We start from the raw sequence: 144179 nt of genomic DNA, 5'->3' as shown, positions 1-144179 counted from the left end.
GTCAGCCTGTCTGAAGGTCAATGCCAGGCCTGAATGGTCCAACAGAAACCAAGACCCAATTACAACAGGAAGGCCCACATAACCCACATAGGGACATTCCAGAGCAGTGGTTCTCAGCCTGTGGGTCTCGACTACTTTGTAGTCAAATGACCCTTTCACAGGGATCGCCTAAGACCATCCTGCATATCAGATATTTACATTATGATTCTTAACAGTAGCAACATTATAGTTATGAAGTAGCAATGAAAATAATTTTATGGTTGAGTCACAACATGAGGAACTGTATTTAAAGGGCCAGAAGGTTGAGAACCACTGTTCCAGAGCATCCAGGCAAGATATAAAGGGGAATGCAGCAGTGTGGTTCACAGGACACATACTACCTAAGGCCTCCCCACAAAGACTGTGAGTCATAGCAGTTCTATATGATACATAGAAAGGAACACAAAGAAATAACCTTATTGGGGAGACAAGGAAACAGGCCCCAGAACAAATAAGAGGAGTCTCCAGAACATGAGCTAAATCATATGGAGGCAAGCAATTTATCAGCTATAGAGTTCTAAGCAATAGTTACAAGGATGCCCAAGGAACTTGGTGAGAATTATAATGAGCTTACTTGGAACTACAATGGCATAAGAAAATTACATAGAAACTATGAATAAGAACCCTTTGGAAATGAATAAAACCATATATGACATTAAAAATACATTGGAAGGAATAAAAAGTACATTTGATGAAGCAGGGCATCAAATCAATGATTTACAAGAAAAACTAGAAAAAAACGCACAATCAGAAAAGAAAACAAAGAATTAAAAAGAATGAAGATAGCACCGCAGGCAAGGCTCAGTGGTTGAGTGTCAACCTATGAACTAGGTTTGATTTCCGGTCAGAACATATACCTGGATTGCCGGCTCCATCCCCTATGCAGGAGGCAGTGATCAATGATTCTCTCTCATTATTGATTATTCTATCTCTCACTCCCTACATCTCTGAAATAAATTAAAAAAATATTTTTAAAAAGACCAATGACAATTTTAGGGAACTTAGCGACACCATTGAATGAAACAACATCCACATCTTGGCGATATCAAAAAGAGAAGACACAGAGCAAGTATGGAAATCCTATCTGAGGAAATAATGACTGAAAATTTTCTTAAACTGGTGAAGGGAAAGACACATAGTCCAGAAAGCACAGAGAGTTGCAAATAAAAATGAACAAAAAGAGAACCACATAACAAAACATGTAATTTTAATGACAATGGTTAAAGGCAGAGATTATCTTAAAAGCAGCAAAAGAAAAGTAGTTAATTATTTATAAGGCAGTTCCCATAAGACTATCAGCTGATTTCTCAACAGAAACATTTCAAACCAGAAGAGATTGTCATAAAATATTCAAAGTGATGGAAAGCAAGAACCTACAACCCAAGACTATTTTACACAGCAAGGACAACATTTAGAATTGAGGGAGAAATAAAATTAAAAAAATTCCCGCCAAAACCGGTTTGGCTCAGTGGATAGAGCGTCGGCCTGTGGACTGAGGGGTCCCGGGTTCGATTCCGGTTAAGGGCATGTACCTGGGTTGCGGGCACTTCCCCAGTGGGGGATGTGCAGGAGGCGGCTGATCGATGTTTCTCTCTCATCGATGTTTCTAGCTCTCTCTCTCTCTCCCTTCCTCTCTGTGGAAAATCAATAAAATATATTTTTTAAAAAATTCCCATACAACAAAAAGCTAAAGGAGTTTGTTACCACCAAACCAGTATTACAAGAAATGATAAAGGGTCTTCTGGAAGAAACAAGAGGAGGAGGAGTACAGGGAGATGAGAAGGAGGAGGAGGAGGAGGAGGAGGAGGAGGGGGAGAGAAAAGGAAGAACAATGCAGAGGTAAAAGCATAAAATGGCAATAAATATGTACCAATCAATAATCACTTTAAAAGTAAATGGCTCAAATCCTACAATCAAAAGATGTAGGATAGCTGATTGGTAAGAAAGAAAGACCCACATTTATGTTGTCTACAAGGGACACACTCCACAATGAAAGGCACACAGGAATAAAAGTAAAGGAATGAAAAAAGAAATTTCATGCAAATGGAAATGGAAAAAAAAACTGGGGTAGCAATACTTAGTAGTATATCTGACAAAATAGACTTTGAAACAAAGACTATAGTAAGAGACAAAGAAAGACCCTACATAATAATAAAAGGAGCAATCCAACAAGAGGATATACCTCTGGTAAACATTTATGCACCCAACAAAGGAGCACTTAAATATATAAAGAAAATCTTGAGACTGACCAGTGGGCTCAGTGATTGAGCATGGACTTATGAACCAGGAGGTAACAGTTGGATTCCCAGTCAGGGCACATGCCTGGATTGCAGGCTCTATCCCCAGTAGGGTGTATGTAGAAGGCAACCAATCAATGACTTTCTCTCAACATTGCCATTTCTACTTCTCTCTCCCTCTCTCTGTTCCTCCCTGAAATCAATAAAATACATTAAAAAAAACTCTTGAAGGACATAAAGGGAGTGATTGACATTAACATGCTCATTGTATCAGACTTTAGCACCCCATTGGCATCAATGGATAGATCTTCTAGACAGAAAATCAACAAGAAAACACAGATCTTAAATCACATACTAGAGCAGATGGATTTAATTGAAATCTTCAGAGCATTCCAACTCAAGCAGCAGAATATACATTATTTCCCAGTGCACATGAAACTTTTTCTAGTATAGACCACATATGAGTACACAAAGCAGCTCTCAATAAGTTTAAGAAGATTGATTTCATGTCAAGCATCTTCTCTGACTATCCTATATAATAAAAGGCTAATATGCAAATTGACCGAAATGGCAGAACAACCAGTCACTGTGAAGTGCACTGACCACCTCTCGGTCCCTTTCCCTGACCAGCGGGCTCTGATTGCCCAATGGTGAATGGGGAATCAGGGGTAGGTGTTGAGGGATGCCAGTGGTGCCAGGGCAAGGCCCGCTGCCCTGTCAGTAATCCCCCCACACACAGGGTGACCCACAGCAGGGGCAGGGCAGGCAAGCAGGAGAGACAGCCAACCTCTTGGTCCCTCCCCCTGGCAGGCTCCGATGGTGAATGGAGAACTGGGGGTGGGTGGTAGTGGGGGTTGGGGCCGGTTGCAGGCAGCCTGAGAAGATGGCCTTGATCACAGGTCAGGCCTAGGCACTATACTCTCACATGAATTTCATACGCTGGGCCTCTAGTTCTATATAATAAAAAGCTAAAATGCAAATCAAGCAAATTGCAAAATGACTGGTCACTATAATGCACACTGACCACCAGGGGGCAGATTCTCAATGCAGGACCTGTCCCTGGTAGTCAGTGTGCTCCCATAGGGGAGTGCCACTAAGCCAGAAGCCGGGCTCACAGATGGCGAGTGGAGCGGTGGTAGCAGGAGCCTCTCCCACATCCGTGGGAGCACTAAGGATATCCAACTGAATCCATTTGAACATCCCCTGAGGGCTTCCAGACTGCAAGAGGTCAGGCTGAGGGATCCCCCCACCCCCACGAGTGTAAAATTTCATGCATCGGGCTTCTGGTAATAGTATAAAATTAGAAAGCACCACAACAAAATACACACACAGAGAAACACACAGTATCATTGAGGCAAAGGAACATGTTACTGAACAATGAACAGGTAATCAATGAGTTCAAAAAAGAACTCCAAGTTACCTTAAAACAAATGAAAATGAGAACACAACAACCCAAATCTATGGGATACACCACAAGAAGTTATAAGAGGGAAATCTGAACTATCACAAGCTTACCTCTAATTCTACACCTGAAGAAACTGGGGGGAAAAGCCTAGAGTGAGCAGAAGGAAGGAAATAATAAAGACAATAGCAGAAATAAACAAAATACAGTCTAAAGAAATCTGTGAAACCAAGAGCTGGTTATTTGAAAAGATAGAATAGATTGACAAACTTTTAAACAGATTCGTCAAGAACTAAAGAGAGATTACACAAATAAAATGAAAAATAAAAGAGAAGTAGCAACTAACACCATAGATAAAAGGATTTTAATAAACTACTATGAACAACCATATACCAACACAGTGGACAGCATGGGCAAAATGGATAAACTCCAAGAAACATGTATGCTGTCAAAACTGAATCAGAAAGAATCAGGAAATCTAAATAGACCAAATTAACCCAATGAAATCAAAGCAGGAATCAAAAACCTCCCAGAAAACAAAAGTCTTGGACCAAATGACTTCACAGGTGAATCTCACCAGACATTCAAAGGAGACCTAACCCTCATCTCTCTCAAAAATTTCCCAACAAATTCAAGAGGAGGGAAAACTCCCAAGCTGTCTATCCACATTCTCCATAGATCGGTCCACACTTTGAGCTTTACATACAGAACCCTGATGACTCTCCCCAGCCATTCCCACAGCATCAACTACAGAGCAGACCCTGGAAAACCCAAATGGCCCCTTTCATCCACCAGCACCCCTCTCACATGTCTGTCTCTCCGTGGACTCCCTCCAGGACTGGTCACAGACAGGAGACCTGAAGCTGAGCCAGGTCATGGTGACAGTAGTCCCAAGGGTCACATACAGAAATCAAGGTTTCAAATAACAACATTTTCCTGAACCAAATATGGTCATTCCTAAATCATTATACACATCTCCCCCTAAACACAGTTTTCTCTTCTGGTTCTTCTTTATACAGTCTCCTGGAGCATTTGGGTCTACTGTGGAGGGCACAGGCCCAGATGTGGGGAGTAATTGTTAGCAGACATTCACTCTTGGACATGTCACACTCTGGGACCATGTCCTTTATGTCAGAGTCCAACCCCAAAGTAACTATAATATAGTAGGAGGACATGCAAATAGGGCACCTTCTGCTCATAAAAACCAGCCCTGTCCTGATCCTGCAGCTCTGGGACAGGAGTCCAGCCCCAGGATCCCCAGGTGTTCCCATTCCCTGAACAGGACTGAACACAGACCACTCACCATGAGGTTAGAGCTCATCTGGGTTTTCCTCGTTTCTCTTTTAAGAAGTAGTTTAAGGAGAATAAGAGACACTAAGTATGTGAGTGGAAGTGAGTGAGAGAAACAGTGGATGTGTGATAGTTTCCTGTCCAGGATAGCTCTGTGTTTGCAGGTGTCCAGTGTGAGGTGCAGCTGCTGAAGTCTGGGGGAGGTGTGGTGCAGCCTGGGGGACCCTGAGACTCTCCTGTGCAGCCTCTGGATTCACCTTCAGTATCTACTGGATGACCTGGGTCCTCCAGGCTCCAGGGAAGGGACTGAAGTGGGTTTCTACTATTAGTCATACTGATGGTAGCACATAATACTCAGACTCGGTGAAGGCCTGATTCACCATCTCCAGAGATAACACCAAGAACTTGCTGTATCTGAAAATGAATAGCCTGAGAGCCGAGGACACGGCTGTATATGACTGTGCAATACATATAGTGAGGGGAAGTCAGTGTGAGCCCAGACACAAACCTCTCTGCTGGAGGAGCTGTGACCATCAGAGGGCACTCAGGGTCCCTGAACACGAGGACCATCCCAGCAGCAGGTGCAACTGGAGGGTTGGGCTGGTTTCCTGTGTGGTTTCCTCTTCATGCCACAGTTTCCCTCAGGGAACCTCTGAATTCCTGATTCTATGTTTACCTCTGATGTCTCTAAGTTAGAAATGTCTATTGTAATCAGAGACAACTTTCTCACTTGGGCAAACCACAGATTGTCTCTTTTAGACATTCTTGTGCCAAGTACCAATTAATGATGAAGTCGTCTGTCCAACAGAGCTAAATGCAAACAGAGACACTGTTGATTCAACACTGCAGCTCAGCCCCACACAGTTCAGTGTCCCAACCAGGCAGCAGAAAGCATGAGCGCCTGTGGGCACCAGAGGAGTGTGACCCCAATGCTAGTGAAGAAAATCCTTGGTTGTGAAAGTCATTGACTTGTGATCATGGTCATAGCACTGAGAGCAGGTGACACCAGACAGAGGCATAGGAACCCACAGCACCTTGGTCATGTGTTCAAAAATCAGGTCTACAGAAAATGAGAAGAATATAAGTAATCAAGTGAGTATGATGAAGGTGATCATGATGATGATGATTTCATTGGTGATGGTGGTTATGGTGGTGGTTATAGAGGTGATAGAATTGGACACTGGTTTTAGTCCAATGTTTTGATAGGAATATGTACTTTATCCAAAGTCATCAGGTTTAAGAAGACCTTGTATCAATTTACAGTTGGGCCATTGGCATTTCAGTTTCCCAGTAACACCCAAAGAGTAGACACCAGCTTTTCTTTCCTATAAAAAGCCATTGTGTGTGAACAACCCCAATGTCTATAGAAAATGAGAAGAATGATTATAAGTAAACAAATGGTGATGATGGTGATGATGATGATGATCACTTCAAAGGCCTGAGACAAGAATCTTGGTCTAATTAAATGACGGCTCCTCATATGGACACACCATCACCATGGGTCCCAGTGAGGGGTGTCCACTCTTCCCTGCAAGTTTTTGAAAGATTTCATAAATGGGGCCACACTGAATTATACAGCTTGGATGATCCATTGTGAGACCATGTGACTAATGACCCCAAAAGTTTCCAGGTGAGAACCCCTGGACCTGGGAAGGTGTAACCTTCTAGAACAGAGACACTGTGAGAATGTGCATGTTGGAAACAGGGATCTCCTTCCCACCAGTGTGCAATGAAATGTTCCTGATTTTTCTTAATCCCTACCTGCATGATCTTTAATATTTCTGTTTCTAACAAATTCCTGTTCACCATTAGCCGGGTATTTCCTATGATGATACAAGCTGTCTCTATCATGCCCTGCACTTCCTTCTGGGCCTTCACTGGAGGAGGCTTTAAAACCATATGTCCAGTAACTCTCTGTCCATGAACATCAGGCATATTTCTATCATGTGACTCAAATAAGTCTAGGTTCCTCTCCTTACCCAGTTGCACAGTCACTTCCAGATTTATGGGATGCTTCAAGGCAGCACTCCCCTCTGGTGCCAGAACCTGCTCCAGTCCCTGTGGCTGCTGTAGCCAATCCCCATGGACAGTGCAGGCTCAGCATTTTCTGGGGAGTTCTTTGTAAAATGACCCAAAACAGATCCCAATGAAAAAGACAATATTAAATTAGCCTTGGTCAAAATTAAAGAGTTTTGTCCCATCCAAGATTCCATTAAGTAAATTAAAAGATAAACATAAATATTTCTCAATCAAATGTCTTATGGGAGAGTCTTATATAATAAAAGCCCCATGACCAAAATGGTGGAAAAATGAGAATGACCAGAGACCAGACCAACTGTTGCCCCTTATCCAGTTGGCTCCGCCCCCAGTGAGCAGTTAGCAGCTATCAGTCAGGAAGGCAACTGGTTGGAGGTGATGAGGCAAGCAGGCGAGTGGATAGGAATGATCAAGTGGGAAGATAGAGGCAGTTAGGGTCAATCAGGAAGGCAGTTGAGTGGTTAGGGGTGATCAGGCAGGCAGTCAGAGGTGGTCAGGAGTGATCAGGCAGGTAGGCGAGTAGTTAGGGGCATCAGGCAGGCAGGCAGAGTGGTTAGAGGCATCAGTCAGGCAGGTGAGCAGTTAGGAGCCAGTGATCCCAGATTGTGAGAGGAATTTCTGACTGCCAGTGTAGGCCTGATATGGGATTGGGCCTAAACCAGCAATCGGACATCCCCTGAAAGGTCTTGGATTGTGAAAGGGTGAAGGCCAGGCTGAGGGACCGCCCCCTTCCCCCGCATGCATGAATTTCATGCACTGGATCTCAAGTTAATAAATAATACATTAAAGACATTATATGTTTGTGGGAGAGCCCAGCAGTGACCACAGTGACCTCCCAGGGGAAGGGCAGAGGGAGGATAGGAGTGAAGGATTCCACTCAGGGTTAAAGTTTCCTTTCTTGTGAGAATTCTATGGAAGGAATTCCCTTCTCTCACCTCCCTCTTAACCCCAACATCACTGATAACTCTAGGCAGAGAAAACAGGTTAAACTCCTTCCATTATCATTTCAACCTATGAATGATTCTTAGTTGTACACATACATGATCACAGCTTTTATTTCTTGTCTTTCCTCTGCTTAGAGCCATGACTATCACATTTCTGATGTAACTAGTTAGGGGTCTCTGACATTGTCCATGAGCTTTCATATCCAATAGTTTGCACAGGAAGCTGTAGACACAATCACAAAATGTCCAACATCAAATATCATGAATATCCCACCTACTGTGTTTGGGAGGTAGTTTCTCAGATCGAATTAACATCATAAATTAAGACATAAGATATTGAGTACGGCTGTCATTAATTTTTTTACAAAGGTAGGAATTATTTCTATTAAATTTTATTTAAAAATATGGGAATTGTGGATACAATAAGATTTTGAGATTCAAAAATCATCTGAGCAAATGCTAATCTCTTGTACACCTGTTTGAAAGATGAATAAGAAGTAAAAAGTGTAACTTACTCATCAATTCCAACATTTCCTCTTAGGCTCAGGAATTTTTGGTCATTCTTTGACCAATGTGTCTCATGACCCAAGTGGTACGTGTCTTTGACTTACATGATGGTCAAGGGAAGAGATGCCCAAAGAGGGGCTCCAGAATGACCAGGGCAGCCCAACCTCAGGCCCTAGACTTTTAGGAAAGGCTGCCCCACATGCAAATTTCTGTTCAAGCTCCAGGGTAAATCCTCTCCTGGGCTTTGCAGGCTCACAGCTCTCTATTCACACAGGTCTGAGGTCTCTCGGAAGGCAGAGCTGTGGTCTAGAAAACTATGAGGCTGCTGGTGACAGTCCCCCAAGGTGAAGGTCTCATAGGTCAGATAGCATCATAGGATGGCTGTGACTGCACGTGACTGACAGGGAATGATGCACCTTGTCCCCAGGTGAACTGTTCCAGATGCAGCTGCAGGAGTTGGAGTGAGGACTGCTGAAGCCCTGGCAGACCCTCTCCCTCACCTGTGCTGTGTCTGGGGACTGAGTCACCAGCTATTACTACTGGCACTAGATCCTCAGCACCCAGGGAAAGGTTGCAGTGAATGGATTACTGGGAAGGGCACAAGCTACAACCCAGCTTTCCAGGGTCACATCTCCATCAGTGCTACATGAACAGGAACCATTTATCCTTGCAGCTGAGCTCCGTGACCACCAAGGATATGGATGTGTATTACTGTTTGAAAGACATAGTGAGGGGAAGTCAGTGTGAGCCCAGACACAAACCTCCTGAGGGAGACAGCAGAGCTGGCTGAACAGGACACTTGGGAGGCCAGGGGGTGTTCAGGGCCCATAACACAGACAGCAGCCCCATGAGCAGGAGAGGGGGTTGGGGGATAGAAGAGCCTTCCTGTTGGGTGCAGGGATTTCCTCTCAAACTCTCAGCTGCCTTCAGGGAGGATTCTTCCTTCTCATATTCTCACTGCAGACACAATGAAGAAGGAACATTCTTTGCAGGAGACATGTCAGCAGTGACGGGGACTCTCCTTCACAAGTCTTTGTGTTTTCTATTTCTCTTTCTCTGCAAGGAGCCCATCCTCAGTGCTCTCCTTGTCCTATATTAGGGAAACGTTCCCACCAAGAGAGACCCCAGGATGCCCAGGTCCCTATGTGCTGAGCTCAGGCCCTCTGTCCCCACAGACCCACCTGTCTTCACATTTCCCTGTGACAGACCCACCTGTCCCCATGTTTCCCTCTGACAGGCCCACTGTCCCCACATTTCCCTCTGACAGGCACACCTGGAACCAGGAATGGGAGACAGTGTGCTGCTACACGTCCAGCACAAAACTTCCCTGAAGGAATAGGACCCGGAAGCTCTGTCTGTGTCTCTATAGTTCATGCTTCTGGTTCCCAGGAACCCACACAGATGCTCCTCTTCTCCCAGCACTTGATCTATGGACTCTAGGCTCACACTATGGTCCTAATTTATCCTCTTATCGGTTTGTAAGGCAAATAGTGTCAGATGAAACTTCCATCTCATGAACATGAACCTCCTGCAAATTTACTTCTTTCTATGGTTGTGAGGGTTGACTTTTCTTTGTTATATTTACTGGTGACTTGTCAAAGGCATCTTTAATTTTAAATTTTCTCTTTTTTAATGAAAAATTATTTTATTCCTGGGTCTTCATACAGTTCTCCTGCAGCAGATGAGTCCAGTGGGGAGGACACAGGTCAAGATCTGGGGAGTAATTCTTAATAAAAGTCACCCTCAGACATGTCACACTATAAGACCATGTCCTAGTGTCAATATCTAACTCTGGAGAACCCTATATAGTAGGGGGACATGCAAATAGGGCCCTCTCTGCTCATAAAAAGCAGCCCAGCCCTGACCCTGCAGCTCTGGGACAGGAGCCCAGCCCCGGGATCCCCAGGTGTTCCCATTCCCTCATCAGGACTGAACACAGACCACTCACCATGGGATTTGGGCTGAGCTGGGTTTTCCTTGTGGCTATTTTGAGAGGTAATTTATGGAGAATAAGACACACTGAGTATGTGAGTGACATGAGTGAGAGAAAGTGTACGGGCCAGCATTTCATGACCAGAAAGACTTTGTGTTTGCAGGTGTCCAGTGTGAGGTGCAGCTAGTGGAGTCTGGAGGAAGCTTGGGGAAGCCTGAGGGGTCTCTGAGACTCTCCTGTGCAGCCTCTGGATATGCCTCCAGTAGCTACTACATGAACTGGGTCCGCCAGACTCCAGGAAAGGGGCTAGAGTGAATTTGTGCTATTACTGGTAATGGTGACAGCACATACTACGCAGACTCTGTGAAGGGCCGTTTCACCATCTCCAGAGATAACGCAAAGAACACGATATATCTGCAAATGAACAGCCTAAGATCCTAGGACATGGCTGTGTATTACTGTGCAACAGGCACCCTGAGGGGAAGTCAGAGTGAGCCCAGACACAAACCTCCCTGCAGGAGAGGCTGTGACCACCAGGGGGCGCTCAAGGTCCCCGAACACAAAGACCTTCCCAGGAGCAGGTGCAGTTGGAGGTTTGGGCTGATTTCCTGTGTTGTTTCCTCTTCATGACACAGTTCCCCTTAGGGAACCTCTCTGGATTCCTGATTCTGCGCTTACCTCTGAGTCTCTGAATTAGAAACGTCTGTTGTAAACAAAGACAACTTTTTCATGTGAAAAAACCGCAGAGTGTCTTTCAGACAATCTTGTGCCCAAATGACTATTGATAATCAAATATGCTGATCCAGGTCCCCTAAATCTAACCAGAGGGTCTGCTAACTCAACAGTGCGGCTCCACAGAGCCCAGGGTCCCAGCCCGCTAGCAGCAGGACACGTGAATGTTGGACAGTGGCACATGAACACAAAGCTAGAGAAGAAAGACCCTGTTCATTGACTTGCCATCACTCCCATAGCACCAATCACAGGTGACACCATGAGGAGGAGGCAGAGGGACCCACCGTGCCTTGGAATGGATGTCCAGGCTGATGTCCCACAGGCAGGGGCACCTTGAAAAGGTTTATCTCTTCATGCAGGTGTCTGTTGGGAGCAGGGCAGGCTTTTCAGTCAGTCAAATACGGTTTCCCGGCTGGCATGGCTCAGTAGTTGGGCGTCGACCTATTGACCAGGAGGTTAGGGATTGATTATTGGTCCGGCACGTGCTCAGTTTGTGGTCTTGATCTCTAGTGTGGGGTGTGCAGGAAACACCAAATCGATGGATGATTCTCTCTCATCATTGATGATTCTATCTTATCTCTCTCTCCTCCTCTCTGAAATCAATAATAATATATTTTAAAAAAGAAAAAATATGTTTGGATCCCGCAGGTAAGGACACTGGTTCAGGGTTTTATCGTGGACAGTGCTGGGGGCGGAGAGGGTCCTGCTCACAGGAGGGGCTTGTGTGGGTTCAATGTCCCACCTGCAGGACACAAGGGGGCATCCCCGCTTTCTCTTAGTTTTCCACGTGCCAAGCAAGAGAGAGGGATGAACCTTAATTTGTCAGCATCAAACATCAAAAATAGAGCCTAGGAAACAACCAAGATGGCAGGGTGGGTAAAAGCCTATATTCACCTCCTCACACAACCACTTGAAAATTACAACTAAAATACAGAACAATCCTCATTCAGAACAGCCTGAATGCTGGAAGAATGGAAGTCCTACAACTAGAGAAGGAAAGAAGAAAGCATATTGGGACGGGTAGGAAGGGTGGAGGTATGGAATGGGCCCAACACCAACCTGTCCCAATTGTTTAATCAGGAGGGAGATTGTCTCTGTGGAGGCTGCCTGTGGTGAGCATGGGGTCCCAGCCCCACACCCATCCCCCCAGCCCACAGTTGCAGAGCTGGGAAGAGAAGTCCCTGTCACTTTGGGTTGTAAAAACCAGTCAGCGTTTGAGGCTGAGTGACAAGGAGGCTGCTGGAATCATAGGTGTTCCTCTTAAAGGGCCATTGCAGGAACTCACAGGGTCCTACTTATTCCATGCTCCTGGGCCAGGGGTCTCAGACTCATACGGGGAGTAATTTGATAGTCTGGCATGGGGGCAAGAACTCAGGGGTGGCTTTCTCCAAGACTGGGGTGCTCACAGGGGTCACTGTTCCTATGCTGGGACCTCCCCTGTCCCTGGGCTGACTGGCAGCCCTATTTGAGTCTCCATCAGCATAGAGCATCCTGTTTGCTCCATCCTGGTGATCGCCTGAGACCCTTCCCCATCCAATTTTCAGCCTCACCAAGCTGCTGGAAGCAACTTTTTTTTTTAAATATATTTTATTGATTTTTTACAGAGAGGAAGGGAGAGAGACAGAGAGCTAGAAACATCGATGAGAGAGAAACATTGATCAGCTGCCTCCTGCACACCCCCTACTGGGGATGTGCCCGCAACCCAGGCACATGCCCTTGACCGGAATCGAACCTGGGACCCTTCAGTCCGCAGGCCGACGCTCTATCCACTGAGCCAAACCGGTTTCGGCTGGAAGCAACTTTTCCAAATGAATGGCCTGTCCTGGCTCAGGCTTCAGACTTTGCTAAAACCTCTCAAATAAGCTGCAGCTGGGGACAGCATGCCCAAAGCCACCCATATAAGGCCCAAGACAGAGCACTAGCACCAGCCTGACATGCTTCACCTCTAGGCCTCACCTAGGCACCTTGAAGCCCAATACAAATAGGAAATAGCTGCCACCTGCAGATCCCTCTACATCTCTGGAGAACCCAGCACCCTGTGACCACAGTGACATCCAGAGGAAGGGCAGAGGGAGGCTGAGCGAGGGATTCCTCTCAGGGTTGAAGTTTCCTTTCCTGTGAGAAATTCTATGCTATGACTTCTCTACATGCACATCCCTCTGGACCCCAACATCACTGATAACATTAGACTGAGTAAACAGGCCAATCTTCTCCCATCATCATTTCCACTTATGAATGATTCTGAGTTGTACACATACATGATCACTGCTTTTATTTCATGTCTTTTGTCCACTTAGAGCCATGACTCTTTCTGATGTAACTATTTGGAATCTCTGCAGTAGGCCATGGGCTTGCATAAAGGAAGAGGGTGCACAGGAAGCTGTAGACACAGTCAAAAAATTTCCAACATCAAGAATAACAAATGTCTAACGTCTCAGTGCTTGGAATGTTGTTTCTCAGATCAAAGTAACATAGAAAATTAAGATATAAGATATTGAAAATAGCTGCCCTTTATTTTTAATATTTTGCACAATGATAGGAATCCTATATAATAAAAAGGTAATATGCAAATTGACCCTAACAGCAGAATGACTGGGAATGACTGGTCACTATGATACACACTAACCACCAGGGGGCAGATACTCAATGCAGGAGCTACCCCCTGGTGGTCAGTGTGCTCCCACAGGGGGAGCTCTGCTCAACCACAAGGCAAGCTGACAGCTGCCAGTACAGCGGTGGTGGTGGGAGCCTCTTCTGCCTCCTCAGCAGTGCTAAGGATGTCCGACTGCAGCTTAGGCCTGCTCCCTGCTGGCAAGTGGACATCCCCCGAGGGCTCCTGGGCTGCCAGAGGGATGTCTGACTGCCAGCTTAGGCCCAATCCCCCAGGGAGCGGGCCTAAGCCAGCAGGTAGACATCCCGGAGGGGTCCCAGACTGCGAGAGGGCACAGGCCAGGCTGAGGGACCCCCCAGAGTGCACAAATTTTTGTGCACTGGGCTTCTAGTTACTAATATAAAATTAGATTCAAAAATGTGAAAATTGTGGATTCAATATGATTTTGAGATTCACAAATAGTCTTAAAAATGCTAATCATTTTTACACCTGTTTGAAAGATGCATGAAAAGTTAAAAGTATAACCTACTTATCAAGTCCACCATTTCCACTTATGCTCAGAAAGATTAGGCTATTTGTTAACTGAATTCCAATGTGCTTCATTTCCCATGTGGTTCCCTGTCCCTGACTTAAATGCTGAGTGAGGTCAAGGGAAGAGATGCCCAAAGAGGGGCCCATGAATAAACAGGGAATCCTGACCTCAGGCTTTACACTTATAAGAAAGGCTACCCCACATGAAATTCCTCTTCAAGATCCAGGGTACAGCCGAAACCGGTTTGGCTCAGTGGATAGAGCGTCGGCCTGCGGACTGAAAGGTCCCGGTTTCGATTCCGGTCAAGGGCATGTACCTGGGATGCGGGCACATCCCCGGTGGGAGATGTGCAGGAGGCAGCTGATCGATGTTTCTCTCTCATCGATGTTTCTAACTCTCTATCTCTCTCCCTTCCTCTCTGTAAAAAATCAATAAAATATATTTAAAAAAAAAAAGATCCAGGGTACATCCTCTCCTGGGCTGTGCAGGCTGAGGTCTCTGGGAAGGCAGAGCTGTGGTCTAGAAGAAGATGAGACTGCTGGGTCTTCTGCTGTGCCTGGTGACAGCCCCCCAAAGTGGGGTCTCAGGGGTCAGGCAGGGGTCATGGGATGGCTGTGACTGAAGATGACTGACAGGGACTGATGCTCTTTGTCCCCAGGTGTCCTGTCCCAGGTGCAGTTGCAGGACTGGTGAAGCCTTCACAGACCCTCTCCCTCACCTGCACTGTGTCTTTATTCTCTTTAACCAGTTATTCTGTGTATCTGACCCATCAGCCCCTGGGAAAGGGGCTAGTGTAGGTTGCATGCATATGGGGTGATAGAGGTCAGCACTGAAATCCAAACTCAGCATCACCAGGGACACCTCCAAGACCAAGTTTACTTAACACTGAACAGCCTGAGAGCAGAGGACAGGGCCATGTATTACTGTGCCAGAAACAGTGAAGGGAAGTCAATGTGAGGCCAAACACATACCTCCCTGAGGGAGACAGCAGGGCTGGGCTGCAGGGGGTGCTCTGAACACCAGGGGCACTTAGGACCCACAACACAGAGAGTATCACCAGGAGCAGGGGCAGAGGTAGGGGAGGAGGGAAGGGCCTTCCTGTTGGGCTCAGGGATTTCCTCTCAAGCGCTCAGGTGCCTCCAAGGATTATTCTTCCTTCTCATATTCTCACTGCAGACAAGAAAGAAGAAGGGACATTGTCTGATTGCAGATGACATACTGGCAGTGATAAGGACTCTTCTTCACCAAGTCTCCTTCACAAATTTTAATGGTCTTTTTTCACTGTTTTTTAAACATTTATCTGATGATTGTGAACTCCGCAGGTGGATTGCTGGATTGGGCTGTGTGCACAGCTCTGCATTTATTCCTCTGGGGTCAGTTACCCTCAGTGTCCGACTCTAGCTGTGCCCTCCCCCTCCTGGTCCCAGGGCTATCAGGGCTCTCCCTCTGCTGAAAGGCCTGAGCACACTCAGGGCTCAGCGGCCTCACCCATCCTCTCTCCGTCCACATTGATCCATGGAAGAGCTGTCAGCTCAGTGCACCAAACACAGGGAGCCCCACATCCACCCACACGAGGGCCCTGGCTGCCCTGGAGGAAGCCGTGCCAACCCCACAGTGGGGACAGGTGACTCTGAGTGCTGGGATGTGCATCACCAATCTCTTCCCTCCACCTTTTCTCCAGAATCCAAGGTTTTCTAGCTTCCCTGTCGGTGAGATGTGCATTGGGAGCATGTTGGAAGCCTAGGAGCATCCATGGGACCCCCTCATCCATACTGTTCTCTTACTCCTTGCCCAGGAAACACAGAGTTATATAGACACATAGTCACACACACAGATTCATACACACAGACACAGAGACACACACAGTCACACACACAGACACACACAGAGTCGCACACTTGTTTTTGGAAAACACGTGCTTTCACACATGAGCAGTGATACAAAACAGTTCATGTTGTTACACACTGTACTTTATGAATCCTATGTAATAAACAGTGGTTATATGTCATTCTCTCGGATGTCATATGAAATTAATATGTGGTCTGAAAACAACTATTATTTCAACACTGTGAAGATCAACAGTTGTATTTCTCAGTTCACTTAGTAGTTGCTCAAATTAGGGATTTGACCCCAAATTTTCTACATTGCTGTGAATTTTTAAAAATAATAGAAGTAGTAGTGGAAAATCTACAAACAAATGAAAGCCAAGGACCAAATGGACTCAAGGGTGAATTCTACCAGAATTTCAAATAAGAATTAAAAACTTTTTATTCAACTCTTCTTGAACTCTTCCAAGAATTAAAAGAAAAGACAATGGTTACAAACAGATTTATTGTGATTACTATTACATTCATATCAAAGCCAAGTAAAAATATACAAAAATTACAGGTCAGTATCCTGTTGAACATAATTTCAAAAACCCTCAACAATATACTAGGAAACTTAACTTCACACTGAAAGTAATCAACTGGGATACTGTCCTAGTATGCAAGGATGGTTCAATGTATGTAAACCAGTAAACTTGATAAACCTCATCCAAAGAATGAATGGTAAATATACCACTATATAAATAGATATATAATAAAGCATTTAAAAATTAAAATCTCTTCAGAATTAAACTTCTTAGCAGATTAGTTGTAGAAGTGATGGAACTCAATGTACTAAAGGCCACATTTTAGAAGCCAACAAGTGACATCATGTTACACAGAGAAAATTTCAAAACTTTTCTTCTGACATTAGGACCACGACAAGGGCTCTCCTGTGATTATTTCTATTCGTCAAAACTAGAAGTCCTTGTCAGAATAATTAGGCAAGAAAAATAAATTTAAAATATCTAAATCAGAAAGAAACAAGTCAAAGTGTTTCTCCTTATCTGTATGCAGATGAAATGATCTCATACATAGAAAACCCTAAAAATTGTATGAGAAGCTAATAGAACTAGAATTCAGGAAAGATGTAAGGTATGAAACCAATGCAAAAATGGCTTGTGCCCCTGCACACTCTCAACAAAGTGTCTTCATGACTCTAGGAAATATGTCATGTAATATATGGCCTTGACCTCTGCTCTCAGGCTGTTCAGTGTTAAGTAAACTTGGTCTTGGAGGTGTCCCTGGTGATGCTGAGTCTGGATTTCAGTGCTGGGTTATACTCTGTACCTCTCGGAAATACTCTAGAAAATATTCCCTCACTTTCCTCTGAAAGTGAGGGAATAAAACTTGAATTGGATTAACAACAAGAAGATGGCAATGTAATGAAACAAGAGCCCTGGAAGTGAGTGTCCTCAGTCTTGGTTAATCCCCCAAAATGAACCCAGGGAGCTTCCCCCGCAATGTGGCACTGAGTCAAGTACAGGTCCCAGGTGACCCCTATCATGTGGGAACATAGTGACAGAGGTCCCAAGGGTCACATGCAGACATCAGATTTCCAATAACAAGATTTTTATAAATTCAACTTAATTACCCCTTCTTTCCCCCTCATCTTTACTGCCAAATCCTAGTTCTGACTGAGTGTCATCTACATCACCAATGATAGAAACAGGTCTCACAAGTGATTCTAGAAAATGAAACAGAAATAAGGGTAGTGCATCTGCTACATGCCCAGCACAAAACTCCCCGAGGGAATAGGACCAAGGAGCTCTATCTGTATCTCTATAGTTCATGATTCTGGTTCCCAGGGACCCACACAGAAGCTCAACTGTCCATGATCACTTGGTCCACTGGCTCCAGGCTCACACTCTGTTCTTACTTTGTCCTCTGTTTACTTTGTAGAGGAAATAGTGTCAGATGGAATTTTCCGTCTCCTGAGCATAAATTTCCTACATTATTACTTCTGTCACAGGTTGTGAGGGTTGATTTCTCTGGCATTTCATTACCGGTGAAAGTCAAAGGCATCTCGCAGTTTAAACCTTCTCTTTTTATATGTACAACAATCTCCACTCTTGGAAAATTTCTACAGGTCTCCTGCAGCAGGTGGGTCCAGTGGGGAGGGCACAGGCCCAGGTGTGGTGAGTAATTTTTCACAGATAACACCCTTGGACAAGTCACACTCTGAGACCATGTTCTTTATGACAGAATCCAGCCCCAGAGCTCCCCATATAGTAGGAAGACTTGCAAATAGGGTCCCTTATGCTCATGAAAAACCAGCCCAGCCCTGGCCCTGCAGCTCTGGGACAGGAGTCCAGCCCAGGCATCCCCAGGTTCCCATTCTCTGATCAAGACTGAACACAGACCACTCACCATGCGGTTTGTGTTCAGCTGGGTCTTCCTTGTGACTCTTTTAAGAGGTAATTTATGGAGAACAAGAAACACTGAGTATGTGAGTGGATGTGAGTGAGAGAGAAAGTGGGTGTGTGAGAGTTTCTTGACCAGGATGTCTTTGTGTTTTCAGGTGTCCAATGTGAGGTGCAGCTGGTGGAGTCTGGGGGAGGCTTGGTGCTGCCTGGGGGTCTCATAGACTCTCTTGTGCAGCCTCTGGATTCACCTTCAGTAGTTACTGGATGCAGTGGGTCCATCAGGCTCCAGGGAAGGGGCTAGAGTGGCTTGGTGAAATTAAAACTGATGGGAGTATCACGGCACCTCTGTGAAAGGCCGATTCACAATCTCGATGATGATAAAGGTGGTGGTGGTGGTGATGGTGATGATACTGATGACCACAGAACTGGACAGGGGTTATGGTCCCTTGTCTTGGGTGGAATCTCTCCCCTATCCAAAACCATAAATTGTTTGGCAGCCTTGTATCAACTTTTAGATGTGGCTATTTTGGTTTCAATTTCCAATGACATTTGAAGAGAAGATTCCTGCTTTTATTATTTGATAAAAAGTCAATGTGTTGGGACAACCGCCGTGTTTACAAAATATGAGAATGATTGTAAGTAAGCAACTGATGATGATAATGATGCTGTTGATGATGATGATGGACTGAGGAAGGGGTCTTGTTCTAAAGAAATGAAGGCTCCTCATACAGAAACACCATCACCATGGCTCCTCCAGGGAGGAGTGTCCACTGTTCTCTGTAATGTTGAGGGATTTCAATAATGAGAGGCAATGCATTATGCAGCTTGGGTGATTCATGTTGTCACCATGTGAGTAACGACCCCAAAGGTGTCCAAGTGCAGATCCCCTGCACCTGAGAATGTGTTACTTTTCAGATCAGTGACACTCTGAGAATGTGCATGTAGGAAACAAGGAATCCCCTTCTAAGCAGTTTTCAAGGATATGTTCCTTATTTCCGTATGATCTTTAAAGCTTCTATTTCTAACAAACTCCTGTTCATAATTATTCGGGTATTTCCTATGATGATATAAGCTGCTGCTATCATGTCCTGCAATTCCTACTGGGCCTTCACTGGATGATGCTTTAAACCCAGAGGTCCAGGTATTCTCTGTCCATGAAAATCAAGTATATTTCTCTCCAGTGACTCATAATAAATCCAGCTTCCTCCCCTTATGCAGTTAAAAATCACATCTCGATTTATGGGTAGTTTCCCAGCAGTGCTCCCTCTGCTCCACTCCCTGTGGCTGCTGTAGCCAATGCACATGTAGAGTGAACGCTCAGCATTTTCTTGAAGTTCTTTGTAAAACCACCCAAAACAAGACTCATTAAATAAAACATTGTTAAATTAGCCCTGGTTATAATTAAAAACTTTTTCCCCATCAAAGATTCCATTGAGTAAATGAAATCAGATGTTTCCAAATCATATGTCTCATATGAGAAGGTATAAATTATATATTAAGGATGTTATATGTTTGTGGGAGAACTGACCACCTTTCGACCACAGAGACCCCCAGGGGAAGAGCAGAGGGAGTCTGGAAGTGAGGGATTCCTCTCAGGGTTGAAGTTTCCTTTCCTGTGAGAAATTCTATGTTCAGATTCCTCTTCACTTACTTCCCTCTGGACCCCAACATAGCTCATAACACTAGACTGAGAAAACAGGTTATTCTCCTTCAATCATCAATTCAATACTAGAGGCCCAGTGCATGAAATTCGTGCATGGGGTGGGTTGTCCTTCAACCTGGCCTGCACCGTCTCCAGTCTGGGACCCGCTCGGGGGATGTCTGACTGCCAGTTTAGGCCCGACGGACATCCATCTCACAATCTGGGACTGCTGAATCCTAACCGCTCGCCTACCTATCTGCCTGATTGCCCCGAACCACTTCTGCCTACGAGCTTGATTGCTCCTTAATCACTCCCCTGCTGGCCTGATTGATGCCTAACTTCTACCCTGCCAATCTTATTGCCCCCAACTGCCCTCCCCTGCTGGCCCAATCTCCCTCAACTGCCCTCCCCTGCTGGTCTGATCTCCACCAACTTCCCTCCCCTGCTGGCCTGGTCAACCCCAACTGCTCTCCCTTATGACCTGGTTGCCACCAACTGCCCTTCCCTGCCAGCCCGATCATCCCCAACTGCCTTCCCTTGCCAGCCTATTCGCCACCAACTGCCCTCCCCTGCTAGCCTGTTTGCCCTCAACTGCCCTCCTCTGCCAGCCATCTTTGTGGTGGCCATCTTGTGATGACGTTGTGTGATGCCACTTAGGCTTTTATTATATAGGATATGAATGATTCTCAGTTGTGGACATACATGATCACTGCTTTTATTTCATGTCTTTTTGCCACTTGAAGCCATAAATATTTCTAATATAACTATATTGGGGTCTCTGCAATAGACCATGGGCTTGCATAAAGAAAGAGTTTTCACAGGAAGAATTAGACACAATCACAAAGTTTTCAACATTAAGAATCACAAATATCCCACCCTCATGTGCTTGGGAGATGGTTTCTCCAAATAAAGTAACAACATAAATTAAGATGTAAGATACTGAAAGTGAATGTTCTTTATTTTTATATTTCACACCAGGGTAGAATTTACATAAAATTAGATTTAAAAATTTGGAAATTGTAGATACACTCGTGTGTTGAATTTAGAAACGGTCAGAACAAATGCTAATCCCTTTTACATCTGTTTGAAATATGCATGAGAAGATAATAGTGTAACATGCTCAATTACTCCCTATTTCTTCTTAAGTTCAAAGATGTTAGGCTGTGCTATGACATTAAACCAATGAGTGTCATGACCCATGTGGTTTGCTGAGCCCAATTACATGCTGAGTGAGGTCAAGGCAAGAGATGCCCCCACACAATCCTCAGAAAGAAGAGGCAAGCCCAACCTCAGTCCCTACACTTATAGGAAAAGGGGCCCCACATGCAAATTTTCGTTCAAACTCCAGGGTAAATCTTCTCCTGGGCTGTGCAGCTTCACAGCTCTCTCCTCACACAGGGCTGAGATCTCTGGGAAGGCAGAGTTGTGGTCTAGAAGAAGATGAGGCTGCTGGGTCTTCTGTTGTGCCTGGTGACAGCCCCCCAAGGTGAGGGTTTCTGGGATCAGGCAGGGGTCATGGGATGGCTGTGACTGCAGGTGACTGACAAGACTGATACTCCCTGTTCCCAGGTGTCCTTTCCCAGGTGCAGCTGCAGGAGTCGGGCCCTCACAGAGCCTCTCCCTCACCTGCACTGTCTCTGGATTCTCTTTAACGAGTTATGTTGTACAATGGACCCGCCAGGCTCCGGGAAAGGGGCTGGAATGGGTCGGAGGTATATGGGGTAATGGAGGTACCTACTATAACGCAACACTGAAATCTCGACTCAGCATCACCAGGGACACATCCAAGAGCCAAGTTTGTTTACTTAACACTGAACAGCCTGAGAGCCGAGGACACGGCCATGTATTTCTGTGCAAGAGACACAGTGAGGGGAAGACAGTGTGAGTCCAGACACAAACCTCCTTGAAGGAGGCTGCAGGGCTGGGCATAAGGGGGAGCTTTGGACACCAGGGGGCGCTCCTGACTCACCAAGCCCAGAGTGTGCAACCGCAGGAGCAGAGGCAGGGGGAGGTGAGGAAGAAAGGGCCTTCCTGTTGGGCTCAGGAATTTCCTCTGGAGCTCTCAGCTCTATTCATGATGGTTCTTGCTCTTTCTCTGTGGCTCTAACTTCCTGCATTTTCACTGCAGACACCAGAGGAGGAGGTCACTCTGTTGTTGGCAAAAGACATATGGGCAGTGACTGGGGAATCTCCTCACCATGTTCTGTATTTCTGTTTTGCTTTCTGGACAGAGACCATCCTCTGTGCTATCATCAGCCTGTGGTTGAAAACTTTCCCACAAAGAGAGACCCCAGCACATCCCAGGCAGCTGTGTGCTTAGCTCAGGGTCTGGCCCACATACTCACCTGTCCCCATACGGGCCCTTCCTTCTGACAGGCCCACAATAAATAAAATATATGCACCTACCAGGGACAGTGGAAACTGGATGAAACCCACCTGAATGGTGCAAAGGTCCCTTGATGGCTGCTCCCTGGTCACCTCACCTGTACAGGTGCCAGGATTTTCAGTTTCTGGCACCACATGAGCAGGAAATGGCCTCAGTTCTCTCCCTAAAGGTGTCACACCTTCACTGATGTGAGATGATATACTATCCTATGTAGTGTAGTTTAATAGGAAACTGTAACAAAGTCTCATTGGAAATAATCTCATTTCAACATTTCAACATGCAGCTGACTGGGCAAATATCTTGGTGAAGGAGACATCTATACAGTTTTCCATTATATTTTTACTTAAAATCATAGGGGTAAAGTTTGACATTTCATAATGATGGTGTTGAATTCTTTGTAGATTATTCCTTTGAGGGCTTAGACAAGATAATAACCCAAGTGGAGGGTGCTTGTTGATTAAGTTGATCTATCTCAGCATTTTCCTAACCTCCATGTTTAGGTGTTATAGTGACTCCCACCTTTAACTTCCATCTCCAGGATGGAGGAGAGCTCCCACACTTCCTCCTTGAACTTCTTTGATGGGTTTCCAGGAGCTATGAGAACCCACTATGTCTGCAAAGCTTTCCCAAGTCATGCACTGCTCCTCAAACCTCTGTGTGTCTACCCTGGTCTCCTCCTGACAGCTCTGGTGACTACAGAACCTTTCACCACTAAGGAATGGGACTTGGGGAAACCATGTGCTGGTTCTTTGAAAAGATAAAAAGTTTGACGAACCATTAGCCAGACCCATCAGGAAACAAAGAGAGGAAACCCAAATAAGTAAAATCAGAAATGAAAGCGGAGAAGGAACAACTGACACCCCGGAAATAAAAAGGTTTGCAATAAAATACTATGGACAACTATATGCCAACAAGCTGGACAATGTGGATGAAATGGACAAATTCCTAGAAAAACACAATCTCCCAAAACTGAAACAGGAAGAATCAGAAAACCTGAATAGGCCAATAACAACTGAGGAAATAGAAGCAGGTATCAACAACCTCCCAGCAAACAAATGACTTCACAGGGGAGGGTTTTTTTATTGTTTTATTGCTTAAAGTATTACAAAGGGTATTACATGTGTGTCCTTTTTATTCCCCACACCCTTGACAATCACCTGGCCTCCCCTACCCCCCAGTCCATTGGTTATGCTTATATGCATGCATACAAGTCCTTCGATTGATCTCTTACCCCCCTCCCTCCTGCCCCCCAACCCTCCCTGGCTTTCCCCAGGGGAGTTTTACAAAACATTAAAAGGAGAACTAAACCCCATACTATCCAAACTATTTAAAAAAATTCCAAGAAGAAGGAAAACATCCAAACTCATTGTATAAGTCCAGCATTATCCTAATTTCAAAACCAGATCACACTACTGAGAAAGATAATTACATGCCAATATCCCTGATGAACATAGATGCTAAAATCCTCAACAATATTAGCAAATCAGATCCAGCAACATATTAAAAAAATCATACATCATGGCCAAAGGGGATTCATCCCAGGAATGCAAGGCTGGTACAATATTCACAAATCAATAAACATGATATATCACATAAACAAACTGAAAGACAAAAATAAGATGACCATATCTACAGATTTAGAAAAAACATTCAACAAAACCCAACACCCACTTTTGATAAATACTCTCAGCAACATGGGAGAAGAGGGGGCATATCTCAACATAATAAAGGACATGTATTACAAACCAACAGCCAACATCATAGTCAATGAGCAAAAATGAGAAAAGAATTCCCAAAAGAAAAGGAATAAAACAGAAATGTCCAGTTTCACCAATCTTATTCAACATAGTACTGGAAGTCCTAGCCACAGCAATCAGACAATAAGGACAAATAGAAGGCACCCAAATTGGAAAGGAGTATGTAAAACACTTATTAGTCATAGATGACATGATATTGTATATAGAAAACCCTAAAGGCTACATCAAAAAAAATACTAGATTTAACAAATGAATTTTGCAATGTACCATGATACTAAATTAACACCCAGAAATCAATGGAATTTTTAAACACCAATAATGAATTCTCAGAAAGAGAAACCAAACCAACAATCCCATTAACCATTGCATCAAAAAATTGTGATACTTAAGAATAAACTTTAGCCGAAACCGGTTTGGCTCAGTGGATAGAGCGTCGGCCTGCGGACTGAGAGGTCCCGGGTTTGATTCCGGTCAAGGGCATGTACCTGGGTTGCGGGCATATCCCCGATGGGGGATGTGCGAGAGGCAGCTGATCGATGTTTCTCTCTCATTGATGTTTCTAACTCTCTCTATCTCTCTCCCTTCCTCTCTGTGAAAAATCAATAAAATATATTTTAAAAAAAGAATAAACTTTAGCAAGCACGTAAAAGACTTGTACTCAGAAAAAGTCAGGGTGCTTAATAAGGAGATAGAGAAAAATATAAACAAGAGGGAAAATTTACCATGTTCATGGATTGGTAGAATTAACATCATTAAAATGTCCATATTACCCAAACAAATCTATAAATTCAATATAATCCCTATTAAAATAACAACAGCATATTTCAAAGATCTAGAAAAAATACTCCAAAAATTTATATGGTCCAAAAAAAAGATTCCAATTAGCCACAGTAATCTTGAGAAAGAATAACAAAGGTGGGAGGGATCATAATTCCAGATATTGAATTATACTCCAAAGCCATAGTAATCAAAACAGCCTGGTACTGGCAAAGGAATAGGAGTACAGATCAATGGAACAAAACAGAGAACCCAGAAATCTACCCAAGCCATTATGCTCAATTAATATTTGACAAAGGAGGCAAGAGCATACAATGGAGTTAAAACAGTCCCTTCAATAAATATTGTTAGGAAAATTGGACAGATAAACTTTCAAACAAATGAAACTAGACCACCAAATTACACCATACACAGGAGCAAACTCAAAATGGATAAAAGACTTAAATATAATAAAGGAAACCATAAAAATCCTAGAAGGAACCATAGACAGCAAAATCTCAGACATCTCGCATAACAATGTGCTTACAGATACATCTTCTAGTGCAAATAAAACTAGGGAGAAAATCAACAAATGGAACTACATCAAAATGAAACTTCTGCACATCAAAAGAAACCATCAACAAAATGAAAAGGAAGCCCACAGTATGAGAGAACATATTTGGCAAAGATACATGTGATAAATGGTTAAACCAAAATATACAAAATAATATCCAAAATAAGAAACCCATACAACTTATCCAAAAGATTAAAAAATGGGCAAATAACCTAAATAGACACTTTTTTTAAGAGGACCAAAAGACATATAAAAACCTTCTCAAAGTCACTAATCATCTGAGAGATGCAAATCAAAACAACAAGAGATACCATGTCACACCTGTCAGGCTGGCTATCATCAACAAATCAACAAACGACAAGTGCTTGCGAGGATGTGGAAAAAAAAGAACCCTCATGCACTGCTGGTGGGAATGCAGACAGATGCAGCCACTGTGGAAAACAGTATGAAGTTTTCTCCAAAAATTAAAGATGCAATAGCCATTTGACCCAGTGATCCCGTTTCTAGAAATATATCACAAGGAATGAGAAATACCAATCAGAAAGGATATATACACCCCTATGTTCATACCAGCAAAATTTACAATAGCTAAGATCTGGAAATAGCCCAAGTGCCCATCAGTAATTGCTGCATAAAAAAGCTGTGGTGCATTTATACCATGGAATACTATGCTACAGTAAAAAAAAAAAGAGGATTTCCTACCCTTTGGAGCAGTATGAATGGACCAGGAGAGTATTATGCTAAGCAAAATAAGCCAGTCAGAGAAAGAAAAATATCAAATGATCTCACTAATATGTGGAATCTAATGAACAAAATGGATCCAGAGACCTAGAAGCATGGAAAAGATTGTCGAACCTGAGAGGGAAGGCTGGAAAGTATGGGTGGGTGGGAAGTGATCAACCAAAAACTCACATGCATATATGTATAATCCATGGACACAGACAATAGGATGGTGAAGGCTTGGGGTAGGGGGTTAGGGAGAGCTAGAAGTGGTCAATGGAGAATAAAAGAGGACATATGTAATAATTTCAACAATAATTTTTTAAAAGAAATAATTAGGACTTATATCCTCAGATACCCACTGGGCATGGGCCCTGTGTCCTCAGTCTTCTCTCAGGTGGTCTAAGACTTCAGCTCTGAAATAATCTGCCCCATGAATATGCAAAAGAGAGGGAGTAGACTAGGTTAAATATGGATAAGTCTGTGCCCTGAGGGTATCACCAACAGCCACACCTTACCCTACAGAAGTGCTCACAGAACAGTCCTCACCATGGACTGGAGCTGGAGAACCCTCCTCCTGGTTACCCTGGTGACAGGTAAGGGGTTCCCCAGGCCCCGGCCTGAAGAGGGGACCAGTGAGAGTCAAGGGGGATTTCCACTCACTTCTGTCTCCTCCCCACAGGTGTCCACTCCCAGGTGCAGCTGGTGCAGTCTGGGGCTGAGGTGAGGAAGCCTGGGGCCTCCGTGAAGGTCTCCTGCAAGGCTTCTGGATACACCTTCACCAGCTACTCTATGAACTGGGTGAGACAGGCTCCAGGAAAGGGCCTGCAGTATATGGGCTGGATCAACACAGAAACTGGGAAACCCACGTATGCCCAAGGATTCTCAGAAAGATTTGTCTTCTCCATGGACACCTCTGTCAGCACGGCCTATCTGCAGATCAATGGCCTCAAGTCTGATGACACGGCCATGTATTACTGTGCAAGACACAGTGAGGGGAAGTCAATGTGAGCCCAGACACAAACCTCCATGCAGGATGGGCAGTGACCACCAGGGAGCGATCAGGGTCCCTGCACACAAGAACCATCCCAGCAGCAGGTGCAGTTGGAGGTTTGGGCTGGTTTCTTCAGTGGTTTCCTCCCCATGTCACAGTTTCCCTCAGGGAACCTCTGGATTCCTGATTCTGCACTTACCTCGGAAGCGCTTGCGTTAAAAAGTCTGTTGTAAAGAGACACCTCCCACCAAGGCTGAAGCAGCTCCTGACCAGGGCCTCTCCATGACCAGCTTTGGTCAGCCTCCTCCCAATCTCTTCCCATCCAGGTTGTGATCTGTAGACTTGAAGGGCCATTTCTGCACAGCCCACTATTAGCAACAATGCCATCAAGCTGGTTTGACTAGAATCCCCCAACCTCAGTATGTGCTCACCCTCGAGGCCTCATTGGGTTCCCCACCCAACACCACCCCCTCCAGGAGATATTTGGTCACTCTGGCCGGCTCCCCCGCCTGAAGGCTGTTAGGGCAAATCACCTCCCCACCCCGCAACCCTGCTGTTCCCTCTTAGCACCTGTCCATCCACTGACACACCCTCTCCCTGCACCTCAATTCCAACATGTGCTTGTTTCATTCAGACTTGAACCATCTCTCTCTCCTACTGACAACCCCTCTGGACCCTCCCCTGATTCAGTCTGCCTTCCCCTTCCTTCCTTAACATGTTCAAGGATGAAGGTGTTCCCTCAACGCTCCACCCACTGAGGGTCTGAGCCAATCAGGACACACAGCAGCCTTGCCTGTCAGGAGACCCGCCCAGGAAGTGCCTGCCACACACTGGGGTCTGGTTGACTTGTGACTGTGTCCCCCTTGGCAGGTGGCAGTTCCCAGGTGAGTGCCCTGCCAGGCCTGCAGTCTGGATGCCCATCTCACTCCCTCCAGGGGTCTCAGACATGCACCTCTCCTCAGCCCCAGGGTTCTTGGTTATGAACCCTGGGACATCTCCCCTGGATGGCAGGGCTGGGAATATGCAAACTCACCTGGGCGACCCGCCCCCCTTTTAACCCAGGAATCACCTCCCTACCTCCCAGCGGTGTGCTCAGAGCTGTCCTCACTCTCCACCTCCAGCATGGGCTGTGCCACAGCCCTTGCCATCCTCCTGGCTGTGCTCCCAGGTAAGTCACAGACCAGGTGTTGGGGTCCCAGAGGAGGGAGCCTGGGAGGTGCCCTGCCCTGAGTCCTGCTCTCCCATGCAGGTGTCTGCACTCAGAGGCAGCTGGTGCAGTTGGGGGCGAGGCAAGGACACCTGGGGAGTCTCTGAGGATCTCCTGCAGGACTTCTGGCTGCAGCTTCTCCTGCTGCTGGTTCCACTGGGTGTGCCAGGGAAGGGCCTGGAGTGGATGGGATGGATCTGGTCTGGTGATGGGGATACCAGATAACGCCCATCCTTCTGAGGCCATGTCACCATCTCCATGGACAACTCCATCAGCACCAGCTACCTGCAGTGGAGCAGCCTGAAGGCCTCTGACATGGCTGTGTATTACTGTGCGAGGGACACAGCGAGAGAAACCACGTCCTGTGGGCACCAAAACCCTCCACCAGCGCAGGGAAGAGGCCCGGGCACCTGCTTCGGGGACCCCTCAGATCTGCCCCTGGAGGAAGCAGCATTTGCTGTGCCCACAGGACTGAGAGAAGGAGAAGGTCAGCATGTAGGAGCCGGGCCCTGATGACAAGATGGGAGGGACTGCTCCTGGGTCCTGACCCTCTTCCTGGAAGGCAGCTGGTGTGCAGAGCTCACCCCTGGGCTGGGACTGGGCCCCTGGTGCTGGTCGCTCCTTCTCTCAGCTCCTGCACAGGAAACTCCACAGACAACCTCAGTGTCCCTAGCATCCTCAGGGCCATCTGTCTCCATCCTCCCACACCTGCTCTCATCTTGGATAATGTGTCTGTTTTATCTTCCAGGTAATAGAAATTCTTCACTCAGAGTTCTCATTCTTGACGTAGTGCTTTTCACAACAAAAATTGCACTTATTTTTTTAGTACTTATCTTATTTTTTTTTATTTCACAACATTATTGGATTTATGGGGTTTGTGCTATTCTGCTATTTTTTTGACAAGGTTTCTTTCTGTAACCGGGTGGAATATAACAGGTTATGACAATAAAATTCAATGTCTCACACGTGCTGTAGATGGACTTCCATTTCTTTTATACAGTTTTTCTGCTGGTTCTTTTTTATTTCATCTTCTGCTTGAATTTTCTCCTCATTTGTGGAATGTCCCAATGAAAAGTGTCAGAGCTTCAGCTGGGGATGAAGGCAGAGTGTGGTCCCCAGGGCTCCTTCAAACAGGGAGAAAGGGTTGTTTCATATGGGGCTGGACACTTGAATTTATTTGGAACTGGTTTCATGTCAAGGACGAAGCTGTTGTGTGGCTCCTGTTGAAGTCTGTGATGGCTGATGCTCTCATGCACAGATGAACCTCGGCAATCGCATGCATGTCTCCTGTGTTTCTCACTTGCAGCCTCTCAGGGGTGTGGCTGCAGGAAAGTTCCCTCCTCAGCCCAGTCACCATCCCTCCTGCTGTGGAAACCAGCAAAGTGTTATCCTCTGTCAGCGGCCATATTGGGGGAGGGTATGATTGATGCATTTTGCTTATTCAAACATCTTCCAAAGTCAGGGAGGATTTTAAAGCGGCACAAGTATTCATTCCCAAGCAGCCCCACATATCAATTATTCACATGTCATTGGAGACAAGAAGCCACCTTGGTGTTGCTGGTCTATGGTCAGAACTCTTTATATTTGCTTTTGGTTTCACTCTGGTTTGGGGAGCTGTGGGAGGAATCACCTTGTTTGCCGTGTGCTGTGTTTATCCTGTGGACGTTCTCAAACACCAAGCAGGGTTTCTCTCATATTCTAGGGAAATCCCAGAAGAAGCACACGCAGGCCATAGAAGGCAGCACAGTCCACAGGCACCTGCACCCAGCAGATGGGGTGCCATTTCCTACCCCTCCCTGGGAGAGCCCTGGAGGCAGTGACCACCCACTCCACCCTTAGCTTGGGTCCCTGCATTTCTGCCCATGCAAATGACCTAGCTTCAAGGATAAATCCAGGTAGCTGTGAAGTGTCACTGTGTCCCTGACTCTGGGTTTGGGTCCCTGGTAGCACTGACCTGTGCAGACACATGAGGCCCTTCAATGGCTCCTGTTCCTCCTGCTGTCCCGTGTCTGCAGCACGTGACCCATGCATCTCAGAAGTGGGTGATGGCGTAAGCCAAGTGTCTGTGTGACCCATAGATGTTCCCTGTCCTCAGTTCTCCATCCTGAGGACCATCTCAAAGAATAGGGACACCAAGTAGAGGCCTCCTCATAGATGCCCATTCTCACCTGAGCCACCAACACTGAGCCCACCCCCAGTTTTGGAATATTCTGTGTGTGGATCCACCATCACCCAGGAAAGGGGCCAGAGTCAGTCAGTGTGACCTGGACTAAAGGGATCACTCAGCAAGTCCCCAATCTAGAGCACTGATAAGCATCTCCAGGCACACAACCCAGAACCAAGTGTCCCTGCAGCTGAGCAGGTGACAACTGAGTATGCCAGTGTGTAAGGCTGTTCCCAAGGGCTGTGGTCCAAACCCAGTGGGAGCCAGGCACAAGGTCCCTGCAGAGGCAGGAGGGTCAGCTGCAGAGAGCACAGGGCCCAGCAGAAACCCCAGGATGGCCAGCGGTGGTGGCATTTCACTCTGTCTCTATGGGGGATATGGTTTCTGCTCCCAATAGCCACAGACACTGGGGGCTCTGGGTCTGGGTCTTCCCAGCAGCCTACTCCCGAGAGCATTGGATAGACTAAGTGGGTCCAGAGACTCAAGGAGGGGCAATGATGGATTCCACGTCTGATCCCAGGGCCAGCTGCAGCCATGACAGTTACCACCAACCTCCTAACACCCACATGGAGATGTCCATGCACATCAGGGCTGGAAAGAGTCTCAGGACCCTGATAACAGAGTGCACAGACAGGGGATGTGGGGATCACGATAGTGGTCCTGGGCCCCACACAGACCTCAGGTGCGTGTGACAGACCTGGAGGAACCTGACTCCCTTTAGGAGTTTGGGGACCACCTCTCAGGAGAGGTACGACCTTCTCCATAATAGTGAGGACTCTGAGGCCACAGCTGGATCCATCCCTGAAAGTGGGGGGGGGGGGGCGGTTAACACCAGAGCACAGATACTCATCCATGCTCTCATCTCATACAAGGGTTCTGCACCCTCACTGGGCAGGTTTTTCTCTGCCCAGGAGTCAGATCAGGGGAGCAGCAGGAGCCAGTGGGGAGGGCTCAGTACAGATGCTGGGCTCACTGTTACCAAATGTGGTCATTGGACATTTCCCAAACCTTCCTATGATTCTGAATTTAGTAATTTAGTTATAACAATATTTTCAGAATACGATTCTCCCCCAGGCACTCTGAGCTGCATGGAGACACTGCCCTCCCTGTAGGTGTCCAAACCCCAGAGCTCCCTATATAGCAGGAGAATATGAAATAGGGCCCCCTCTGCTCATAAAAAACAGCCCAGCTCTGACCCTGCAGCTCTGGGAAAGGAGCCCAGCCCCGGGATCCCCAAGTTCCCATTCCCTGATCAGGACTGAACACAGACCACTCACCGTGGGCTTTGGGCTCAACTGGGTTTTCCTTGTGGTTCTTTTAAGAGATAATTTATGGAGAACAAGAGACACTGAGTATGGTAGTAGATGTGAGTGAGAGAAACAGTGGATGTGTGAGAGTTCCCTGACCAGGATGTTTTTGTGTTTGCAGGTGTCCAGTGTAAGGTGCAGCTGGTGGAATCTGGGGGAGGCTTGGTGTCGCCTGCAGGGTCTCTGAGACTCTCCTGTGCAGCCTCTGGATTCATCTTCAGTAGCTACTGGATGCACTGGGTCCACCAGGCTCCAGGGAAGGGGCTGGAGTGGTTATGTGGAATGGATCCTAATGAAAGTACCACAAATTATGCCAACTCTGTGAAGGGACGATTCACCATCTCCAGAGACAATGCCAAGAACACGCTGTTTCTGCAAATGAATAGCCTGAGAGCTGAGGACATGGCTGTGTATTACTGCACAACAAACACAGTGAGGGGAAGTCAGTGTGGGCCCAGACACAAACCTCCCTGCAGGAGGATCTGTGACCTTCAGTGGGCCCCCAGGGTCTCTGAACAGAAGGGCTATCCCAGCAGCAGGAGCAGTTGGAGCTTTGGGCTGGTTTCCTGTGTGGTTTCCTCTTCATGTCACAGTTTCCCTCAGGGAACCTCTGGATTCTGGACTCTCCACTCACCTCTGACATCTCTGTGGTAGAAAGTCTGTTGTAAAGAGAGACAACTTTCTCACGTGGACAAACTGCAGAGTGTCTTTAAGAGACTCTTGAGACCAAATGCCAATTTACCACCACATAACCTGTATCCGCTAAATCTAACCAGAGTCTCTCCTGACTCAACAGTGCAGCTCAGCACCACACAGCTCAGGGTCCCACCAGCCAGAAACACAACTCATGTGTCCTAGACAGTGGGCACCAGAAGCCTATGAATGCAAAGTTAGAGAAGAAAAATCTCGGTGGCAACAGTCATTGACTTGGCATCATGCTCATAGCACCAAGAGTAAGTGATGCCAAGCAGAGGTATGGGGACCCATGGCAGCTTGGTATGGATGACCAGGGTGATGATAACACACACAACAAGGGGCATGGAATGTTTATTATGCTCAAAGTTGAAATCTCTGGGAAGCACAGGAAAGGCCCTTTCAGAAGTTAGATCTGATTTGATGGATCCAGGAATGGGGACTGACTCAGGGATTTTAATTTGTCCAGGTGGTGGGGTGGGGGAGGAATTCTGCTTCGAGGGGCTTGTGTGGTTTCAATATTATTATTATTATTATTATTATTATTATTATTATTATTATCATTATTATTGTTGTTATTATTAAGAACCAAACAAACTTTAATATTTCAAGGACAACCTGCCGGAAGCCAGTCCATCCTTGCTGCTTGACACAGTTGCTGCAGGATAGAAACATCTGCACAGCATATGTTTCAAGGGACCTGGCGTATATAGCATACTGTTCTTAATATGTTTGCTCCCCTTAGCACTGTGTGTTTTAACCAAGGTCACCTCTCCGAGAAAGGTTGTTTCCCCAGATAGGGATTTTTCCCTGAAGTTAGGGAGGGGATGAAACTCCTTAACTAAGTTCCAGGCGGGTAGTTAATCAATTTAACTACAAACAATCATGCTTAAGCTACATAATCTTTACTCCCTGGAATGGAGATAAGAAACGCCCTAACCTTTGTAATAGAAATTGACAGGATTAAAATCAACTGGTATAAATACGGATGTAACAAGACAATAAAACAGCAGAACCTCTCTGGAGATCGAGACCAGAACTTGGCTGGAGATCCTGGCTAGGCTGCTGATCAACTGAACGCTGTCGCTGTCTCCGTGTAATTCCTTCTTCGCCGACTCCGTCTACGCCTTTGGGAACCCCTGGACCTGCTGGGGTTGGACCCTGGCAACAACCCAAATGAGTTACTGGTGGGGTAACAGAAGTTCCCACTCATGCCACAACAGCAAGAATCAACTGCAAGTAAAAGTAATTACCTCTTTCGATTCATAAAAAACAATATATTAAAGGATGTCACAAAGTGAAAAAGGACATTCAGCACAGCAAAACAAACAGCAGGCTGATTGTTCTAACAAGAGGGCAGATTGTCCTTATGGAGTTCAGTCCCAGGAAACAACTGCCTCAGGAAAAACAAGTCCAGACATAGGTTTTGATTGATTCGTTACAACTAGATTCAAAGAAAATTGAGGTTTAGATTCCCCATGACTGTAATAAGAACTTACAACAAAGAGAAATTTTAACCAACCATCTCATATTTCGGTTGAGCAAGAAATGAGCAGTGAGACTCAGCCAGGGTATCTGACCACGACAAACACTTCTGCTCCTGAGCTCTGAGAATCTGCCGCAGGATGATCTGGAATTGCTCCTGCACAAGCATTTCTATCATCTGCTTCTTTATGTGAGTATTGGGTGTCAGCCACTGCCTAGCAAGAGCTACCAGATGCCTGAAGACTTCCCTGGGCCTGGATGGACCCTCATAGCAGAGCTTTCTGAACATCTGCTTGAAGACGAGAGGGGTGACAGGACTCCTGCCTGGCCTGTCTCAACATTCTTGACACAGACTTTGTCAAGGCTCTTTGGTGGATGGCCAGAAGGCACTTGTGGAACCTGGGCCTGGGGAGACGCTGTCAGGACATCTCCTGGCTCCTTGGCTGCCATCTCATTTGGAGATGACAGTATTTGATCATTCTGAACTTCTCTATATTTTTGTGTCTTTGGATCTCCTTCAGTCTGCATTCTGGCACTCTGGAAAAGGATGACTCAGGCTCCTGCACATTTGCAACTTCAGAGCTCACAAGAGCAGACACCTCACAAATGACTCCGAGAAAAAGCTCAACCTCTTTTTGACGTCTGGAGAGGAGAACCAACGTTTCCTTTCAGACTCCCAATTGGATCCAAGTGAGAAGAGGCAGCAATGAGCCATCAGTTTTCAGCACTCAAATGAAAAATAAAATAAAATATGGCTACCTATTTTACTGAACAATTATAAAAATTGAGCAAATATTAAGAAAAAGGGTCATTATGTGGGTACAGAAACAACCTCCATAGAAAATGAGGCAAATACTTATAAATAACAAAATAATGATGATAATGGTCATGGTGGTGATGCTGATTTCCAGGACTGACTAGCAGACACTGAGTGACAAATGAATGGATTACTCTCACACATGTTTCTGTGAAGAGAGGCTAAGGGATTGCCTGGCTAAAGGAACCAGGCAGCCCCATTCACCTGCCTCCTTAGGTTAATATTGTAGCAACAGCTTAAGCTAAAATTAACCTCTATCAGCAAGGTAAAGTATCCTTGAGAAAGCACATGCTCCTACAAGGTCATGTCTTAAGACTAAACACCTGGGGGCTTGGACTTATTTGGAAAAGTCAGGGCAGGTGCTGCATTCTTCTGCAAGGTCACCATAGTGGCCCACGGCCTTTCAAAGATTCATCCTTACAGATTTTCTAACCAAGTCCTGTGCTTCCCCACAGATGATGGTGGTGATGACCATAAAATTGGACAGGGGTGTGGTCCATTGTTCTGGGTGAGATCTCTCTCCTATCCAAAACCATACTTTGTTTGAAAAACTTTGTATCAACTTTAAGTTATGTCCATTGTGGTTTTAATTTCCAATGACATCTAAAGAGAAGATTGCTGCTTTTATGATTTGTTAAAAAGTCAATGTGTGTGGACAACCACCAGGTCTACAAAATATGAGAATAATTATAAGTAAGCAACTGATGATGATGATGACGAAGATGATGATGATGGACATAAACAGAGGCCCTGATCTAAAGAAATGAAGGCTCCTTATATGGACACACCATCATCATGGCTCCTCCAGTGAGGGATGTTCACTCTTCCCTGTAAATTTTGAGAGATTTCACAAATGAGAACCAATGAATTATGCAGCTTGGGTGATTCATGGTGTGGCCATGTAAGTAATGACCCCAAAAGTGTCCAAGTGCAGATCCCTTGCACCTGGGAAGGTGTTACCGTCTAGAACAGAGACACTGTGAGACTGTGTATGTAGGAAACAGGAATCCCCTTCCCACACATTCCTTATTTTCCTTGATCCTTACCTGCATGATCTGTAACGTTTATATTTCTTACAAACTCCTGTTCATAATTATTCAGGTATTTCCTATGATGATACAAGCTGTCTCTATCATGCCCTGCACTTCCTTCTGGGTCTTCACCTGAGGACTTTTAAACCCATATTTCCAGTAACTCTGTATTCATGAACATCAGGCATATTTCTGTCATGTGACTCAAATCAAGTCCAGCTTCCTCCCCTTAGCCAGTTCTACAGTCATGTCATGATTTATGGGTGGTTTCCCAAAAATGCTCCCCTGTGGTACCAGAGCCTGCTCCTGTCCCTGTGGCAGCTCTAACCAATCCACATGGTCAGTGGAGGCTCAGCATTTTGGGGGAAGTTCCTTGTGTTACCTTGTGAGACACAGTGAGGGGAAGTAAGTGGGAGCTCAGACACAAATCTCCCTGAGGGAGAAACTGTGACCATCAGGGGGCACTCAAGGTCTCTGAACACAAGGGCCATCCCAGCAGCAGGTGTATTTGGAGGTTTGGGCTTCTGTCTTGGGTGGTTTCCTCTCCATGTCACAGTTTCCCTCAGGGAACCTCTCTGGATTCCTGATTCTTCACTCAACTCTGAAGTCTCTGAGTTAGAAAAGTCTGCTGTAAACAGAGACAACTCTCCCACATGGATAATCTCCAGAGAATGTGATTCAGACACACTTGTGCTAAAGTGACTATTAACCACGAAATCTTCTGACCCATGTCATGTAAATCTAATAATGGACTCTTCTGACTCAACAGTGCAGCTCACCTGAATGCTGGACAGTAGGCACCACAAGAATGTTACCCAAAGCTAGTGAAGAAGGACCTCAGGTGGTGGTAGTTATTATCTTGGCATCATGCTCATAGCACCGAGAATAGGTAACACCAGGCAGAGGCAGAGGGACCCACCACATCTCGGTGCAGATGTGAAGGCTGATAACAAACACACACACACAAAGGAGAAATGGAATGTTTATTATGCACATAATTGAAATCCCTAAGAAGCACAGGAAAGGCCCTTGAGGAAGTCAGACCTACTTTGATGGAGCCTGGAAAGGAGACTGGCTTAGGGCTCTTATTTTGGTGAGGTGTTTGTGGATGGAGAGGAATTCTGCTTCAAGGGGGTGATTTCAATCTCACAATGACTTCTAAAGAGAAAACTATGATTTCTTTACCAATTTCCCATGTCGGAGGGATATTGAGAAGATGCAGCAATGAGCCATCAGTTGTTAGAAGCCAAATGAAAAAGAAGGGTATGGCTATATATTTTACTTAAAAATATACAAAATGAGCAAAAATTGAGAAAAAGAGTCCTTAAATATGTACAAAAACCATGTCTAAAGAAAATGAGAAGAATAATTTTAAGTAAGCAAATGATAATGAAGATGGTAATGATGGTGGTGGTGGTGGTGGTGACGGTGATGATGGTGATTGATGAAGGTGATAATAGAATTGGAAAGGACTCTTGGTCCAATGTTTTGGTGGGAATCTATACTTTACCACCAATATGTCAACGGCTTTTTCAACTGCCTGTGTCAGCTTACAGTTGGGCCATTGGGGTCTCAATCCTTAATGGTATCCAAAGAGTAAATGCTTGTTTTATTTTCTGATAAAAAGAAATTGTGTATGGGCAACCACCATATCTATAGAAAATGAGAATGATTAGAAGTAAGCAAACTGTGATGATGATGATGATGATGATGATGATGATGATGATGATGATGATGATTACAATGAAGATGCTGGACTGAGACAGGAAACCTGGTCTAATGTAATGATGGCACCTCATACTGACATACCATCACCATGGCTCTTCAGTGACTGGTGTCCACTCTTCCCTGTAAGAGTTGTCAGATTTACAATGTGAACCCCATGAATTAGGAAGCTTCCTTGATTCATGGTGAGACCATGTGATTAATGAACCCAAAAGTGTCCACGTACTAATTCCCCATAACTGGGAAGGCGCTACCTTTTAGAACAGAGACACTGTGAGAATATGCATGTAGAAAACAGGGAATCCTCTTCTTACCAGTTTGCAATGACAAGTTTCTTATTTTTCTTGATCCCTACCCACATGATCTTTAACATTTCTACTCATAAACTCCTGTTTCGAATTATGCATGTGTTTTTTATGATGATGCAAGCTGTCTCTATCACACACTATACTTCTTTCTGGGCCTTAACTAGAGGAGGCTTTAAACCCACATGTCCAGTAACTCTCTGTCCTTGAACATCAGGCACATTTTTGTCATGTGACTCAACACAACTTCCTCCCCTCAAGCAGTTCCACAGTCACGTCCAGATTTATGGGTAGTTTTCCAGCAGTGTTCCTGTTTGGTACCAGAACCTGCTCCATTCCCTGTGGCTGCTGTAGCCAATCCACATGGACAGTGGAGACTCAGCATTTGTCGGGGAGTTATTGTAAAATCACCCAAAAGTGGTCCCATTAAAGAAAATATTGTTAAATTCGCCTCAGTTATAATTAAAGGCTTTTACCCTGTCAAAGATTCCATTGAGTAAATGAAATCAGAAACATATACATAAGGAATCTATTTCCAAATCCTTTGTCTCATATTGAATGTATAAAATACACATTAAGGACATTATATGTTTGTGGGAGAGCCCAGCACCCTGTGACCACAATGATCTCCCAGGGGAAAGGCAGAGGGAGCTTGAGAGTGAGGGATTCCTCTCAGAGGTGAAATTTCCTTTCTGATGAAAAATTCTATGGTAAAAATTCTTTACACTCACCTGCCTCTGAGCCCCAATATCGCTGATAACACTAGACTGAGAAAACAGGTCAATATACTTCCATCATCATTTCAACATATGAATGATTCTGAGTTGTACACATTCATGATCACTGCTTTTAATTTTTATCTTTTCTCCACTCAAAGCCATGACTATTTCTTATGTAACTATTTGGGGTTTCAGCCACAGGCCATGGGCTTGCCTAAAGGAAGCATTTGCACAGGAAGATGTAGACACAGTCACAAAATTTTCAACATCAAGGATTACAAATATCCTACTTTCCTGTGCTTGGGAATGGTTTCTCTGAATAAAGTAACATTAATTAAGATGTAACATACTGAAAGTGGCTATCCTTTATTTCTATATTTTACACAAATGTAGAATTTATATAAAATTAGATTTAAAAATGTGGAAATTGTGGGTAAACTAGGGTGTTCAATTCATAAACTGTCAGAACAAATGCTAATCCCTTTTACATTTGTTTGAAAGATGCATGAGAAGATAATAGTGTAACCCGCTCATTTACTCCATGTTTCTTCTTATGCTCAGAGATTTTAGGCTATGCTTTGACCTTAAACCAGTCAGTCTCATGATCCATGTGGTCTACTGAGCACAATTTACATGCTGAATGAGGTCAAGGGAAGACATGCCCCAGACAGTCCTCAGAAAGACCAGGTAAGCCCAACCTCAGTCCCTCCACTTATAGGAAAGGCTGTCCAACATGAAAATTTCTCTTCAAGCTCCAGGGTACATCCTCTCCTGGGATGTGCAGGATCACAGCTCTCTCCTCACACAGGGCTGAGGTATCTGAGAAGGCAGAGCTCTGATCTAGAAGATGAGACTGCTGGGCCTTCTTCTGTGTTTGGTAACAGCCCCCCAAGGTGAGGGTCTCAAGGGTCAGACAGGGGCTATGGTGCCAGGGTCCAACCCCAGCGAGTCCAGGGATCCCCAAAGGCGTAGACGGAGTCGGCGAAGAAGGAATGACACGGAGACAGCGTTCAGTTGATCACCAGCCTAGCCAGGATCTCCAGCCAAGTTCTGGTCTCGATCTCCAGAGAGGTTCTGCTTAGGATCTCCAGCCAGGTTCTGTGGCCATGTTCCCTCGCTAAGTTCTCCAGCCAGGTTCTGTCCAGGTTCTCCTGCCAATTTCTGTAGTCAGGTTCAGTCCAGGATCCCTTGCCAAGTTCTCTCCAGCGGAGCTCCTCCATCTCCAGGTTCCGCATAGGTTCTGTCTTCTGAATTCTGTCTCCTGAGTTCTGTGTTCTAAATTCTGTCTCTTGCTGTCTAGTTACATCTGTATTTATACCAGTTGATTCAATCCTATCAATCTCTATTACAAAGGTTAGGGCGTTTCTTATCTCCATTCCAGGGAGTAAAGATTATGTAGCTTAAGCATGATTGTTCATAGTTAAAGTGATTAATTACCCGCCTGGCACTTAGTTGAGGGGTTTTATTTCCTCCCTAACTTCAGGGGAAAATCCCTACCTGGGGAAACAACCTTTCTCAGAGACCTTGGTTAAAACACATAGTGCCAAGAAGGTGAGCAAACATATTAAGAACAGTATGCCATAAATGCCAGGTCCCTTGAAACAGCAAGGATGGACCGGCTCCCGGCACTATGGTATGACTGTGAGTGCAGTTGACTGACAGGGATTAATTATCATTGTCCCCAGGTATCCTGTTCCAGGTGCAGCTGCAGGAATCTGGCCCAGGACTGGTGAAGCCCTCCCAGACCTTCTCCCTCACCTGTATTGTCTCTGGTTACTCCATCACCAGTGGTTGAGACTGGAGCTGGGTCTGTCAGCCCCCGGGGAAGGAGCTGGAGTGGATGCACGCCTCCAGGGGCAGAAAAGAGACCACGTGGCTGCCTCACCAATGTGTCCAGATGTGGGCAGAAGTGGAGGAGGGAGGGTGAGGCTTGAAAGCTGCCAGACGTCAGCACAAAACCTGTGGTGAGACTCCTGTGTCCACCTGACAATTGCAATAATAAGGGAAAGAGAGAGACTCATGCATTCAGAGTGGACAGCAACCAGGGATGATGGGCAAGTCGACAACCACAAAGCAGGAGTGAGATTGGGACTTGGTTCTCACACTGAGTGAAGTTTCCACTCTCTGATCCTCCCCTTGTACAGAAGGTCAGACATCAGCTTCTGCTTCCAGAATTGCAGCTTCCAAAGTGTTCTGAGCATTCTGAGTTAGACGTCTTGCACTGGTGTGGTTCACAAAGGTGTGGATTCTGAATTGCTCTGTGAGTTGTAAGGTGTGAACCCAGCGACCACCTGAATTCACAATTACTTTTGCTGTTAACACACATGATTAGGTCTCTTCAGGGAGGTTCAAAAGCAATTTCCGTCATATCTTTCAGTTGATGCATCTCAGTGAAGTGATTTAATAGAAGGTACAACTGCTCTGCACTTTGATCCTCCCTCCATCTGAAGTCTTAGCCCATCATGAGCTCACAGTCTCCTTCCCAGAGAGTCAGCCTCTAGGTTCCCATCCTCCCAGGGTCTCAGGTGGACTCTGGCAGGGCAGGTCCCTCAATGACGCTCTGTTAGCAGGAGCAGGTTCCTGTCCACACCCATGTCAGAGCACCTGCTGGTCCAGAGTCAGTGCCCATGTCCCTCTGGGAGAAGCTGAGTCCAATGTCTCAGAGCCTCTCTGTGGTCAAGGACCTGGAACACCTTCCTGAGCTGCTCCCTGTGGGAGGGGCTTCCTGCTGGGAAAAGTTAGGAAAGAGGAGGGACAGAGTGTGAGCCTGTCTCTGCTGCATGACCTGGCCTGTGCTCATGGGAGGCAGGTGCTCCCCAGCGAGATTTGTTCCCTGGAGCTGGACTGAGACAGAGGCAGCACCTGCAGGCCCAGGGGCCTCTCATGTCAAGGGAAGGGAAGTTCATTACTTTGCAATTATTTCTAAGTCAAAGTTGACATGAAAATATTATTTTATATAAAATTATGCTTATTCAATTTTGCAATGTTGAGTCTATTTAGTGGGTGGCTTTGGACTTGGGGAGATGTTTGTATATAATGTTAACCCATTTTATGAATGAAATGAATGACACATAAGATTAAAATAGAGTGATATATTCATCTACTCCAGCATTTATTTTTTATATAAAATGTATAACATTTTTATTTTTTTATCTTTATTGTATACAGTATTACAGATGTTCTCCTCTATTTTCCCCATTTGCCCTCCTCCACCTGTACTTGTGCCAACTCAGGCTTTTATCACCTATTGTCTGGCATATTCTATATAATAAAGAGGTAATATGCAAATTGACTGTCACACCCTCGCACAAGATGGCCACCCCCATGTGGTCACAAGATGGCCGGAGGGGAGGGCAATTAGGGGTACCAGGCCAGTAGGGAAGGGCAGTTGGGGGTGACCAGGCTTGCAGGGGAGGGAGGGCAGTTGGGGGTGACCAGGCCTGCAGGGAACGGCAGTTGGGGGGAACCAGACCTGTAGGGTAGAGCAGTTGGAGGCGACCAGGTCAGCAGTGGAGGGCAGTTGGGGGCAATCAGGCCAGCAGGGTGGCAGTTAGATGTGAATCAGGCTTACAGGGGAGTGGTTAGGGAGTGATCAGGCTGGAAGGCAGAAGCGGTTAGATGCAATCAGACAGGCAGACAGGCAAGCACTTGAGAGCCAGCAATCCCAGATTGTGAGAGGGATGTTTGCCTACAGTTGGCCATCCCATGAGGGGTCCCAGGTTGGATATCCCATGAGGGGTCCCAGATTGGAGAGGGTGCAGCCTGGGCTGAGGGACACCCCACCAGTGCACTAATTTTGTGCACCAGGCCTCTAGTCTATAATAATAAAAGCCTAATATGCTAATTCGGCCAAATGTCCTTCCAGATGACCTTCTGGATGAAGCCTGAGCTTCGAGAGAAGCCTGAGTCCCAGGTGTCTGCCAGAGGCCAGAGAAAGCCTGGGTCCCAGATGCCAGAGGGAAGCCTGTGCCGGCAGCCAGGGGAAGGAAGGCCTACTCTTGCATAAATTTCATGCATCAGGCCTCTAATATGCATATAAGTTTTTGGGTTAATCTTGTCCTGGTCCCTCCTTCTTACTTCTCTCTGAGATTCCTCAGTCTGATCCATGTGTCCCTGCCTCTGGTTCTATTTCATTCATCAGTTTATTATTACATTAGATTCCACCTATAAATTAGATCATGTGATATTTTTCTTTCTCTGACTGGCTTATTTCCCTTAGCATGATACTCTCCAGTTCCTCCATTCTGTCTCAAAGAGTAAGAGTTCCTTTATTTAGAGGGGGATAATACACTATATTTTATTTATTAATTGATATATTATTTGTTTTTAGAGAGAGAAGGGGGAACAGAGAGTGATACAGAGAGCAAAACATTAATGATAGAGAAACATACATCAGCTGTGTCCAAGTGGGAGGTGGGGGACTCGGGTGCTCATGGGGAAATTAATCATCAGGGTAGAGCATCAAGAATAGACACACCCTTAGCCAGTCCTGGAACAAGGAGTCCTGAGAACACAGGGTGCCCCTCCCAAAGCTGGTCTCACTCACCTGTCCAATGTGCCCCACCAACTAGGTGACCTCAGAGAGCAACCTCACCTGACAGCTGACAATGCTGCTGCCTCCTCCCCTCCCAGTGCTGAGCTGTGTTCCCTGCTTCATGAGAGGGGTTGCCAGGGGCATCCCAGCAACACACCCCTGCAGCAAAGGGTCACCCAGCCCCACCTATGACTCTCCCTGGAGCAAACCTGACCGGTTCCTGCATCTGGATGTACAGGACTTGCTAGAACATGGATACACAAGTGCCTGCTCTTCAAAGTCTGTGTTTCTATCCTGGGTGCATTTGATCAGCTTCCAAAGAAGTCACATCCAGGCCTAGAATCCACGTGTGATCCTTGCCCATGTGCTATGCACAGGGAGAAGGGGCAAATGTGGATTTCATAGCAAAGAAAATCATCACAGTGTGCGTGTGTGTGTGTGTGTGTGTGTGTGAGTGTTTGTGTATGTGTATGTGTGTGTGTGTGTTTGATTTATTAAAAAGAAGTGCAGTGAGCCGAAACCGGTTTGGCTCAGTGGATAGAGCGTTGGCCTGCGGACTGAAAGGTCCCGGGTTCGATTCCGGTCAAGGGCATGTACCTGGGTTGCGGGCACATCCCCAGTAGGAGATGTGCAGGAGGCAGCTGATCGATGTTCCTCTCTCATCGATGTTTCTAACTCTCTATCTCTCTCCCTTCCTCTCTGTAAAAAATCAATAAAATATATTTAAAAAAAAATGAGATTTGGGCACATGCCAGGATGTGCAGATGGGACCTTCAACAAGAGGGACCTGAGGACATACTAGTAAGAGCCCCCAGAGCCCCTAGAAGCATTTGGATGAGGGGAAGGTTAGCTGTGTCCCTGCATCTGGCAACTCCAGGAAAGGGCTCCCTGCTGAATTCCTAACGCTCTGGTTTGTGGTCTCCCTGCGGCACCATTGGGTCTCAATAAGGCCAGGTCATGCTGTCTACAGATGTCAAAATAACACAGTGTCCCTGAGGGCACATCCTTCACTACTGGACTAGAGACCCTGAGAGGTCAATGCCCTGTGAGCCCTGACAGGACCCTCCCTTGCAGAGCAAGGGCTGGGCAGCAGGGGGCACTCAGGGCCCAGGATCACAGGCTGCTGCCCCAGGATCAGGTGCAGAGAGAGCTGGGAGGGATTTCCTCTGAGGCCTGGGGCTTCCTCTCTTCATACAAACAATCCAAACTGAAAGTTGGACAAGACTGCTGAGGTGACTGTGAATATCCTGCTCTATCAGAGCATTTACCAAACTCAATAAGACATGAGAACCCCACACAAAGGGGTATTTCTATGGCTCTCGGATATCTGAATTGTAAGGGACTGGGGCAGGGATGGATTTATTACCTCACTAGAGGCATCATTTCGGAGACACATTGTTTTAAGAAGAAGACATTCAGGTATCAAAGAACAGAGCTGGGCCAGGTGGCCCCATGTCACCCAAAGGTGGGCCCACAATGAGGATCATGTCCTCTGGGGGCTGGTTCCTCAGTGGAGGTGCTTTGTCTGCACAGAGGTCAGGGCCCTGGCAGGGGAAACACCTCCTCCAACCAGGATTGGGACTTGGACCCTCAGACTCTCACTGAACCTGGTCCCTATGTCATCCATCTTCTCTCAGGTGGGGTTAAGACCTCAGCTATGAAATACTCTACTTCATGAATATGCAAAATAGAGAAGGTAGACTAGGTTAAATATGGATAAGTGTTTGTCCTGAGGGCATCACCCACAGCTACACTCTCCCCTACACTCATACCACAGCCTCTCACCATGGACTGGAGCTGGAGAACCCTCCTCCTGGTGGCCATGGCTACAGGTAAGGGGGATCCTCAGTACCTGCGTTAAGGGGGCGGCCAGCAAGAGTAAAGGAGGATTTCGACCCACTCTTGTCTCCTCTCCAGAGGTGTCCACTCCCAGGTGCAGCTGGTGCAGTCTGGGGCTGAGGTGAGGAAGCCTGGTGCCTCTGTGAAGGTCTCCTGCAAGGCTTCTGGATACACCTTCACCAGCTATGCTATGCACTGGGTGAGACAGGCCCCGGGAGAGCGCCTAAAGTATATGGGCTGGATCAACACAAATACTGGGAAACCCACATATGCCCAGGGCTTCTCAGAAAGATTTGTCTTCTCCATGGACACCTCTGTCAACACGGCATATCTGCAGATCAATGGCCTCAAGTCTGAGGACACGGCTGTGTATTACTGTGCAAGAGACAGTGAGGGGAAGTCAGTGTGAGCCCAGACACAAACCTCCCTCCCGGAGATGCTGTGACCACTAGGAGGAGCTCAGGGTCCCTGAACACAAGGACCATCACAGCAGCAGGTGCAGTTGGAGGTTCCAACCGGTTTCCTGTGGGTTTTCTCTTCATGTCACAGTTCCCCACAGGGAACCTCTGGATTACAGATCTGCACTTACCTCTGACTTCTCTGATTTAGAAAAATTTGTTGTAAACAGAGACAACTTTCTCACATGGACAAACTGCAGAGCCTGCCCCTAAGACACTCTTGTGCCCAAACAACCATTAAACATCAAATGTTCTGACCCAAGTCACCTGATTCTAACCAGAGGCTCTTCTGACTCAACAGTGAAGCTCAGCTGCACAAAGCTCAGGTCCCAGTCAGGAGCAGGATATGTGTGTGCTGTACATCTTGCCCCAAAGGAGTGTGTCCCCAAAGGTAGAGAAGAAAGACTCTGGTGGTGATGGTCACTGACTTGTCGTCACTCTCATAGCACCAATAGCAGGTGACACCATGCAGAGGAAGTAGAGGGACCCACTGTACCTTGCAATGGATGTGCAGCCTGCTGATGTTCACACACAGTGGGACCTTATCACTTCATGGAGGTGTCTGTTGGGAGCAGGGCAGGCTTTTCAGCAAGCAAGTCTTGATGGGGTCCCCAGGTAAGAACACTCGTTCGTGTTTTTATTTTGGGTCAGTGGTGGGGCCTGGGAGGATCCTGCTCAAGGGAGGGGCTCCTCTGGGTTTAATATCTCTTTCTTCAGTTTCCCAGGTGGACAGGAAAAGAGAGGGATGAACCTTAACATGTCAGCGTCAAACATAAAAAAATAGAGCCTGACTATTTATTCCACTGACACCTATAAAATATGAGTAAACACAAGGAGCTACCCACCACTGTGGGCAGAAAACAGTTCTAGGTCTTCAAACAGGAGAATAATGAGCACCTGTAAGCAATTATAAGGAACAATAACAGGATTAACCAGAGGTCTTAGGGCAAGGTCAAGGGCAGACCTCATTCTGCAAGGTCATCAGCTTGTTCTGAAGGACGTGGCTCAGCATTCTGCTTCCACAGACCAGGAGCTCCCTCAGGATGACAAGGATCCTCAGGTGGGGAGCTCTAGTGGAGCAGCCTCCCAACTGGGTGGGGTCATGATTGATCCTTGAATTGCTGCTATGAGAACAATGCATGTGTCCCTCATACTCACATATTAAAACCTAAAACCCAAGGTGATGGTGTTAGGAGGTGGGGCCTGGGGACCTGCTTAGGTCTTGAGGGTGGACTTCTTATGAGGGGTTCTTAAAAAAGAGGTCTGGGGAAGCTCCCTTGGTCCATCCACCTCTGAAATTCCAGAGAAAAATGGTGGTTGAGAATTTTTACCACCACATTTTCACAGTACTTTGGAATTAAAGGATTTCCAATGGCTGTAAATTGATGATTTAGAGATGCAAATTCAGATTTTCAAGGTAGCATTTGGACTCATGTGTTTGTCGACTTAAGGTTGAAACTTGAAAATCTGGAATGAAATCGTTTGAATAATGAAGAAGAGTGCAACTACGAACAAGACATTTTGAGTGCTTGGAACAGAGTACCTGACACTTTTAGCAACATAACAAATCTAGCGATGGCTTTGCTAACAATTTTTTCATCAACGTATTTTTGTGAGACTTTGTTCTCAGCATTAAATAATATTAAAATGAACAAAAGAAACCAGCTAACAGATGAAGTTAGTGGCGCTTGCTTGGCCTTGAAGTGCACCAAGTATGAACCTGCAATCATAGAATTAGCAGACAACCTTCAGCACCAAAAAAGTCACCAATTTCTAGTTTTCATACCATTTGATTATCATTGTTTTTATTATTATTTTTCCTAAATGTACATTGTTTTTCTGTTTTTGTTCATTTTATACATATTTTTGGTTGATTTTTTTTGTTAAATAGCCTTTAAGTATATAAAATAAATATCAAAAATATACATCTTTTTTTTTTTACTATGGTTGGAAATATAAAAAAGAAATAAAATTACGAATATTTCTATATGTGACATGGCACCAGAGTTAAGTTAGGGTTTTTCAAAATTTTGACACTCAGAGCTCAAAAGTTTCGCCATCACTGGTTTAGGCCATCCTTTTCTCTTATTCCAATATGCTTCATGACCCATACAGTCCCCTTTCCCTGACTTAGCTGGTGAGTGAGGTCAAGGGAAGAGATACTGAAAAAAAGATCCCAGAATGAGTGGGGCATCCTGGACTCAGTCCCTCTATTTATAGAAACATTCAAATTTCTGTTCAAGCTCCAGGGTAAATCCTCTCCTGGGCTGTGCAGGCTCACAGCTCTCTCCTCACACAGGGCTGAGGTCTCTGGGAAGGCAGAGCTGTGGTTTAGAAGATGAGCCAGGTGGGTCTTCTCCTGTGCCTGGTGACAGCCCCCCAAGGTGAGGGTCTCAGGGGTCATGGGAAGGCTGTGACTGCACTTGACTGACAGGGACTAATGCTTCTTGTCCCCAGGTGTCCTGTCCCAGATGCAGCTGCAGGAGTCAGGCCCAGGACCGGTAAAGCCCTCAGAGACCCTCTCCCTCATCTGCACTGTCTCTGGATTCTCTTTAAGTAACTATACTGTGCACTGGACCCTCCAGGCTCTGGGAAAGGGGCTGGAGTAGGTTGGGGGTATATCGACTGATGGAAATACAGACTATAGCTCAACATTGAAATCCTGACTCAGCATGACCAGCGACATATCCAAGAGCCACGTTTACTTAACACTGAACAGCCTGAGAGCTGAGGACACGGCCATGTATTACTGTGCAAGACATACAGTGAGGGGAAGTCAGTGTGAGCCCAGACACAAACCTCCCTCAGAGAGACAGCAGAGCTGGGCTACAGGGGGCACTCTGGATAACAGGGTGCGATCAGGAACCACAGCACAAGAGCAGCCCCAGGCGCAGGGGCAGAGGGAGATGGGAAAGAAGGGTGTCCTTTTGGGAGCAGGGATTTCCTCTCAATGCTCTCAGCTGGGTCCAGGGACGATTCATTCTTTTTCTCTGTGGCCTTAATTTCCCTTCTTCTCAGGGCAGAGAATAGAGGAGGAGGTCACATTGCTGTTGGCAGATGATATATGTGCAGTGACTGGGGACTTTCCTCACCACATTCCCGCATTTTCTGCTTTTCTTTCTCGACAGAGACCATCCTCAGTGCTCATATTGGCCTGTGATTGGCAACGTTTCCCACCAAGAGAGACCACAGCATAGCCCAGGCAGCTGTGTGCTGAGCTCAGTGAATGACCCAAATGCCCACCTGTCCCCAGAGGGGCCCTTCCTTCTGAAAGGCCCACAGCAAATAAAACATGTGCATGTCCCACCAACAGTGAAAGTTGAAAAAAATCCATCTCAATGGTGCCAAGTACCCTTAAGGGCTGCTCCCTGGTCACCTCTCACCTGCACAGGTGCCAAGCTTTGCTGTACCACAGGAGCAGGAAATGTCCTCAGCTCTCTTTGTAAAGGTGTCACACCAGCACTGATGTGACATGACACCAGAGTGCCTATCCCGTTTTGCATAGTTTAATAGGGAATTTTAACAAAGGTTCATTGGGAATCATCTCATTTTAACAAGCAGCTGCCTTGAGAAATCAAATACCTTAGTGAAGGAGACAGCTATACAGTTTTTCATTCTTTATTTCTTAAAATCATGGGCTAAACTTTGGCATTTCATAATGGCAGCATTGAGTCCTCTGTAGATTACTCCTTTGAGGGCTCAGAGGAGATAATAACTCAGGTTGGGACTGCTTGCTGGGCATCTGGATCTATCTCAGCATTTCCCAGCCTCCATGTTATAGGTGTCGTAGTGGCTCCACCCTCACTGCACTCACATCTGCAGGGCAGAGGAGAGCTTCCTGCACTTGCCACCTTGCTTCTTTGATGGGTTTCCAGGAGCCATGAGAACCCACCTTGTCTGCACAGCACCCCCAAGACATGCACTTCTCCCCAGACCTATGTGTGTCTTCCCTGGGCCCCTCCTGACTGACAGCTCTGATGACTGCAGAACCTCCTGCCACGTGGGTGAGATTATATCAGATAAAGGAACTGATTCAGAAGGAAACTCACTTTATTTAGCAAGTGCTGGTGCCAGCCTCCAGTTATAATACTGCTGTGTGATCCATAAGGTGCTATTTGGTCAAGGCTCTCCACGGGAGTCTCTAATAAACTGAAGGTGTGCACTCAGTCATCCCTGATGGAGGTAAAACAATTACCTCCCATTCTTGGAATTTGGCCATAACACCTGTTTGCCTTCAATGCCTGACACAGTAGTTTGGATCTCACCTGGAACCTGGAATTTGGGTTAATTTTCAAGCCGGTGCTTTTTTACCTGAATGACTATGGAAGCTATGCATGGCTATTTCAAGAAAAGGGGAGACAAATTGAACAATGAGGAAATCACAACATGATGAAGGGACCATCTTGGAGGTGTGTCGGCTCACACATGGTGAATTCCCATCCATGGTAATTCATCTTCAGGCTTGGAGTGGCTATTTCCACATTGCATATTGGTCCACCCAGTGAAGGTGTATAGACCCAGTGAGAGCATTGCCAAGGGCCACATGCAGACGTGAGTAGGGACTTGAGAAGGAGCAGATAGTGCTTCTGAAATTAGCTGCTGATGAAGCAGGAAAGTCCAACATTCCCTCCTGCTCCCCAGTTAGAACTATGTCATGTGTCCACATTGACACACACCCTGGTGGTGAAAACAAGGCAGAACCACAAAGGCTGACCAGGTTACTATAAAATTAGATTCATCAGGTATAGCAGTGGGAGATTATCCGACTGACCTACCCATTCTGTAATCAAAGGATAGAGCAGCCGAAAACGGTTTGGCTCAGTGGATAGAGCGTCAGCCTGCGGACTGAAAGGTCCCAGGTTCGATTCCAGTCAGGGGCATGTACCTTGGTTGCGGGCACATCCCCAGTGGGGAGTGTGCAGGAGGCGGCTGATCGATGTTTCTCTCTCATTGATGTTTTTTACTCTCTATCTCTCTCCTTTCCTCCCTGTAAAAACTCAATAAAATATATTTCTTAAAAAAGGATAGAGCAAATACTATTCTTCATATCAATAATTATTTTATGTATATCAGATAGTTCATATAAGTGATTTACATCAAGATTTTTTATAATCAAATTTCCAAAACTAAAATGTAACTTCTCCCCCATTGATACCATCAACTTCACCTAAAAAGATCTGATTATGATTATTTTCTTCTATGTCCCAATGTATGAAACTGGATGTACAACAGAATCTAAGAGAATAAACACCAAAAACAAGGCAGTGCAGCTGCTACAGCTGAAGCACCAAACACCCCTGAAGGAATAGGACCCAGGAGCTCTGTCTGTGTCTCTATAGTTCATGCTTCTGGTTCCCAGGGACCCATTCAGATGCTCCTCTCTCCTCCAACACTCGGTCCACTGGCTCTAGGCTCACACTCTGGTCTCAGTTTATCCTCTGATAACTTTGTAGGGGAAATAGTGTCAGATGGAACTTCCCGTCTCCTGAACATGAACCTCCTGCACTTTTACTTCTTTCTAAGACTGTGAGGTTGAGTTCTCTTAGTTGTCATTACTGGTGACTGTCAAAGGCATCTCTCATTTTAAACCCTTCTCTCTTTCTTTTTATGACAATTTTCACTCATGGATATTTGTACAGGTCTCCGGGAGCATTTGGGTTCTATGGGAAGTGCACAGGCCCAGATGTGGGGAATTATTTAACATAGATGCACCTGTGGACATGTCATATTAAGGAACAATGTACTCTATGTCAGAGTCCAACCCCACAGATTTCTATATAGCAGGAGGACATGCAAATAAGGACCCTTCTGCTCATAAAGACCAGACCAGCCCTGACCCTACAGCTCTGGGACAGGAACCCAGCCCTGTGATCCCCAGGTGCTCCCATTCCCTGATTAGTACTGAACACAGACCACTCACCATGGGGTTTGGGATCAGCTGGGTTTTCCTTGTGGCTCTATTAAGAGGTAACTTATGGACAATAAAAGACACTGAGTATGTGAGTGGATGAGTGAGAGAAACAGCGGACATGTGAGAGTTTCCTAACTAAGACATCTTTGTGTTTGCAGGTGTCCAGTGTGAGGGGCAGCTGGTGGAGTCTGAGGGAGGATTAGTGCAGCCTGGGGGGTCTCTGAGACTCTCTTGTGCAGCCTCAGGATTCACCTTCAGTAGCTACAACATGAACTGGGTCCGCCAGGCTCCAGGGAAGGGGCTGGAGTGGGTTGCACGCATTACTAACAGCGGTGGCAGCTCGAACTATGCAGACTCTATGAAGGGTCGATTCACCATCTCCAGAGACAATGCCAAGAACACGTTGTACCTTCAAATGAACAGCCTGAGAGTGGAGGACACGGCCATGTATTACTGTGCTACAGACACACAGTGAGAGGAAGTCAGTGTGAGCCCCGACACAAACCTCCCTGCAGGAGGAGCTGTGACTACCAGGGGGGGCTCAGGGTCCCTGAACACAAAGACCATCTGAGAAGCAGGTTCAGTTGGAGCTTTGGGCTGGTTTCCTATGTGCTTTCCTCTTCATCTCACAGTTTCCCTCAGGGAACCTTTGGATTCCTGACTGTGTTTATCTCTGAGGTCTCTGACTTAGAAAAGTGTGTTGTAAAGAGAGACAACATTCAGACGTGGATAAACCACAGAGCCTCTTTCAGATACTCTTGTGCCAAGTTCCAATTAATAATCAAATCTTCTGCTAATGTCATTTAAACCCAACTGGAGGCTCTGCAGACTCAACAGTGCAGCTCCTCACAGGTCAGAACCAATCCAGTAAACAGCAAGACAGGTGTAGGCTGGACTGTAGGCACCAGTATTGTGTGACCCCAAAGTTAGTGAAGAGAGACCCAGGTGGTGAAGGTAAATGACTTGCCATCATCCTAATAGCACCAAGAGGAGGTGATGCCAGGCAGAGGCAGAGGAACCCATGGAAGCCTGGTACAGATGACCAGGCTGACAACAAACACACACACACCAAGGGACATGGAGTGTTTATTGTGTACATAGTTGAAATCTCTGGGAATCGCAGGAAAAGTCATTCAGTAAGATAGAGGTGACTTCATGGAGCCAGGAAAGGGCACTGGCATGGAGTGTTTATTTTGGTGAGGTGGTGGGGAGAGGGAGGAATTCCCCTTCCAGGGGCTTGTATGGTTTCAGTTTCACAATGACATCTAAATACAAAAGCATGATTTCTTATCCAATATTCCATGTGGGGCAGCTGGAGAAGAGGCAGCAATGACCACCAATTTTCAGTAATCAAATGAAAAATAAATACAGTATGGCTGCCCACTTACATCTATGAAACTTTAGGAAACAAAGAGTCCATATGTTTGTGCAAAACTAATATCTGCATAAAATGAGAATACTAAATATATGTAAGCAAATGATGACAATGATGGTGCTGATGATGATGGTGCTGATGGTGACAATAATGATGATGGTGGTGATGGTGATGGTGATGGTGATGGTCTCAATATTATTGGAAAGTAATCTTGGTCCAATATCTTGGTGGGATTCTGTACTTTGTCCAAGGTCATTGGCTTTTTCAAAGGCCTTATCGCAACTTACAGTTGGGTTTGGGGGGACTAAATCCCCCTATGGTATCTGAAGAGGATATGTCTGCTTTTTTTCCGATTAGAAGTCATTAAGTGTGGGCAGCCACCATGTCTATAGAAAATGAGAGGAATGGTTAAAGTAAGCAAACGGCGATGAAGATGATAATGATAATGATGATGACCATGATGGACTGAGAGAGGGGCCCTGGTCCATTTAAATGATTGCTCCTCTTACTGACTCACAATCACCATGGCTCCTCCCATAGAGAGTGCCCACTCTTCCCACAACGTGTTGACATATTTTGTAATGGGAGCCCCAATGAATTATGCAGCTACACTGATTCATGGTGAGACCATGTGAGTAATGACCAAAAGGTGTCCAAATCCTAATCTGCTGGACCTGAGAAGGTGTTATCTTCTAGAACAGAGGTACTGTGAGAATGTACATGTCAGAAACAAGGAGTCCCCTTTTGACCAATTGAAAACGACATGTTCCTTATTTCTCTAGATATGTACCTGCATGGTATTTAACATTTCTATTTCTAAAAAACTGCTGTTCATAATTATTCATGTACCAGAGGCCTGGTGCACAGGATTTGTGCACTGGTGCGGGCACGGCCTGGAGGAATAGCCCATCCTGATCAGTCGAGCAGCTGTGGACCTGCCCTTTGAGCTGCTGCTCCTGCTGTGGGAGTGCACTGACAACAAGGGGGCAGCTCCTGCATTGAGCATCTGCCACCTGGTGGTCAGTGTGCCTCATAACGACTGGTCGACTGGTCATTGTGATCGTTCAGCCATTCAGTCACTGGGTTTTTATTATAAAGGATTTTCTATAAATGATGTAAGCTGTCACTACTATTCCCTGTATATCCTTCTAGGACTTTAGTAGAAGAGGTTTTAATGTCTAGTAACTCTGTTCCTGAAAATAAGGCATATTTTGTCATGTGACTGAAAACAAGTCTAGCATTGTCCACTAACCCAGGTCCAATGTCAACAACATACAAGGAAATTTAACAGCACGTTGAAGGGATCATTTACCATGATCAAGTGGGATATAGTCTTAGAATGCAAGGACAGTTCAACATATGAAAACCAGTCAATGTGCTACAACTCATTCACAGAAGGAAGGACAAATATATACCTATATATCATCATATAAACAGATATAAAAAAAGAAAAAATATTTTAAATATCTAGAATAATTTCATGAATAAAGTGTAAATAATTTAGTAATACAAGGTATTTATTGCAACATAACAAAGGCCACATTAAAGAAGTCAAGAAGAAACACAATACTAAACTGAGAATATTGAACGTTATTCTTCTAATATCAGGGAGAACACAGGAATATCCACTGTGACTAATTCTATTCTACAAAACCAGAAGTGCTTGTCAAAATATTAGGCAATAAAAATATATGTAAGATAAAAACAAATTAAAATGTTGCCCTTTATCTCTATGCAGATGACATGATCTTGTACATAGAAAACACTAGAAAACTGATGAAACTAGAAAGTAAACTCAGAAATGATATAAGATACAAAACCAACACAAAAATGACTTGTGCCCCTAAACACTCTCAACAAAGTGTCTTCATGACTCTAGGAAATATGTAAGGCTGTTTCACAGGAAAGTGAGGAGAGAAAACTTGAAGTGGATAAACAACAAGGAGATAACAACCTAATGAAACAAGAACCCTGGACATGTATGTCCTCAGTCTTGGTTAATCCCCATTTATGTTCCTAGATAGCTTTCCTCCATGTGTCATACTGTCAGATGCAAGATCCAGTTAACACCCATCATGTGGGGACACGGTGACAGCGGTCCCAAGTGTCAATTGCAGACAGCTTTCCAAGAACATCATTTATCTTACCTAAACTGAATTATTCCTAAATCATTATCCACATCTTCCCCTAAGCACACCTTGTAAAAACTGAGACTCTTCTATATCCCAAGGTATGAAGCGGAATCTACAACAGAAGCTACAGGATCAACACAGCAAAGGAGGCAGTGAAGCTGCTACACATCCAGCACCAAACCCCATAAAGCAGTGGTTCTCAACCTTCCTAATTCCACGACCCTTTAACACGGTTCTTCATGTTGTGGTGACCCCCAATCATAAAATTATTTTGTTGCTACTTCATAACTGCAATTTTTCTACTGTTATGAATCGTAATGTAAATATCTGATATGCAGGATGTATTTTCATTGTTACAAATTGAACATAATTAAAGCATAGTGATTAATCACAAAAACAATATGTAATTATATATGTGTTTTCTGATGGTCTTAGGCCACCCGTGTGAAAGGGTCGTTCAACCCCCAGAGGGGTCGCGACCCAAAGGTTGAGAACCACTGCCCTAAAGGAATAGGACCCCAGAGCTCTTTCAATAATAGGAAGTCATTCTGAGCCCAGATGCAAACCTCCCTGAGGGAGACAGCAGGGCTGATAATACTAGATTGATAAAACTGTTCCATCTCCTTCCACCATCATTTCAACATATGAATGATTCCGAGTTGTGCACATGCATAATGGTAGAAAATATTTGTATAAAATTAGATTCAAAAATTTTTAAATTGTGGATACTCAGGTTTTGAGATTCAGAAATGATCTGAACAAATCCTAATTCCATTTACACCTCTTTGAAAGATGCACGAAAAGTTAAAGTGTAACCTACTCACCTAGTCCACCATTTCTTCTTATGCTCAGAAAGTTTAGGCTATTCTTTGACCTAATTCCAATGTATTTCATGACCAAGGTGGTCCCCTGTCCCTGACTTAAAGGCTGAGTGAGGTCAAGGGAAGAGATGCCCGAATAAGGCTCTAGAATGACTAGGGCAGACTGACCACAAGCCCTACACTTAGAGAAAAGGCTGCCCCACATGCATATTACTACACAAGCTCCTAGACAAATCCACTCCTGGGCTGTGCAGGCTCACAGCTCTCTCCTCACACAGGGCTGAGGTCTCTGGGAAGACAGGGCTGTGGTCTACAAGAAGATGACACTGTTGGGTCTTCTCCTGTGCCTGGTGACACCCATAAAAATTGAAGGTCTCAGGGGTCAGACAGGGGTCATGGGATGGCTGTGACTGCAGGTGACGGACGGGACCGATGATCCTCGTCCCCAGGTGTCCTGTCCCAGGTGTAGCTGCAGGAGTCTGGCCCAGGACTGGCGAAGCCCTCACAGACCCTCTCCCTCATCCGCACTGTGTCTGAGGGCTCAGTCATCAGCAGTTACTTCTGGAACTGGATCCACCAGCCCCCCGGGAAAGGGTTGCAATGGATGGGATACTGGACAGGGAACATAAGGTGCAACATGGCTTTCCAGAGCCGCATCTTCATCACTGCTGACATGGTCAGAAACCAGTTCTTTCTTCAGCTGAGCTCTGTGTCCACCAAGGACACTGGTGTGTATTATTGTGTGACAGACACAGTGAGAGGAAGTCAGTGTGATCCCAGACACAAACCTCCCTGAGGGAGGCACCAAAACAGACAGCAGCCCCAGGAGCAGGGGTAGAGGGAGGTGAGGATTTAATGGACTTCCTGTTGTGCTCAGGGATTTCCTCTCAAGCTCTCAGTTGCATCCAGGGATGGTTCTTCCTTTTCATATTCTCACTGCGGACAACAAAGGAAGGAAGGACATTGTCCATTGCACGTGACATATTGGCAGTGAAGGGAGATTCTCCTTCACTAAGGCTCCTTCACAAATTCTAAAACTGATTTTTTTCACTGTCTTTTAAACATTTCACTGATGAGTGTGAACTTCACAGATGAGTGGCTAGGATTGGGCTGTGTGCACAGCTCCTCCTCCATCCTTCAGAGGTTACAGCTACCCTCATTGTCTGACTCACTCTGTGCTCTCCCCATCCTGGTTCCAGGGAGATTACAGGGCCCTCCCTTTGTTGAAAGGCCTGAGCACAGTCAGGGCTGGCGGATCTCACCCATCCTCTCTGAGTCCACATTGATTCCCGGAAGAGCTGTCAGCTCAGTGCACCAAACACATGGAGCCCCCACATCCATCCACATGAAGGACCCCTGCTGTCCTGCAGGAAGCAGTGCTAACCCCATCGTGGGGACAGGTGACCCTGTGGGCTACGATGTGCATCATCGAACTCCTCCCTCCACCTTTTCTCCTGGATTCAAGGTTTTCTAGCTTCACTGTGGGTGAGATGTGCATTAGTAGCATGTTGAAAGCTGAGGAGCCATCCATGGGACCCCCTGCATCCATACTGCTCTCTTACTAGTTGCCCAGGAAACACAGAGTCACATAGACACATAGTCACACATACAGACACACACACACACACATAGCCACACACACAGTCACAATACACAGTCACACATTCACAAAGTCGCACATTCATTTCTGGAAAAGACATGCATTAATACATGAACAGTGATACAAAGACATGCATTCACTCATGTCATTACACACTATACTTTATGAATCCTATATAAGAAATCATAGTTATATTTCATTCTCTTGGATGCCAAATGAAATAAATATGTGGTCTGTAATCAACTATTATTTCAACATGGACCACACCTGCACCACCCTGCCCCACACAGCCTTTGGGGAGCTCTGTCCCCAGAGGAGAAAGGGGGAGGCTGAAGACAGAAGGTCACAGGAGGAGGGGGCAGAGCAGGGCCCACCAAGTTAGATGGAGGGGAGGCAGGGAGAGACCTCACAGGACTTGGGACAGAGATGGGCGGGGAAGGAGGGCTGTGAGGAAGCATCACCCTCGGTTGAAGTAAAAATCCTGACCCCATTTTACAGACCCCAGCAGAATGTGTGTGTATGTGTGTGGGGGGGGAGAGGGACTGGGCAAAGACAAAAGAGGGTGTGAGGGGACTGGATGGATGGAGAGCAGCGGCATTTGATTCATGGCTTATTTATTTTTATTTTTGTTAATATGTTTTTATTGATTTCAGAGAGGAAGGCAGAGGGAGAGAGAGATAGAAACATCGATGATGAGAGAGACTCTATCTGCTTTCTCGCACACACCCCCTACTGGGTATTGAGCCCACAAACCCAGGAATGTGCCTTTGATGGGAATCAAACTCAGGACCTTTCAGTCTTCAAGCCATGATTCTATCCACTGAGCAAAATCATCTAGGGTGACCATGGCCTATTTAAAACTGCTGCAGTAAGCTGAGCAGGGGTCTTACCACAATGATGTTACATGTTAATGAGTATGTCTCTCCTTATGTTGGGGTAATTGGAACTGGAACAAAGTAAAGACACACCCATGGAGCCTGCAAAGATTTTCCATGCACACTTTGTAATTTATTTCCTGTGGTAGCTGAAGAGGTGAGCAGAGCTTGGGAAGGACAAGGGGCCAGGGGCCAGAGGGAAAGTGTGCTGAGCATTCTGCTCTGTGGGTTACAATCTATCTATATATATCTATATCTATCTATCTATATCTATATCTATATCTGTATCTATATCTATATCTATATCTATATCTATATCTATATCTATATCTATATCTATATCTATATCTATATCTATATCTATATCTATATATCTATATGCCTAATATGCTAAGTATCTGACCAAGTGGTCGACCAAGCAGTTGACCAACTGGTCACTATGATGTGCTCTGACCACCAGGGGGCAGATGATCTGACCGGTAGATTAGCTTGCTGCCTGAGTCTGGTTGATCAAGACTGAACAAGATGGGGCCAGACACACCCTGGAACCCTCCTGTGGTCCCTCCCAGGGCACCAGCCCCAATCAGCCCCCATCTGGACTGGGCGAGATGGCCCTGATCTGCCCATATGGCTGGCCCCACCTGTGCACTAATTCCTGCACCAGGCCTCTAGTACATCATATGAATATATATAGAATGAAAGCTTTAAAACTGAAAATCGCTTCAGAATTTAAATTATTGGGAGATTAGGTGGAATAGTGATGGACCTCAATATACTAAAGGCCAGATTTGAGAAGCCAACAAGTGACATCATGTTACACAGAGAAAATTTCCAACATATTATTCTTACATCAGGACCAAGACAAGGGCTCCCCTGTGACTACTTCTATTCATCAAAACTAGAAGTCCTTGTCAGGATAATTAGAGAGAAAAGGAAATGTAAAATGTCAAAATCAGAAATAAATAGCTCATTGGTGTGAATTATCCCTGAGTTCTGAAAACAGCAGGGAGGGGGGAAATGCAACAATGCAGCCTTGAGAGTAGCTACCTTCTCCCTCAGTTTGAACAGAGGGGCTATTTGAATTAGAGAAGCTAACAATTTGGGGTTTCATTATCAGTGCTTCTCATACATTGTGGTGGCCACAGAAAAGGAAAAGAAAGGCCTTTTTTTCTGTCCTTACAATCAGGTTTCCAATCACAACATTTCCATGATGTAAAGTTAATTACTCCTAAATCATTTATGGCAACTCCACTTAATAGACCAGGTTATGCTTAAGAGTGTTCTATATCCTGGGACAGCCTGCCCCAGAGCAAAAGCTCAGACAGGCCTAGAAAGCCAGCGGGGCCAGGACCCTGGCTGACGCCAGGCCATGGAGGACTAGTCGAAATTGTTCACCCTCCAGCTGCTAATGGACTACCTGGAGTACTACACCAGGAGGCCCAGCAGCTTCCCACGCCTGCCATCCTCACTTGAGGCTGCTGTGATGCGCTTCCTCACCTCCCAGGCACAGGAGCGTTATCAGCTCTCCTGGACCCGCTACTGCCAATGTCGGGGTAACCGCATGGAGATGGAGGCCAACATGATGCAGAACATATTTTGACACCCCGTGGCCCCAACAGAGGCCGGATGGTGGCGCTCCTGACTTTCGCAGGGTTCCTGCTGGAGAGACCGCCAGCAAGCCACAAGTGGGCACTGAAGAAGCGGGATGCCAGGGTTGACCTGGACTGCCAGAGCCTGGTGACCTTGCTGTGTGCGTGTCTCGTGGGGCAGCACCGCACCTGGCTGGAGGCGCACGGCAGCTGGGATGGTTTTTGCCACTTCTTCAGAGATACATGATCACGTTGGAGCAAAGTGCTGTTCTGTTTCTTCAGTCATGCCTTACACTAACAATCATAGCCTATTTGTGTAGAAATTGAGTTGCAAAATGTTTAACCCATTTTACCTGCCTGCCTGTGACCAGCCAAGTGAATCCGAGATGTGAGAGAACAGAGTAAAGCACCTTCTGAGAATTTTTACCTGCACCTCATCAGGATTCCTGTGGTGATAATTCAGCCAGTGCTTTAACTCCTGACAAGTAGGATAAAGACACTTGAGTGGCTCTTCTCTGACTGGGGAAAAAGAGAATCTAAAGGCTTATCGCTCCAAAGAATTATAAAAGGAACTGCATTTCATTAAATGGGAAACCTGGTGCTATATACTTCACTTAGATAAATACAAATATGAGAATCTCATCTATCCACAATTTCATGTGCTACTGCTGGCCAATGTATCCAAGCACTGGGTTGGGGGTGAAATGGTGAAATGATATTCAACGTGCTCCGAGGACCAGTCTAACAAAGAATGTAATAGTAACATCTTCATCAGGAATTCTTTCTAAAGCCTTTGAAATTGAATTCTTATGTTTCTAGAATGAATATTAAGAATTTGTATTTCTGACTGTAATAAATTGTTAAATGTCTTCAAAGCTTTAACAAATGTATGCATGTTTTTCTTAAAAAGTGTTCTGTGTCCTAATGTATGAAACTGGTTTTCCAACAGAGTCTAGAGAATAAACACAACAAAGGAAGCAGTGCAGCTGCTACATGTCCAGCACCAAACTCCCCTGAAGGTATAAGACCCGGGAGTTCTGTCTGTGTCTGTATAGTTCATGCTTCTGGCTCCCAGGGACCTACATAGACTCTCCTCTCTCCCCAACACTTGATCCACTGGCTCTAGGCTCACACTCTGGTCTTAGTTTATCCTCTGATCACTTTGTAGAGGAAATAGTGTCAGATGGAATTTCCAGTCTCCTGACTTTTACTTCTTTCTCTGGTTGTGAGCCTTGCTTTCTTTTGGTTGTTATTACTGGTGACTGTCAAAGGCATCTCTCAGGCTAAACCTCTTCTTTTTCTTTTTATGACAATCTTCTCTCCTGGGTCTTTGTACAGGTCTCCTGGAGCATTTGTGTCCACTGGGGAGAGCTCAGGCCCAGGTGTAAGGAGTAATTCTTCACAGAAAATCCCCTTAAACATGTCACACTCTGGAACCATGTACTTTATGTCGTAATCCAACCCCAGATCTCCCTATATAGCAGGAGGACATGCAAATAGGTCCTCCTCTGCTCATAAAAACCAGCCCAGCTCTGCCCTGCAGCTCTGGGATAGGAGCCCAGCCTCAGGATCCCCAGGTGTTCCCATCCCCTGATCAGGACTGAACACAGACCACTCACCATGGGGTTCAAGCTCAGCTGGATTTTCCTTATGGCTTATTTGAGAGGTGATTTATGGAGAACTAGAGACACTGAGTATGTGACCGGAGAGGGGTGAGATAAAGAGTATGCAGGTCAGCATTTTGTGACCAGTATGTCTTTATTTTTGCAGGTGTCCAGTGTGAAGTGCAGCTGGTGGAGTCTGGGGGAGGCTTGGTGCCGCCTGGGGGGTCTCTGAGACTCTCCTGTACAGCCTCTGGATTCACCTTCAGTAGCTACTGGATGGGTTGGGTCCGCCAGGCTCCAGGGAAGGGGCTGGAGTGGTTATGTCGAATGAATCCTGATGGAAGTACCACAAACTATGCCAACTCTGTGAAAGGCCGATTCACCATCTCCAGAGACAACGCCAAGAACATGCTGTATCTGCAAATGAACAGCCTGAGAGCCGAGGACACAGCCATGTATTACTGTGGGAGACACACAGTGAGGGGAAGTCAGTGTGAGCCCAGACACAAACTTCCCTGCAGCAGAGGCTGTGACCACAAGGGGGCCTCAGGGTGAAAACAATGACCATCCCAGCAGCAGGTGCAGTTTGAGGTTTGGGCGAGTTTCCTGTGTGGTTTCCCCTTCATGTCACAGTTTCCCTCAGAAAACATCTGGATTCCTCACTCTGCACTTACCTCTGATGTTTCTGAGTTAGAAAGTCTATTGTAAACAGAGACAACTTTCTCAAGTGGACAAACTGCAGAGATATATTTTTCAAACACTCTGTGTCAATTACCAATTAATGATTAAAAATTCTGCTCCTAGGTTCAACCAGAGGTTCTGTTGACTCAACAGTGCAACTCAGCCCCACACAGCTCAGGGCCTCAGTCAGGCAGCAGCAGGACACGTGTGTGCTAGACAGTGGCCACCAGAGTCATGTGACCCCAAAGCTAGAGAAGAAGGACCATAGTAGTGAGTCACTGACTAATAGTCACGCTCATAGCACCAAGAGTAGGTGACATCAGGCAGAAGCAGGGGACCCATAGCAGCTTGTACAGATGACCAGGTTGATGACAAACACACACACCAAAGGAGATGGAGTGATCATTGTGTTCATAGTTGAAATCTCTGGGAGGCACAAGAAAGACCCTCCAGGAAGTCAAAGGTGCTTGGATAGAGGCAGGGAAGGAGGCTTTTATTTTCTGTGAGTTGGGGGGCCAGTGGGCAGAGTTCTGCTTCCTTGTGTGGTTCCAACCTCTTGGTGACAAATGAAGAGGAGAACAAACTTTTCCTATTAGAGTCCCCTGTGGGGCTTATGGAGAAGTGGTAGGTTGCAGCCATCAATTGTCAGCAGTCAAACATAAAGAAATATAAAGTGTGACTACCAATCCCACTCAATAACCATAAATATGAGCAAAAACGAGATAGGGGGGCATTATGTGTGAAGAACAATGATCCTATATAATAAAAGTCCAGAGACAGTAAAACGTCATGACCATAATGACCATTAGTCCAGAACCACCACAGCCTCTCACTGGGGTGTCCCTGCCCACCATCAAGTGTCTAAGCCAATCAGGCAGGCAGGCAGGCAGAGTGGTTAGAGGTGATCAAGTAGATAGACCAGTGGTTAGGGGTGATCAGGTAGGCAGGCAAGTGGTTAGGGGTGGTCAGGTAGGCAGGCAAGTGGTTAGGGGTGGTCAGGTAGGCAGGCAGAGGAGGTTTGGGGTGATAAGGCAGGCAGGCTGGTGAGCGGTTAGGAGCCAGCGGTCCCGTATGGTGAGAGGAATGTCTGACTGCTGGCTGAAGAATCAGGCCTAAACCAGCAATTGGAGATCCTCCGAGGGGTCCCAGATGGGAGAGAGTGCAGGCCAGGCTGAGGGACACTGGGCCTCTAGTATCTACATAAAATGAGTAGGAGAATTATTGATTACTAGTAGCCTGGCGCACAAAAATTTGTGCACACAGGAGGGGGGGTGTCCCTCAGTTATTAAACATTTATCGGCACAACATTGACCACATTGGTGGTGGTGGTGGTCTTGTCAGAATGTGTTATATTATGCAGATGAAAATCTATTTAAACAGATTCGATGTAGATAATTTCAAAGATGGAAAAATTGTCCCTGTCAACTATTTTAGTTGATTCATATCTTCACTAATTGTCATCATTGCAAAGTTTTCAGTCCCCATATGGATTGCTGGATATAATAGGTCACGCACTGTCCCTGTCCTTTGTAGCCTTTGTTACATGAAGGACTCTAGTTTTCCATTTATATGTTTAAGTACCAACCTTACTGGCTTAAAAATGTCAGCTTTTAACACTGCTCTCTCTGTCCCGTATCCTCCCGATGAAAAGTGGAGTTGGGTTGCAGCACAGGAGAGAAATTCAGAAGGGGAATATTAAAGTAATGACTGCAGTAGGAGAAGAGGGAACCTATTTACCTGGCCACAGGCACTGGTGCTCTGGACCACAGGGCTGGCAGCTTCTCTGAGTGGCTGCAGCCTGGGACCTCGGGCAGGTGGCTTGTCCATCTCCTGGGCTGTGCAGCCAGCCACAGGCGCTGGCTCCTGGACCAAAGGTGGGTGGCTTTTTCTTCTTGTGGCTTCTTCTGTGCTTCCAGGGAGGGCAGTCAGTTATGTGAATATGTGTGTGCATGCAAACATAGGTGTGTACACATGTATATGTGGAAATCTGCTGGGCAAGTCAAAACCATAGAAGAGTTGCCCCCTATCTCTCGAATCTTCTAGAGATATCCCCAACTTTTTTATTCTATCACTACTGGAGAGTCAGTATTTTCAGCCAGCCAGCCAGTGACTTTCTCAGTGTCTATTTCTGACTTCGTCTTTCCCTGTCTGTCTTCCAACCGCTAATCATATTTCCACCTGGATGCATCATTTTTACTCCCAATATGCTGTATAGAGACGGAGTCAGGATGCTGTCTTCCCATGAATAGTACTCAGTAACAAACCAATTGCATTTTAGTTTGGCAATGCCCCTACCCACCCTTCAAATCCCTTCCACCATGCATTTCCGTTTCATTTTTTGTTTGTTGGATTGTTCTGCTGCTCCTTCTCCTCACCCCACCACCCTTGGATTGTAATGTAAAATTCTTTTACCATGTCAAGAAATTATTAAAAATACAGGTATTTTGGGAAAAAAAACACAGGTCCTTCTCCGATCACCAATCACAGGCTGCAGGGAGGGGGGCAGGGAAGAGGCAGCTCCTGGCAGCCGCCTCTTCCCTGACTCACCAGGCTCCTCCGATCACTGGCCTGGGGTGGTCCAAGTCGGCCTTGGTTCTCCAATCACGGGCCTGGAGGCAGGGCAAAGGCAGCACCCAGGGCCACCTTTGCCCTGCCACCCGGCTCTTGCCTGCCGCCTGGGTTTCCAATCATGTCAGTGGCAGATAGGATAAGTAAGCAAATAAGGAGAAGGAGAAAGAAGAGGAGGACAATGAAGGACAGAGACAGGGGCCCTCGTCCAATGAAATGAAGACTCCTCATACAGACATACCATCACCATGGCTCCTCCAGTGAGGGGTGGCCAATCTTCCCTGTCAATGTTCAGTGATTTCATAAAGTGAGACTCAATAAAAATGCAGTTTGGGTAATTAATGTTGAGACTAAATCAGTAATGACCCCAAAGGTGTCCAATTGTGAATCCCCTGGACCTGGGAAGGTGTCACCTTCTAGAACAGAGACATTGTGAGAATGTGCATGTAGGAAACAGGGATACCCTTCCCAATGGTTTGCAGTAACACGTTCCTTATTTCTCTTCGTCCCTGCCTTCATGATCTTTAATGTTTCTATTGCTCACAAGCTATTGTTCATCATTATTCAGGTATTTCCTATGATGATACAATCTGTCTCTATCATGTCCTGCACTTCCTTCTGGGTCTTCACAGGAAGATGCTTTAAACCCACATGTCCAGTAACTCTCTTCCTGAGCATCAGGCACATTTCTGTCATGTGACACAAAAATCCAGCTTCCTCCCCTCACCCAGTTCCACAGTCACATGAAGATTTATGGACAGTTTCCCAGCAGCGCTCCCCTCTGGTACCAGAACCTGCTTAGGTCCCTGTGGATGCTGTAACAAATCCACATGGACAGTGGAGGCTCAGACTTTTCTGGGGAATTCTTTGTAAAATCACCCCAAACAGGTCCCAATAAAGAAAATATTGTTAAATTAGCCTTGGTTAAATTTAAAACCATGAGTCCCATCAAAGATTCCATTGTGCAAATGAAAAGACAAACATCAACATAAAGACTGTATTTCCAAATCATATGTCTGATTGTGGAATGTACACATTATACATTAAGTTCGTATATGGTTGTGGGAGAGCCCAGCACCCTCTGACTACAGTGACCCTCCATGGAAAGTGCAGATGGAGGTTGGGAGTGAGGGGTTCCTCTCAGGATTGATGTTTCCTTTCTTCTTAGAAATTATCTATAATAATAAAAGCATAATATGCTAATTAGACTGGACAGCTGAACAACCTTCTGGACGTCAGGACATCCTTCCATGTGAAGCCACGTTGGCGGGGGCTGAGGCAGAGGTGGTTAGGGACAATTAGGGAGGCAGGTGAGCAATTCGGGGCATCAGGCAGGCAGGCAGAGTGGTTGGGGGCAATGAGGCAGGCAGGCAGGCGAGCAGTTAGGAGCCAGTGGTCCCGGATTGTGAGAGGGTACAGGCCAGGCTGAGAGACCCCCACCCCCATGCACAAATTTTGTGCACTGGGCCTGTAGTATGATAGGAATTCTCTTTACTAAACTCCCACTGAACATGACATCACTGAAAACACTAGACTGAGAAAACAGGTCAATCTCCTTCCATCATCATTTCAACATGTGAATGATTCTACTTTTATTTTTTTCTTTCCCTCCATTTAAAGCCATGATTACTTCTGATGTAACTAGTTTGGGGTCTCTGCAATAGGCCATGGGCTTGCATAAAGGAAGAGTTTGCCCAGGAAGTTGTAGACAGAGTCACAAAATTCCCAACATCAATGTGATTTTTCTAACATCAGGAACAAGACCAAGGCACCCCAGTGACTATTTCTATTGAACAAAACTGGAAGTCTTTGTCAGAATAATTTGGCAAGAAAAAGAAATAAAAATTCCTAAATCAGAAAGGAGCCCATCAAATATCTCTCTTCAACTCCATGGATCTGACATGATCTTATAAATAGAAAACCCTGAAGACTTCACAAGAAAACTGATAGAACTAGAAAGTGAACTCAGGAAAGATATAATATACAAAACCAACACACAAATAGCTTGTGGCCCTGCACATTCTCAACAAAGTGTCTTCATGACTCTAGGAAATATGTGGGGCTGTTTCAGAGAAAGTGAGGGAATAAAACTTGAAGTGGCTAAACAACAAGGAGATGACAACCTAATGAAGCAAGAACCCTGGGCGTGTGTGTCCTCAGTCTTGGTTAATCCCCCGTCATGTTCCCAGGTAACTTTCCCCCCAGTGAGGCACTGAGTCAGGTGCAGGTTCCAGTTGACTCTATCATGTGAGAACATGGTCACATTGACCCCAAGGGGCACATGCAGACATCAGGTTTACAATCACAAGATTTTCATGACCTAAACTTAATTACCCGCTACTCTTTACCTGCATCTTCACTACCAAATCCTAGTTCTGACTGAGTGTCACATATATCACCAATGATAGAAACAGGTCTCACAAGTGACTCTAGAATATGAAACAGAAATGAGGGCAGTGCAGCTGCTACATGTCCAGCACCAAACTCCCCTGAAGAGAGAGGACCAGGATCTCTGTCTGTGTCTCTATAGTTCATGCTTCTGGTTCCCAGGGACACACACAGGTGCTCCTCTCTCCCCCCAACACTTGGTCCACAGGCTCTGGGCTCACACTCTGGTCTTAGTTTATCCTCTGATCACTCTGTAGGGAAAATAGTGTCAGAGGGAACTTCCTGTCTCCTGAACATGGTTGTGAGATTTGATTTCCCTTGATTGTCATTACTGGTGACTGCCAAAGGCATCTGTCATTTTAAATCTTCTCTTTGCTTTTATGAAAATTTTCTCTTCAGGGTCTTTTTACAGGTCTCCTTCAGCAGTGGGGTCCACAGGGGAGGCCATAGGCCAGATGTTGGCTTCACTGTTAATATGTGGGTACTTGGTCAAGCTCTATATTACTTAGGATTTAGTATTCAGTTATTGAAATGTTATCACAACCACAATCCTCCCCTAGAACACTCTCACCTGAACGAAGGCACTGCTCTCCCTGTAGGTCTCCAAACCCAGAGCTCCCTATATAGCAGGAGGACATGCAAATAGGGCCCCTACTGTTTATGCAAACCAGCCCAGCCCTGACCCTTCAGCTCTGGGACAGGAGACCAGCCCTGGGATCCCCAGGTGTTCCCATCCCCTGATCAGGACTGAACACAGACCACTCACCATGGGGTTGGGGCTCAGCTGGGTTTTCCTTGTTGCTATTTTGAGAGGTAATTTATGGATGAGAAACACTGAGTATCGTGAGTGGGCATGAGTGAGAGAAACAGTGGATGTGTGAGAGTTTCTTAACTAGGACATTTCTGTGTTTGCAGGTGTCCAGTGTGAGGTGCAGCTGGTGGAGTCTGGGGGAGACTTGGTGCAGCCTGGAGGGTCTCTGAGACTCTCCTGTACAGCCTCTGGATTCACCTTCAATGACTACGAAATGAACTGGGTCCGCCAGGCTCCAGGGAAGGAGTTAGAGTGGGTCTCATACATTAATGGTGGTGGTGGTACTGCATACTACGCCACCTCTGTGAAGGGTCGATTCATCACCTCCAGAGACAACGCCAAGAACACACTGTATCTGCAAATGAACAGCCTGAGAGCCCAGGACACGGCCGTGTATTACTGTACAACAGACACACAGTGAGGGGAAGTCAGTGTGAACCCAGACACAAACCTCCCTGAGGGAGGCAGCAGGGCTGGGGTACAGGGAGTGCTCAGGAACACCAGGGGGCGCTCCGGACCATCAAAGGGCCAGGACCTGGAACAGGTGGAGAGTTAAGCAAAGATAACATTTCCTGCTCTGTCTTAAATTAGTTTTTCTCCAAGGCTCAGCAACAGAGCTCACAGAAAGCCCTTTTCTGTATCTCGTTTTAGGGATTATATTTGTAAACAAAAAGGACGGCTCTGTGGTAAATTTGACAAAACTCTGGGACTGAAAGGAACCTCCCAGGACGCTCTGATCACACATTCCTACAGGGGCAGCTGTGGTGGGTGAGCCTACACCAGGCCAACGACTTCTTTACGAAAAGGCCTTGAGCAACCCCGTCCATTGCTCCTGTGCATCTGGGTTAATGCACCTTTGACATCAGCATGACCACCCTCAGGAGAACACCTCCTGGTAACTGTCCTTTCACCCAGTCCCCGCCTTGCTCTCTTCCACCTCTTTATCGTCTTCCTCACCTTCCCTCCTTAACTTCAAATGCACAAACACAGCTGCAAATGGTTGTTCTCCAGAGCATTTGAGGTCTTCCTCCCTGACATTTGTCATTAGTTTGGCTCCAATAAAATCTTATAAAACATTGTCTCCATGTTTGCACATTTCTTACATCAACACATTATCCTTTCTTCACTTACAACATACCTTCATGCATGTTTCTCCCCATGTGCAGAAGAAAGTGCAAACAATTATTAAAAACCTGCCACCTCAACAGGATGAGATCTAAAGAGTTCCCACCCGTAGGTGTGTTAGCCGGGGTTCCAACCACTGAACAACACCAGCCAGGGCTCCATTCTTAATAGGTATAAACTCTCCCCATTTGAGAGGCTGGGAAACAGACCTTTTGCACAAGAGCAGCAGGGAAGTTGGGTGAAATCTGTGGTTTCATAAGGCAGCTGCATGCTTGCGACAGGGATAGCAATTTTGAGACGGAGGCTGTGGCCACAGCATACACCCAAGCCTCTCCTGCCTCATCACTTGTACATGTTCAAGTTTTGTGGAAGATTGATTGAGGAAAATATCCAGGAGAATCTTTTCATCTCAAAATAAAAGCATCATTCCAATGTGAATTCTTATTCCCAAACCCCAGAAAAGCATCATGGCCAATGTCGGGTGAAGGAGAGCGAAAGGAAGCCCGATCCATGTGCCTCTGGGGGCAGCACCCCTAGGACCTCATCAAAACCCCAAGGATGGAGGACTCTCAAACTTGGAAGGCAGCCCTCAAAGAAATGGGGTCAGAGTGATTGGGTATCCGGAAAGGAGGAAGGGAGGGTGGGTCAGGATGGGACCTCTTGTGGCCAACATCCTTGAGTCCTTTCCTATCCGGGGTCACCCATAGAATGATAGGTCAGGCATGCAGTCCAGGGTCCCAGCTGCACCCTTATATCCAGACCCCATGCAAATGGGGCTCTCTTTCTGCTCATAAAAGAAGGCCCTTGCCAGGCATGTTGGGGAGACACCCAGAACCCAAGTGCCTGAGACAGGACACCAGCGGCTCTACCATGGACTGGGTGCCCAGCTGCGTTTTCCTCCTGATCATTTCTCAAGGTCATTCTAAGGAGAGGGGAGCGCTGAGACCTGTGCCTGTGCCTGTTTGTGCTTCCATGTGATTCTAAGTCCACCTTGCGTCCCTGTGTTTGCAGGTGTCCAGTGTGAGGTGCAGCTGGTGGAGTCTGGGGGAGGCTTGGTACCACCTGGGGGGTCTCTGAGACTCTCCTGTGCAACCTCTGGATTCACCTTCAGTGGCTACTGGATAAGTTGGGCCCGCCAGGCTCCAGGAAAGAAGCTGGAGTGGGTCTCAGACATTAGTGGTGATAGTAGTACCATATACTACGCCGCCTCTGTGAAGGGCCGATTCACCATCTCCAGAGATAATGCCAAGAACATGCTGTATCTACAAATGAACAGCCTGAGAGCTGAGGACACGGCCCTGTATTACTGTGCGAGAGAGACAGACACACAGTGAGGGGAAGTCAGTGTGAGCCCAGACACAAACCTTCCTGAGGGAGGCAGCAGGGCTGGGCTGCAGGGGGTGCTCAGGACCAGCAAACTCAAGTCCCAGCTCAGAAGCTGTCCCTGGAGGGGTTGTCCAGGCTTCCTATTGGGTTCAATGCTTTCTTCCCTCCTGTTGTCCCTGGGGAAGTTCCTGCTTCCTTCTTTGGGTCTTTAATTAGATTCTCTTCAGGCATAAAAAGTAGAAGGTAACTTGTGTTTTCTGATCTGGTCCACTTCTCATCTGTGCCCTTTCTGTCACCATGTCCCTGATGGTTGCTCTCTGGGTTAACAAGGAAAACATTGTAGGGATTCCTGTCCCCCTCACTGAGAGCGAGTACCCCCACCTTCCACACAGTGCTGAGCAGGGAATAAGGAGTCCAGGCCCCAGACCTCACCTAAGGGTGATCAGCCCCTCACTCTGCCCCAGGAGGAGCCCATGTGGGCAGTTAACCATTTGCCTCTTACTGACATGGCTGCACCTGGAGGTTTAGGGTCTGACCCCACAATGGCTGCCCCTGGGTGTGGTCGGGAGGGAGACACAGCTCCCAGGGTGTCTCAGAAGGAGGCAGGAAGGAGGCCCAGTGATGGGGCCTGTCACAGCCCAGCTGGGCCCTGTTCCCCATGTGTCTCAGAACCTGGTCCCAGGGGACTCATCCCAACAGCTGTCCCACTTCCCATATAGAATCCACTTGGATCCTGAAAACTTACTGAAGGAGACTTGGTCCCCACCCACCTCTGCTGTGCCTCCAGGCTCCACAGACACCACCCCATCCTCACCCTCTGTCCTCTTCCACCCACATTCTCACCCCAGCAAGTCTGCACAGGACGTCCCATGTGGCTGCGTTCTGCCCTCTCCTTCCTGCATGGTAGGTTTTGCCTTAAAGGCACCCCCATGCTATCTCCTCATGCCCATCTCCTGTGCCAGTCCCTCCCTTAGATGCCAGGGCCAGGGATTCTCAGGGGGCATGAAGCCAGCCTCAGCCACCCTGCTGAGCCCACGTGCAGTGCCCATGTGTGATGTCAGGCCATGCGGCCCCATCTCTGACAGGTGGAAACACAGCTGGCCACTGACCTCAGAGTACCTCCAATCACTCACACCTGTGCTGAGGGAACCTCCTGAGGGTCAGTGAGCTGCAGAGCATCATGGGGGACAAGCCCGTGGCCACTGGGGTCAGAGGACAGACAGGGGAGGGCTGGTGCCTGGTAACCTTTAATGTTGCCACTGTCCCACTGACCAGAGCCCAGGTACACAGGGAGCTCTTTGATTCCTAAAAGTTCAGGAAGTGCCTGGACAGTCAGGCTCAGGTGTTGAACATCGACCTATAAACCAGGAGGTCACTGTTGCATTCCCAGACAGTGTACATGCCCAGGATGCAGGAAACATCACCAGTGAGGGGCATGCAGGAGGCAGCCAATCAATGATTCTCTGTCATCATTGATGTTTCTATCTCTATCTCCCTCTCCCTTCCTCTCTAAAATCAATAAGAAAAATACTTTAATAAATAAATAAATACATTAAAATGTTTCAAGTTGGATTCCTTGTAGAATCATATATGTGAGGCAACTAACTGATCAATATTTTTCTCTCACATCAATGTTTCTCTCTGTCACATTTCCTTTCCCTCTAAAAGTCAATAAAATATCCTCAAAGAATCATTTAAAAAAGGAAGATCTATATCTATATAACTATCTATATCTACCAGTATATCTATATCTATATCTATATCTATATCTATATCTATATCTATATCTATATCTATATCTATATCTATATCTATATAACTATCTATATCTAGATCTAGATCTATATCTAGATCTGTATCTGTATCTGTATCTGTATCTATCTATCAATATCCCTCCATGAAGAGGCACATTGATTTGATCCCTAAGGATTCACTGATTGTTTCCACATCCTACTTCTTGACCACCTCCTGAAGCACATCTCCTGCTGTGGAAGAAGAGGTCCCTGGGCACTGTGACCAGGACCCCAAGGAGGGCCTGGTTCTCTGAGGGCACAGTCAGCACCTCCTTCCAAGAGAAGCCCCGGAGGCCGGGACTTCTCCTCACCTCTTACCCTTTGTGCAGACACTTCTCATATGTTAAGGACCACATGGTGACCACAGACACACAGTTGGCGTCCACTTAAAATCAGGGCCTCCTCACCCTTGAGAATATTTTCTGCGTAAATGCATGTTCTCGCTGCCTCCCACAATCACATGAAGAGTACAACTAAAATAGAGAACAGCCATCATTCCAGACTAGGGAGGTAAAGAAGAAAGCACATGGAGACTGGTAGGAAGGGCAGAGGTGGAGAACAAGCTAGCCATACACCCACATGTGGTGTGTGCTTAATCAGGGTGGGATATCTCAGCTGTGGGGATCTCTTGTGAGAAGCAAAGGTTCCCAGCCCCACACAAGACCCCAACCCAAAGGTTCCAGAACTGGAAACAGAAGTCCTCAGAACTTCAGGTTGTAAAAACCAGAAACAATTATCACTGAGTGACATGGAGGCAGCTTGAGACCCAGGCTGCTCCTCTTACAGGGCCAGCACAGGAACCTACAGGGTCCAACTTCCTCTGAGCTCCATCTGTAGGTGGTAAAATTGGGGGAATCCAGGGACATACAGAGAAGAACTGGGTTGTCTGGCATTTAGGGCAGGAACTTGGGGTGGCTTTCTCCCAAGACAGGGCTGCTCCTAGGGAGTCATTGTTTCTGTGCTGGGACCTCCCCCATCACATAGCTGCCTCAAAGCCATGTCTGAGGTTCCATCAGTGTGGCTCACACAGTTTGCTCTTCCCTGGTGATTCCCTGAGAACTCACCCCATCCACATTGCAGCCCCACCCAAGCAGTTTGCAGCAGCTTTTCTGTATGAATGGCTTCTCCTGTCTCAGGCTTCAGAGTCTCCTAAAATATCTCAAACAAGCAGCAGCTGGCATCAGCGTGCCCCAAACCTATCAATAAGAGGCCCAAGACCTGGCACTGGCACCAGCCTGACTTGCTTCACAACTTGTCCTCACCTTGGCACTTCCAAGCCCAATACAAATAGCACCCACCTGCAGATCCCCCTGTAGTTCCTGGTTGGTGGCCCTAGACAGTGACTGACTTTGCACTTCCAGGAGGCCCTAGAGCTAGTTCAACTGGTGGACTCCTTCAGACCAGACCAGATTACAACTCCACACATCCAGAAGGAGGAGAAGGAGGAAGAGGAGAAGGAGGAAAATAAAGAAGAGGAAGGAGGACAAGAAGAAGAAGAAGAAGAAGAAGAAGAAGAAGAAGAAGAAGAAGAAGAAGAAGAAGAAGAAGAAGAAGAAATAATAATGAACAAGGCCCTTCCGGTTTTTCTCAGTGGATAGCGCATTGGCCTGCTGACTGAAAGGTTTCACATTTGATTCCAGTTGGGGGCACATGCCAGAGTTGTGGGTTTTGTCCCCAGTGGGGGGGGGGGGCATGCAGAAGGTGGCTGCCCAGAGATTCTATATAATCATTGATTTTTCTATTTCTCTCTTCCTCTCCCTTCCTCTCAGAGATTAATAAAAATATAAAAAAAATAAGAAAATAATGGCAATACATACCTATCAATAACTGAATCTAAGAACCAAAAAAACGAACATTGTATCTAATGAACAAAATAAACTGATGAATAAAATACAACCTGAGGCATGAAAAGATGGAACAGATTGACATATCTCAGAGGGAAAGGCGAAGAGAAAGGTGTAAAGTGATTAACCCAAGAACATATATGCACATATGCATTACCTATGGACCCAGAGAGGACGGTGGTGAAGTCCTCAGGGTGAAATAGGAATGTGGTGGAGGGGTAATATGGGGGCTAAAAGTGAGACATCAGTAATACTCTCAATAGTAAAGATTTTTAAAATTAGATAAGGAAAATCAATATCAAGCAGAAAGAATTAAAAATAAAAATGAACCAAAATTAATGAAATCAAAACAGAAAATGATAGAGAAAATGAATGATACCAACAGCTGAATCTTCGAAAAGGTCAATAAAACTAATCAAATGCTAACAAGACTGGCAATGAGACAAATAACCAATATCAGAAATTAATTAATTAATACACATTCCCCAGTGCATTCTTATGAGACTGGCATTCTTTGTGCAGTCAATACAAATAAATAGTAAACTGCACACTGAAATCTGTTAACATATGTACTAAAATCTTTAACAAAATATTAGCAAAGCTTACCAGCAATATAAGAAAATTGCACTGCAACAGGAGAAAGCAGGAATTATCACAATTCAAAGCTGATTCAATATTTTTAAAAATATTTTTACTGATTACAGAGAGGAAGAAAGAGGGAGAGAGAGTTAGAAACCTCAAAGATGAGAGAGAATCATTGATCATCTACTTCCTGAATGTGCCCTACTGGGGATATAGCCCCCAACCCAGGCATATGATGTTGAACACAATCAAACCTGGGACCCTTCAGTCTGCAGTCCAACGTTCTATCCACTGAGCCCAACCAGCTAGGGTAAGCTGATTCAATATTTTAAAATTAATCAGTTGATTCCAGCAGGTCAACTGTGTAAGAAGAAAATTCACATGGTCGTATAAATTGATACAAAAATGTGTGTGACAAAGCACAGCAATCATTCATAATAAAAACGCTTAGTGAATTTGGGATAAAAGGGCACTTCCTCAAACTGATCATGGGACTCCTGTAGCTACTATCATATTTCATTGTGGAAAGTTAAATGATTCCCCCTCAGATGGGGCCAAAGTAAAAATGGTCCACCCTTACCACTTATATTCAACATTGTACTTGATGTTTTAACAAGTGAAATAAGACAAGAAAAATACATTGGAGACATTAAAATGTGAACAAAAGACACGAGGTGCCCTTACTTGCATGTGACATATTTATCTAAGAAAAAAATCAAAAAGAATCAACTCCAAAATGTCCTAGAATTAATTTGTGATTTTAGCAAAATCATGGGTAAATACACAAAAATGATACTATTTCTATACACTAGGCATGTGTAAATGGAACCCAAAAGTAAATATAGTCTGGCCGGTGAGGCTCAGTGGTTGACAATCAACCTAATAACCAGGAGGTCATGGGTAGATACCTGGTCAGGGCATATGCCAGGGTTGGGGGCTTGGTCTCCTGTGTGGGGTAAGCAGGTGGCAGTCAATCAATCAATGAGTCTCTCTTATCATTTATGTTTCTATGTCTCTCTCCCTCTCCCTTTCCCTCTGAAATCATATATATATATATATATATATATATATATATATATATATATATCCTGCAATAATCTCCCAAGAGATTAAATATTTAGGTATAAATCTAACAAAACCTAAAATTTACCAAATTCTAATATGTATGTATAAATCTAACAAAACCTAAAATTTACCAAATTCTAAGAAAATAATCCAAAGAAGCCCTAAACAACTGGAGACTTAGACTGGAAGAAGCAGTGAATATTTCCCCACAAAGTGACTTGCAGATTTCACAGAATATCAGTCGAAATCTCGGCACAGACTTTACAGATATGGACAAACTGATTTTTCAATTGATATGGACAAAGGACAAAGGAAGGGAAACATCTAAGCAATATTGAGAAAGGAAACATAGTGAATCACTTGCCCAATATTAAGAGTTATCATAACTGCAGTGGTGTTGCCAGTGTGGGGCTGGCAAAACAGCAGATAAGGGGAGAGAACTGAGTTCTTGTGGGAAACTATCCACAGAAACACAGCTTTCACAGAAGTGCAGCCTCAGGAGGAACTTGGCAGCACCATTGTCACCCAGAGTTCACCCTAAATCCCCTGGTGACTGGAGGGGCCTCCTGTGTTTGCTCATTGACCTGATCCCAGGGAACATGAGACCTCCAGCCTCTTTAGGACAGGAAGTAGGTTTGCCCCTGGGAGCCTGGAGCCCCCTGGGGTCTTGCTGCCCCTTTCCTCCCACAGAAGTGGGGAGAGGGTGCTCCCTACTGGTCACACTCCAGAGATGGTTCCAGGTCCCCAGAAATCACGCTGGGGTGTAAAGTGGGGGAAGTGCTCAGTGAGCTTTTAAACTGACATTGAAACTGGCATGAATGTTAAAGGTAACGGTGGGAGAAAATCCCTCTCTCTTCCTGGCACCTGGGAAAATGGACTTTTCCCTAATGTAGGTTTGTGTTTCCCTCAGGCCTCATGGGGCCCTGACCGACTGGCTTCAGGTGGGTCCCCCACAGCAAGGCCCAGTGTCAGCCTGCAGGAGAGGGGGTCTGGATGGTTCTTTCTCATTAAGTTTCTGGAGAGAAGTTCCAGCCCAGCTCCCATGCACCCCTGTACCCTGGCACCTGGGGCTGCCCTTCTGGGGGCCTCTCCCTCCTAGTTCCCCTCCTCCCAGCAACACAGACAACCCCCAGGTCTGTTGGTCCACCTGGCAGGACCCTAGCTGCGTGCATGCAGTGCAGGAGCCTCCACAGTGTTAACTAGACATGGTGGGAGGGTCCTTAGCCCATAGGGCTCAGTGGATAGAGCATCAGCCTGCGGAATGAAGGGTCCTGGGTTCAATTCCCATCATGGGCACGTACATCTGTTGTAATATTCATCCCTGCCAGCAAGAGGCAAATACTCAATGTGTCTCTATCAGCTCTCTCCCTCTCCCCCCACCTTCCAGGATCTCTAAAAATAAACAGGAAAATATCCTCAGGTGAGAATTAACAAAACCAACCAAGTAAAGGAATCTTTTTTCTTTTTCTTTTTTAATTGAAAGAAAGAAATGGTAACAGGTAACCCCAGAAACTGGCAGGTGTTGCTCACTGGTTGAGAATAGACCTATGAACCATGAGGTCAAGGTTGGATTCCTGGTCAGAGCACATGCTTGGAACCCCAGTGGGGGTGTGCCAGAGGCAGCCGATGGAGGAGTCTCTCTCATCATTGATGTTTCTGTCTCCATCTTCCCTGCTTTCCTCTCTAAAATAAATAAAAATATATTTTAAAATAATAATAATAAACACCAATCAGAAAGTATATATACACCCATATGTTCATAGCAGCACAATTCACCATAGCTAAGATCTGGAAACAGCCTAAGTGCCCATCAGTAGATGAATGGATTAGAAAACTGTGGTACATCTACACGATGGAATACTATGCTGCTGTAAAAAAGAAGGAACTCTTACCATTTGCAATGGCATGGATGGAACTGAAGAGCATTATGCTAAGTGAAATAAGCCAGTCAATGAAGGAAAAATACCACATGATCTCACTCATTCATGGATAATAAAGACCATTATAAACTTAAGAACAATAATAGATACTGAGGTAGAGCTGCCTCAAACAGATTGTCAAACTGCAGCAGGAAGGCCCGGGAGGGTTTGGGGGCAGGAGGGAAGGGGGTAAGAGATCAACGGAAGGACTTGTATGCATGCATATAAGCATAACCAATGGACATAAGACACTGGGGGGTAGGGGAGGCCAGGGGATTGTCAAGGGCGGGGGGAAAAAGGACACATATGTAATACCTTTTGTAATACTTTAAGCAATAAAACAATAAAAAAATAAAATAATAATAATAATAAATGAAAAGAAAGAGAGAAGTAAGGCTTTGTGGTGTTTGACCTGCATATGCCCTACTCCCTCCCCAGCGTGATTGCACTTTCCAAGTGGTGGTGGCAGCCTTCCCAGAAGGAACAAGCTGACCACAGAGCCAGATTCCCGTGTCCATCAGTCCTCACCTGGCCACTCTCCTCCAAGAAAGGAAGTGCTCACCTGCCCCCAAGGACGACTTGGTGCCTCAACGTTCTACCCAGGATTTTGCTCCCAAGAACAAACATATTCATTTTTTTAGCATTTTCTATCCTCATCCAAGGATATTTTTTCCATTGCTTTTCAGAGAGAGAGTAGAAGGGAGGGAGGGGAAGAGAGAACAATTGATGTGAGAGAAACAGATCAACTGGTTGCTTCTTACATGTGCCCTACCAGGGCAAGGGCCAGGGAGGAGCTTGCAACTAAGGTCCGTGCCTTTGACCAGAATCGAACCTGAGACTCTTTGGTTCACAGGTCAACACTATATCCCACTGAGCCAAACCAGCCAGGGCCAGGACTCCATTTTTTAAAATGATTAATTTATTTTTATTATTTTGTAAATTGAAAGTATCATTCTGTCCCCTTTTTTCCAGCATTGACTTCCTCCAGCTCACCCCCACCACCTGTCAGGGATCCATTTTTAAGTGATGGAAATTCTCCCACTTTGAGAGGCTGGGAAACAGGACTTTTGCCTAGGAACAGACAGGAACCTGAGTGAAATGTGTGGTTTCAGGCAGACAGGTGTGAGCTGTGACAGGGACAGCAGGTTTGAGACAGTCTGTGGCCACAGCGTCCAGCCCATCCTCTCCTGCCTCATCACTTGTATATGTTAGAGTTTTGTGGAAGATCTGACTGGCGGAAACAACATGGAGAATCTTTCAGTCTCAAAATAAAAGCATCATTCCAATGCAAATTCTTATTCCCAAATCCAAGAAAGGCAACATGGCCCACGGCGGGTGAAGGAGAGTGAGAGGAAGCCCAACCACCCACCCCTGGGTCCTCATCCAAACCCCAAGGATGGAGGACTCTCAAACCTGGAGGCTGCCCCCAAATGCATGGGATCAGGTTGACTGGTCTCGGGAAAGGGGGGGTGGGTCAGGATGGTACACCTTGTGGTCAGCATCCTTGAGTCCTTTCCATCTGGGGTCACCACGAGGATGACAAGGTCTGGCATGCAGCCCAGGGTCCCAGCTGCACCCTTATATCCAGACACCATGCAAATGGGGCTCTCTTCCTGCTCATAAAAGAGGGCCCTGCCCCGGATCCTGGGGAGACACCCAGAACCCAAGTGCCTGAGACAGGACCCCAGAGGCTCCACCATGAACTTGTTGCCAAGCTGCATTTTCCTCCTGATCATTTTTCAAGGTCATTCTCAGGAGTGGGGAGCACTGAGCCCTGTGCTTGTTTGTGCTTCAATGGGATTCTAAGTCCACTTTGTGTCCCTGTATTTGCAGGTGTCCAGTGTGAGGTGCAGCTGGTGCAGCAGTCTGGAGGAGGCTTGGTGCAGCCTGGGGTGTCTCTGATACTCTCCTGTGCAGCTTCTGGATTCACCTTTAATAGCTCCTGGATGAGCTGGGTCCACCAGGCTCTAGGGTTAGGGGCTGGAGTGGCTTGGTGAAATTAATCCTGACGGAAGTACCACAAACTATGCCAATGCGGTGAAGGGCCGATTCACCATCTCCAGGGACAACGCCAAGAACACACTGTATCTGCAAATGAACAGCCTGAGAACCACCGACACTGCCCTGTATTACTGTGGGACACACAGTAAGGGGAAGTCAGTGTGAGCCCAGACACAAACCTCCCTGAGGGAGGCAGCAGGGCTGGGCTGCAGGGGGTGTCCAGGACACCAGGAGGCGCTCAAGACCAGTACAGTACCCAGAACAGGAACAGGTGAAGAGTTAAGCAAAGACACAATTTCCTGTTCTGCCTTAAATTAACTTTGCTCCCAGGCTCAGCCACAGAGCTCACAGAAAGCCCTTTCCTATGTCTAGGTTTAGGGATTGTATTTGTGAATAAAAAAGGAGGCTCTCTCGTAAATCTGACAAAATTCAGTGACTGAAGAGAGAATCAGATCTCAAATTCCTATCTGGTTGAGGACTAACAAAGTCAATTAAAAAATAAAGTAACCTTATTTTAATAAAACAGGGCAGGAAGGAAATGGTAGGAGGAGACCCCGTCTTAGTACTGTTAACATAAAAAACACATTCAAATCTAAAGAATTTTTGTGAGTGTATTTCAGCCAAACTGTTGACTAATGCCAGGATGCAGAACCTCAACAGACTGAGATAATGCTCCTGAGAATGGCAGGTTTTCCTGTATTTTATACATTGCAATCCAAGGAGGGATGGAAGTGGGTTACATGAAATCCATTGGTGATAGACTAGAGAGGTGGGAGAAAGCAAGGCCAGGAAACATCTGGGATTGGATAAAAAGTAAAATGAGAGACACAGGCTTAGGCTGGTGCAGGAACAATTAACATGATAATGAAGGAATTTGTGGTATCTATCCTGGGGCTCAGGCACATTAGGCTGTGCCCTAAGGGGTCTGGAGAAAGGGAAATCACAAGTTACCCAGACATTGTAAGTGTATCTTATTATAGACTAGGGACCCGGTGCACAAAATTCGTGCACTGGGTGTGTGTGGGGAGGGGAGTGTCCCTCAGCCCAGCCTGCCCCCTCTCACATACTGGGAGCCCTCAGGCGTTGACCCCCATCACCCTCCAATCGCAGGATTGGCCCCTTGTCCAGGCCTGATGCCTCGGCCAGAGGCGTAGACCCCCATCACCCTCCAATCGCCTGTCGGCCCCTTGCCCAGGCCTGACGCCTCTGCCAGAGGTGTCAGACTTGGACAGGGGACCCCCATCTCCCCCCGATCACTGGTTCTGGCCCCCGCTCAGGCCTGAGGCCTCTGGCCCAGGAATCATGCCTGGGCACGGGACCCCCATCTCCCTCTGATCGCTTGCTCCACCCCCCGCCCAAGCCTGATGCCTCTGACCCAGGCTTCAGGCCTGGGCAAAGGGACCATCATATCCCCCCAATCCCCGGCTCCGCCCCCCACCCAGGCCTGATGCCTCGGCCAGAGGAGTTGACCCTCATCACCCTCCGATCACCAATCACTGGGTTGGCCCCTTGACCAGGCCTGAGCCCTCCGGCAGAGGTGTCAGGCCTGGGCAGGGGACCCCCAGCTCCCCGCAGTTGCAGGCTCCACCCCTGCCCAGGCCTAACGCCTTTGGCCTAGGCGTCCGGCCCGGTCAGCGGGGACCCGCAGCTGCAGCGGCCCCGCGATCGTGGGCTCCGCTTTAGGCCAAGGCAAGGGACCCCTAGCTCCCGGGACTGCCAGCTTCGACCATGCCCAGCTCTCATCGCTGGCTCCACCCCTACTTCCTGCTATCACTGGCCAGGGTGGCAAAGGCACCTGATTCTCCGATCATGGCTGGGGGGCAGGGCAAAGGCGGCCCCAGGGCCGCCTTTGCCCTGCCCCCCAGCTCTTAGCTCCCCCCTGGGTTTCCGATCACTGTCAGTGGCAGGGGGCTTCTTCCTGCTTTCCCTTTCGCCTCCCTGCATTGTGCCTACATATGCAAATTAACCGCCATCTTGTTGGCAGTTAACTGCCAATCTTAGTTGGCAGTTAACTGCCAATCATAGTTGGCAGTTAACTGCCAATCATAGTTGGCAGTTAACTGCCAATCATAGTTGGCAGTTAATTTGCATATAGCCCTGATTAGCCAATGAAAAGGGTATCGTTGTACGCCAATTACCATTTTTCTCTTTTATTAGATAGGATGCAAAAAGACAAATCGGCTCAGTTAAGGTCAAGGTTGACTTTGTCAGTGAAGATACCAGCCTAGGACTTAACTACCCACCATAACTGCTTTTAGTTCAAGTTTAATTTCAGACCATCCTTTGTGGTGACTTTAGGTCTCTGAGTTTGCAGGCCTTCCCTGAGCTGTCAAGTTAGCATGTGGCCCCTTTCATCCACAGTTCCAAGTCCAGGGAGGACCCTGTGCATGTTCCACTGGGAATGATGATAGAGCTCAGACACATCTCAGTTTTTTTTTGTTTTTGTTTTGTTTTGTTTTATTTTGTTGTTTGTTTGTTTTCTATCAGTATGTTTCTTTTCTTTTTATTGCTTGAAGTATTACAAAGAGTATTACATATGTTTCCTTCCCCCCCTTGACATTCCCACAGCCTCCCCTACCCCCCAATGTCTTATGTCTATTGGTTATGTTTATATGCATGCATACAAGTCCTTCAGTTGACCTCTTACCCGACCTCCCGCCCCCAAACCCTCCCCACCCTTCCCACTGTAGTTTGACAGTCTGTTTGATGCTGCTCTGCCTCTGTATTTTTGTTCATCAGTTTATAATGGTCTTTATTATCCATAAATGAGTGAGATTATGTGGTATGTTTTTTTCATTTACTGGCTTATTTCACTTAGCATAATGCTCTCCAGTTCCATCTATGCTGTTGCAAATGGTAAGAATTCCTTCTTTTTTACAGCAGCATAGTATTCCATCGTGTAGATGTACCACAGTTTTCTAATACATTCATCTGCTGATGGGCACTTAGGCTGTTTCCAGATCTTTGCTATGGTAAATTGTGCTGCTATGAACATATGGGTGCATATATCCTTTCTGAATGGTGTTTCTGCTTTCTTGGGATATATTCCTAGTAGTGGGATCACTGGTTCAAATGGGAGTTCCATTTTTAGTTTTTTGAGGAAACTCCATACTGTCTTCCATAGTGGCTGCACCAGTCTGCATTCCCACCAGCAGTGCACGAGTGTTTCCTTTTCTCCGCATCCTCTCCAGTACTTGTTGTTTGTTGATTTGTTGATGATAGCCATTCTGATAGGTGTGAAATGATACCTCATTGTTGTTTTGATTTGCATCCCTCAGATGATTAGTGACTTTGAGCATGATTTCATATGTCTCTTGGCTTTCTGAATTTCCTCTTTTGAAAAGTGTCTATTTAGGTCCTTTGCCCATTTTTAAATTGTATTGTTTATCTTCCTTTTGTTAAGTTGTATGAGTTCCCTATAAATGTTGGAGATTAGGCCCTTATCAGATATGACATTGGCAAATATATTCTCCCATGCAGTGGTCTTTCTTGTTGTTTCTTTTGCTGTGCAGAAGCTTTTTATTTTGATGTAGTCCCATTTGTTTATTTTCTCTTTAGTTTCTAGTGCCCTAGGAGCTGTATTGGTGAAGAAATTGCTTCGGCATATGTCTGAGATTTTGTTGCCTTTGGATTACTCTAGTATTTTTATGGTTTCCCTTCGTACATTTAAGTCCTTTATCCATTTTGAGTTTATTTTTGTGTATGGTGTAAGTTGGTGGTCTAGTTTCATTTTTTTGCATACATCTGTCCAATTCGCCCAACACCATTTATTGAAGAGACTGTCTTTTTTTAAAATATATTTTATTGATTTTTTACAGACAGGAATGGAAAAGGATAGAGAGTTAGAAACATCCATGAGAGAGAAACATCCATCAGCTGCCTCCTGCACACCCCCTACTGGAGTTATGCCCTCAACCAAGGCACATGACCTTGACCACAATTGAACCTGGGGCTCTTCAGTCCACAGGCCAACACTGTAGCTACTGAGGCAAACTGGTCAGGGCGAAGAGACTGTCTTGACTCCATTGTATGTTCTCGCCTCCTTTGTCAAATATTAATTGAGCATATTGGTTCGGGTCGATTTCTGGGTTCTCTATTCTATTCCATTGATCTATATGTCTGTTCTTGTGCCAGTACCAGGCAGTTTTGAGAACAGTGGCTTTGTAATACAGCTTGATATCAGGTGTTGAGATCCCACCTACTTTGTTCTTCTTTCTCAGGATCTCTGCAGCTGTTCAGGGCCTTTTTAAATTCCAGATGAATTTTTGGAGAGTTCATTCTAAATCTGTGAAATATTCCGTTGGTATTTTAATTGGAAGTGTGTTGAATTTATAGATTGCTTTGGGTAGTACGGACATTTTAATGATGTTGATTCTACCAATCCATGAACATGGTATGTTCTTCCATCTGTTTATGTCTTCCTATATCTCTTTTTTCAACATCCTGTAGTTTTCTGTGTAGAGGTCTTTTACCTCTTTAGTTAAATTTATTCCTAAGTATCTTAATTTTTTGGTGTGATGGTAAATGGGATTGTTTTTTTTAGCCTCTCTTTCTGTAAGTTCACTATTGGTGTATAGAAATGCCATATATTTCTTGGCGTTAATTTTGTATCTTGCTACATTGCCGAATTCATTTATCAAGTCTAATAGTTTTTTGATGGAGTCTTTAGGGTTTTTTATGTATAATATCATGTCATCTGCGAATAAGGACAGATTTACTTCTTCTTTTCCAAGTTGGATTCCTTTTTATTTCTTCTTCTTGTCTAAGTACAATGGCTAGTACTTCCAGTACCTTGTCAAACATGAGTGATGAGAGTGGGCATCCCTGTCTTGCTCCTGTTCTTAGGGCAAATGGTTTTAGTTTTTGTCCATTGAGTATGATGTTGGCTGTGGGCCTGTCATATACAGCTTTTATTATGTTGAGGTATGATCCGTCTATTCCCTCCTTGCTGAGAGTTTTTTTATCAGAAATGGGTGTTGGATTTTGTCAAATGCTTTCTCTGCATCAATTGATATGACCATGTGTTATTTTCTTCTCGATTTATTTATGTGATATATCACGTTTATTGATTTGCGGATATTGTACCATCCTTGCATCCCTGGGATAAATCCTACTTGGTCATGGTGTATGATCTTTCTGATGTACTGCTGGATCCGATTTGCTAAGATTTTGTTGAGGATTTTGGCATCGAAGTTCATGAGGGATATTGGCCTGAATTCTCTTTCATTGTGTTGTCTTTACCTGGTTTTGGTATTAGGGTGATGCTGGCTTCATAGAATGAGCTTGAAAGTGTTCCTTCCTCTTGAATTTTTTGTAGTAGTCTGAGGAGGATAGGTTTTAGTTCTTCCTTGAATGTTTGGTAAAACTCCCTTGTGAAGCCATATGGCCCCGGGCTTTTGTTTGCTGGAAGCTTTTTGATTACTGCTTCAATTTCTTCCATAGTATTTGACCTATTGAGATTTTTAGATTCTTCTTGATTGAGTTTTGAAAGGTTGTATTTTTCTAGGAATATGTCCATGTCCTCCAGGTTGTCTAGTTTGTTGAAGTAGAGTTGTTCATAGTATTTTTTTTAACAATTATTTGTATTTCTGTAGGGTCTGCTGTTATTTCACCTCTGTCAATTCTGATTTTGTTTATTTGGGTCATCTCTCTTTGCTTCTTGGAGAGCCTGGCTAGAGGTTTATCAATCTCGTTTATCCTTTCAAAGAACCAGCTCTTGGTTTCATTGATTTTCTGTATTTTTTTTTTTTTTTGGTCTCTATGTCATTTACTTTTGCTCTGATCCTTATTATCTCCTTCCTTCTGCTCACTCTGGGGTTTTCTTGTTGCTCTCTTTCTAATTCTTTGAGTTGTAGAGTTAGATGATTCACTACCATTTTTTCTTGTTTTTTGAGATAGGCCTGTAGAGCTATAAATTTCCCTCTCAGGACTGCTTTCATTGTGTCCCATAGGTTTGGATTGTGGTGTTTTCATTGTCATTAGTTTCCAGGATGTTTTTATTTTTATTTTTTTTAAATATATTTTATTGATTTTTTACAGAGAGGAAGGGAGAGAGATAGAGAGCCAGAAACATCGATGAGAGAGAAACATCGATCAGCTGCCTCCTGCACATCTCCTACTGGGGATGTGCCCGCAACCCAGGTACATGCCCTTGACCGGAATCAAACCTGGGACTTTCAGTCCGCAGGCCGACGCTCTATCCACTGAGCCAAACCGGTTTCGGCATCCAGGATGTTTTTAATTTCTTCTTTGATCTCATTGGTAACCCAATCAGTATTTAATAACATGCTATTCAGCTTCCAAGTGTTTGAATGTTTTGGATTGTTTTTATTGGTTTATTTCTAATAATATGCCATTGTGGTCTGAGAAGATGCTTGGTATGATTTCAATCTTCTTGAATTTGGGGAGACTTTGCTTGTGACCCAATATGTGGTCTATTTTTTTTAAATGTCCCTAGTACACTAGAGAAGAATGTATATTCTGCAGCTATGGGGTGAAATGTTCTGAATATGTCAATTAAGTCCATCTGATCTAGTGAGTCATTTAGGATTGCTGTTTCTTTGCTGATTTTTTTGTCTAGAAGATTTATCAAGTGATGTCAGTGGTGTATTAAAGTCCCCTACTATGATTGTATTGTTGTCGATCTCTCCTTTGCTATCTTCCAGGAGTTTTTTAATGTATTTGGGTGCTCCTACATTGGGTAAATATATGTTTATCAGGGTTATATCCTCTTGTTGTATCAATCCCTTTAATATTATGAAGTGGCCTTCTTTATCTCTTGTTATGGCCTTTACTTTGAGGTCTATTTTGTCCGATATAAGTATTGCTACCCCTTCTTTTTTTTTTCATTTCCATTTGCCTGAAAGATATTTTTCCATCCCTTCACTTTCAGTCTCTATGAGTCCCTTATTCTGAGGTGTGTCTCTTGTAGACAGCAAATGTATGGGTCATATTTTTTATCCATTCAGCCACTCGATGTCTTTTGAATGGAGCATTTAGTCCATTTACGTTTAAAGTTATTATTGATAGGTATTTGTTTGTATACATTTTTATTTTTCTGCCTGTTTTCTTTCTTAGCTTCTTATTTCTTATTTTTACACCAGTCCCTTTAGCATTTCTTGCATTGCTGGCTTGGTGGTGATAAACTCCCTTAGCCTTTTTTTTTTTTTTTTTTTTTTTTTTTTTTGTCTGTGAAGCTTCTTATTTCCCATTCAACTTTGAATGATAGCTTTGCTGGAATGAGTATTCTTGGATTCAGTCCTTTGCTTTGCATCACTTTGTAAATTTCTGCCCGTTCTTTTCTGGCCTGATGTGTTCTTTTGAGAAATCATTGGATGATCTAGTGGGAGATCCCTTGTATGTAACTTTCTGTCTCTCTCTTGCAGCCTGTAAGATTCTTTTTCCTGAACATTGGCCATGGTAATTATGATGTGTCTTGGTGTGGGTCTTTTCAGGTTCATCTTGCTTGGGACTCTCTGTGCTTGTGTGACTTTTTTCTTCTCCACCTCAGGAAGTTTTCTGACATTATTTCTTCAAATAGGTTTTCTAATCCTTGTTCCTCTTCCTGTTGTTCTGAAACCCCTATTATTCGTATGTTGTTTCATTTCATGTTGTCCCATAGCTCACTTAGGCTCTCCTCCTGTCTTTTAATTTTTTTCTCCAATTGCAGTTCAGTTTGGGTGTGTTTTGATTCCCTGTCTTCTAATTCGCTAATTCAGTCCTCCGCTTCTCCTAGCCTACTTTTGAAACTTTCCATGGTGTTTTTTATTGCAGCTATATCACCCTTAATTTCTTCTTGATTCTTACATAAGTTATTGATTTTTTCATCCATTTCTTCTTGATTCTTACATACGTTGATTTTTTCCTCCCACCGGTTTATGCACTCTAGGACCCTTATTTTTTTTTATTATTGCTTAAAGTATTACAAAGGGTATTACATATGTATCCATTTTATCCCCCCGCCCTAGACAGTCCCCTAGCCTCCCCTATCACCCAGTGTCTTATGTCCATTGGTTATGCTTATATGCATGCATACAAGTCCTTTAGTTGATCTTTTACCCCCCTACCTCCTGCCCCCCAACCATCCCCGGCCTTCCCGCTGCAGTTTGACAATCTGTTTGAGGCAGCTCTGCCTCTGTATCTATTATTGTTCAAAAGTTTATAATGGTCTCTATTGTCCATGAATGAGTGAGATCATGTGGTATTTTTCCTTCATTGACTGGCTTATTTCACTTAGCATAATGCTCTCCAGTTCCATCCATGACGTTGCAAATGGTAAGAGTTCCTTCCTTTTTACAGCAGCATAGTATTCCATCGTGTAGATGTACCACAGTTTTCTAATCCATTCATCTACTGATGGGCACTTAGGCTGTTTCCAGATCTTAGCTATGGTGAATTGTGCTGCTATGAACATAGGGGTGCATATATCCTTTCTGATTGGTGTTTCTGGTTTCTTGGGATATATTCCTAGAAGTGGGATCACAGGGTCAAATGGGAGTTCCATTTTCAGTTTTTTAAGGAAACTCCATACTGTCTTCCATAGTGGCTGCACCAGTCTGCATTCCCACCAGCAGTGCACAAGTGTTCCTTTTTCTCCACATCCTCTCCAGCACTTGTCGTTTGTTGATTTGTTGATGATAGCCAGTCTGACAGGTGTGAGATGGTACCTCATTGCTGTTTTGATTTGCATCTCTCGGATGATTAGTGACTTTGAGCATGTTTTCATATGTCTCTTGGCTTTCTGGATGAAGGACCCTTATTTTGAATTCTTTTTCTGCCACATTTCATGCCTCTGTTTCACTTAGCCGCTTTTCTGGCGATTTCTCATTTTTTTTTCCTTTGGGGGTTTCTTTGTCTGCCCATTTTTGGTCTCACCCACTGATCTAGATATCGGGTCATGCAGGGGCTGCTCCTTGGGTGGCAGTGGTTCCTCGGGCTGCAGTTGCTCAAGTGGTCGCAGTAGTGGCTGCTTCTCAGTTGGCAGCAGCTCCTCTGCTGGGTGTTGTTCACAGCAGTGGTGTCTCCTCTGGTTGGTAGGTGAGGCTGCTCGCACAGCTGCTGTTCCTTGGACAGGGTTGGGTTGATCATGAGGCTGTTGCTCTTCAGGTGGGGACGGGCTGAGCATGGCTGCAGCTCCTTGGACAGGAGTGGGCTGTTCACGTGGCTTCTGCTCCTCGGATGGGCTCGGACTGCTCACGTGGCTGCTGCTTCTTGTATTGGGGGTGGCTGCATGCCGCTGCTATTCCTCAGATGGGGCAGGCTGGTCCTGAGGCTGCCACTCTTTGGACAGGGGCAGGTTGCTTACAGGGCTACTGCTCCTCATATGGGTGCAGGCTGCTTGCGTGGCTGCTGCTCCTCAGGTGGGGGTGAGCTGCACGTGTGCCTGCTGTTCCTCAGATGGGGGAGGGATGCACACCCAGCTGCTGCTCATTGGACAGGTACATACTGCATTTGGCTGCTGCTCCTTGGACCAGTGTGGGCTCTGCAGGGCTACCGCTCCTCAGATGTGGTCTGTCTGGCTGTTCGTGTGGCTGCTACTCCTCAGGCAGGGGCGAGCTGCTCGGGTGACTGCTGCACCTTGGGTCGGATTGAGCTGCAGGCGCAGCTGCTGCACCCTGTATGGGAGCTGTTTGCTCATGTGTCTACAGCTCCTCAGATGGGGGCAGGCTGCTTACCCAGCTGCTGCTCGTCAGACAGTGCCCCGACCCGCGGGACAACAACGGGGGAACGAAGAGACACCCTAGGAGAATGAAACAAACAAGGGACACGAAAGAATGGAGGCAAGACAAGTCCTGATCAAGCCTCAAACTTTATTCTCACCGCGGCAGAATATATACTGTTTTAGGGAAGGGGGGTGGGTAAAGGGGTCTATGGGCAGTAACCTTTTACTAGAGATTTATTAGGTTCCTGGTGGATGTGCTTATCAGCGGAGATGTGTGATTTAGCAGGCTCCGGATGGCTGTGTGTTTATCAGTGGAGATGTGTGATTTAGCGGCTGTGTGAGGGTAGTTTATCTTTAACTGCTGGCCAATTTGCAAGACACAGGTGGTTTCTGGTAATTAGGAGTTTCTGGAGGAACCAGAAACTTATAGTTTTTAAGATGGCTTTGTCTAAGCCAATATTTCTAATGGCTCCCAACAATTCCTCCCTTTTTCTTTATTAAGGATGGGCTTTAACCGACTGGGGGAGTAGGGACCTGGTTCCTCCCATGGGATGGTGGGATCCCACCGTCAGTGGCTCTTGGTATCTTTTGGGGAGGAGAGGCAGAGCCGATAGTTATGTATGGATACCAACCTCTATGCAAACCAGGTGTGCTCACAGGGAAATCCAGAGGCGGTCGAAAATTTTTGTGACCTTCCCTTGCAGTGCTTTGCCATGCACCCAGGTCGGTGCCCATGCCTTTCTCCTTCTATGGGGAGTAGGCAAGCATCCCTCTGGCGTCATGCTGTCCCCGCAGGGAGTGAGTTTTAGCAGTCATTATAATCACATTCACGGTCTAACATGGCTAGACGATGGTAGTGTACCTGAATGGGTTTGGCCAGGACGCTATCAACCTGCTGTTTTACAAAGTCTGTTAATTTTCTAAAAGCCCAGGGGCCGAAAGCTAGGATTAGGAGAAGGCTTATAAGGGGGCCGAGAACAGGAAGCAGGTAGGGCAGGAGTCCGTTCAATCTGCTCAAAAGGGGGTTCTCGAATAATTCTCTCCGTCTTTTCACTAGATCTTCTTGTAACTTCTTTATCTTGTCTCGGACAATCCCGGATTTGTTGGCATAGAAGCAGCAGCATTCCTGTAGGGCTAAGCATATTCCTCCCTGTTCTGCTGTGAGCAAATCTAACCCTCTTCTATTTTGTAGTACTACTTCAGCTAATGAATCTATCTGATCTTGGAGATCATTGATAGTGCCTGAGAGAGCTTGGACATCATCAATTAGCTGGTTAGATAATTTGTTATAGGTATGTAATGCTGTTCCTAGCCCAGCTGTACCAGTAGCTACAGCGCCAGAGATTCCTAGGCCAATAAGTAAAGGGATAAATTGACCAGTAGCTACTGCATCCAGCGATGTAATCAAGGCTGGGCAGGGGGACAGGTTCTCCTCCTGGGATGATGTCAATATCCGGGAGAATACTGGCCTGTACACATAATCCTGTCCAATTTATAAGTAGGGCCGTGTAAGCCATATTTCCCCCACATACAAATACTCGTCCTGGAGCAGGACAGAGGGGGGAACTATAATTACTAATAGAAGAGCAATTTGTAAAGCTGACGAATCCTACATCTAAATCATAGCTATTGTTTTTGGGTTCTTTTTGTAAACATGATGACAAGTTGAATGCAATAGGCTGAGTTCTAAAGGGTAAACTAAGGGTACAATTGTTATAGGAAGTGATGGCGGTAACATTATTATCCGGTATGACAAGGGGCATAGCTGTGCCAAGAGTCATACATAACCAGCAGTCTTCTGCGAGGGAGAGATTGGTAGTATTTAAAGCTTGAAATGTGGCTGTTAATATGTCAGAGGTTTGGGTGTCGAGATCTACGCCTCGAGACTTGGGTAAGGCCAAGGGGTGGTAATTTACAGGGGGATACATATTTCTGGAAATTTCTTCAATTTGTTTTTGAACTATGGCTTCCCTAACCCTGTCTGTCGGTCTGCCACCATCAGACACATGGATAGGTGCCTGCAGCGGCCAGCAAACGGGTTTGCCAATTTTGCTGCGGCAAGAGGCTTGGGCATATTTAGAATGTCCCCTGTTGGAGGAGTGATCATACTCACCTCCAAACGAGCCACTATATGTTCTTTGTAGAATAGCGGTGAGTTGTATTTTGCCCTCTGAATTAGTGCACTGTTGAACGGTGTTATAGCAGGTAGAGTGCATCTGAGTGACTGTTTGGCAGTCCAAGGGACAAGGCCCTGGCCTATCATTAATCGGGGGTATGATTTTGGGCTTTTCTACACATTTCCAGCTTGTTTTGTATCCTCCTGCCATTAGAGGCTCAGAGATAAGGTAAGCAGTAACGGAGCCACAATCAGTTGTTTGGGTGTATTGGCATGTCCGGGGTGTCACCGCAGTGTGACCTCCCCTGCAGTCGCAGGGAGGCCCAAAAAGCACTTTGGATAGTTCATCTAAGTTCGGAGGGGACTGCAGCCCACCAAGGGCAGTAGGTAGAAGGACGGAGAGAATAACAACCGTCCGAGGGAGCATTATAATTGTAGGAGGTTTATACATCAGTGGCCCAACAGGGACAAAAGTGTCTTCCTCCAGGTATCAGATTAGGGTTGCGCCTACACTCATGGAGGACTGAGATGAATATAAGTAAAAAGCCAAGGAGAATTCCTATCCAAAAGTACCAGGGTAGAGAATACCAGAGCATTTTTAAGGGGCAATTCTTAGGTGCCCTATATAAAAGGGAACATTTCTTTCTATGATAAGGGCCTGGAGCTGGTGGAAGAGTGGGACTGCATTAGTAGATGGCTTGATATAGGGTACTGTTTCTAGTGAGGGTATTGAGAGTGCTATATAAGCGCTATCAGTGTAGAGGTTAAAGGGGGTGTTAGGTAATTTTATGAATACTTGGAGGATTGCATATAATTCAACAAGTTGTGCGGACTTGAAGGGGGATGGGGTGGTATAAGGTTGGTTGTCAATGATATAAGCAGCTATACCACTAGAGGATCCATCTGTAAATACCAGGGAAGGTTGTTTTAGTGGTATTTTTGAGGTGATTTTAGGAAATATAAATGGATGTAAACGGGCAAAATGGATTAGTTTATGAGGGGGATAATGGTTATCAATCTTTCCCTGGAACGAGGAGAGAGATATAGCCCAATCATCCTCATTTTGTGAGAGCCAGTTTATTTGTTCTTTAGTATAGGGAAGAATGAGTTGATCAGGGTCTTTGCCAAAATGGTGTCGGCTTTTTTCTCTGCCAATTTTTAAGAGGAGACCAACTAGGGAGGGATATGAGATAAGTACTTTAGATGGGGAAGAGGGTAGGTGAACCCACAAGAGGGGGTTATCTTGCCATAAAAGTCCAGTGGGAGTATGGGGTGTAGCACAAATAATGAAGGTGAAGGGTTTATTGTATGAAATGAATGTTATTTGCTGTTGTATGGCTTTGTTAATTATGTGGAGAGTTTCTCTTGCTTTTGGGGAGAGAGTACGGGGGGACAACGGGTCTGAATCTCCTTGTAGAATATCAAAGAGGGGTTTTAAGTCATGAGTGGTGAGTTTGAGATAAGGTCTAAGCCAGTTGATATCGCCTAAGAATTTTTGAAAGTCATTAAGGGTGTGTAAATGCGAGGTTTTTAGTTGAATTTTCTGTGTGGTGATTTTATTGGAGTTTAACTCAAAACCTAGGTAATAGTAGGGATCTTTAAGCTGTATTTTCTTAGGGGCAATTTGGAGCCCAAAGGAAGTGAGGTGGTGGGTTAATTCTTGGCTGCATTTGAGTATCTCGGAGGTGGAAGCTCCTGCTAAGAGGATATCATCCATATAATGGATAATATAGATATAGGGCCATCGTGTCCTGAGAGGGTCTACGGCTTGGGCAACAAATTTTTGACAGAGTGTGGGGCTGTTTGCCATGCCTTGGGGGAGGACTTTCCATTGATATCGCTGCATTGGACCTTTGAAGTTTGATATAATCAGAGAGACTGCCACAGCGATGGGGTCGTATAGTCTCCTGGCAAGACGGGTTAGCATTTTCATAGGCCAGGTGTTTAATAAAAGCGCTTTCTGTTTCTCCTTCCCCGACTAGTCCTTCAGCCGCGTCAGTTAGGCGGCTGAGGAAATCACTGTACGGTTCATCAGGGCCCTGGCGAATTTTTGCTAAGGAGGTGGTAGCTGAACCTTTAGGCAGAAGGCGCCGCCAAGCCCTAAGGGCTGCGTTTTGGATTTGGGCTAAAAGGCCGGGGGGAAGGCTGCTTGAGCTTCATTGGTGTCATAGGGGCTGCGCCCAAGTAATTTATCCCTAGTCCATGAGCGAGAGGTCTTACTCTCACTATTGCGCTGCGCGGTCTCGCGGCAGTTTTCCACAAAGTCTGTACGCCATAGGACATACTACCCTCCTGCTAACGTGGCTCGAGCCAGGGAAAACCAATCTTTAGGGATCAGCCATCCATCGCTCAGGCTTTCGATTAAGGCTAGGGTGAAAGGGGCAGTGGGGCCATAATTGGTTACCGCCGCTTTTAAGTCTTTTAAGTGTTTTAGGTTTAAGTGGCGGTATTTTTGGCCTTTAGCTTGGTTTTTTGTTTGCTCCTGGTCTGAATTGGAGTCCTCTGTATCCGAGGCTTCATCTGCAGAATTTTGGTCCCGGTGTTGCGAGTCAGGGAAGTCCCCCTCCCACACTTCCTCAGGGAGAGGTACGTCCTCCGGAGGAGGTCCGGAGTTGTGACTACGGGTAACTGGAAATGCGAGGTCAGGGGTTTTAGATTTTAGATTTTTTGTGGGCTTTTTAGGAGGCTGGGTGGGTTGGTTGGGGCTTAGGGATGTGAGTTCAGCCTTGAGGGCTCGGATTTCTTTGACAAGTTGGATGTGTTCGCGTTTTTGCTGTAGAATTTCCTTTAGTGAGGAAATTTCTTGGGTTAGGGAGATTTTAGCTTGCCGGATAGGATCGGGGGAGGGAGGGGGGCCGCGGAATGGTTCCAGGGCTGGAATTCGAAAGATAGGGATGTTTGGTGAGGGGTCGGGGTTGTAAGGAGGGGGCCTAAAGGATTTACCAGAGGTGCTACGAAGAGCCAGCGCTGTAAAACGCCAGGGGTCTTTATTATTGTGATAATGGGCGGCCTGATCTTCTAAGGTTTTCTCATCCTCTGGAGACAGGTGGTCCTCCAGATGTCTTCGGGAGGTGAGGGAAGGATAGGTACTTGAGATTTTAGGGGGAGGGGGTTCAGGTTTATTACAGATGTCTGGAGATTTTTTGTCAGGCTGAGATTTAGTGATTTCTTTGGAGAGTGCGTGGGCTCCTCAGGGATATCAACAGATACTGAGGGGCAGGTAGAGGGTGGCCGGGAGCTATCCCTAAGGGCCGTTTCCGCTGTTTTTATTATATCTTGGATGTCAGGGTCTTTAGGATGGACTTTAAGGATATCCTGGATAAGATTCCAATAGGAGAAGGCAGAGACAGGGATCTTTTCAGGGCCAAAGGTTTGATAGAAATCCTGAAGGGCATCGCCTACTCTTTTCCATCGTCTATGGTCAATAGTGCCCTCTAGGGGGAATCATGGGCAGGTCTCATGAATAAAGGAGAAGAATTGTCTAAGATCCTTTCTTTTAACCCTTACTCCCCGTGTCCTGAGGGATTCCTTGAGCCCACCTAGAAATACCTCATGAGAGTTCAATGAGTTGCCCATTATTTTGGCTGGGTAGTTCTCAAGATTTCCTCCTCCACGTAAGCCTCTGGGATGTATAAGCCCCGTGCCAGGTCAGCTGAGAATTTCTTAAATCTCTGGTGATCCTTATGTAACCGCTCTCCTTTTACCTTACGGCCTCTGCTCGCGTGTCATAGGTCGGGATGTATAAGCCCCATACCAGGATAGCAACCACTAAGACATAGCAAGCTCAGAGTTTGCCAGAGAGGGTGACACAGGTCGGGCCAGAGAAAAATTACTTTTCCCAGTGATTCAGAGTTTTCACTGCCGGTCTCCGGTACCTTTCATTCTTCCCCGAACGGCGAGGTGAAGCGCTTATTAGTGGATTGGAGGGAGATCAAGAAAACTAAAAAGGCCAGCCAAAGGGGGTGCCAAAGAGGGTGAAGGCTCTCAAGAGGTATTTTGAAATTCTTGTTTGAAAAGTTTTGTCTGCTTACCTTCACAACGATCTGTCTCACAGGTGGGCGAGACCGTGGCGATCAAGATGCCGAGTCTTCACTCGTGAGTCAATACTGCGTGACGACTCTAAGGGGTGCCTGGCCAGACGCTTCAAGCAGACATTCTCGCAGGGGGTCCCCAAGTTGCCACGTTGAGCGCCAGACTGCCCTGACCCGCGGGACAACAACGGGGGAACGAAGAGACACCCTAGGAGAATGAAACAAACAAGGGACACGAAAGAATGGAGGCAAGACAAGTCCTGATCAAGCCTCAAACTTTATTCTCACCGCGGCAGAATATATACTGTTTTAGGGAAGGGGGGTGGGTAAAGGGGTCTATGGGCAGTAACCTATTACTAGAGATTTATTAGGTTCCTGGTGGATGTGCTTATCAGCGGAGATGTGTGATTTAGCGGCTGTGTGAGGATAGTTTATCTTTAACTGCTGGCCAATTTGCAAGACACAGGTGGTTTCTGGTAATTAGGAGTTTCTGGAGGAACCAGAAACTTATAGTTTTTAAGATGGCTTTGTCTAAGTCAATATTTCTAATGGCTCCCAACAAACTCAGTCACAGAGACATCTCATAACCACATATTAAGGACAGGGCATTAACTTAGGGCTGGAAAGGACACAAATGGAATAGAAGATGGAGCCATTTGGAGTGAGCAGGCCAGCAGGGGGGCAGTTGGGGGCAAGCAGGCCAGCAGGGGGACAGTTAGGGGTGAGCAGGCCAGCGGGGGAGGGTGGTTGGGGTGAGCACACTGGTACAGGGGGCAGTTGGGGCTGATCAGGCTGGGGGGGCATTTGGGGGTGAGTAGACTGGTGGCGGGGGGAAGTTGGGGGCAAGCAGGCTGGCAGGCAGAATTGTTAGGGGCAATCAGGCAGGCAGGCAGGTGAGTGGTTAGGAGCCAGAAGTCCCAGATTGTGAGAGGGATGTCCGACTGCTAGTTTAGGCCTGATCCCTGTAAACTGGCAGTAGGACATCCTTCCAGGGGTCCCATATTAGAGAGGGCGCAAGCTGGGCTGAGGGACACTCCCCCCGCCCGAGTGCACAAATTTTTGTGCACTGGGCCACTAGTTATATATAGAAAACCCTAAAGTACTGATGGTGAACCTTTTGAGCTCGGCGTGTCAGCATTTTGAAAACCCTAACTTAACTCTGGTGCCATGTCACATATAGAAAATTTTTTGATATTTGCAACCATAGTAAAACAAACACTTATATTTTTGATATTGTTTTATATATTTAAATGCCATTTAACAAAGAAAAATCAACCAAAAAAATGAGTTCTCGTGTCACCTCTGACACTCGTGTCATAGGTTCACCATCACTGCCCTAAAGATTCCATCGAAAAACTACTAGACTTAATAAATGAACTCAGCAATGTAACAGGATCTCACCTGGAACCTGGAACTTGGGTTAATTTTCAAGCCAGTGCTTTCTTCCCTGAATGTCTCCGAATGTTATGTGTGGCTATTTCAGGAAAAAGGGAGACACATTTAACTGGGAAAACAATGAAGAAATCACAACAAAATGAAGGGACAATCTGGAGGTGTGCCTTCTCAGATGTGAATTCCAGTCCATGGTCATTTATCGCCATGCTCGGGGTGGCTTTTCCCTTGTTGCTCATTGGTCCATGCCATGAATGGACTTCAGGTTCCAGGGGATGCCCATCATATATGGACATGGCGATGGCACTACCAAGGGCCACATGCAGACATGAGTAGGGACTGGAGAGGGAGCAGATGGTGCTTCTGAAATGAGCAGTTGATGAAGCAGGAAAGCCCAAACTGCCCTCCTGCTCCCTGGTTAGAACCAGTCATGTGTCCTCACAGACACAAACACTGGTGGTGAATGCAAGGCAGAACTGCCAAGGCTGACCAAGTTTCTATGAAATTAGATCCATCAGCTCCAGGAATGGGCAATTATGTGAATGATTTATTCACTTTGTAATCAATGGACAGAGAAAAATAATATCCTTTACATCAAAGGTGATTTTATTTATATCTGTTATTTCACATCAGTGATTTGCATTAAGATTTCCAAAAACAAATTTCCAAAAATTAAACATAATTCTTCCCTGATCTTTACCAACAACTTCACCTAAACACACCTGATCATGATTATTTTCTTCGTTATCCCAATGTATGAAACTGGATCTACAACAGAGACTAGAGAATAAACACCACAAAGGAGGCAGAGCAGCTGCTACACGTCCAGCACCAAACTTGCCTGAAGGAATAGGACCCGGGAGCTCTGTGTCTCTATAGTTCATGCTTCTGGTTCCCAAAGACCCACACAGACCCTCCTCTCTCCCCCAGCACTTGGTCCACAGGCTCTAGGCTCACACTCTGGTCTTAGTTTATCCTCTGATCACTCTGTAGGGGAAATGGTGTCAGATGGAACTTCCTGTCTCCTGAACATGAGCCTCCTGCACTTTTACTTCTTTCTTGGGTTGTGAAAGTTGGTTCTCTTCTTTGTCATTACTGTTAACAGTCAAAGGCATCTCTCATTTAAACCCTTTTCACCTTCTTTTTATGAAAATAATTTTTCCTTAGTCCTTGTATATGTCTCCAGGAGTATTTGGGACCAGTGGGGAGGGCACAGGCCCAGATGTGAGGAGTAATTGTTAACAGACAGCACCCTTGGACATGTCACATTCTGAGACAATGCCCTATGTCAGATTCCAACCCCAGAGCTCCCTATATATCCAGAAAACATAAAAATATGGCCCCCTCTGCTCATAAAAGCTAGCCCAGCCCTGACTCTCTGGAACAGGAGCCCAGCCCAAGGATCCCCAAGTATTCCCATTCCCTGATCAGGACTAAACACAAACCACTCACCATGGGTTTTGGGCTCAGCTGTGTTTTCCTTGTGACTCTTTTAAGAGGTAATGTAAGAAGAACAAGAGACACTGAGTATGAGAGTGGACATGAGTGAGAGAAACAGTGGACATGTGAGAGTTTCCTGACCAGAACATCTTTGTGTTTGCAGGTGTCCAGTGTGAAGTGCAGCTGGTGGAGCCTGTGGGAGGATCAGTGCCTCCTGGGGGTGTCTCTGAGGCTCTCCTTTGCAACCTCTGGATTCACCTTCAGTAGCTACAGGATGAAATGGGTCTGACAGACTCTAGGGAAGGGGCTGGCATGGGTCTCATACATTAATAGTGATGAAAGTACCACATACTATGCAGACTCTGTGAAGGGCCAATTCACTATCTCCAGAGACAACACCAAGATCATGCTGTATCTGCAAAGGAACAGCCTGAGAGCCGAGGACAAGGTCGTGTAGTCCTGTGCAAGAGACACAGTGAGGAGAAGTCAGTGTGAGCTCAGACACAAACCTCCCGGCAGCAGAGGCTGTGACCACCAGGGAGCACACAGGGTCCCTGAACACAAGGACCATCCCAGCAGCAGGTGCAGTTGGAGGTTTGGGCTGGTTTCCTGTGTGGTGTCTTTTTCATGTCACAGTTTCACTCAGGGAACCTCTCTGGATTCCAGATTCTGCACTTACCTCTTAAATCTCTTAGTTACAGTTTCTGAATCAGTCCGCCTTTCTATTGATGCAGTAGCAAATATCTGGAGCCTTCGCCAAATATCTCTTTGCAGTGATTACAGTGGTCCATACAATTTCCATGACAACAGTAGCCATCCTCTGGGTACGGGGTTCCATCGTGCAAATAAAAATTTCCGGGGCACCTCATCTACTTCCCAATGCAGGACTCCGGAAGGTATCAGATGTTCAGGATGGGTCTGCAGAACGTCCCCGTGGGCACGTAGGTGCAGTTTGTGCAGCATATTTCTCTGTTATCAATGCTTCCAGGCATGACGCAGCAGTCGATTTTACAGCAGGAGTTGCTATAACACTCCTTGAAGTACCCACAGTCACACTGCTCTTTGCCTTCTACTACAGAGTTTCCACATCAAGTGACTGTCAGGCTTCAGTTTGAAAAAGCAAATCCAGTTAAGTAGAGGCATTCTGCATGGTCAGCACTATAAGAGTTTTGTAGGTGTACCTTGGAGCAGGTGTTAAAGGCATCTGTCAACACAGGGCACCTGTTCATGATGCAGGTGCTCTTTCGCTGGCAAACACAGGACTTTTCATCCAAAAACACACCCATAGTCCTCACGACTTCCTGGGTGGCTATAACCAACAACAGTAAATAACATCTGTACAGGTGACCTCCATAGACCAGACTGTTGCATGAGCACAAACTGTTTACAAATGGATTAAAATTACATGGGGTGCATCTTTAAGCACCATTAAGCCTGAATAGGGCTGAAAAGGAGTAAAAATGTTTTAAGGATAATTCTGAGCAAATGGACCCTCCGGCACCAAAAAGTTGTTCATAGCCTATGTTTTCCATCTCTCACATTATAAATGACCATGATGCTGATGTAGTATCTTATGTCAAAACCTCGGAATGTGGAGTCCATTAAACTACCTAGATATACGAGGAATTGCATATTTTCTGACATATTTGTGTACAGAGTATAATGGGATTGGAACTCCTGAGACAGGCTTTCATGTTCCCTCTGTGGGAACATGAATAGAGCTTACTGCTAGCCCCAGAGGCTGCCCTGGCACTCACTTTGGAGAACAGGGGGTGCCTCTCTGCCTTGTGTCCCAGCCTGAACATGGGTCCTGTGGCGTTGGTGTCGCTACAATCTGAGAAACAACGTTCTCAAACCTCTGGGAATCCTTGAGGGGTTTGATTTCATAGGCAAGGTCGTCCACCTTCATGATGCCTTCCAGGCCCCCATAGCACATGTCCACAGTGACCATGAAGAAAGGGACATCCTCCAGGTAGCCCAGGTAGTAACAGTAGAGAGGGAAAAAGGGTAGTCCACCTGCAAGGCCCCCTGGTCATCCTGAGTCTTAATCACCAGCTGTCCAGGCCAAAACAGTCTCTTGTGCTGCATGTGGAGGACGTGTCTCTGGCCCCCAAACCTCAGGCTGTAGGAAAGCCAGCCTGGGGCCTGCAGGCCTTTGCCATGGTGCAGCTCCTTCCTGTGAATCACCACCTCGGAGGAAGTGTAATGCCAGGAGGGACGACCTTGAGAACACTGGGCTAGAGTCAGCACCACACAGAGCCCAAGCAGCAAGAGGGGCATCCTCAGGGTGACGGGGCCCCCTGCCAGCCTCAGGTCCTTGGTGGGAGAGAACCATTGATGGGAACGGAGAGGGGAAGGGTCCTCAGTGAAGCCTGGTCCCCACCATCTGCCGTGGCTACTTCCTGCCAAGGAAATAGTGACAGGAAACCTACACTGGTTGGGTCAGCTAAGGCAACAATGACAGGGCATGGCAGTGGGTGGGGCTGGACATGAATTCAGCTGGGGTGGATGTGGGGGAAGTGAGAGGTGGGTCTGAATGCTAAGGTGGAAATAAGAGAGAAGGAAGCAGATCCATGACTCCCCTGCACACCTCAGGTTTCCCTCTAGTGACCTGCACACATGCTGTGTAGTTTCAGCAGTTAAAGTCCCTACCAACCCCTTTGCCACGGTGTGCCTGAGTCACTTCCCAGGGGTAACTGCTTTCCTTGTTATGGGGCCACTTCTCCCTACGCCTTTGGCAGTGAGCTGGGCTTTGCTCATTTTACCCTCGTAGGTGTTGACATGGTTTGATTCTGTAACTATATGTGTCTTCTTCTCATTTCCAGCTAAGAAGTTTCCAACCCTGAGCTCCTGCTGATTGCTGCTTGGAAGCTCTTTGGGCCTAGTGAGTGAAGCGTCTCCCAGTGTCTACCTGAGGCTTCCTGGACGAGCGTTACCTTTTCCTCCTCCAGCTGGTGACCATGGGAAGGACTTCTGGCCCAGTGGGAGCCCTGGGCATGTTCCCTGGAGTCCTTCCCTGTGGTTCTCAACTGGCCTTTGAAAGTTGCTTCATCTGCATATGCTGACCAGCTCTCCACTGAGGACACAGCAGGCCTCTGCATGTGCCCAGTGGGAGAGAACCAATATTTTACATGTTTTTATCCAACTGTGCAATTTCTTAAGGAGAGGATGGGATATTCACTCACAGGTCATGATAAGCAGTGATCATTGTTTTCCTGCATAGGGTGGCAATTTACCTTTTATTAAAGCGTATAGTCACTATTTGAGCTTAATGTGGTCACGGGAGTATTTCCAGGGCCAAACATTGGGCTCTCTGCTTCCTAGTGTCCTGATGGCCCACATTCCTTCCCCATCACATGAGGACCCTGCACCAGTTTGTCAGATAAGAACTAGGAAGAGCCGTGGCTGGTGTGGGTCAGTGGATAGAGCATCAGTCTGCTGATTGAAGGGTCCCAGGTTTGATTCTGGTCAGGGGCACACGCCCAGGTTGTGGGCTCCATCCCCAGTCGGGAGCATGCAGGAGGCAGCTGATTGATGATTCTCTCTCATCCTTGATGTTTCTATCTCTCTCTCCCTTTCCCTTCCTTTCTAAATCAATAAAAAAAATATTTAAAAAAGAAACACAGGAGAGCATCCCTATGCAGAAGGCACCATGCTGGCACCTTTCTCGAGGACATCCTGCCTCCAGGACTGTGGGACCTACATGTTTGTGGTCTATCGCCTTTCCAGCTCTTGACATTTTGTGACAGCCACCCGAACAGTCTCAGACAGGGGATCCCACACCCTGGTCTTTTCCTGCTTCTAGAACTGCATCCCTTGTCATCAACCTCCTCCTCCATCTCCACAGCCAGGACTAGGTCACCTGAGATCCCTGGTCACATCAGGCTCTTGTTCTCCTGGAGTCCAATCTCCCTTCACCTCCCAGGTTATCCTGGGAAATGGTTGGATTTCAAGATCTCTAAATTAATCAAATATGCAACATTCACAGGCTGCAAGCCTGCTTCAGAGGACCACAGCCTCCTCAGCTTTTCACATATTCACATCCACCCCACAGGCATCCCAGCATCCCCCAAATGCTGACTCAAGGAAGCAGGAACCCAAGTCCAATTTTATCTGAATGCCACCATCTGAAAAGTCCCAAATCCAATCACATCTTTTGGACAGCAGGGTCCATAGTGCTCTGCTGGAAGGGACCCCACATGCAGGCTGGATAAGGGGAGGTCAATGGGAAGAAAACGTGCTCTCAGGACACCAGGGGACGCTCAGGACCCACTGAGCTCCTGTCCCACAGGAGGAGGTGGGTTATGGGCTCCTCTGCTGGTAGAGTTCATGTTTTCATCTCCACACTCTGAAATATTTTTATTACATGCAGTCACTACCAACCAGTATCTAAACGCTATACAAACACAGAGATGTCCTCTCTTTACAACAACCTCTCAGAATTGTAATAACCAAACTTGCCAAGGACCAGGCCCTGTGATCAATGTAACTCATATCACCATGGCATTGAATATGAATTTAAACTGCAAAGATGTATGTTTCAGAGATGAGTAATGAACCTTAAATCCTAGCATTCTCACTGACCACAGGTATACTGGCTTATATTATATCCCTAAATATTCAATTATATTACATCCTTAAGGTTTCCCATTGCTGCCTTTGCATAGAAGCCCTCAGTAAATGGAAGCCTGATTGTGGGGAACCCACAGTCTCTCCATCAGCTCCATGAGTCTCTCCAGCATCTCAGTGTCTCTGAGCCCCAGGGACAGAAAAGCATCATCTCAACACTCTGTCTTCTTTGTCTCCTTGAAGGTCAGGAAGCCAGAAACCCTCAGGGCCAAAGGCACCACCCACCGAGTACAAGGAGTCCATCCTTACAGGACCTGCACCCTGTGGTCACTTTCCCAGGTGTGTGCTTGTCTCCATCCCTAAAGGGGGTAACACCAGACACTCATCCATGCTCTCATCTCATATCAGGATTCTGTACCCTCACTGGGCAGGTCCCCCTCTGCCGTGGTTCAGGGGAGCAGTGGAATCCAGTGGGGAGAGCACATCCCACACGCTGGGCTCACTTTTACAAGATGTGGAAACTTGGACAAACTTCAAACCTCCTTATGATTTTGTATTTTGTTATTGAAATGCTTTCATGCCACAAAACTCCTATATAGTAGAAGGATATGCAAATAGGGCCCTATTTGCTCATTAAAAAACAGCCCAGCCCTGAGCCTGCAGCTCTGGGACAAGAGCCCAGCCCTAGGATCCCAGGTGTTCCCATTCCTTGAACAGGACTGAACACAGACCACTCACCATGAGGTTTGGGCTCAGCTGGGTTTTCCTTGTGGCTCTATTAAGAGGTAATTTATGGAGAACAAGAGACACTGAGTATGTGAGTGGGCATGAGGAAGGAAACTGTGGAAGTATGAGTGTTATCCTGACCAGGATATGTTTGTGTTTGCAGGTGTCCAGTGAGAGGTGCAGCTGCTGAAGTCTGGGGGAGGCTTGGTGCAGCCTGGGGGGACCCTGAGACTCTCCTGTGCAGCCTCTGGATTCACCTTCAGTAGCGCTGACATGCACTGGATCTGTCAGATTCCAGGGAAGGGGCTAGAGTGGGTGGCACTTATATGGAATGATGTAAGTCAGAAATACTATGCAGACTCTGTGAAGGGCCGATTCATCATTTCAAGAGACAACCCCAAGAACACACTGTAACTGCAAATGAACAACCTGAGAGCCAGGGACACGGCCTTGTATTACAGTGCAAGAAACATCACGAGGGGAAGTCAGTGTGAGCCCACACAAACTTCCCTGCAGGAGGAGCTGTGATCACCAGGGGGCGTTCAGAGTTCCTGAACACAAGGACCATCCCAGCAGCAGGTGCAGTTGGAGGTTTGGGCTGGTTTCCTGTGTGGTTTCCCCTTCATGTCACAGTTTCCCTCAGGGAAACTCTCTGGATTCCTGACTCTGCACTTACCTCTGACGTCTCTAAGTTACAAAGTCTGTAGTAAATAGAGACAACTTTCTCATGTGGAAGAACCACAGAAAGTCTTTCAGACAATCTCTTGCCCAAATAATAAACATCATATCTTCTGACCAAGGTCCCCCAATTCTAACCAGAAGCTCTGCTGACTCACAGTGCAGCTCAGCCCCACACAGCTCAGGGTCCCAGCCAGCCAGCAGGACATGTGTGTGCTGGACAAGGGGTACCAGAGTCATGAGACCCCAAAGCTAGAGAAGAAGGACCCTGATGGTGAAGGTCATTGACTTTTCATCCCCATAGCACTGAGATTAGGTGACACCAGGGCAGCTTGGTGCAGATGTCTAGGCTGATGATAAACACTTACCCAAGGGGACATGGAATGTTTATTATGCACATAGTTGAAATCCCTGAAAAGCATAGGAAAGGCCCTTCATCAAGTCATACCTGCTCTGATGGAGGCAGGAAAGGAGACTGGCTCAGGGATTTATGTTGTTGAGCTGATGGGGGAGGAGGAGGAATTCTGCTTCCAGGGGTTTGTGTGGTTTCAATCTCACAATGACATCTAATGGCAGAACCATGACTTTTTTTATCTGATTTCTCGTGTGTGGCAGATGGAGATGAGGCAAGAATAAGCCATCAGTTGTCAGCAGTCAAAAATGAAATAGAATATGGCAACCTATTTTACTTAACAACTATACAAAATGAGCAAAAAATTACATAAAGTGCCATTATGTATGTCCAAACACCAGGTCTACAGAAAATTAGAAGAATAGTAATTAAGCAAATAAGGATGAGAATGATAAAGAAAATCATGATGATGACTGTGATGGAGGTGGTGATGGTGATAATAGAATGGGGAAGAGGTTATGGTCCAATGTCTTGGCCAGAATCTGTAGTTTATACAAGGCCAACAGTTTTTAGAAGGCCTTGTGTCAACATAAAGCTGAATCTTTGGGGCTTTAATTTCCCAATGACATCGAAATAGGAGATTCATGCTTTCTTTTCCTATAAAAAGTCATTCTGTGTAGACAAGCATCATGCCTACAGAAAAAGAGTAGAACGATTATAAGTAAGCAAGTGGTGATGATGGCGATGATGATGATGATGATGATGATGATGATGATGATGATGATGATTATGGTTAAGATGATGACAATTGACTAAGAAAGGGTCCTGGTCCAATGAAATAATGGCGCTTCAAAAAGACACACCATCACCATGGCTCCTCCAGTGTGGAGTGTTCACTCTTTGTTGTCACTGTTGAGAGATTTCAGAGATGGGACCCAAATGAATTATGCAGCTTGAGTGATTCAGGGTGAAACCATGTGAGTAATGACCCTAAAGATGCCCAAGTGCTGGATCCCCTGGACCTGGGAATGTGTTACCTTCTACAGCAGAGACACTGTGAGAATGTGCATGTAGGAAATAGGGGTCCCCTTCCCACCAATGTGCAATGACACGTTCCTTATTTCTGTTGATCCCTATCTGCATGATCTTTAACGTTTCTATTTCTTGCAAACTCCTGTTCATCATTATTCAGGTATTTCCTACGATAGCACAAGCTGTTTCTATCATGCCCTGTACTTCCTTCTGGGCCTTCACTGGAGGAAGCTTTAAACCCATATGTCCAGTAACTCTCTGTCCATGAACATCAAGCATATTCCTGTCATATGACTCAAAACAAGGCTAGATTCCTCCCCTCACCCAGTTCCACCGTCACGTCCAGACTTATGGGTAGTTTCCCAGTAGTGCTCCCCTATGGTACCAAAACCTGCTCTAGTCCCTATGGCTGCTGTAGCTAATCCACATGGACAGTGGAGGCTCAGCATTTTCTGGGGAATTCTTTTTTAAAATCACCCAAAACAGGTCCTATTAAAGAAAATATTATTAAATTAGCCTTGGTCAAAATTAAAGTCTTTTGTCTCATCACAGGTTTCATTGAACAAATTAAAATATAAACCTAATGAATATATTTCCAAATCATATGTCTGAAGGCAAAATTAATAAATTATACATTAAGGATATAACATGTATGTGAGAGACCCCAGAACCCTCTGACCACAGTGGCCGCCCAAGGGAAGGGCAGAAAGGGGCTGGAAGTGAGGGATTCCACTCTGGGTTGAAGTTTCCTTTCCTATGAGAAATGCTATGGTAGGAATTCTTTTCACTCACCTCCTTCTGAATCCCAACATCACTGATAACACTAGGCTGAGTCGAAAACAGGTCTAACTCCTTCCATGTTCATTTCAACTTATGAATGTTTCAGAGTTCTGCACATATATGATCACTGCTTTTATTTTGTGTCTTTTCTCCACTTAAAGCCATGGCTATTTCTGATGTAACTAGTTTGGGGTCTCTGCAATAGGCCATGGGCATGCATATCAAAAGGTTTGCATATGAAGCTTTAGACACAGTCACAAAATTCACAACATGAAGTATTACAAAAGTCTCACCTATTTGTGCTTGGGAGGTAAAATCATAAATTAAGATATAGGATATTGAGAATGGCTTTCCTTTATTTTTATTTATTTCAAAACTGTATGAATTATTTCTATAAAGTTAGAACAAAAAATGGAAATTTTGGATACTCTAGGGCTGTGGTCGTCAAACTGTGGCTTGCGAGCCACATGCAGCTCTTTGGCCCCTTGAGTGTGGATCTTCCTAAGCCTTAGGAGTACCCTAATTAAGTTAATAACAATGTACCTACCTATATAGTTTAAGTTTAAAAAAATTTGGCTCTCAAAAGAAACGTGAATCATTGTACTATTGATATTTGGCTTTGTTGACTAATGAGTTTGCCAACCACTGCTCTAGGGTGTATAGATTCAAAAATGATCTGAGCAAATGGTATTCTCCTGACATCCATTTGAAAGATGCATGAGAAGGTAAAAGTGTAACCACTCATCAAGTCCACCATTTCTCTTTACTCTCAGAAAATGTAGGCCATTCTTTGAATTAATTGCAATGAGTCTCATGACCCAGATGGTACTCTGCCCTTGACTTACACAGTGAGTGAGGAAAAGGGAAGAGATGTCACCACAGAGGTCCCATAATGACTAGGGAAGCCAGACCTCAGTCCCTCAACTTATAGGAAATGCTGCCCCACATGCAAATTTCTGTTCAAACTCCAGGGTAAATCCTCTCCTGTGCTGTGCAGGCTCACAGCTCTCTCTCCTCACACAGGGCTGAGGTCTCTGGGAAGGCAGAGCTGTGGTCTAGAAGAAGATGAGACTGCTAAGTCTTCTCCTGTGCCTGGTCACAGTCCCCCAAGGTGAGGGTCTCAGGGGCCAGACAGGGGTCATGGGATGGCTGTGACTCCACGAGACTGACAGGACTGATTCTCCTTGTCCCCAGGTGTCCTGTCCCAGGTGCAGCTGCAGGAGTTGGGCCCAGGACTGATGAAGCCCTCGCAGACCCTCTCCCTCAGCTGTGCAGTCTCTGGATTCTCTATCACAACCAGTGGTTATGACTGGAACTGGATCCGCCAGCCCCTGGGAAAGGGGCTGGAATGGATAGGGCGCATAAATTTTGATGGAGACATTTATTACAGCCCCTCCCTCAAGAGCCGAACCTCCATCTCCAGAGACACGTCCAAGAACCAGTTCTTCATGAAGCTGAGCTCCGTGATAATGGAGGACACGGCCATGTATTACTGTGTGAGAGACACACAGTGAGGGGAAGTCAGTGTGAGCCCAGACGCAAACCTTCCTGAGGGAAACAGCAGGGCTGGGCTGTAGGAGGTGCTCCGGACACCAGGGGGCGCAAGGATCCACAGCACAGAGAGCAGCCCCAGGACCAGGGTCAGAGGGTGGTGGGGACAGAAAGTCCTTCCTGTTGGGCACAGGAATTTCCTCTCAAGCTCTCAGCTACCACCAGAGACGATTCTTCCTTCTCATTATTTTCTCTGCAGACAATGAATAAGGGACATTGTCTGTTTGCAGGTGACTTTTTTGCAGCGATGGTGTCTCTCCTTCACCAGTTCTCCTTCACAAATTCTAAAAGCGATTTTTTCCCACTGATTTTTCAGTGTTTCACTGATGAGTGTAAACCCCGCAGGTTTGTGGTTGGCATTGGGCTGTGTGTACAGCTCTTCCTCCATCCCTCACTGGTCACAGCTCCCCCAGGGTCTGCCCTCTCCTTGTGCCCTCCCCTCTCCTGGTTCCAGGGAGATCACAGCGCCCTCCCTCTGCTGAAAGGCCCGAGCACACTCAGAGATAGCAGGCCTCATCCATCCTCTCTCAGTCCACATTCACCCCCGGAAGAGCTGTCAGCTCAGTGCACCAAACACTGGGAGCCACACATCCATATACACAAGGGGCCCCTGCTGTCTTGCAGGAAGCAGTGCTAACCCCACAGTGAGGACAGATGACCCTGAGAGCTAGGATGTGCATCATTGAACTCTTCCCTCCAACTTTCCTCCTGGATCCAAGGTTTTCTAGCTTCACTGTGGGTGAGATGTGCATCGGGAGCATGTTGGAAGCCGAGGAACTGTCCATGGAACCCCCTGCATCCATACTGTCCTCTTTCTCTGTTCTCAAGAAACACAGAGTCATATCGCCCCATACATAGAGTCACATGCAATCAGAAACACAGACACACATAGGTACAAACACAGTCGCATACTTGTATCTGGAAAATACATCATTCACACATGAGCAGTGATACAACACCATTCATGTCATTGCACACTGTATTTTATGAATTCTAAATAAGGAAATATGGTTATATTTCATCCTCTTGGATGAAATAAATATGTGGCCTGGAAGCAACTATTATTTCAACATTGAAAACACTCTGTGAAGATCAGCAGTTACATTTCTCAGTTCGCTTGGTAAGTGCTCAAATTAGGGGTTTGATTCCAACATTGCTAGATTGTTATGAATTTTATAAAAACAATTGAAGTAATAGTGAAAACGTTCCAACAGATAATAGTCAAGGGCTAAATGGACTCAAGGTTGAGTTCTACAAGAATTTCAAAGAAGAATTGATAACTTTTAATCAACTCTTCTTGAGCTCTCCCAAGAATTAAAAGAAGAGGCAACACTGCCAAAGAGATTTATTGAGTTGAACATACACTGATACCAAGCCATGTAAGGACACACAAAAATGACAGATCAGCATCCCAGAGGAACATATATGGAAAAATCTTCAATGATATTCTAGGAAATGTGCCAACAGACAGAAAGGACAATATACCATGATCAAGTGGGATAACATACTAGCCTGCAAAGATGGTTCAAAGTATGTAAACCAGAAAATGTGATACATCTCATCCACAGAATGAATGATAAAGTATACCATCATATAATTAGATACAGAATAAAGCCTTTAAAATTGAAAATCCCTTCAGAATTACAATTTTTAACAAATGAGGTGTACAAGTGATGGAACTCAATATAATAAAGGCCAAATTTGAGATGCCAAGTGACATCATGCTACACAGAGAAAATTTCAAAGCTTTTTATTTCTTACTTCAGGACCAAGACAAGGGCTCCTCTGTGACTACTTGTTTTAATCAGAATTAGAAGTCTTTGTCAGAATAATTAGACAAGAAAAATAAATTTAGAATGTCTAAATCAGAAAGAAGTTAAAATGTTTCTCCTTATCTGAATGCAGATGACATGATTTTCTACATTGAAAACTGTATGAGAAGCTAATAGAACTAGAATTCAGGAAAGATGTAAGATATAAAACCAACACAAAAATGTCTTGTGCTCCTGCACACTCTCATCAAAGTGTCATCATGACTCTAGGAAATATGAGGTCTGTTTCAGAAGAAAGTGAGAAAAGAAAAGTTGAACTGGCTAACATCAAGGAGATGACAACCTAATGAAACACAGATCCTAGACATGAGTGTCCTTAGTCTTGGTTAATCCCCCATCATGTTCCCAAGGAGCTTTCCCCTCAATGTGGCATTGAGTCAGGTGTAGGTTCCAGTTGACCCCATCATTAATGAATATGGTCACATTTGTTATAAGGGTCAAAAGGTTTCCAATAACAAGATTTTCATTACTTAAACATAATTGCTTCCTCATCTTCACCTACAGCTTCACCACAACATCCTAGTTCTGTTTGAGTTTTATCTACATAACCAATGATAGACACAAGTCTCACAAGTGAGCATACAGAATAAACTCCACAAAGGAGGCTGTGCAGTGGCTACACGTCCAGCACCAAATGCCCCTGAAGGTCTATGACCCAGGAGCTCTGTCTGTGTCTATAAAGTTCATGCTTCTAGCTCCCAGGAACCCACACAGAAACTCCTCTCTAACCCATCAGCTTGTTCCACTGGCTCTAGGTGAACACTTTGGTCTTAGTTTATCCTCTGATCACTTTGTAGGGAAAATAGTGTCAAATGGGACTTCCTGTGTCCTGAACATGAACCTCCTGCACATTTACTTCTTTCTTGCATTGCTTTCTCTTGATCTCATTACTGGTCATGGCAAAAGGCATCTCTCATTTTAAATCTTCTCTCTTCTTTTTTATGAGACGTTTTTCTCCTGGGTCTTTGTATAGGTCACCTGCAGCAGTTAAATCCAGTGGGGGGAGGAAACAGGCCCAGATGTGGAAGGTAATCCTATCTAATAAAAGATTAATATGCAAGTTGACCATCACTCCAACACACAAGATGGCCACCCCATGTGGCCACAAGATGGCCAGCAGGGGAGGGCAGTTGTGTGCAATCAAGCCAGTAGGGGAGGGCAGTTAGGGGCGACCAGACCTTCAGGCAGGGCAGTTGGGGGTGACCAGGCCTGCAGGGGAGGGCAGCTGGAGGCAACCAGGGAGCAACCAGGCTTGCAGGGGAGGGCAGTTGTGGGTGACTGGGCTGTGACCAGGCCTGTAGGGGAAGGCAGTTGGGTGCAGCCGCGCTGGCAGAGGAGGGCATTTGGGGGCAATCACGCTGGCAGGGGAGTGGGTAGGGCCAATCAGGCAGGCAGGCAGGTGAGGGGATGGGAGCCAGCTGTCCCGGATTGTGAGAGGGAAGTCCAACTGCGGGTTTAGGCCCAATCCCATGGGCCTAAACCAGCAGTCAGACATCCCCCGCAGGGTCACAGATTGGAGAGGGTGCAGGCTGGGCTGAGTGACACCCCACCAGTGCACAAATTCCATGCACCAGGTCCCTAGTTCTTAATAAACAGCATCCTTGGATATGTCATACTCTAAGACCATGTCTGTAGTGTCAGTGTCTAACTTTAGAGCCCCCTTTGTAGCAGGAGGACATGCAAATAGGGCACTCTCTGCTCATAAAAACCAACCCAGCCCAGAACCTGCAGCTCTGGGACAGGAGCCCATACCCAGGATCCCCAGGTGTTCCCATTCCCTGATCAGGACTGAACACAGATCACTCATTATGGGGTTGGGGCCAGGCTGAGTTTTCCTTGTTGCTATTTTGGGAGGTAATCTATGGAGAACAAGAAACACTGAGTATTGTGAGTGGATATGAGTAAGAGAAACAGTGGATTTGTGAGAGTTTCCTAATGAGGACATTTCTGTGTTTGCAGGTGTCCAGTGTGAGGTGTAGCTGGTGGAGTCTGGGGGAGACTTGGTGCAGTCTGGCGGGTCTCTGAGACTCTCCTGTGCGGCCTCTGGAGTCACCTTCAGTGACTACAAAACGAACTGGGTCTGCCAGGCTCCAGGGAAGGGGCTAGAGTGGGTCTCCTACATTAATGGTGGTGGTGGTACTGCATACTACGTGGCCTCTGTGAAGGGTCGATTCATCACCCCAAAGACAACGCCAAGAACATGCTTTATCTGCAATGAACAGCATTAAAGCCAAGGACATCACCGTGTATTGCTTTACAGCAGACATAGTGAGGGGAAGTCAGTGTGGGCCCAGACACAAACCTCCCTGAGAGAGGCAGCAGGGCTGGGCTGCAAGAGGCGCTTGGGAACACCAGGGGGCGCTCAGGACCAGCAAAGATCCAAGACTTGGAGCAGGTGGAGAGTTAAGCAAAAATAAGAATTCCTGCTCCGTCTTAAATTAGTTTTGCTCCAAGGCTCAGAAACAGAGCTCACAGGAAGCCCTTTTCCTGTATCTCGTTTTAGGGATTATATTTGTGAACAAAAATAAGGGGTTTTGTGGTAAATTTGACAAAATTCAGTGACTGGAAGGAACCTCCCAGGGGCTGTCATCACACATTCCTACCTGGGCAGTCCTGGGGGTGGACATGCCCCAGGCCTATAACTTATTTATTAAAAGGCTCATCTTTCCCTTGAACAACCCCATCCATCGTTCCTGTGCATCTAGGTTGACACACCTGTGATATCAGCATGATCACCCTCAGGAGAGCACCTCCTGGTAACTGTCCTGTCCCAGTCCCGGCCTTGCTCTCTCCCACCTCCATGTCACCTTCCTCACCTTCCTACCTTAACTTCAAATGCACAAACGCAGCTGCAAATGGTTATTCTCCATGTATTTGAGGTCTTGCTCCCCAACTGTTGTCAGTTTGGCTCCAATAGAAGCTTGTAAAGCATTCTCTTCATGTTTGGGCATTTCTTACATCAATATATTATCTTTTCTTCATTTAATTCATGCTGTAACTGGACAATGAGTTTGTGTTGCCTGTGACCAGTTGAGCCAATTAAGCAGAGACAGAGTTGAATCATATGTAAGCGTTTATTCCAATACTGAGTGCAATATGGGATAGCAGCCAGTCATCCACAAAAGTCTGCTCTGCACCCACCAGAAGCCAGCCACTTGTATTGGGTAAAGGACAGAGGGTCACATGGGGAAAAAGCCAAAGAGTATGACAAAGGGGCCATTGACAGGTAATGTAGGCTGGAGATTTGTAAAGCCCAGTGGGTATTCAAAAGGACTGGGTTTCCTCAAAGGACTTAGTGAGATGCAAGGGCTGGGTCTACAAATAGCTAGTGATACATTCATACCTGCTTCCTCCCTGTCTGGAGAGGGAAGTGCACACAATTATTAAAATCTGCAACCTTGCCAGGATGAGGTCTAAAGAGTTCCCATGTGTTGGAGGGAAAACAAGTTTGCTGTTGGTTGTCATGGACCTCAGGCTCCCTTCCTTAGGAACAAGACCTCTCCAGCTGTGCCCGTCTCCTGTTCTGACACATTTCCAGGTTCCCCTTGCTGGTTGAGTTGGCATAAAATCCACAACATAAGTGAACCATGTTGACATAGTTGACATATGCATGTCCAAACCTGTGGAGAATTTTTTAAGAGTTGATCTGAGCCAAACCTAGGACAGTGGCAAGAAAACAGGATCTCAGATGCCCCTGACAATGCCAGTGTCAGAGTTGCCCTCACAGCTTGTCTGACACTTTTGGGATTGAGGAGGAGGGAAGGAAGGCTGCATGGAGGTGGGAGGGAGCAGGCAGGGGTTGGATTGCAGGAAACTTAACAAGAGTGCTCTCCTGAGGGTGGTTAGGGTTTGGTTTATAGGAGTGTTTACCTAGATGTTCAATAACAATGGGCAGGGATGGATTAAGGCAAAGAGAAGCCTTTTATTAAAGAAGTCAAGGCCTAGGGCTGACCACCCCCCATAATGGCCCAATTAGGGAATTCTGAACAGATCACCCTGTGAGGTGACTGTCCGTCCCTGGTCACGTGTCTACCCCGTTTTATGCACAAAGGACACAGTCAGTGGCATGTGGCACTTTTCTTTTTTATCAATGCAGCAACAGACCTGTTTGTACACACACCAGCAAAGGACAGCAGTCATCTGTCAAATTCAGATCAGGATCTTATGCAGCTGATTGGGGACATACTGCCATGGGGAGACTTGACTTGTTGCCTTCAGGTGTTGGGTCTGTTCACCTGCCTTGTCAGCAGGCATTTCCAATGTGTTTCCCTCCTCCTGGGCATGCTTTTCTGATTCCTCATGATGCACAAGCTGCTGTTCCAGGTAGTTCATCCAGGTACTTTCCCATGAAGCATAAGATGTCATATTCCTTGTGGCCAGAGGCTATGGTAGTCAGGATCTTGGCTAATTGGTTCTCCAAATCCAGGGCCAACTCTAGAACATCTGCTCCATTATATCCAGACTCCATGCAAATGGGGCTCTCCTCCTGCTCATAAAAGAAGGCCCTGCTCAGCATGTTGGGGAGACACCCAGAACACCCAGGACTGCAGCAGCTTCACCATGCACTTGGTGCCAAGCTGCGTTTTACTCCTAATCATTTCTCAAGGTCATTCTCAGGAGAGAGGAGTGCTGAGACCTTTGTCTGTGCCTGTTTTTGCTTCCATGTGATTCTCAGTCCGCCTTGTGTCCCTGTGTTTGCAGGTGTCCAGTGTGAGGTGCAGCTGGTGGAGTCTGGGGGAGGCTTGGTGCCACCTGGGGGGGGGGTCTCTGAGACTCTCCTGTGCAGCCTATGGACTCACCTTCAGTGACTACTGGATGCACTGGGTCCACCAGGCTCCAGGGAAGGGGCTGGAATGGGTCTCAGACATTAGGGGTGATGGTGGTACCACATACTATGCAGACTTTGTGAAGGGCAGATCCACCTTGTCCAGAGACAATATCAAGAACTCGCTGTATCTGCAAATTAGCAGCCTGAGAGCCAAGGACACTGCCAAGTATTACTGTGCCAGAGACATAGTGAGGGGAAGTCAGTGTGAGCCAGACAGAAACCTCCCTGAGGGAGGCAGCAGGGGTGGGTTCCAGGGAGCATCCAGGACACCAGGGGGCGCTCAGGGCCAGTAAGTTGTGCTCAGAACAACTGGGTGGATGCAGGACTCACTAAACTCAGGAATCCAGTCCAAAGGCAGGTGCAGGAATAGGCCAAAGAGTTGTCTCCTTTACAAGTTTTTCCCCCTCTTCATAGTAAAAATAAAATAATGGCCGAAACCGGTTTGGCTCAGTGGATAGAGCGTCGGCTTGCGGACTGAAAGGTCCCAGGTTCGATTCCGGTCAAGGGCATGTACCTGGGTTGCGGGCATATCCCCAGTGGGAGATGTGCAGGAGGCAGCTGACCGATGTTTCTCTCTCATCGATGTTTCTAACTCTCTATCTCTCTCTCCCTTCCTCTCTGTAAAAAATCAATAAAATATATTTTAAAAAAATAAAAATAAATAAAATAATGAATCTCCAGTGCCAGGGGTCTTGATCCAGCAAGATTGAATTGCCCTTAGCTATCTGGCAGCAAGCAATCATTTTATGCATCCTTTTCAGGTTTGGGGAAATGCCCTCAGCCATCTCCAGGTGATTCAGCCCTACTGACATGCTGGAATTGGCTTCGGTACTCCAGGAGCTCTGTTTAACCTGTTGCCACTGACTCGCAGTTCCTCGGATCCAGGCCTAAAAGAGCTGGGTGTTTCCACTCTGCAAGACAAGCATGGGCAGAAGGCTGCTGCTCATAGAACAAGCAGACCCACTGTGGCCTCACCTACTGTGTCCTCACCCACTAGTGACCTCACCCACTGTGGCCTCACCCACTGTGGCACCACACACTGTGGCTCTGTTTCAGAATTTACCAGGCGACCAAAAAATACACAGGAGAAATACACAGGAGTACTTGGAGATACAGAAAAACCCATTTATTTTCAGATGTTTCACATCCACTAGTACAGTGACTCAGGGGAGCCTGTTTCCAAATCTTGAGCCCACCAATATGGAGGTAGCTCTCTCTTTATACCCTTTGGTTTTCTTGTCCCCCAAATATGGATGGGACTCCGGACCTTTCTCAGGTTTTGCAAAAAGCCCCGTGTGTTGGTATGCGGGCCATGAGGCCACACCTTAAGGCCTGGCCTGTCGCCAGTGCTGATAAGCCCCTCCATGGTTTGTGTATGCTTCATGGCTTATGGCCTCCGTAAAATGTGAGTATTTAAGTAAACAGTTCTTACAAGACCAGTTAATTAAGGAAGGGCAGTGACTAGACTATAAGCTAATAGGAATGTGCATTAGGGATACTGATTAACTAGATACAGAGTCAGGCTGCTAGTCCCCCAACTCAAAAAGTCTTATTTTCCTCATCATCCCCCACCCCCACCCCGCTCTTGATCCTCAAACTAATTTTCAGCCTTGGGGATTCAATAGAAAACTCAAAGCTAAAGAGCAGGGTGTTCAGCAGCCTGAGTCTTTTTCATCTTCATCACCCAAGGGATTGTAATTGCAGTCCAGAGATCTAGTCTGGAGTAACATCTGGGGCTTCAGGGCTTACGGATTCTCCCTATTAGCTGTTCTAAAACCTGTTGGCTTTCTTAGAGGAAAGGAGAGGGAGTCTATACAGGCTCCTTCATTTCCAGCCTCTGAGAAGTTGGAGTGGTGAGAAGCACGTCTCAGGGTCCCATCTATTTCTCCTCCGTTTGGCCCATTGTCCTTGCTTTGCTCATGTCTGTCTAACTGCCTAACCCATCCACTCAAGGATCCTGGCTCTGAATCCTTGCAGGGAAAATGGGTGTTGGTGGGCTCCTCTGGCTACTTCCATGCTGAGAAGGGATGAAGTATTTTTTCAGAGCCCAGAGATCCTTGCTTTCTGTCAGAGGGGCTATGAGGCCTGGGCACTGCAGGGGTTGGGCTTGTGAGTTGGTGGATACAAACTGTATTATAAAATTTAGTATTATTGAGCAATTAGAACAGCAGGAGTTACAACAAATGGTCTAGCACAGTGGTTGGCAAACTGTGGCTCGGCAAACCGCGGCTCGCGAGCCACATGTAGCTCTTTGGCCCCTTGAGTGTGACTTTTCCACAAAATACTGACTTCTGCACATGGGCCAGGGAATTTCAATCGCACTGTACTTGTGCGCCCGCACGTGGTAGTTTGTGGAAGAGCCACACTCAAGGGGCCAAAGAGCTGCATGTGGCTAGCGAGCTGCAGTTTGCCGACCACAGGTCTAGCGGAAGGGAAAGGAAACATTTCAGTTCTAACAATTTCCTATTGAAATAGAATTTTTCTCTTAAAATCACCCTTATGTTTCTTAAAGAGCCAAATTAAGACCAATTTATCTATTGCATTCAATTTGGCCTGATTGTTTGCATAAACACAACAAGAATGGTAACTGACCGCCTTTGCCAGAATTTCATGATAGAGTCTCAATGTGCCCCATAGGGCAGGGAAGCCACGCCATCCAGCTGCCATGAGGCCTGCCTGCAGTATCTGCTGGGCTAGGTGAATTCCTCACCTGCAGTGACTCCCCCAGGGCCGCTCCCTAGGCTTCAAGGCCCATCTCAGAAGCCCTCCTGCTTGTTGTGGCCTAGAGTGCGTGGGAGTTCAGCAGGGACGCAGAGGAGCCCTCGTTGCTCCCCTTCCACTCTGACCAACCATTAGCGATGGCAGGGTATGGGCCTGATGCTCCAGTGCCATCCATTTTCAGGGCTACCAAGCAAGATACCAGGCTTTCTCCATGACACTCTTATTGGCTTCAAGTCTTCAGAGTCCAGACAGGACTCTTAAAACATGACACTCCAGTCAAAGTTTTTGGTCAATAAAACCACCTTTTGAAACCAGTCTTATTGAATTTATGTAAAGAAATGCATTGCCATGATTCATTTATTAAGAATTGTCATATTTCAGAGTGATAATATAGGGAGAAAAATACACTGACCTGCTTTAAGTTCTTCTGATTTTCTTTGCAAGTCCTTTCCATGGACTCTTCAGAAGATGTAATATTTTTTCAAATGCATTATAACAAAACAGTAACTGTCTCCAAATGACAAGAAGAAATTTAAAATGACGCGGTTGTGGATTTCATTATAATGCAGATGACATGGAATGTTATCCTTTCTGTAAGACCCAACATTCATAATATTATAACTAATAACCATGAGTTATAACTTTATTTGACAAAGGTTCCTATGTAACTTCAGTATAAAACTTTCCTTCATGAGAGAGAAAACAAACATTCAAGGCATTTCAGAGCCTATGGGATAATCTAAGGCCAATTCTAGACCAAGAAAAAGTTTCTTAAAATTCAAACCCTTGAAGGATTGTCAAACTTGATTTTACCAAAAGATTAAATATTAAAGTGTATTAAACAGAAACATAAGTTAGCAAACGTCAGTTCCCATGATTAAAAGATGGTCTTTCTTCTTTTATTAAATAAAAGAACTATCCAAAATAAGGCTTATTTTCTAACTTCATTTGTTCTTGGGTGTGGACAGCAAATGACGCTAATTGGATTTCTCCCATCAGTTTCCCTGAGTACTTTGACATAAGCTATTTACCCTCTGTTTAGGGAGGCAAAATACAAATCATTGACTCTTAAGTGTCCTTGGTTTAGGGAAGACAGAGTTTTCTATATGGTTGCAAACTGCTGTTTTAATATTTCAGTTTCCCTGTTCTGATTGTCCTGGCCTACTGGCCTGTATCATTTAATCAGTTTCCTTTTAACATTTCTTTCTACAAACTTCTTATAACTTCCACAGACATTCTTACAACTTTCAGAAATAACCACCTTTAGAAACCACCTTCTTTTTACTTCAAAATGCATAACCAAGCCTTAAATCTTCCACTAAGTATTTATATTCTAATCTTCTTTCTTTCTGTCATACCTTCAGTAAATTGTACAGACCTTTTCTTTCTTTCTTTTTTCTTTAAAATGTATTAGAATACTTCATTCTTAGAAACCTTAATTTTTCTTCAATGGTAACCAAAAAAGTAAACAGCCAGCATTTCTTAGATTAACATTTATGAACACACTTTAAATGTACTCTTACTTTCAAGAAAATGTACCTTCAACAAAGTACAAGAGACCTTCTGTAATAAAAGCTAAGAGCAGGTGAATTAAAACTTGTCTAGCAATTAATGTTTTAGTTTTTTATATTATTTTAAAATGTTTAGATGTTTATTATTTAACCCAGCAATGTTCCAAAGTCTTTAAATTATCCCAGACTTTGGAAAATCATGTATAGGCATATGAGGCTGGAGAAAAGGCCAGGGAGGAGGGAGCAGGTCCAGCAGCCTGTTCCCAGGCCTCTAGACACTTGGATTTAAACTGCTACATTCTTCCTTAGAGATAATATCTAAGGTTACCGCTGTGGCTTCTCTACTTTACAGGGAGAAGGACAACTGGTTCCTTCCTCCAACAGAGAGCACAGTCAGATTCCTTTTGACTGTACTTTCATTGTTAACATATTTATAGGTATTACTGAAAGGCTTCATTATAAATCCTTCATTTTAGTTACATCCATTTAGTTACATCTATTAACAATTTTGAGATTTTTAAAGCCAATTATTACCTAAAGCATTTTCTTGACCAATTTTGTAACAGGGATAACTCAATGTGAAAGTACCATTTTATTTTAATTATGCTGTTACCTACGATTGTCCTTTCTGTTCAAAGAAAGGACACACTAATCTGGCTGGGAGTTGTGTACCTCTGGGACCCGGGACCACCCTTGGAATGTGGTCCATCCTCATTCAAGAACCACCCATTATTGTGGAAGCATTAATCTTGTTGTCCAACCCATACTAGCTTACTTCCTTATGTAATTTCAAGTATATTGTATTGGTCTAATTTAGTTCAAAAATATTCTTTTTAGGGAGAGAGAATAAATCTTTGCATCACCTCAGGATCCTCAAGGTATCACAAAGCTGTCTCTCAGTTAAATTATTGAAATATTACATTCAGAAAAGCTTCAAATATACCCATTTTAAAGTTTATCAAAACTTAAACCAATGGGGCTGGCAATATGAAGGTGAGGGAATGGGTGTGAGTGAGTGAGGGGGTGAAAGGAGTGTGTGTGGGTGCGTGTAGTGTGTGTGTGAGTGAGTGAGGGACAGTTCAATCTGGCAGGAGTAGCAGGGACTGGCAGACCAGGCTCTCCTGGAAAGGGAGCATCTACCACCACTGCGGGCACTTCCCGGGCTGTGGGGCTCGGGCATGGAGCCCACATCATCTTCAAGGGGAGAGCGGCCTCTTCTATGAACTCATCAGCACCACCAACCAGACTGCTCTTGGACACTGCCCATGACCCTGCAGCCACTCCAGACAAAATCCTGCTGCCCCACCCACAGACCTGCAGACACTAGGAAGTCCCGCAGCAACTTCCCCCTCCCCAGCTGCCAACCTCCAGACACCACAGTCGCTTTTCCAGCACACAGGCCTCCTGAGCACACTGCTCCACAGGCCTGTCTTGGGTGCTGCTGTGAGCCCCTACTGGACATGCTCTTATCCAAACAAGGGTGCACTGCCTCTTCAGTAGAAATTCTGAATGCCCCCTTCCCAGCTGCCTGCCCACAGACCTCTAGGCCATGTGGCTTTAGTGCCAAGGTTCCTCTGAGTGTGTGAGTGCTCCACACTGGCAAATGGACCCCAGGTGCCTCTGTGAGCTGCCACTGGGCACACATGAATCCAACCAAGGTCGCAAGGACCTGGCTGTAGAAATTTGCACTTCTCTCACTCCTGGTTGCCTGCCCACAGGCACCTTGGTCACAGGCTTCAGAACAAGGGCCTCTCTGATGCACCGCCCTGACAAAGGGCCCCTAGGTGCTTCTGTGAGCCGCCATTGGGCGCACATGAATCTAACCAAGGATGCAAGGCCCCGGCAGCAAAAACTGAGTCTTCCCACTCCACAGCTACAGACCTCCGGACACCACAGTCACACTTTTCCAGTGCACAGGCCTCCTGAGCACACCGCCCCAAAGGTGGCTGTTGGATGCCTCTGTGATCCCCCACTGGGTGTGCCTGTATCCAAACATGGATACGGAGCCCCAGCAGTAGAAATTCAGACTTTTTCCACTCCCAGCTGCCTTCCACAGACACCTCAATCACACAGCTGCAGCACAAGAGTTCCTCTGATTGCACCACCAAGGCAAACAGCCCCCAGGTGACTCGGTGAGCCACTGCTATCCAACCAAGGGTGCAAGGTTCTCTGAGGGCACAGTCAGCATCTCCTTTCAGGAGAAGCCCCAGAGACTGGAACCTCCCCTCACATCATCCCCTCATGCCCATCTCCTATGCCAGTCCCTTCCTGAGATGACAGGGCCAGGGACACTAAGGTGGCCTGAAGCTGGCCTCAGCCACCTTGCAGTGCCCATGTGCAGTGTCCACGTGTGATATCAGGCCATGCAGGCCCCACCTGTGTCAGGTGGAGACACAGCTGATCATTGAACTCAGAGCACCTCCAACAACTCACACCTGCCTGTGCTGAGGGAACCTCTAGGGGCCCATGAGCTGCAGAGCTTCATGGTGGACAAGCCCGTGGCCACTGGGGTCAGAGGGCAGTCAGGGAAGGTCTGGTGCCTATGTTAACGTAAAAAACCTCTGAAACCTGTAAAGAATGCTTGTGAGTTTATTTGAGCCAAACTGTCAACCAATGCCAGGAAGCAGAACCTCAAGTAATTGAGATAATGCTCCTCCGGAGAATGGTGGGTTACATCTGTATTTATACATTGCAATCATAGGAGGGACTAGGTGGATTTCATGAAATCCAGTGGTGATAGACTAGGAAGGCAGGAAAAAGCAAAGCGGTAGGGGGGGGAGGGGGGAACCCTTTGGATTGGATAAAAAGTAAAATGATGGACATGTACTTAAGTGGGTCCAGGGACAATGAACATGATAATGAAGGAATGTGTGGTATCTGTCCTGGTGCCCAGCACATTTGGTTGTGCCCCAGCAGGTCCAGAAAAAGGGAGGTTACAAGTTACCCAGACACTTCAAGGGTATGTTATCACAGATGCAAAAAGACAGATAAGCTCAGTTAAGGTAAATACTGACCTTGTCAGTGAAGATACTGACCTAGGACATAAGTGCCCACCATCACTGCTTTTAGTTAAAGTTTAATTTCAGGCCATCTTTTGAGGTGACTTTAGGTCTCTGAGTTTGCAAGACCGCCATGCAGGCCTTCACTGAGCTTGTCAGGTCAGCATGTGGTCCCTTTCGTCTACATGTCTCCTTTTTGGCCATAAGTCTATCCAAAGGATGCATTGATGACAAGCCTTCTGGTTGGATGATGGAGTTCCACGGTGCTAGGAAGGTTCATCCCAGGATGTCTCAGTGTCAGCATGTATTGCTGAACAGGTGCACCCCTGGGGATGAGGCAAGACCATAACCTTAGAAGACATTCAAGGTCAAATTATTATTATTCAAAAAGGGCAGGTAAATGGGAGGCAGTCAGATCCTATATGTCCTTGTTGAAAAGTAGCCTGGATCGTTTCTAATTTTTGAGGCATCATAATCTGAGTCTTTTTGCTGTTTGTCAAGTTTTGTTTTTCTGCCTCTATAATATTTACATACCAGGAACAAAATTAACAATAATAAACCAGTAACATTGATAAGGAACAAAAAATGTCTAATACTAAACAAGGAAAAGTCTGAGGGGAACAAGCATCCCAGTCAACTGAAAAACCCTTTACATGGATTATAATAATTTTTTATTAAGCTAATTATATGTTTTCCTCCTTCATCCACTGTCATTTGTACCTTACGATATGTTTGGCCAGATGAATTAAGACTCTCTACTATTTCATTATCTAGAAGCTCTAATTTTTCTTCTGGTCAATTAGTTTCCATAGAAATGACTTCATGGGGAGGGTTAAGTTCAATTTCCCAATACATTGGTTTTTCAGTATCAATATTATCATAGGTATTATGAGCCTCAGACAAAGTTATTCTGTCTATAATTTCACTATTACATCATATTCCAGTATTATTCAATGTAAAGTTGGTGTTATTACAGTAAAAATCACTTAGCATAACAGAAGAGTTTTTTAACCTTTCCCAGCAAAAATGTCCCTCTCCCATATACGATATATTGTTATTTGTTGGGGTAGATACAATAGGCAAGGACTGAGTGAATTCAGTATTCCATATGGAATGGGGACATAACCATTCACCTTTCCAACTTTCACAATCAGACAGTGAGATGGTTCCCATTGTTGGGTTTGTGCATGAGTTTTTATAGTCTGTCGAGTCTGTTCTATCCATGAAACTAAGGGTTTACTGTCTTTCCATGCTGCTTCCAATCCTTTTCCTTCTTCCTGAAACAGCATTCCCTCTATATAAAAGAAGATTGGAAATTAACAAAATTAAATTGAGGCACATTAAAAGCAAAACCCTGAAAACCAGTAAAAATATATATAAAATTCCTAAGAGGAGTTAAGAAAAAGACACACAGGAAATCAAGGAATACGACAATAAAAACATGAAAGGTCACATGTAAAACTACCAAAAACAGAGAACAAAGGAGTGACCACTGTAAAGAGCTGAAGGAACATTAAGAAGCCACCAATTTAGAATTCTAAAATAACCGAAAATACACCATGTTTTCCATGTATAAGATGCCCCCATGTATAAGATTGCCGGGGTCCAACCCCAGCGGGTCCAGGGGTCCCCAAAGGTGTGGACGGAGTCGGCGAAGACTAAATGATACGGATGCTGAGTTCAGTTGATCATCATAGCCGGGTTCTCTTGTCAGGGTCTGGTCAGGATCTCTAGAGAGGTTCTGCTCTGGATCTCCAGCCAGGTTCAGTCACCAGGTTCTAGTCAGGTTCTCTTGCCAATCTCTGTAGTCAGGTTCAGTCCAGGATCCCTTGCCATGTTCTCCCGCTAGGCCCTGTTTCTAGGCTCCGAGGCCAGTCCCTCTCCAGGATCCTCCGGCATGCTCTCTCCAGCGAAGTTCTTCTGTCTCTAGGCTCCGTGTAGGTTCTGTCTTCTTGATTCTGTTCTAAGTTCTGAGTGAGTCTGTCTTGTTACAACTGTATTTATACCAGTTGATTCAATCCTATCAATCTCTATTACAAAGGTTAGGGCGTTTCTTATCTCCATTCCAGGGAGAAAAGATTATGTAGTTTAAGCATGATTGTTCATAGTTAAAGGGATTAATTACCCACCTGGCACTTAGTTGAGGGGTTTTATTCCCTTCCTAACTTCAGGGGAAAATCCCTACCTGGGGATTCAACCTTTCTCGGAGAGGTGACTTTGGTTAAAACACAGCGCCAAGAAGGTGAGCAAACATATTAAGAACCGTATGCCATATATGCCAGGTCCCTTGAAACAGCAAGGATGGACCGGCTCCCGGCAAATTCCCCCTTTTTTATTTTTTAAAAGCAAGCATTAAAAAGAAAAACCTCAAAAGCTCTCTTGTATCCATTTTAAGAGTAGGATTGGCGCTTTCTGCTATTACCTGAGTCCTGATCTATCATCCCAGGGAGAGCTTGCCAATCCTGCACTTTCCCAGGGTAGAAAGGCTGCAGTGGGGTTAAGGATAAGGCTCCTTGGGCCTACCTTCTCCCATGCCTCTACATTTACCTTTCCGGCACCTTTCCTTCCTCAGAAAAGCATGGACGTATTTCTTGTATAAAATGTTCTGTCTGACTGGGAGTAACCTTAATTCCTCTGCTAACAAGCATATATGTTAAAAGATCAATATGGAGTCTTTTTTCTTTAGACTCAGTATGGCACATCTTCTTAATCTAAAGATCAATACAGAGTCTTCTTTCTTTGGACTCAGTATGGCACATCTTCTCAATCTAAGAATCAATACAGAGTCTTCTTTCTTTGGACTCAGTATGGCACATCTTCTCAATCTAAGTTCTGTACTATCCACCTTCTTACCCTACTTATCCTCTATAGGGGGGTCTGTAGCACCCTGGTGGAGTCCTATCCGTCCCGAGTGTGGGGTTCTCAATGGGGGGGGGCTTACCTAGGGGAATCCTGTTCCAGGGGTTCCCAAAGGTGTGGACGGATTCGGCGAAGACTATCCACCCTCTTCCTACGGTGGAGTCTGATCCGTCCCGAGTGTGGGGGTTCTCAATGGGGGAGGGGGGCTTACCTAGGGGAATCCTGTTCCAGGGGTTCCCAAAGGTGTGGACGGAGTCGGCGAAGACTATCCACCTTCTTCCTACGGTGGAGTCCGATCCGTCCCGAGTGCGGGGCGCTTACCTAGGGGTCCCTGTTCGGGCGCCATATGCCAGGGTCCAACCCCAGCGGGTCCAGGGGTCCCCAAAGGTGTGGACGGAGTCGGCGAAGACTAAATGATATGGATGCTGAGTTCAGTTGATCATCATAGCCGGGTTCTCTTGTCAGGGTCTGGTCAGGATCTCTAGAGAGGTTCTGCTCTGGATCTCCAGCCAGGTTCAGTCACCAGGTTCTAGTCAGGTTCTCTTGCCAATCTCTGTAGTCAGGTTCAGTCCAGGATCCCTTGCCATGTTCTCCCGCTAGGCTCTGTTTCTAGGCTCCGAGGCCAGTCCCTCTCCAGGATCCTCCGGCATGCTCTCTCCAGCGAAGTTCTTCTGTCTCTAGGCTCCGTGTAGGTTCTGTCTTCTTGATTCTGTTCTAAGTTCTGAGTGAGTCTGTCTTGTTACAACTGTATTTATACCAGTTGATTCAATCCTATCAATCTCTATTACAAAGGTTAGGGCGTTTCTTATCTCCATTCCAGGGAGAAAAGATTATGTAGTTTAAGCATGATTGTTCATAGTTAAAGGGATTAATTACCCACCTGGCACTTAGTTGAGGGGTTTTATTCCCTTCCTAACTTCAGGGGAAAATCCCTACCTGGGGATTCAACCTTTCTCGGAGAGGTGACTTTGGTTAAAACACAGCGCCAAGAAGGTGAGCAAACATATTAAGAACCGTATGCCATATATGCCAGGTCCCTTGAAACAGCAAGGATGGACCGGCTCCCGGCATAAGATGCCCCCCAATTTTCCAACCTAAAATTAGTATTTTAAATATTTTTCTGGTCTTCCTCTGAAGGCCTTCTTCTTTTTTGGCATCTTAAGGAATTGTTCTTCCTGTTTTCTCCATTGCCCTATCATTCACTCTGTGGGAGGAGGTCCAAATTGTCTCTCTGCAGCTCTATTTCCATGCTCTTTTGCACAGCTGATTACATTCAGTTTGAATTTTGCAGAGTAAGACAATCGCTTACCAGAATTTATCTTTTTTATTTTTTGACATTTTTATGGACTCAGAACCCTTAGGTACCCTGTTGCATCTGTGCATTCTCCACCTCCACCTCCAATTACAGCATCAGCTGACGTCCGTAACAATAAGGCTTCTGATTGGAGGAAGCCTATTTGACAAGGTACAGGCAGCCACAAACCCACATTGCTCCCTCCTCCACTTGCTTCTATGAATAAGATACCCCTTGATTTTTGGTCTAAAAAAATAGCATCTTATACATGGAAAAATATGGGTATTTCAAAATGGAATGAAGCCTAAAGGGTGTGGACCAATGTTTGAGCATCAAGCTATGATGCCATTCCCAGTCAGGGCACATGCTTGGGATACAGGCTCAATCCTGAGTAGGGGGTGTGTAGGAGGCAGCCGATCCTTGTTTCTCTTTCAACATTTATGATTCTACATCTCTCTCCCTCTCCCTTCCTGTCTGAAATCAATAAAAAATACATTTAAATAAGTAAATAAAAGAAAAGGTAGTGAGTTTGATTGCCAGTCCTAGCATTGCAACTAATCAATAATTCTCCCTCATACTGATTTCAATCTCTCTCTTTCTTTCCCTTTTACTTCCCTCTAAAAATCAATGAACATATTATTGGGTGAGGATGAAAAACAGAAGATCTATATCTATATCTATGTCTATGTCTATATCTATATCTATATTTATATCTATATACCATGGGAGCAGAGGCACAGTGATTTTATCCCTAAGGACTCACTGATTGTTTCCATATCCTACTTCCTGACCACATCCTGCAGCACATCTCCTGCTGTGGAAAAAGAGGTCCCTGGGCACGGTGACCAGGAGCCCAAGGGAGGCCTGCTTCTCTGAGGGCACAGTCAGCATCTCCTTCCAAGAGAAACACCAGAGACCAGGACCTCCCGTCACCTCTTGCCCTTTGTATGTGTAGACACCTCCCATATGCAAATGCCCACATGGCCACCAGACACACACAGTTGGTGTCCACATAAATTCAGGGCCTTCTCACCCTGGAGAATACTTTCTGGGGGACGCGGACCTCACCTGTAAGAGCATGAATCCCATGTGGCTCTTCCTCTTCCTGCTGTCAGCTCCCAGATGTGAGTGACTCAAGGGCTTAGACGTGAAGAGATGGGGATCCTGCATCAGAGCCCAGGACTCACTGTGTTCTCTCGGTCCCAGGTGTCCTGTCCCAGGTGCAGCTGCAGGAGTCGGGCCCAGGACTGGTGAAGCCCTCGCAGACCCTCTCCCTCACCTGCACTGTCACTGGTTACTCCATCACCAGTGGTTACTGCTGGAGCTGGGTCCGCCAGCCACCAGGGAAGGGGCTGGAATGGATAGGGTGCGTAAATAATGATGGAAACCTTTACTACACCCCCTCCTTCAAGAGCCGAACGTCCATCTCCAGAGACACGTCCAAGAACCAGTTCTCCCTGCAGCTGAGCTCCGTGACCACCAAGGACACGGCCGTGTATTACTGTACAAGAGACACAGTGAGGGGAAGTCAGTGTGAGCCCAGACACAAACCTCCCTGAGGGAGGCAGCTGGGCTAGTTTGCAGGGGATGCTCAGGACACCAGGGGGCCGCTCAGCACCACAGAGCATGAGGACCAGCTCAGGAGCTGGGACCTGGGGGATATATTCTCTAATGATCTGGTCAGTGATTTTATTCTCCAGGAGTAAACACCCTCCTCAAGGACTCACTGCCTCTCCCCTTTATGTCTTACATTTCCTTTCACACCACCCCTTAGAGGAAGGCACTTACTTCCTCTGCCCCATTGATCAATCAGAAGGAGTCCTTAATATTTCCTTTGGTCTCTCCTCCAGGAGACATTGCCATTTTAAGGAGGCCATTGTGGACATCATTGGGCAGTGACCAGAGAAACGTTATTGCAGCCTCAGCAACCAATAGCCTTGGCTGTGCTGACAAAGGGGCAGTCTTCTGCCAGGAGCTTCTGTTGGATAAAACACACAAGGACTTTAATCTCACAGAAAGGAACTTGGTAGAACTGCTTGGTATTTTGAATGTCTAGAGGTTAAGATAATAACAATGTATGAAATGAAAAATACATGAAGTAAGACTAACAACACTAAAGGTTAAACATAAGTGAACTTAAAGATGTATAATGGAATCTTTCCTAAATGGAACAGTGAATTAGTTTTCTAAAAAATAGTCAAGGGTCAGGAATATAAGAGACAATAAAACAGTCAAATCTATATACATGTAATTGGAATTCCATAAAGAGGAGAGAGGGGGCACCAAGTAAAATGTTTGAACAATTTATGGCAAATAGTTTCTCAGAATTTGATGTAAACTATAAAGAGATCTGAGAACACCAACCTACTCCAAGAAGAATTAAAATAAACAACCTTAAATCAAGCCACAATAAAGTCAAACTGTTAAAAAAGATAAAATGCTTAAGGGCAGCAAAGAAAAATCCACACATGAGTTAAGGAACAAGATTAATGGAAACATCAAAGGTCACATGATAAACTACCAAAACCAGAAGACAATGGAGTGATGACTCTAAAGAGCTAAAGGAGCATTGAAGGAGCATCAAGATAGAATTCTAAATTAATGAAAATGTATGTTAAAACTGGAAGGAAATGGAATTGCAAAATATCAAATTTTGTGAGATGCAGCTAGAGCAGTACTTAGAGGAAAATGTATAGCATTAAATGCTTATGTTAGAAAGGAACAAAGATCTTTAAAACAATAACATACGCCTCCACTTAAAAAAATTGGAAAATGGTGAGAACCAATTTGGAGGCATAGGTAAATGCATGTTCTCGCTGCCTCCCACAACCACATGGAATGTACGACTAAAATAGAGAACAACCATCATTCCGAACTAGGAGGGTAAAGAAGAAAGCACATCAAGACTGGTAGGAAGGGCAAAGGTGGGGAACACACTAGTCCGGCACCCACATGTGGCATGTTTTTATTTGGGAGAGATATCTCAGCTGTGGAGGCCTCCTGTGAGAAGCAAAGGGTCCCAGCCCCACACAAGACTTTGAACCCAGGGCTCTAGAGTTTGAAAGAGGAGTCCTCATGACTTCAGGTTCCAAAAACCAGAAATGATTGTCTTTGAGTGAATGGAGGCAGCTGGAGACCCAGGCTGTACCTCTTAAAGGGTCAGCACAGGAACTTACAGGGTCTTGCTTCCTCTGAGCTCCAGCCATAGGTGGTGGAATTGGGGGATCCTGGGACATACAGGAAATAACTGGATTGTCTGGCATTATGGCAGGAACTTAAGGTGGCTTTGCTCACAGAAGTCATTGTTTCTGTGCTGGGAGCCCTCCCATTGCATAGCATCCTGGATGCCGTATCTGAGGTTCCATAAGTGTGGCTCACACAGTTTGCTCTGCCCTGGTGATTCCCTGAGAACCTGCCCCATCCAAATTGCAGCCCCATCCAAACTGTTACCAGCAGCTTTTCCATTTGAATGGCTTATCCTGGCTCAGGTTTCAGACTCTCCTAAAATATCTCAAACAAGCAGCAGCTAGCATCAGCATGCCCGAAAACTATCAATAAGTGTCCCAAGACCCAGCACTAGTGCCAGTCTGCCATGCTTCACAACTTGTACTTGCCTGGGCACTTCCAAGCCCAATACAAGTAGCAGCCACCTGCAGATCCCCCTGTAGCTCCTGCTTGGTGCCTCCATGTAGTGGCTGACTTTTCACCTTCTGGGAGGCCATAGCAGATTACAGCTCTACACATCCAGGAGGAGGAAGAAGAGGAGACAGAGGAGGAGGGGAGGCAAATGAAGAAAAGAAGAAGGAGAAGGAGAAGGAGAAGGAGAAGGAGAAGGAGAAGGAGAAGAAGAAGAAGAAGAAGAAGAAGAAGAAGAAGAAGAAGAAGAAGAAGAAGAAGAAGAAGAAGAAGAAAGAAGAAGAAGAAGAAGAAGAAGAAGAAGAAGAAGAAGAAGAAGAAGAAGAGGCATGAACAAAGCTCTAGCTGGTTTTGCTCAGTGGATAAACCATAGGGCTGCTGACTGAAGGGTTTCAGGTTTTTTCTTGCCAGGGGCACATGCCCGAGTTGCTGGCTCGATCCCCGTTGGGGGGACATGCAGAATGTGGCTGATCAGTGATTCTCTGTTATTTCTCTCTCTCCCCCCTCTTCCTCTGTGAAATCAATAAAAAATTAAAAATATGAATAAAATAATAGCAATACATACATATCTATCAACAATTGAATCTAAAAACCAAAATAAATGAACAATGTATCTAAGGAACAAAATAAACTGATGAATAAAATAGAACCTGATGCATGGAAACATGGAACAGACTGACGAACCTCAGAGGGAAGAGGAAGAGGAGGGTAGAAAGACATGAACCAAAGAACTCATATGCATATGCATTACCTATGGACACAGATAGGGGGTTGATGAATCCCTGGGGTGGGGCTGGAGTGGGTGGAGGGGTGATATGGGGGAGAAAAGGGTGAACATTAGTAATACTCTCAATAGCAAAGATTTTTTAAAAGAAATTAGAAAAGGAAGATCAAAATCACCTAAAATCAAGCAGAAGCAAGGAAAAATAAAGAGGAGAAAAGATTAATGAAATAAAAACAGAAAAATAATAGAGAAAAATGAATGGTGCCAACAGCTCAATATTTGGAAAGATGAATAAAACTAATCAAATGCTCACAAGACTGGCAAAGAGACAAATGACCAATATCAGAAATTAATTAGGAGATATAAACACGTTCCCCAGTGCATTCTTATGAGACTGGCATTCTTCGTGTACTCAGTACAAATAGTAAACTACTGACCAAAATCTCTTATTAACATATTTACTAAAATCCTCAACAGAATATTAGCCAATCCTACCAGCAATATAAGAAAACCATACCACATCATGACATAACTGGAATTATCCCAACAATTCAAAGCTGATTCAATATTTTTTAATCAACCAATGTAATTCATCAGGTCAACTGTGTAAAGAAGAAAATTCACATGGTCATAAAACTTGATACAGAAAAGTGTGTGACAAAGCACAGCATTCATTCATGATAAAAAGTCTTAGGGAACTTGGGATAAAAGGGCACTTCCTCAATCTGATCATGTGACTCCTGTAACTAAAATCATACTCAATTGTGGGAAGTTAAATGATTCCCCCTCAGATGGGGACAAAGTAAAAAAGGTTCACTCTTACCACTTCTATTCAACATTGTACTTGAAATTTGAACAAGTAAAATAAGAAAGATGCATAGAGACATTCAAATTTGAATGGAAATACCAGGTGTTCCTACTTGCATGTGACATAGTTATCTATGAAGAAAAATCAAAGGAATCAACTTAAAAATCACTGGTCGATACACAAAAATGGATATATTTGGAGACTTATCATAACTGCAGTGGTGTTGCCCATGTGGGGTTGTCAAAGCAGCAGATAAGGGGACGGAACTGAGTTCTTGTGGGAAACCATCCACAGAAACACAGCTTCTCACAGAGGTGCAGCCTCAGGAGGAACATGGCGGCACTACTTGTCACCCAGAGTTCACCCTAAATCCCCTGGTGACTGGAGGGGCCTCATGTGTTTGCTCATTGACCTGATCCCAGGGAACATGAAACCTCCAGCCTCTTTAGGACAGGAAGTAGGTTTGCCCCTGGGAGCCAGGAGCCCCCTGAAGTCTGGCTGTCCTCTTCCTCCCACAGAAGCGACGAGAGGGTGCCCCTAGTGGTCACACTTCAGAGTAGGTTCCAAGGTCCCCAGAAAACACCCTGGGGTGTAAAGCTGGGGAGGTGCTCAGTGAGCTTTCAAACTGACATTGAAACTTACATGCATGTTGAAGGTGCTCTATCCTGGCACCTGGGAAAACGGACTTTTCCCTAATGTAGGTTTGTGTTTCCCTCAGCCCTCATGGTGCCTGACCACCTGGCTTCTGGTGGGTCCCCCACAGCGAGGCCCAGTGTCAGCCTGCAGGAGAGGGGGTCTGGGTGGTTCTTCTTCATTAAGTCTCTGGAGAGAGGTTCCAGCCCAGCTCCCCATGCACCCCTGTACCCTGGCACCTGGGGCTGCCCTTCTGGGGGCCTCTCCCTCCTAGTTCTCCTCGTCCCAGCAACACAGACAACCCCCAGGTCTGTTGGTCCACCTGGCAGGACCTTGGCTGCCTGCATGCAGTGCTGGGGCCTCCACAGTGTTAACTAGACATGGTGGGAGGGGCCCTAGCCTATGAGGCTCAGTGGATAGAGCATCAGACTTCAGACTGAGGAGTCCCTGGTTCAATTTCTGTCAAGTGCACAGGCCTCAGTTGCAACCTGGATCTGTGCCTGCAACTACTCAATGTGTCCCAATAACTCTCTGCCTCGCCTGCATCCTTCCACATTGTCTAAAAATAAGTGGGAAAATATCTTTGGATGAGGATGAAGAAAACTAAATACAGAAATAAAGAAATCTTACTTTAAAAAAAAAGTAAGAAATGATAAGAGGAAACCCTGTCTTAGTACCAAGCCCAAGGAGGACCGTGTGCGTGTTCCCCTAGGAATGATAATGGAGCTCAGACACAGCTCAGTTTTTGAATAAGAAATGACAGCGGCCTCACACAGTGGGTGTGGACATGGTGTGAAGTCTTTTGCTGAAAAAGCGCGTAGGTTTCTCTGGGTCACACCCACGTCAGGACCCCTGACCACGTGTTATCACTTTCCGTGGGCAGAGCCTGGGCATCAGGTTTGAGGTTGATCCTTAGGTGCTTTCTCTCTGTGTTTACGCTTTGTAGCGGGTGGTGGTGGTTGTTTTTCTCTCCAGATGCATTTTCCCACTGGTTGGTGCTTATATACCAAGTCGTGTCCGGGTCTGTCTTTCCAGATTCTTTAGGATTTCCCATGTGAATAATCATGTCATCTCTGAATAGAAAAGGCGCCTCCTCTCTGCGAGACCCCTGCACCTTAGGGAGAAGCCAGGAGGCACTGGGGCGGCCTCTGCGGGTCACATCCTGGCCCCCCGCCCACCAGGATCCCCATCCAGTTCCCAAAGCTGCCCCTGGGCCCTGGGAAACCCTAGAGCAGGTCTTCAGGCCACACTCCCTGTGCCAAGCGTGAGATACCGCATAAGGAGGCAAAACGCAAGCCGAGGCCTATGTCCTTCCCCTGTGGGTCCCCTGGTCTGAGGATGCTCACCTGTGCCCTCTGCTCCCAAGATCCCCAGGGGCACATGGTGTGGGTCTAACCCACAAGCACCTGGCGGGTGACCCCAGAACATGGTGGCAGGGCCTCTGTCTCTTCAATTATTTGTCCTTGTTACCAAGAGGGATGCTGGTGGGTCAATGGCCCTCAGTGCTGGTGGAATGAATGAATGAATGAATGAATGAATGAATGAAGTCCAATTAATTAATGTGGGTGAACAGGCTCTGGAATTGGTGTAAGGTCCACATGACCACACCCACAGGCCCGTGTGTGAGCACCCTTGTCTGTGGCCACTGCCTTGGGTCCCACCTGCCCAAGGACCCGGCTCTGGAGAAATCTGGCTGCAGAACTGGGGTCCGTGCCTCAGTGGGCTGTGCACACCCCGGGCCTTATATCAGAGAGCAATGCTCAGGCTAATGCCAGGCGTAGCTTCCTGTGTAAATACAGCCTCCACCGGGAACACTGAGCCGGCTGAGTCTGGATGACCCAGGGACATGGCTGTCTTCTTCCTCGTCTTCCTTCCCGTTCTGGGGCTCCCCTGAGGTCAGTGTCTGGGGACCTGGGGGTTCATAATTGTGTTCACAGAGACGTGGACTGATTAACCTCATTGCTTCCTTCTGTCCCAGGTGTCCTGTCCCAGGTGCAGCTGCAGGAGTTGGGCTCCACGGTGGTGCAGCCCTCGCAGACCCTGTTTCTCACCTGTGCCATCACTGGGGACAGTGTCTCCAGCAACACTGTTACTTGGGACGGTCAGGCAGCCCTCAGGGAAAGGGTTCCAGTGGCTGGGAAGGATCTACTTCAATTCCAAGTGGTACAGACAGTACGCGCCATCTCTCCAAAGTCGGTTAGTCATCGAACCAGACACGTCCAAGAACCAGTTCTCCCTGCAGCTGAGGTCCATGACCACTGAGAACACGGCCATGTGCAGGAGACACAATGAGGGGAAGTCAGTGTGAGCCCATATGCATACCTCCCTGAGGGCTGCAGCAGGGCTGGGCTGCAGGGAGCGTCGATAAAACCAGGGGGCGCTGAGGACCAGCACAGGCCCAGGACCAGGAGCAGGTGCAGAATTAAGCAAAGATAACATTTCCAGTTCTTTCTTAAAATAGTTTTGCTCCAAGCAACAGAGCTCACAGAAAGCCCTCTCATATGTCTAGTTTTAGGGATTGTATTTATGATCATAAAAGGGGCTCTGTCTTTATTCTGACATAATCCAGGGACTGAAAGGAACCTCCCAGGGGCTCTGATCACACCTTCCTACCTGGGCAGTTCTGGGGGTGGGCCCGCCCCAGGCCTATGACTTCTTTACTTAAAGGCTCATCTTTCCCTTGAGCAACCCCGTCCATTGTTCCAGTTGCATCTGGGTTAACTCACCTGTGACATCAGCATGACCACCCTCAGGAGAGCACCTCCTGGTAACTGTCCTGTCACCCAGTCCCTGCCTCACTCTCTCCCTCCTCCACGTCACCTTCCTCACCTTCCCGCCTTAACTTCAAATGCACAAACGCAGCTGCACCTGGTTATTCTCCGGGCATTTGGGGTCTGGCTTCCCAACAGTTGACAGTTTGGCTCCAATAAAAGCTTGTAAAACATTCTCTCCATGTTTGGAGATTTCTTACATCAATATGTCGTCTTTTCTTCATTTACAACATACGTTCATACCTGCTTCTTCCCTGTGTGGAGAGGGAAGTGCACACAATTATTAAAAACCTGCGACCTCGCCAGGATGAGGCCTAAAGAGTTCCCATGTGTTGGAGGGAAAACAAGTTTGCTGTTGGTTGTCATGGACGTCAGGTTCCCTTCCTTAGGAACGAGGCCTCCCCAGCTGTGCCCATCTCCCCTGTGACACGTTTCCAGGTTCCCCTGGGTGGGTGAAATGGCATAGAACCCACAACATACATGAACCACGTTGACGTAGTTGACATACGCATGTCCAAACCTGTGGAGAATTTTTAAGAGTTGATCTGAGCCAAACCTAGGACAGTGGCAAGGAAGCAGGATCTCGGATGCCCCTGACAATGCCAGGGTCACAGTTGCTCTCACAGCTTCTCTGACACGTTTGGGATTGAGGAGGAGGAGGGAAGGCTGCAAGGAGGTGGGAGGGGGCAGGCAGGGATTGGATTGCAGGCACTTACCAAGAGCGCTCTCCTGAAGGCCTTTAGGGCTTGTTTTAAAGGAGTGTTGACCTTGATGCTCAAGAACTATGGGCAGGACTGGCTTTAGGCAAAGAGAAGCCTTTTACTAAAACGGTAAGGCCTGGGGCTGACTCCCCCATAACGGCTCAGTTAGGGAATTCTGACCAGATCACCCTGAACGGTGACTGTCAGTCCCTGGGCACGTGTCTACCTTGTTTCTTCCACAAAGTGCACAGTCGGTGGCCTGTGACACCTTTGCTGTGCTGTACATCCATCACCTCCTGTGCCCACTTCCACAGCATTTTGATTGCAGCCTGGAGAAGCCCAGCCCCCATTGCACACTGACTCCCATCCCCGCCCCCTGCTCTCAGGCCTGAAAACCACTCATCTCTCCGTTTCTTTTAAACCAGGACCCAGTGTCTCTGAACCAGCAGCCTGGGGAGGTGTGAGCTGGGTCTGAGGCTGAGCAGATAGCAGGGCTTTGGGACGAGGCTGCCAGCCTGCACACCTCATCCATCAGCGCGGTGTGGGCGGCTGATGCAGTTCATGGCTGAGCCTTGCTCAGTGCAGCTGTGCAATAGGCTCATAATGTGTCCACAGGGCCGGTCTCTCTTCTCCACACCATGGCATAATATTAGAAATAAACTACAATAAAAACAACCCAAAATACTCAAACACCTGGAAGCTGAATAGCATGCTATTAAATATTGATTGGGTTACCAATGAAATCAAAGAAGAAATTAAAAACATCCTGGAAACGAATGACAATGAAAACACAACAATCCAAAACCTATGGGACACAATGAAAGCAGTCCTGAGAGGGAAGTTTATAGCTCTACAGGCCTATCTCAAAAAACAAGAAAAAATGGTAGTAAATCATCTAACTCTACAACTCAAAGAATTAGAAAGAGAGCAACAAGAAAACCCCAGAGTGAGCAGAAGGAAGGAGATAATAAAGATTAGAGCAGAAATAAATGACATAGAGACCAAAAAAAATACAGAAAATCAATGAAACCAAGAGCTGGTTCTTTGAAAGGATAAACAAGATTGACAAACCTCTAGCCAGACTCACCAAGAAGCAGAGAGAGAGGACCCAAATAAATAAAATCAGAAACGATAGAGGCGAAATAACAACAGACCCCACAGAAATACAAATGATTGTTAAAAAATACTATGGACAGCTCTACTCCAACAAACTAGACAACCTGGAGGAAATGGACAAATTCCTAGAAAAATACAACATTCCAAAACTCAATCAGGAAGAATCTAAAAATCTCAACAGGCCAATAACTATGGAAGAAATGGAAGCAGTCATCAAAAAGCTTCCATCAAACAAAAGCCCCGGACCAGGCGGCTTCACAGGGGAGTTTTACCAAACATTCAAGGAAGAACTAAAACCTATCCTCCTCAGACTACTACAAAAAATTCAAGAGGAAGGAACACTTCCAAGCTCATTCGATGAAGCCAGCATCACCCTAATACCAAAACCAGGTAAAGACAACACAATGAAAGAGAATTACAGGCCAATATCCCTCATGAACATAGATGCCAAAATCCTCAACAAAATCTTAGCAAATAGGATCCAGCAGTACATCAGAAAGATCATACACCATGACCAAGTTGAATTTATCCCAGGGATGCAAGGATGGTACAATATCCGCAAATCAATAAACGTGATACATCACATAAACAAATTGAAAGAAAAAAACCACATGGTCATATCAATTGATGCAGAAAAAGCATTTGACAAAATTCAACACCCATTTTTTATAAATACTCTCAGCAAGGTGGGAGTAGAAGGATCATACCTCAACAAAATAGAAGCCATATATGACAGGCCCACAGCCAACATCATACTCAACAGACAAAAACTAACACCATTTCCCCTAAGAACAGGAACAAGACAGGGATGCCCCCTCTCACCACTCCTGTTCAACATAGTACTGGAAGTGTTAGCCATTGCAATTCGGCAAGAAGAAGAAATAAAAGGCATCCAAATTGGAAAAGAGGAAGTAAAACTGTCCTTATTCGCAGACGACATGATATTATACATACAAAACCCTAGAGATTCCATCAAAAAGCTACTAGACTTAATACATGAATTTGGCAATGTAGCAGGATACAAAATTAACCCCAAGAAATCTGAGGCATTTCTATACACCAATAGTGAACTTTCAGAAAGAGAGATTATAAAAACAATCCCGTTTACCATTGCACCAAAAAAATTAAGCTACCTAGGAATGAACTTAACTAAAGAGGTTAAAGACCTCTACTCAGAAAACTACAGGACGTTGAAAAAAGACATAGAGGAAGACATAAACAGATGGAAGAACATACCATGTTCATGGATTGGTAGAATCAACATCATTAAAATGTCCATACTACCCAAAGCAATCTATAAATTCAACGCACTTCCCATTAAAATACCAACGGCATACTTCAGAGAGCTAGAACGAACTCTCCAAGATTTCATCTGGATTAAAAAAAGACCCCGAATAGCTGCAGCAATCCTGAAAAAGAACAAAGTAGGTGGGATCTCAATACCAGATATCAAGTTGTATTACAAAGCCACTGTTCTCAAAACTGCCTGGTACTGGCTCAAGAATAGGCATATAGATCAATGGAATAGAATAGAGAGCCCAGAAATCGGCCCGAACCAATATGCTCAATTAATATTTGACAAAGGAGGCAAGAACATACAATGGAGCCATGATAGTCTCTTCAATAAATGGTGTTGGGAAAATTGGACGGATATATGCAAGAAAATGAAACTAGACCACCAACTTACACCATACACAAAAATAAACTCAAAATGGATAAAGGACTTAAATGTACGAGAGGAAACCATAAAAATTCTAGAAGAATCCAAAGGCAACAAAATCTCAGACATATGCCGAAGCAATTTCTTCACTGATACAGCTCCTAGGGCACTTGAAACTAAAGAAAAAATGAACAAATGGGACTACATCAAAATAAAAAGCTTCTGCACAGCAAAAGAAACCATCAACAAAACAATGAGAAAACCCACTGTGTGGGAAAACATATTTGCCAATGACATATCTGATAAGGGCCTAATCTCCAAAATTTATAGGGAACTCATACAACTTAACAAAAGGAAGGTAAACAATCCAATCAAAAAATGTGCAAAGGACCTAAATAGACACCTTTCAAAAGAGGACATTCAGAAAGCCAAGAGACATATGAAAACATGCTCAAAGTCACTAATCATCCGAGAGATGCAAATCAAAACAGCAATGAGGTACCATCTCACACCTGTCAGACTGGCTATCATCAACAAATCAACAAACGACAAGTGCTGGAGAGGATGTGGAGAAAAAGGAACACTTGTGCACTGCTGGTGGGAATGCAGACTGGTGCAGCCACTATGGAAGACAGTATGGAGTTTCCTTAAAAAACTGAAAATGGAACTCCCATTTGACCCTGTGATCCCACTTCTAGGAATATATCCCAAGAAACCAGAAACACCAATCAGAAAGGATATATGCACCCCTATGTTCATAGCAGCACAATTCACCATAGCTAAGATCTGGAAACAGCCTAAGTGCCCATCAGTAGATGAATGGATTAGAAAACTGTGGTACATCTACACGATGGAATACTATGCTGCTGTAAAAAGGAAGGAACTCTTACCATTTGCAACGTCATGGATGGAACTGGAGAGCATTATGCTAAGTGAAATAAGCCAGTCAATAAAGGAAAAATACCACATGATCTCACTCATTCATGGACAATAGAGACCATTATAAACTTTTGAACAATAATAGATACAGAGGCAGAGCTGCCTCAAACAGATTGTCAAACTGCAGCGGGAAGGCCGGGGAGGGTTGGGGGGCAGGAGGTAGGGGGGTAAGAGATCAACTAAAGGACTTGTATGCATGCATATAAGCATAACCAATGGACATAAGACACTGGGGGATAGGGGAGGCTAGGTGACTGTCTAGGGCGGGGGGATAAAATGGATACATATGTAATACCCTTTGTAATACTTTAAGCAATTATATATATATATATATATATATATATATATATATATATATATTTAAAAAAACAAAAAAAAACAAAAAAAAAGAAAGTTTAGGCTATACTTTAACCTAATTTCAGTGTGTTTCATGACCCAGCTGGTCCCCTGTCCCTGACTTACATGCAGAGTGAGGTCAAGGGAATAAATGGCCTTATAGAGATCCCAGAATGACCATGACACCTTGACCTCAGGCCCTACACTTATAGAATAGGCGACCCACATGCAAATTTCTGTTTAAGCTCCAGAGTAAATCATCTACTGGCTTTGCAGGCTCACATCTCTCCCCTACCAAAGGGATGAGATCTCTGGGAAGACAGAGCTGTGGTCTAGAAGAAGATGAGACTTCTGGGTGTTCTCTTGTGCCTGGTGACAGCCCCCCAAGGTGAGGGTCTCAGGGGTCAGATGGGGTCATGGGATGGCTTTGAGTGTACGTGACTCACAGGATTGATGCTCCTTGTCCACAGGTGTCCTGTCCCAGGTGCAGTTTCAGGAGCCAGGCCCAGGACTGGTGAAGCCCTCACAGACCCTCTCCCTCACCTTTGTGGTCTATGGATTCTCCATCACAACCAGTGATTATGACTGGATGGACCCGTCAGCCCCAGGGAAGGGGCTAGAATGGATGGTGCACATAATTTTTGATGGAAACACATACTACAGGTCCTCTCTCAAGAGCTGAAACTCCATCTCCAGAGAATGTCCAAGAACCAGTTCTCCCTGCAGCTGAGCTCCATGACAATGGAAGACACTGCCTTGTATTACTGTGTAAGAGACACACAGTTACAAACACAGTCCCAAACACAATAACAGACAGACAGTCATACATACGCACACTTGCACAATTGTTTTTGAAAAAGACATGCATTCACACATGAGCAGTGATGCAAAACCATTTATTAATTACACACTGTACTTTATGAATACTATATAAGAAAATGTGGTTATATTTCATTGTCTTGGATGGCACATGAAATAAACATATGGCCTGAAACCAACCATTATTTAGATACTGACCACACCCTGTGAAGATCAACAGTTGTATTTCTCAGTCCTCTTGGAAGGAGCTCAGATTAAAATGGATCCCAAATTGGTTAGATTGCTATGAATTTAAAAAAAAAATAATTGAGGTTGTAGTGAAAACCTTCTAACAAATAAAAGCCAATGACCACGTGAATGGAAAGGTGAAGTCCAGCAAAATGTCAAAGAAGAATTTATGAGAGATTAAAAATGGCAGCAGAGTAGGAGGATGCTGCATAGACATGCTCCCAGGAACAAGTTAGAATTACAAGTGAAATATGGAAAAGCTTCCTGAATAATCAATGGAAAACTCACAGGAGAGAACCCTGATACCTAAGGACCAAAGGTGGAGACTGCATATATACTGGAAGAAGGGGCAAAGGCATGAAAGTGCTGGCTGGACACCCTCAGATGGCAAATGAAGTCCCGGAGAGATATCTCATCTGAGGGAGGGGGGATACCACTCAGTACTCTGGGATCTAATCCTGAAACTGGGATCCCCAGGAGAGAGCACCAAACTGAGAGGCTACCCATATAACATCTAGATGTAAAAAGCAGTGGGGTGCTGTCTTCCAGGGAGTGGCAGCTGAAAGTTCAGGCCCCCTATTAAAGGGCCAATGCACAAAAATTCCCTGAGGAGCCACCCACGTGTGCTCTATCAAAGGGAGGGTGAAGTGGACTAGAGCTGTGAGAGCAGAACCTAAGACTGAAGGCTCAGTGGATAGAGCTCAGAAGGCAGACTCCCCCAGTTTCCTGGGCTGAGTAGTTCCCTCACACAGTAGACAACATCTTTCACATAGACATCTGCCTTGCCTGGGGGAAGAAAGTTGACACACCTTATTGGAAAACATCTTGCCCTAAGGCCACTTAAGAGATTAAAAGAAACAGACTCCAGGCAGAAGCAACTGTCCCATGCTGTAGAAAAAACTCTTGCCACACCTGAGGACAATTGCCTGGGGGCAATTCAAGTTGGAATCCTATCAGTCTGTAGACAGAGGCTGTATCTGAAGGCTTTGAGTCTTTGCCTGATCCAATTATTCAGAAACAGCCATTAACTCTTTACTGCACTAGAGATTGAGAGGTGTAGAGGATCTACCTAATACATAGTCACAAACCCAAACAGACAACCAAAATGAGGAAACAAAGTAACAACCCCCAAATTAAAGAACTAGTGAATTCTACAGAAGAAGAGATAAATGAAGCAGAGATAAGAAATTTATCTGAAACAGACTTCAGAGTAATGATGTTAAAAATGCTCAACAGAATGAAAAAAAAGATATAGTGACTATGAAAAAAGAACAGTCTGAGATAAAGAATGACATAACACATTGCAAGGAATACACAGCAGATTAAGGGAAGCTGAGGATCAAATTAGTGAATTAGAAGACAGAGTTGAAAATATCACTCAATTAGAAAACCAAAAAGAAAAAAGAAAAATTAAAAAAACAGGAGGACAGCTTAAGTGAGCTGTGGGACAATGTGAAACTTAACAATATTAGAATTGTAGGTGTTCCAGAAAGAGAGAAAGGAATACAGAAGGTGATTGCAGAAATAATGGTAGAAAACTTCCCTAACCTGGTAAAGGAAAAAGCCACACAAGTTCAGGAGGCACAGAAAACCCCAAACAAGAAGAACCCAAACAGACCTATGCACAGGCACATCATAATTAAAATACCAAAAATTAAAGACAAAGAGAGAATCTTAAAGGCAACAACAGGAAAAAAAACTGTTACCTACAAAGGGGTTCCTATAAGGCTGATACCTGATTTGTCATCAGAAGCTCTACAGGCCAGAAAGGAATGGCACAAAGTACTCAAGGTAATGGAAAGCAAGGATCTGAGACCAAGATTACTATATCCAGCAAAGCTATCATTCAAAATAGACGGTCAAATAAAGAGCTTCCCGAAAAAAAAGATTCCCGGAGAACCAAGATGGCGGCATAGGTTAACGCCGGAGTTTGCTGCTTTGAACAACTACTTCAAAAGTGAAACCAAAAAATGGAAGGGACATCTCCCAGAACCACAGGAACGCTGGCTGAGTGGAAGTCCTACAACTAGGAGGAAAGAGAAACGCATACGGACACTCAGAGGAGGCGCAGTGCTGAAGTCAAATTCTGAGGTGCGGAGTGCGCGGAGCGGGCTGGCGGCGGAGGGCGCGGTTGTTGTTTTCAATCGGGAGGGAGTCGCAGACTCTGAGCACCAGATCCGGGCGAGTCTTTAGGGACCCAGACTCAAACGGGAGAAGCGGGACTGTCTGGCTTCGGTCAGAGCGAGTGCAGCTTTCTCTCCGAGGTTTGCAGCCATTGCTGGGACTCAGAGAGGCAGAGCCCCTGGGGACAGGACTGAGAGCCGCCATAACTGCTCTCTCTGGCCCACCCTGTTGATCCTGTGCGACCCGCCCCGCCCAAGCCCTGCACAGAGGCATTTGCTGGATAGCCTCAGGCAAAGGCTAGATTAGCACCTCCCTAGAGGACAGAAGTTCTCTCACTGCTGACACAGCTGATTCTCATAGCCACTTGGCCTGGAGGTCAAACCCTCTCTGGAATTAGCTACAACAATCAAGATTTATCTATAAGACTGCGAACAAAGACCACTAGGGGGTGCACCAAGGAAGCATAACAAAATGCGGAAACAAAGAAACAGGACAAAATTGTCAATGGAAGAAATAGAGTTCAGAACCACACTTTTAAGGTCTCTCAAGAACTGTTTAGAAGCTGCCGATAAACTTAATGAGATCTACATGAAAACTAATAAGACCCTCGATCTTATATTGGGGAACCAACTAGAAATTAAGCACACACGGACTGAAATAACGAATATTATACAGACGCCCGACAGCAGACCAGAGGAGCGCAAGAATCAAGTCAATGATTTGAAATGCGAGGAAGCAAAAAACATCCAACCGGAAAAGCAAAATGAAAAAAGAATCCAAAAATGCGAGGATAGTGTAAGGAGCCTCTGGGACAGTTTCAAGCGTACCAACATCAGAATTATAGGGGTGCCAGAAGATGAGAGAGAGCAAGATATTGAAAACCTATTTGAAGAAATAATGACAGAAAACTTCCCCCACCTGATGAAAGAAATGGACTTACAGGTCCAAGAAGCGCGGAGAACCCCAAACAAAAGGAATCCAAAGAGGACCACACCAAGACACATCATAATTAAAATGCCAAGAGCAAAAGATAAAGAGAGAATCTTAAAAACAGCAAGAGAAAGAAAATTAGTTACCTACAAGGGAATACCCATATGACTGTCAGCTGATTTCTCAACAGAAACTTTGCAGGCCAGAAGGGAGTGGAAAGAAATATTCAAAGTGATGAATACCAAGAATCTACAACCAAGATTACTTTATCCAGCAAAGCTATCATTCAGAATTGAAGGTCAGATAAAGAGCTTCACAGATAAGGAAAAGCTAAAGGAGTTCATCACCACCAAACCAGGATTATATGAAATGCTGAAAGGTATCCTTTAAGAAGAGAAAGAGGAAGAAAAAGGTAAAGATACAAATTATGAACAACAAATATGCATCTATCAACAAGTGAATCTAAGAATCAAGTGAATAAATAATCTGATGAACACAATGAATTGTTGATTATAATAGAATCAGGGACATAGAAAGGGAATGGACTGACTATTCTTGGGGGGGAAAGGGGTGTGGGAGATGTGGGAAGAGACTGGACAAAAATCGTGCACCTATGGATGAGGACAGTGGGTGGGGAGTGAGGGCGGAGGGTGGGGCGGGAACTGGGAGGAGGGGAGTTATGGGGGGGGGGGGGAAAGGAACAAATGTAATAATCTGAACAATAAAGATTTAATTTAAAAAAAATTAAAAAAAAAATAAATAAA

General features: G+C 45.7%; 3 pseudogenes and 3 gene segments (V, D, J or C); 5 read left to right on the top strand and 1 right to left on the bottom strand.

Moving 5' to 3' along the window:
- The first annotated feature begins 45056 nt into the window (after nt 1–45056).
- On the top strand, nt 45057–48113 carry LOC132222658 (immunoglobulin heavy variable 7-4-1-like). The segment is given in 3 exon segments: nt 45057–45143; nt 45231–45546; nt 48080–48113. Coding segments are annotated over 3 exon segments (396 nt in total).
- A 13356-nt stretch (nt 48114–61469) lies between these two features.
- On the top strand, nt 61470–62341 carry LOC132222657 (immunoglobulin heavy variable 3-74-like). The segment is given in 3 exon segments: nt 61470–61577; nt 61682–61997; nt 62320–62341. Coding segments are annotated over 3 exon segments (384 nt in total).
- Nucleotides 62342–67856: 5515 nt separating this feature from the next.
- LOC132222423 (immunoglobulin heavy variable 3-48-like) lies at nt 67857–68410 on the top strand (annotated as a pseudogene).
- Nucleotides 68411–79279: 10869 nt separating this feature from the next.
- Nucleotides 79280–115497, top strand: LOC132222655 (immunoglobulin heavy variable 3-7-like; annotated as a pseudogene).
- On the bottom strand, nt 98950–103130 carry LOC132222628 (disintegrin and metalloproteinase domain-containing protein 21-like; annotated as a pseudogene).
- Nucleotides 115498–127038: 11541 nt separating the features above from the next.
- On the top strand, nt 127039–128046 carry LOC132222654 (immunoglobulin heavy variable 4-38-2-like). The segment is given in 3 exon segments: nt 127039–127114; nt 127197–127517; nt 127841–128046. Coding segments are annotated over 3 exon segments (573 nt in total).
- The last annotated feature ends 16133 nt before the right edge of the window (nt 128047–144179 follow it).

Source organism: Myotis daubentonii, chromosome 20, assembly GCF_963259705.1.
Source record: "Myotis daubentonii chromosome 20, mMyoDau2.1, whole genome shotgun sequence".
Classification (NCBI taxonomy): domain Eukaryota; kingdom Metazoa; phylum Chordata; class Mammalia; order Chiroptera; family Vespertilionidae; genus Myotis; species Myotis daubentonii.
This window is presented reverse-complemented; position numbering and strand designations above follow the sequence as displayed.